This window comes from Trachypithecus francoisi, unplaced genomic scaffold, assembly GCF_009764315.1.
Source record: "Trachypithecus francoisi isolate TF-2019V2 unplaced genomic scaffold, Tfra_2.0 Lachesis_group0, whole genome shotgun sequence".
Lineage (NCBI taxonomy): Eukaryota > Metazoa > Chordata > Mammalia > Primates > Cercopithecidae > Trachypithecus > Trachypithecus francoisi.
The window spans coordinates 63114032-63230006 of NW_022681453.1; the positions used below are offsets into that span (position 1 = coordinate 63114032).

Consider the following 115975-nt stretch of genomic DNA (forward strand, 5'->3'; position numbering starts at 1 on the left):
CCAACAATTTCTTTATATTATACCCTCTGGTTTTAAATAGTTTTGTCCTTCTCCCACATTGACTATCTTTTTGGTACCCACAGGTCTGAGTTAACTTTTGTTGCTCTGGCTTAATTGTTCTATTTAGCTTTATCTGTATATATATTTTTCTTCATTCTAAAGCAACTCTTAAGTAGTTTTTTTTAATTAGAGAAGAAAAACCTACTTTCCTTTTTTAGCAAAATCAACATCATTGTGTTTTACAAACTTCACCAAAAACGTATTTTATACTTCTATTTTAACTTTTAGTAACTCAAATTTTCCAGTGATAAAAACTGAGGTTTTAAAATGACTTTAAGATTTTAAATTACTAGAGAGAGTTTTGAGATTAAATTTGCTAAATTAATTTTACCAAAGATTACCAAGATCATGTGAATTAACAGTCATCTGAGCTAGCATCTACCAATCTGATAAGCACTTACATTTTTAAAGTTACTAGGTTAGAGCTCTTTCATGTAGTTTGGTAGTGAAGTATCACTTCCACATGACACATATAAAGATAAAGATATAACAGGCATGCAGAATTAAAAGGTCTACAAGATCTAATTTTATTGGCCTGTTTTCAAGAAAAGTTATCTCCCTTCAGATAATTTTGTTAATTATCCTATAACTATTATGAAGTTACAGGAACCAACAAAAGGTGAAGGAGAGATCTATTATCCAAGGTCTTTTCAAAAGAGAAAGAGCTGAACTTGTGAGATATCAATCTGCAGAATGTCAAAGAGACAGAGTTTATAAATTAAAAACATTACCTTAAAAAGAAGTCAATATTTGTAATAAAATATTGTTTTAGCCAATTATTTAGTTTTGTATTAGTGTATTTTTTAAATATCAAAGACCCATCTCTAGAAGGACCACTATAATTTCTTCTTAATCATAGCCAACTGAATTATACAATTTTTTAAACAAATCCCTTTTTACTAACCTTCTTACAACTTATATAAACCATTCACAACATGCTTAAATTTTCTGTTCTGTCCTAAATATCTCTCTTTCTTGAACAACTTAGTCATTTTATTTTAGGACACAAATGCACTACACAAGATTCTTTCTTACATAAGATCACTTTCCTTTTTGCCTTCTTTACCAAAAATTACCTCTTTATGTCTTATCTTTCTCTACATCTCTTATTTCCTAGTTCCTTTTACCTTGTTTTATACATAACCTTTAAATAAACTAAATTAGAAAAAGATATCTACTGTTTAAAAAAAACTTTTCCTGTAATTTTTAAATTGGAAATTGCCCAGATACTTAACATTTATTAATAACCTGAGGTCCTAAATTATATGACAAGTTTGTTTACAAACACTTATTCCATTACCATTACCTGATTAATTTATTTGTTTACCTAGATTATTAACAAAAACTGTGACAGTCATTATTTAAGTTATTTCCCTGTTAACCATTTTTATAGCTGTGAATTTCAGGTGTTTACTTCAATAATGAACTTATGATTAAATATAACAGTATTTTTACCAATAACTCAAGATTTAGCTGTTTCCATTAAACCAACAATATTCCATGCCTTATTTATCAAAAATTATACAAGCAAAGATCATTCTGTCTTGGGCTGGGTTTTATAGTTTCATAACCCTATGGCTAATCTTATACTATTCTGAAGGATAAGCATGAAGCCACTTGATCAATAAATGCAAACAAAAATACTAGCAATTCTTAGAACATTTTGATTTTTTTACCAATGATTTTAAAGACAGCTTATTTATTAAGTATTTTACTTGTCATGTGAACTTAAAAGCATTTGATTAGCATTTTTTGATAAAGTGTTTAAGTGCTTTTGTTTTTACTTAAACTAATTAGAGCTCTTTTACATATTTTTAGTAGTGAAACATTGTGTACACAACACATAAACACATAGCATATTAGGCATGGCAATAAAAGTACATCTTATACATTTGTAAGACCTCTTTTTTCCTTAGACTTTTTTTTGTTTTTAATTTTTTTTTTTTTTTTTTTTAAGACAGAGTCTCAGTCTGTCGCCCAGGCTGGAGTGCAGTGGCATAATCTCGGCTCACTGCAAGCTCCGTCTCCTGGGTTCATGCCATTCTCTTGGCTCAGCCTCCCAAGTAGCTGGGACTACTGGTGCCCGCCACCTCACCCAGCTGATTTTTTGTATCTTTAGTAGAGATGGGGTTTCACCGTGTTAGCCAGGATGATCTCCATCTCCTGAGCTTGTGATCCGCCCGCCTCGGCCTCCCAAAGTGTTGGGATTACAGGCGTGAGCCACCACACCCAGCTTTCCTGAGACTTTTAAATTCGTGATAGCCTGTTTCATCACCCTATGCAGTTGTCAGCTAAATAGTCCTACATTTGCATATTAAAGGAAAGAACTGTTAGGTGAAAAACAGATAGCAAAATTTGCATCTCAAAGTACCAAGAGACAGTCTGGTGTGCTGGAAGGAAATTAAAATGGATTTAATCTGCCAATTAAACAAAATTATAGAAGTCTATTATAAAATCCTTTTAAATACACACACACACACACATCCTATAGCTTTTACTTCAGAACTTTAGCCATGAGATAAATACAAATTCACCAGCTTGCAAAAAAAAAAAAAAGAAAAAAAGAAAAAAAGTTAGCTCCAAACAGTGGTTTTTATCTCAGTAGAAAAGTAAAAGCAGATTTAAAGCAGGCAGAAAATATACAGAAGAGTACTTAGGAACTCTATGGTGTACAGGTCAACCTTAGGGCTCTTTTCCTTAACGTAAATGTGCACAAGGATCATTTTATTTCCATTTTACATAATCTCTAGCGAGTAGAGGCACCATAAAACCAACAGAGTGCCCAAAATGGGGTCATTCTCCTTGTTTTCTCCTCATTCTTAGATTACTTGTTTCCCACTTTTTTTTTTTTCCTTAAAAGTAGGAACTGAGCTGTGGCCTAAGGTTTTTGTGTAGTGGATCAATGTGTGCTGCTTGTTGGTAGGACTCCACTGTGTGTCACCACTGAGTCGTTTCCACCCTTTTACATGTCTCAGTTTCTCTCTCCAGAGGTGTATTACCTTTGAGAGGGCTCAAAATGACGAGTGATCAGTCCTTATATGCATTCCTGGACAAACTATTTTTAAAATTAATTTTTGTTGGGGATTTCCCTGTAGGGCTGCTGCATGTCACAGGATGTCAACCCCCCAGACACTCCCACACGGCTCCCAGTCACCCAGGAGCACCTTTTGACTGGGTGAAGCAAATGCCTTTTCTCTTCCGAGCTTAGAAAACTCAGTCTCTCATTTACCTATGAAAACAACAGTTCAATTTGTCACACAAATGCGCAGACAAGCCGAATCAAGATTAATTTTGGGAGAAAAAGCAATAAAGAAAACCCTTTAGAATGCGTCTCTGAACTAGAATTAGAATCTGTAAACAACAACTTCCTAGGAGAAAAACCAGCTCACACTAAACCAAGGACTGTCAAACAAAGAGAGATCTGGGGTTCAGGAGGACTTACCAGTTCCAGTGGGGGAGAAGCTAGAAGTCTGGGAGGCTTCAATGGGCCCCACTGGTATCTTAGCTCCGAGTTCAGGCAACTCCTTTGGGGTCCTGAGTCTTCTCTGAGGCCCCACGTTGGGTGCCAAATTATTGTTGATGAAAAGAGTCAAACTCTGTAAAATATTTGAAGAGATTTATCGTGAGCCAAATATGAGTGACCATAGCCAGTGACACAGCCCTCAGGAGGTCCTGAGAACATGTGCTCAAGGACATCGGGGTGCAGCTTGGTTTAATACATTTTAAGGAGGCATGAGACTTCAAGTTAAGTTCATTTAAGAAATAAATTTGTTTGATCCAGAAAGGCAGGAAAACTCAAAGAGAGGGAGGGTGGTTCTTGGCTATAGGTCAATTTAAACATTTTCTGGTTGACAATTGGTTGAGTTTGTCCAAAGACCTGGAATTAAAGAATGTCTTGGTTAAGAGGTTGTGGAGACCAATGTTTTATAATGCAGATGAACCATCTGGATATGGTAGCAGGCTTCAGAGATAAGACTGTAAAATGTTTCTTATCAGACGTAAAGTCTGTGTTGATGTTAATGCAGGAGAAGGATAATGAGGCATGTTCGGCCTCTACTTCCCCTTATGGCCTGAACCAGTCTTTCAGGTTAAAAGCCCTGGCTGAGGAGGAAGTCCATTTGGATGATTTGGTCGTTGGGGGCGGGGGGTGCCTTAGAATTATTTTTGGTTTACCAAGTCTTGTGAACTATCAAGCCTCCCTCAGGCCTGGACTGGGAATTGCCAATTTTGTTAGGTGTGGTGGTAATACTATGGGAATGTTTAAAAAATAGGCCTTATTGTTAAACATACTCGAGTATTTAAAGGAGAATTTATCTACTGGGATGCTTTAAAATTACTCTGGAAAAATGAAAAACGAAAGGCAAGAGTGGGATGAAGCACAGACTTTTTGTTGTTGTGTGTCCAGAATTGGTGGGTTCTTGGTCTCCCTGACTTCAAGAACAACTCTGCAGACCCTCGCGGGGAGTGTTACAGTTCTTAAAGATGGTGTGGCCAGAGTTTGTTCCTTCTTCCCGGTGGGTTCGTGGTCTCACTGGCTTCAGGAGTGAAGCTGCAGACCTTCACAGTGCGTGTTACAACTCATAAATGCAGCATGGACTCAAAGCGTAAGCAGCAGCAAAACTTATTGCAAAGAGCTAAAGAATAAACCTTCCACAGTGTGGAAGGTGACCAGAGTAAGTTGGTGCTAGCTGGAGCAGGCTGCTTTTATTCCCTTATCTGACCCCACCCACATCCTGCTGATTGGTCCATTTTACAGAGAGCTGATTGGTCCCTTTTGACAGAGTGCTGATTGGTGCATTTACAATCCTTGAGCTAGACAGAGTGCTAGACAGAAAAGTTTTCCAAGTCCTCACTAGATTAGCTAACACAGAGTTGGCTAGATACAGAGTACCGATTGGTGTATTTACAAACCTTGAGCTAGACACAGAGTAGTGATTGGTGTATTTACAAACTCTGAGCTAGACACAGAGTGCTGATTGGTGTATTTAGGATCCTCTAGGTAGACATAAAAGTTCTTCAAGTACCCACAGATTAGCTAAATACAGAGTGCTAATTGGTGCACATACAATCCTCCAGCTAGATTTAAAAGTTTTCCAAGTCCCCACCAGACTCAGAAGCCCAGCCGGCTTCACCCAGTGGATCCCACACCAGGGCTGCAGGGGGAGCTGCCCATCAGTATCTAGCTGTCCACCCGCACTCCTCAACTCCTGAGCAGTAGACCGGACCAGGCGGCGCCCCCGGGGGCGGCTCGGGAAGCGGTGGAGCCCACTGCGCGGGGGGCGGTTTCGGGCATGGCGGGCTGTAGGTCCCGAGCCCTGCCCCGCGGGGAGGCAGCTAAACCAGGCGAGAATTTGAGTGCAGCGCCGAGGGGTCGACTGCTGGGGGAGCCGGCGCAACCTCCGGAGCTGCTGGCCCGGGTGCAAAGCCCCTCACTGCCCTGGGCCGGCGGCGCCGGCCTGCCCCTCCGTGTGCTGAGCCCGCAGAGCCCGCGCCCGCCGGAACTCGCGCTGGCCCGCGAGCGCCGCGCGCAACCCTGGTTCCCGCCTGCGCCTCTTCCTCCACACCTCCCCGCAAGCAGAGGGAGGCAGCCCCCCTCAGCCAGCCCAGAGAGGGGCTCCTACGGTGCCGTGGCGGGCTGAAGGGCTCCTCAAGCGCCGCCAGAGTGGACGCCGAGGCCGAGGAGGTGCTGAGAGGGCTGTTAGCACACTGTCACCTCTCAGCTGTTGTTTTAAAGCAAAAGGCGGGTCCCAAGGATGGGTTCCCGTTCTCTGTACCCTTTCTACCTTGACAGCTCCATAATAAAACTTGCAGCCGCACAGGCGCCTCTCCCGTAGCGCTCCCGCGGGGGCAGCCGGTGGGGCCCCAACTGCGAGGAGGGCCCGGGCTCGCGAGCCTCGGTCCCCTACTTCCAGCCCCCCCAGGCCCCCGGCGGGGCTCTGCGCTGCCGGGGCTGGGGCGTCTGCTGCAGTCCCCGAGCACCAGGTCATCCAAGGTCCTGCCGCCCGGCCGGGGCGGAGCCAGGGACGCCCGGCCTTCCTGCTTCCTGCGTCCTCGGCCCGCCTCTTTCCCGCCGCCGCCTGGATGGGACGCGGTAAGCGCGGCCCCGTTCCGGGCGGAGTTGGGGCGGAAGGTGGGGTCAGCTGGGGCCCAAGGGGGGTCGGGGAGGCGCGCGGGAAAAGGCGCCCGGGAGGGGGTGCGCGGGAGGCGGGTGAGCCGGGCGCCGGGCCCTGGGGGCCCGGGCGGGAGGAGGAGCCAGGGGGGTCGGGGTTCGGGGGACGCGGGGAGGGAAAGGAGCGCGGGAGATGAGGTAAACCCAAGGGGTCGGAGGGGCGGCCTGGGACGGGGTGAGGCCACGCCTGGGGTAGGCCACGCCTGGGGGAGGCCGGGAAAGGACCCAGGCGCTGGGGGTCGCGGGCGAGCGGGACGGTCCTACCCTTAGGTGTCTGAGGCCGTTCCCCACACCGCCGCGGTGTGCTTTCAGCGGCCCCGTCTCCTTCCTGGCCTGCTCAGGGCACTGCTCCTGGTTGGATGTCACACGCGTGACTCCTGCAGCGTCCGTGCGCAGGCAAACCCACCCTGCCTCAATCAGACCTCCCGCCAGCCTCCGCCACAGGCTCAGCCCACTGCCCTGGGTGGGCTTGGTGCAAAACTCTGGTGAAGAAAACCTCCTGGGGTGCCCAGCCGGGAGTCTCTCTCAGAGTCCCACACTCTCTCCATCCAGGAGAGCCGGTGGGATAGGTCTCTTTGAAATTCCTTCCTTCCTTCCTTCCTTCCTTTCCTTCCTTCCCTTCCCTTCCCTTCCCTTCCCTTCCCTTCCTTTTCTTTCTTTTCTTTTTTCTTCTTTCTTCCAGTTTTTTTCCATGTAACTAGTGATCAAATCCCACTTTTTTTTAGAAGGCTTTTACACCAGTGGTTTTCAAACTGTGGTCCCAGGACCAGCAGCATTGCCTTCCCTGAGATCTGCTAGAAATGCGGGTTCCCCAGCCCCACCCTGACCGTCTAAATCCTAAACCTTGCGGGTGGGTCCCCATACTTGTCTTTAGCAGGTCCTCCTGGTGGTTCTGACCATTGATCTGAAACCTTAGGGCTTTGAGGAGTATGAACTGAGGGTGAAGATGGGCCAGGTGCCCTGTGATGATAATGCATGACTCCATTTAATCTTCACAGCTCTACACAGTAGGTAATATTACCCCATTTCGCAGATTAGGCAACAGAGGTACAGAAAGTTTAATTTTTCCAAGGTCACAGACCTAGAAAGGGGAGGAGCTGGGATTCCAACCTTGGGTTCTGGCTCCAGAACATTCCCACTGAGGCGAGGTCCCCTGTGAAGGTGGGGAGGGGTGAAGCCCAGAGGCCGTGGCGGCCTCCCTGCCAGGCAGAGACCATTAGTTCCAGAATCATGACCAGCCAGGTGCGTGGTCAGCAGTGGCCCTGCCTGCCTGCCTTTGGGTGAGCCCTGGTCTGTGTAAGCTGCTGGGACCAGGCCCCAGGGCAGGATGTGTTCACACTGGGGTGCTGACCGGGCGCCCAGAGTCCTGGGTCCAAGGCCAGCCTCACAGGGTGACGCAGGGATGCTTCTGAGTGATAGAGTATCCTTTTCCTCTTCAGTCTGATGGGGGTGGACACCTCCCAACCCTATGCTGGCAGCTGGGAGGGTGGGCAGCCTCAGACTCGGGCGTGGCTCTGAACTGTGGCCCCAGGTGGGCCACTATCTGCCCTGCCCAGCCCCTTTCAAGGCACAAGGGTCTCTGACCACTGCCCCATAGCAGGGTTTCTTGGCCTCCACACTACTGACATTTGGGGTGGGGCAGTTCTTTGTTGTGGGGGGCTGTCCTGTATCACCCTCTCTGTCGGGACAACCAAAACCATGTGCAGACATTGCCCGATGTCCTCTGTGGGGACCTTGGAGGCGATGCCTCCACTGGCATCTTGGCTTCTCCCTGGGGCTCTGGGATGAGAGGTTTCCTGGTCCACAGCCTACTTTCCCACAGAAGGCTACTCCAGCCTGTGCTGGGTTGTTCATCCGCACAAGCTGGCAGTGACACAGGGACATTGGAGCATGTTCTCCTTGCAAACACTCCAACGTTCAGATGGAGCTGAGGGGCCTTTGGCCATGTCCACAGCTGTGAGATCCCCCACCCTGCAAGGGGCACAGAGCAGGCGGGAATGACTGGTGCTGACACCAGCTGGGCCATGCTCCCGGGTCACCCTGGCCAGGCTCTCCTCTGGCACCACGTGCAGGCGCAGTAAGGGTGGACCCAGGGCTGGGGCTCTCTAGGTCCCGCTGCATGCATGTTCCCAGCACAAATCACGGATCAGGGCTGCGCCAGCACCTGCCACTCTGGTGTTTGCTGTCACCAGGCACAGTGGCTATGCACTCTTGGGTTAACTTCCTCAGGCACGCGTGTGAGTGACTCCCCAGGACTGGGGCTGAGTGAGGATGTGTGGCCTGGTCACTGCCCAGTTGCCTCTGGTAGAGGCAGACCCAGAGCCCTGTGGCTGTGTTCCAGGCCCTTCTGCCCACCCCTTGCCCTAGTGGTAGCGAGGTGAGGTGCCTCACACCATTCATTTATTTATATTTAAAAATTTTTATTGACACCTAATAGATGTACATATTTTTGAGGTGTCTGTGATAATTTAACACATTCACGTAACTTGTAAAGATCAAATCAGTGCAATGTAGACATCCATCATTTTAGAGATTGGTCTTCCAGAAACATTTGAATTATAGCTATTTTGAAATATAAAATAGATTATTGTAAACTGTAGTCACCCTATTGATTCATCAAACACTATTTCTTATTTCTTCCATCAAACCGTGTATTTCTAGCCATTAACCACCCTCCCTTCTTCCCCCTGTCCCCCGACAGGCTTTGGTAAGCAGTGAACCCTCTACCTCCTTGAGATCCCCTCCTTCAGCTCCTGCATATGAGTGAGGCCATGTGAAGTTTGTCTTTCTGTCCACAGCTTATTTCACTGAATGTAATGACCTCCAGTTCCATCCATGTTGTTGCAAATGACAGGATCTCATTCTTTATGGCTGAATAGTACTCCATTGTATATATGTACCACATCTTCTTTATCCTTTCATCTGGTATGGAAACTTAGGTTGATCCATATCTTAGCTATTGTGAATAGTGCTGCAAGAAACATGGGATACAGATATCTCTTCAATATCCTGGTTTCCTTTCTTTTGGATATGTACCCATTAGTGGGATTGCTGGATCATATGGTAGTTCTGTTGTTAGGTTTTGTTTTTTGTCTTTTTTTTTTTTCAGAGATGGAGTCTCGCTCTGTTGCCCAGGCTGGAGTGCAGTGGCACAATCTCAGCTCACTACAACCTCCACCTCCTGGGTTCAAGTGATTCTCATGCCTCAACCTCCCAAGGTAGCTGGAACTACAGGCGTGTGTCACCACACCCAGCTAATTGTATTTTAGTAGAGATGAGATTTCAGCATGTTGGCCAGACTGGTCTCAAACTCCTGGCTTCAAGTGATCCTGCCACCTTGGCCTCCCAAAGTGCTGGGATTACAGGTGTGAGCCACTGCATCTGGCTTGCTTTTAGTTTTTAAAGGAACTTCCATACTGTTCTCCATAGTGGCTGAACTAGTTTACATTCCCACTAACAGTGTACGAGGAACACTTTCTCCACATCCTTGCCAGTGTCCATTATTCCCTGTCTTTTTTACAAAAGCCATTTAAAATGGGGTGGGATGATATCTCATTGTGGTTTTGACTTGCATTTCTTTCATGATTAATGATGTTGAGTACTTTTTGCATATATGTGAGCCATTTTTGTCGTCTTTTGAGAAATGTCTGTTCAGATCTTTTGGCCATATTTTAATTGGATTTTTTTTTCTTTTCTCCTTTTTGCTATTGAGTTGTTTGAATTCCTGGTACTATATATTCTGGTTATTAATCCCTCGTCAGATGAGTGGTTTCAGATATTTTCTCCCATTCTGTGCGTTGTTTTTTCGCTTTGTTGATTGTTTCCTTTGCTGTGCAGAAACTTTTTTAGCTTGATGTAATCCCATTTGTTTTATTTTTGCTTTGGTTGCCTGTGCTTTTGAGGTCTTACACAAAAAGTCTTTGCCCAGACCAATGTCCTGCAAAATTTCCCCAATATTTTCTACTAGTAGTTTCATGGTTTTAAATCATATAAGTGTTTAATCCATTTCGATGTGATTTTTTAATATAGTGAGAAAGTCCAGTTTCGTTCTTCCGCATATGGATATCCAGTTTTCCCAGTCCATCTGTTGAAGAGACTGTCCTTTCCCCAGAGTATGTTTCTTGTGCATTTGTCAAAAATGAGTTGGCTGTGTGTGGATTTATATCTAGGTTCTCTCTTCTGTCCATTGGCTTATGTGTCTGCCAGTACCATGCTGATTTGGTTACTATAGCTTTGTAGTCTATTTTGAAGTTGCTATGATGCCTCCAGCTTTATTCTTTTTGCTCAAGATTGCTTTGGCTATTTGGGGTCTATTGTAGTTACATGTAAATTTTAGAATTGTTTTTTTCTATTTCTGTGAAGAATGACATTGGTATTTTGGTAGTGATGGTGCGATTCTGTAAATTGCTTTGGGTGAAATTGTCACTTTCATTGAAATTCTTCCATTCCTCAAGCATAATGTATCTTTCCATCGGCTTTCATTTTTATTTCCCTAACACCTTCTCAGATGGCTGTCTAGGCTTCCTTTGTGTTTCTCCAGCTGAGCTCTTGTTCCCATCCTGTGTCAGTTTCTCCATGGTTTCATCTGTAGGAGTTCTTCATTCTTTTTTGTGCGCTTATCCTTTGTCTCTTGTATTGGGTCCAACAATTTTCTCCTAGGCTTTTGCTTGCTTTAAAATTTTATTTAGAAGTTTTGTCCTACAGAATATTTAAACTTTGATGTGGCTAAAGTAATCATTTTTCCCCTCTGGTTTTTGCTTTCAGTTGTGTGTGTGTGTGTGTGTCCCTTACCCTTAAGGAATTTAAATCCCTGATTGTGTGTGTGTGTGTGTTTCCCTTACCTTAAGGAGTTTAAATCCCTGATTTAGGTTCAAAATTTTTTCTGACTGTCCACCTCCCTGGTTCCTCAGGACATCCAAGCCCTGCCTTTCTGGCAGAGGGAGCCAGGAAAAGTTAACCTCTCTTTGTTCCTGTCCGTAAGCCTTGGGTGTCTGGGTGCCCGTAGCATTGCTCAGGTGACCGCTGGCCTTGGCAAGAACAGTTTGCATCAGAAGAGGAGGGGAGGTGAGCACACACTGTGGGCATGATTCTTTGTATATTTTTTTTTGCCATGAAGAGAAGGAGGGGAATGAAGTGATAGCTAGTTGGAGGTCAAGGCTGGGTTTATAGAGGCAGATTCTAGAGCAAGTTTCTGTTCTCATGAGATGATCCCACAGAGGTAGAGGGGAGAAACTGAGGAGGTGTGAGAGAGGGGTTCCTTGTAGGTGTGACCCCTTGAGAGGACTCCAGTAGGGGTCTCTTTTAATCCTCTGTTTCCTCTTCTGTGTAAAGTGGTCAATAATAAGCTAACCTTCCCACGGTCCCATGAGTATTAAAGGAGGTAAAGCCATACTGCACAGGTCATCGGTAGCTGTGTCTGTTATTTTTGGAAAAGATTAGGGATCTGGCACTGCAGGGACCCCATGATTCCTACCCTGTTCTGCCAAGCATGCGTCCTTCTCATGGTTCTGGGGCTGCCACCCTGAGAAGCAGAGTGGGGCCTGGAGAGCCAGCCGATAGCTCAGCTCTGTGTGGTACAGGTTCCTCCCAGTGTGGGCAGGGTCCAAGTCCTCCTCCTCTCCTTTCCTTTCCACTAGCTGTCTCTCCATGATGGCCAGGCTTCCAGTGTGGGCCTGGCTCAGTTTTACCAGCATTGCTACAGAGGATGTGATGGGAGTTTAAAGAAAATGACTGGTCTGGCCTGAGGGGTCAGGCTGGAAGGTTGACGACGAGAAGGTCATGAGGAAGGTAGAATGGGTTCTGCTGTTAGGACCTAAGGGATGCAGCAGTGGCCTTGCCTAGCCATGAGGGTGGCCATTCTTGCCTGTGGGAGTGGGGCGGAGAGTTGGAGGGGCCTGGTGTGGTGAGAGGGAGGCATTTTCTGTCTCTGGCATTGGGCCCCTGCAGGTCCTTCAGGGAGGTGGGAGGCAGGTGGGAGTAGGCAGTTCCCATCTCTGTTTATTGCCTCCTGGAGCCACACTGGTGCCGCCTGGGCCCAGGTTCTCTGGGCTGGATGAGAGGCACCGTTCCTACCGCCGAGAGTGCCACTGACTCGAGAGGCCTCCCTGTGCCCTGTCCCCACTGCATGTCATGATCACCCAGGCTGGCTGCTCCTTTGCTAACTCACCACCTGCTCCATTCAGGCCCCTGAGAAGGAAGCACTGAGGATGCAGGAGGTGCCGTGACCCTCCGCTTCTCCCTGCTGCAAGGCACAGCGCAGGGCACACATCCCTGTTCAGTTCTTCCATCAGCTCCTCCTGAATCCATAAATTACATGGGAAAATGTTTTACCAGCAGTTGGGTGGCGTAAGCCTCCCATCTCATTCCTTGCCTGAAACTGTGATTGACAAGCAAGGATGACAAGCAGGCAGGCAGACATCTTACTGAACAGGGGCCAGAGATGTATACATTCTATCAAATTTTAAAAATCCAGGATCTAGAACATGGATAAAAAAAAACACAGTGAGTGTGTGGACCTGTGTCTGTGTGTAAACATTGGAAGGATATACACTAGACTTGCACTGATTATTTTAGAATAGTGAAATTGTCAGTGATTTTTAAACCGCATTATATTATTATTTATTTATTTTTGAGACAGAGTCTCACTCTGTCCCCTAGGCTGGAGTGCAGTGGTGTGACCTCGGCTTACTGCAGCTTCCGCCTCCCAGGTTCAAGTGATTCTCCTGCCTCAGCCTCCCGAGTAACTGGGACTACAGGTGTGCATCACCACACCTGGCTAATTTTTTGTATTTTTTGATAGAGATGGAGTCTCACCATGTTGGCCAAGCTGGTCTCAAACTCCTAGCCTCAAGTGATCCATGGGCCTCGGCCTCCCAAAGTGCTGGGATTACAGGCGTGAGCCACCATGCCCAGCCTCATTATATTATTTCGTATTGTCTAAATTATATTTTTTATTAACGCATGTCACTTTTGTAATTAGAAAAAAAATCCTGTTATTTTCATTTTGGAAAGGAAAGGTGGCTGAGGTGGTTTATTGATTGTAGAATAGATGAAGAGATTGTGGGGCAGTCATATAGTTCAGTTTTCTACAGCAATAAAATAGATTCAGCAGCATGGCTGAATCTCAGAAACCTAATGTCAAGTGAAAGAAACTGGACATGAAAAGAATCTGTGGAGTGTTACTTTGTTGATCGAAATCGCAAAGTAGGCAAAACTCAGCTGTAACACTTAGGGCTGCACACATTGTAAAACTAAAGGAAAAATAAAACAGAATGAGGAATGGTCATCCCCAGAGTGAGGCTAGTGTCACCTCTGGTAGGGAGGGATGAGTTGTTATCAGAGAGGGGCTCAGAGTGGAGAGGCTGGTCATGCTTTACTTCTTAAACTTAGTGGGAGTGTAAGGGTTCTTGCTTTAATAATATCTCATAAATGATTCATAATTTTTTATTGTGATATAAATTTCATACCATAAAATTCACCCCTTTTAAATGTACAGTTCAGTCGAACAGAAAACTCACATTCACACAAAGACTTGCACATGAATAATGGGAGTATTATTTGTAGTAGCCCCAAAGTGGAAATAACCCAAATGTCTGTCACTCATTAGTGGGTAAGCAAAATAGGATATGTCCATACAATGGAATATTACCCATCTGTAAAAAGGAATGAAGTACTGATTCATGCAACAACATGGATGAACCTTGACAACATTATGTTAGGTGGTATCTTAGTGTGGTTTTGATTTGCATTTTTTTAACAATGAAGCTGAGCACTTTTAATGTTAAGTGACACCATCATTTCATGTGCTTATTGGCTGTTGTACATCTTTGGAGAAATGTCTGTTCAATTCCTTTGTCATTTAAATTGGTGTGTCTTTTTATTGTTGAATTGTAAGTATTCTTTATGTATTTGGGATACTAAACCCTCATTAATATAATGGCAAATACTTGCATATTTTGTGGATTGTCTTTACTTTCTTGAGAGTGTTCTTTGAAATGCAGCTTTCAAATTTTTATGAAACCCAATTTGTCAATTTTTTCTTTGGTTGCTTGTACTTCAGATATCACATCAAAGAAACTGTTGCCTAATCCCAAGTCCCTGAGATTTACACCTGTATTTCATTCTAAGTGTTTTAGGTAGTTTTAGCTCTTATGTTTAATTCTTTAATCCATTTTGAGTTAGTTTTTGTAGGCGGTTTGAGGTAGGGGTTCAAATTCATTCTTTTGCATGTGAATATTCAGTTGTCCAGCACCATTCGTTGAAGAGACTACTCTTTCCCCAGTGAATGGTTTTTATACCTTTGTCAGAAATCCATTGGCCATAGATGCATGAATTTATTTATAGACTCTCAGTTCTGTTCTATTAATCTATATTTCTATTCTTTGCCAATACCGTTTTACAATAAGTTTTGAAATTAGGAAGTCTGTGTTCTCCAACTTCATTCTTCTTTTTCAGAATTGTTTAGGATTTTCTGTTCCCTTGCACTTCCATTTGCATTTTAGAATCACCTTGTCATTTTCTCCAAAAAAGAAGAAAGAAAAAGAAAAAAAAAAACAGACTATTGGAATTTGAATAGGGATTGTATTAAACCTGGAGATCAATGTTTTGTAGTTTTCAGGGTACAAGTTTTACATTTCTTTTGTTAAATTTGTTCTGAAGTTTTCTTCATTTCTTGCATTTCTATTGCAAATGCAATTGTTTATTTACTTTTAGATTATTCATTATTAGAGTATAAAAATAAAACTGGATGGGTACAGTGGCTCACAGCTATAATCCCAGCACTTTGGGAGGCTGAGGCAGGAGGATCACTTGAGCCTAGGAATTTGAGACCAGCCTGAGCAGCATAGCAAGACCTCGTTTCTTTTTTTTTAAAAAAAAAAAGCTGAGCATGATAGCATATACCTGTAGTCCCAGCTGCTCAGGAGGCTGAGGTGGGAGGATCCCTTGAGCTCAGGAATTTGAGGCCAACCTGGGCAATGTAGCAAGACCCTGTCTACAAAAAATTTAAAAAATTAGCCAAGCATGGTGGCACATGCCTGTGGTCCCAGCTACTCAGGAGGCTGAGGTGGGAGGATTACTTGAGCCTAGGAAGTTGAAGGTGCATTGAGCTATGATCGTGCCACTCCACTCCAGCCTGGGTGACAGAGTGAGAACCTGTCTCAAAACAACAAAAACAACCAAACAACCCAAAAACCCAAACAACAACAAAACAAACAAACTGACTTTCGTGTGTTGACCTGTGTCCTCCAGTCCTACACTTTGCTGAACTTGTTTACTGGCTGTAATAGTTTGTGTGTATGTGGATCCCTTATGATTTTTTATGTATAAGATTATGTCATCTGTAAACAGGGGTAGTTTTAGTTCTTCCTTTTCAAGCTGGATACCTCTTATTTCTTTTTCTTGCTGAACTCTGCTGGCTAGAACCTCAAGTACAGTGTTTAATAGAATTGGCAAAAACAGGGATTCTTGTCTTGTTCCTAATCTTATTGGGAAAGCTTTCAGACTCTCGCTAAGTATAGTTAGCTTTGGATTTCTCACAGATGCCTTTAATCAGGATGAGGACATTCCCTTCTATTCCTCTTATCATTATCAAATATCTTTCTTTGTATGTGGTAAGAATTCTCATCTTAATGTCTAGGAATAGAAGGGAATGTCCTCATCCTGACTAAGGGCATCTATGAGAAACCCAAAGCTAACTTTTTAAAGTGTTTTTATCATGAAAGAGTGTTGGATGTTGCCAAATGCTTTTTCTGTGTCTGTTGAACTGTTTTCTCTCCATTATTATATTAATTTGGTGTATTACATTGATTTTCATATGTTGAACCAACTTTGCATTCCTGAAATAAATCCCACTTGGTTATATTGTAAGTCTTTGTATGTACTAGTGGCTTGAGTTTATTAGTATTTTGCTGAGGATTTTGTGTCTGTATTCATAACACTCATTGGTCTGTAGCTTTCTTGGGTTGTCTTTATACTGGTCTCTTATAAGCAGTTGGGAAGTGTTCCCTTCTCCAATTTGTTGTTGAGAGTTTATGAAGGATTGCTGTTATTTTTTTTTTTTAATGCTTTGTAGACTTCTCTAGTGAAGCCATCCAGTCTTAAGCTTCTCTTTGTGGGAAATTTTTTGATTACTAATTCGATCTCTTTTAATTGTAGATCTATTAATATTTTTTATTTCTTCATGAGTCAGTCTTACTAGTTTGTGTGTTTCTAGGAATTTGTACATTTCATCTAGGTTTTCTACTTTTTTTAACCTTTATTTATTTTTTAACTTTTATTTTAGGTTCAGGGGTATATGTCCATGTTTGTTATAAATTAGGTGTCATGGGGGTTTGGTGTACAGATTATCTTGTCACCCAGGTAATAACATAGTACCTAATAAGTAGTTTTTTGGGTTTTTTTTTTTGAGACAGGGTCTTGCTCTGCTACCCAGGCCGGAGTGCAGTGGTGCAATCTCGGCTCACTGCAACCTCTGCCTCCCATGCTCAAGCGATCCTCCTGCCTCAGCCTTCCAGGTAGCTGGGACTACAGTTATACTCCACCATGATTGGCTGATTTTTGTATTTTTTATAGTGGTGGGGTTTCACCATCTTGCCTAAGCTGGTCTTCAACTCCTAAGCTCAAGCAATCTGCTTGCTTCAGCCTCCCAAAGTGCTGGGATTATAGGCATGAGCCACGGCAACTGGCCAGATAGGTAGTTTTTTGATCCTCTTTCTCCTCTCACCCTCCATTCTCAAGTAGGCCATGGTGTCTCTTGTTCCCTTCTTTATATGCATGTGTACCCAATGTGTGGCTCTCACTTATAAGTGGAACATGTGGTATTTGGTTTCTGTTTCTGCATTAGGTTGCTTAGGATTATGGCCTCCAGTTCCATCCACATTGCTGCAGAGGACATGATCTCGTTTTTTCATGGCTGCATAGCATTCCCTGGACATACGTACTACGTATTCTTTATTCAGTCTTCTGTTGATAGGCATTAGGCTGATTTTATGTCTCTGCTATTATGAATAGCGCTGTGATGAACATATCTGTGCATGTGTCTTTATGGTAGTATGATTTATATTTCTTTGGGTATATACCCAGTAATGGGATTGCTGGGTTGAATGGTACTTCTGTTTTAAGCTCTTTGAGGAATCACCCCCACTGCTTTCCACAATGGCTGAACTAATTTACATTCCCACAAGCAGTGTATAAGCATTCCCTTTTGTCCACAACCTCACCGGCATCTGTTATTTTTTGACTTTTTAATAATAGCCACTCTGACTGGTGGCTTTTCCAATTTGTTGGCTTATAATTAATCATATATTCTCTTATAGTTATGTTTAGTTTTGGTCATGATGTTTCCTCTTTCATTCCTAATTTAACTATTTGACCCTTCTCTCTTTTTTTCTTCATCAGTCTCTAAAGGATTGTCACTTTTGTCGATCTCTTCAAGGACCCAACTTTTGGTTTTGCTGGGGTTTTTTTGTTTTGTTTTACAATTCTCTTTCATTTATTACCAATTTAATCTGTATAATTCCTGCCTTCTCCTTTTTTTGGGTTTAGTTTGCTCCTCTTTTTCATCTGAAGGTGGAAGATTGATTTATTAATTTGTTCATTTCTTTTTAAAGAAATGGATATTTATAGCTATAAACTTCCCTCTAAGCACTGCATTAACACATGCCATAATTTTTTGGTATGTTGTATTTTCATTTTCATTCATCTCAAAGAAATCTCTAATTTCTTTTGTGATTTTTGTCGTTGACCCATTAGTTATTTAAGAGTATGGGCTGGGCTTGGTGGCTTATGCCTATAATCCTAGCACTTTGGAAGGCCGAGGTGAGCAGATCACTTGAGATCAGGAGTTCGAGACCAGCTTGAGCACCACAGTGATATCCCATCTCTACAAAAATTTTAAAAATTAGCTGGTTGTGGTGGCGCACACCTGTAGTCCCAGCTACTTGGAGAGCTGAGATGGGAGGATTGCATGAGCCCCAGAGGTCTAAGCTGCAGTGAGCTGTGATCAAGCCACTGCACTCCAGCCTGGGTGCCAGAATGAGACTCTGTCTCCAAAAAAAAAAAAAAAAAAGAGAGAGAGTATGTTGTTTAATTTCCACATATTTATGAATTTCCCAAATTTCCTTCTGTTATTGATTTCTAATTTTATTTTGTTGTGGTTGGAAAACGTATTTTGTATGATTTCAGTCTTAAATTATTGAAGTTATTGTTCCTAAGATAGATCAAGCCTGCAAAATGTTCCATATGCACTTGATAAGATTAAGTATTCTGCTATTGTTGCACGGAGTGTTTTGTATAGATGTGTTTGATCTAATTGGTCTATAATGTTGTTGAAGTCCTCTTTCTGTTGTTGATACTCTATCAAATTGCTTTATCAATTATTGGAAGTGAGGTATGTCCAACTATTACTATTGAATTGTCTTTTTCTTCCTTCAATTCTGCCACTTTTACTTTGTGTATTTTGGGGCTTTGTTGTTAGGCATAGGTGTGTTTGTAATTGTTATAGCTTCTTGATAGATTGACCCTTTTATCATTATCAAATATCCTTCTTTGTCTGTAGTAAGAATTCTTGTCTTTATGTCTGTTTTGCCTGGTACTATTAATAGTATTAAAGCCACTCCACTTATCTTTTGATTACTGTTTGCATGGTATATTTATTTCAATCCTTTTACTTCCAACCTATCCATATATACTTAATGTAATAATTGATAAGATGGGATTTGTGTCTGCCATTTTGCCATTTGTTTTCTATATGTCTAATGTCTTTTTTCCCTGTTTCCCCATTACTGCATTGTTTTGTATGAAGTAGATCTTCCCTAGTGTATCACTTTTATTCACTTGTTATTTCTTTTACATTTTTTTTTTCTTAGTGGTTGCCCTGAGGATTACAATCAGCACCTTGGTTTATAATAATCTTGTTTGGATCAACAACAACTGAATTCCAACTTGATTTACATAGTTGTCTTTAAATTGGATAAGAGTAAAAAGAGTTACTAACAAAAATATGTTTATACTTTAAAAAAATCTGTCTAGGTGGTTACCTTTACCGATGCTCTTCCTTTCTCTGTGTGGATTCAAGCCTAGGTCTTGGATTCAAGCCTTAGTCTAGGATGCTAATTTGGCCTGAAAGACTCCCTTTAGTGTTTCCTTTAGGGCAGGTATGCTGGGGACGAATGCTCTGTGTCTGTTTATCCGAAAATCTCTTAATTTCTTCTTTACTTTGAAAAGATAATTTTGCTAGTTAAGAATTCTTAGGTGACAGCTTTTGTTCTTTGAGCACTTTGATGCCATCCTGTTGCCTTCTGGCTTCTATTTCTGATCAAAAATGAGCTGTTGATCTTATAGAGCAGTGGTCCCCAACCGTTTTGCCACCAGAGACTGGTTTTGTGGAAGACAGTTTTTCCATGGACTGGGGCAGAGGGCAGGCGCTGCTTTGGGGATGAAACTGTTCCACCTCTTCATCAGGCATTAGATCCTCATAAGGAGCACACAACCCACATCCCCTGCTTGCGCAGTTCACAGTACAGTTTGAGCTCCTATGAGGATCTGATGCTGCCGCTGATCTCACAGGAGAGGGAAGCTGATCAGGCAGTGCTGCTCGCCAGGAGCCGCTCACCTTCTGCTGTGTGGCCCAGTTCCCAACAGGGGTTGGGGACCCCTGCTCTAGAGGATCCCTTGTACATGATGAGTTGCTGCTCTCTTCCTGCTTCTAAGATTCTTGGCAGGTCTTGGTGTGCTCTCTTGGAGTTCATTCTACTTGGAATTTGTGGAGCTCTTTGGATGTGGAAATTAATGTTTTATGAAGTCAGGAAAGTTTTTGCCCTTTGTTTTTCAAATATTCTTTCTGCCTTCCCCCTTTTCAACATTTATATTGTTATGCTTGATATTATTCCATAGTTCTCGGAGGTCCTGTTTCTTTTTCTGTATTCCTTTTCATTTCCGTTCTTCATACTGAATAATCTCTCTTAATTTATCTTTCAGTTCAGCGATTCTTTATATTCTCCCTGCTCAGATCAGCCGTTAGCTCTTCTTGGGAATTTTACATTCCAGCTCTTGTACTTTAAAACTAGTGCATTTCTATTTGGTTATTTTTAAAAATAATTTTTATCTCTGTATTGGCATTCTGTATTTTGAGTAGATATCATTCTGAAGCTTTCCTTTGCTTCTTCCAGTATGGTTTCTTAAGTTCTTGGAACATATTTAAAACAGCCAATTCAAAGTTTTGGCCTCCTTCAGGGACAGTTACTATTAATTTTTTTTAATGGGCCATACTTTGTTATTTCTTGGCACGTCTCATTTTTGTTTTTGAAAGCTAGACCTTTAACAGTATATAACATGACAGGTGTGGAAATGAGATTCCCCCCTCCCCTGGATTTGCTGTTGCTGCTTGTTGTTTGTTGTTTGCATAGTGATTTTTCTGGACCAATCCTGTAAACATCCTCCATTCTCTGATGTATGTGGCCATGGAAATCTCTGCTCAGTGCCAGCTGTTGACCAGTTACAGATTTCCTTGAACTCCGTGCCTGGAACTGTGTGCCAGGAATGAGTGTGCCTCCCAGTCTTTACTCAGGGGCTCTGTGTGCACACTGGGCACATCCAGTCCAGTGCTCACCAGAGCCTCCCCAGCCTTTACCTGCTGCTTGTGCAAAGTGTCCAGGAGGTGCAAACTTGGGGCCTTCCTAGGAATTTCCTGAGTGTGTTCCTAGCCACCAGTGTGGCACTATGTATTGGTGGCCTGCTGTCAGGTTGGTGTGAAAGTAATTGCAGTTTTTGCCGTCAGAAGTAATAACAAAACTTGCAATTACTTTTGCACCCACCTAATAGATTCCCAGAGTGTGCAGGAATTTTTCAAAACCCCTGTTGACATCCCCTTCCTCAGCTTTTCCTTTAAATGTTTTCATTATTCTGTTGTTCACCCCAGCTAGTAGCCACTGTGCTTGTAATTGTTTTCTACTAACTTCTCCCAGGGTAAAAGGTTTTGCACCAGGTGAACTCCAAGTGGGGTTAAATACAGACAGCCCTCTAAATGGGGTCTTCCAGGGATCTCCAGATAGGTCAAAAAATAATTCTTTGGGCATGGAGACTTGAAAGAACTCCAGCCTTGTCATACCCTCCAGGCTGCTGGCTCTCATTGCAATTGTGGGCTGTCCATTTTCAAGGCTAGGGCAGAGCTGGGGAGGGTAGTGGGACCAGGCAAGTTAGAATGTCACCAGCATCTTGAATGTTACAAAGTGATCTTTCTTGCTGAGAGTCAGCAGTTTTTCTTGAATAGGTGCTCCTGGATGCCTTGAGCCTTTGGTATCAGTAAGAGTTCTGAAAAAAAATGATTTTGACAGTTTTTGCTGTTTTTTAAAATTGCTTTTACGGAAGAGAGAATTTTCAGAGGCCCTTTTTTGCTGACTTCAGCCCATATATGTTTGTGCTCTTCTGTATGTTTTGTGCTCACACATGTGCATATTAAACAACAAACTATTGTAAATTGGGGTGCAGGAATCTGGTGGAGCAGGTGCTGAGTGAGGGCTGCGGGTTGGATGGGACCGTACCAGCCTGGGGCTGGACAGGTGCCTGAGGCTCCTTGGGTGTTAGCGCCATGGGATTCAGGAACTCGGCCCTACAACTTTGTGTCTCCCACTGTAGGGCTACCAGGCACCCACCTGTGCCCAGATGGATGGGACAGAGACCCGGCAGCGGAGGCTGGACAGTTGTGGCAAGCCAGGGGAGCTGGGGCTTCCTCACTCCCTCAGCACAGGAGGACTCCCTGGAGCCTCAGAAGATGGAGCTCTCAGGACCCCTGAGAGCCAAAGTGTGACCCCCAAGCCACTGGAGACTGAGCCTAGCAGGGAAACCGCCTGGTCCATAGGCCTTCAGGTGACCGTGCCCTTCATGTTTGCGGGCCTGGGACTGTCCTGGGCCGGCATGCTTCTGGACTATTTCCAGGTAAGAGGGAACTAAATAGGGACAGGGAGGGGGACACTGCCAAACGTCACCTATAGAGTAGGCAGCTGCATGTCAGGTTGAGCTTAAAGGTTGTTGGGCAATCCTCTCAAAAAACCATTTTTTTTCCCTGTATATTGGGCAAGATTCTTTTAGTCTCTGGTGACAGAGACTAAATTTAACCCAAGTTAATCTTCAGTAGACAATTTATTAGCCCATATGATTGATGTAGAACAAAACGTACTTAATCATTTCCCTTCTGATGTACTTTGAAGTTTAACACAGTTGACTGACTGTGTCAGTCAACTACTGCTGCCATAACAAAGTCCCACACACTGGGGGGCTTCAACAACAGACATTTATTTTTGCACAGTTCTAGAGGCTGGAAGTCCAAGATCAAGGCGTTGGCAGCACTGGTTTCTCCTGCGGCCTCTCTCTTTGGCTTGCAGATGGCTGCCTCCTCTCCGTGTCTTCACGTGATCTTTCCCCTGTGCATGTCTCTGTCCTAATCCCTTTTCCTAAGAGGACACCCATCAGATTGGGTTAGCCCCCCCCCCATGACCTCATTTTAATTTAATTACCTCTTAAAGGCCGTGTCTCTAATTACAGTCTCATTCTGAGGTACTGGGTGCTAGGACTTCAACATATGAATTTTTGCAGGGACATAATTTAGCCTATAACCACTTTAAAAAATGCTGCAGTGAATCATCTTGACATAAATCATTTTATACATCTCTGAATAAATTGGTAGGATAACTTGTTGCGAGTAGAATTACTGGGCAAAGAGCATGTGCGTTTGTGGCTTTAATGGAGATCACCAAATCTTTTGCTTAGTGGTGCACGGTTCCAGCCCACAGACCCTGACCCAGCGACAGATGAGACACGTACATTAACACAGATATTTTGCCTGTCAGTTCAGCTAAGGGGCTCTGCTCTGAGTCTGCAGCATGGCCCCATAAGCCAGCAGAAGTTCGTATTTATTTACTACAGATTAAATGACAAAGGCTTTGAGGCATCACACCTGTGGGTAATTAATCTGATCGCCCTCCACCAGAGAGCAGTCCTACAGATGATCAAAGGTTTGTCTTAGAACCACATGCGTAAACAAGCTATTTAGATAAACTCCCCCACATTCCCTTGTTATTTGCTCTTCTGCTATCAACTCAAAGAGGATTAGGCTGCCTTCAGCCAAATCTTTTACTGAAGCTATGCAACACCCCAGCCTTCCAAGAAAGTTTGTGACTATTTCCTATAACTATCTTTATAATTTTTCCCACCACCCTGACTGAACTCCCACATCGTGGTAGAATGTCGTACTTCCTCCACACCACAGGGAAATGCTTGTTCCCAACACTCACCAACACAGGTTTTTTCAGCCTTTCTAATCTTTAGTAATCTGCTAGCTGGAAATTGCATTTCACTGTATTTAATTTCTCTCGATGCCTAACAAGTTATCCCAAAACTCATGCATTATATTAAGCATGTGTGTATCCCAATAATACACACATGCTTCATATAATAGCATGTATTATCTCGTGGTTACTGTGGGTAAAGAATCCAGATGAAGTTTAGCTGGCTTTTCTGCTTCATGGTCTCTTCTGAGACTGGGGCAACAGCCCAGCTCACTTAGAGGGTGACATTCCTGGCAGATACTGGACTGCGAGCCTCAGTTCCTCACTGCTGTTGCCCACAGGCCCCCTCAGGTCCTCTCCATGTGGACATCTCTAGCATGGTGCCCGCCTCATCAGGGTATAGTCCAAGACGGATAAAGAGTCTGCTGGCGAGACAGACATCACTGTCCTCTGTAACCTAGTCATAGAAGCGGCATGACCTTGCTTCTATTGGTGAGAATCAGGTCACCAGGTTCAGCCACATTCCAGGGGAAGCAATTGGCTAAGAGCATCAGTACCAGGAGGTGGTCGGAGGCCTTCCTCAAGGGCTGCTGCCTGCTGTGGTCATTATAGTGTGATCTGTGCTTCTTATTACAAGTGAGAGAGGTTGAGGATCTTGGTATTTCTAGTTATATTCTTTGCTCATATTTCTATTGAGTATTTTCCTGTTCTCTTATTGACACCTAGGGGCTTTGTATATATTAAGGAAATTGGTTGTTTCATTGTGATGTGAATTATAAATGTTTCCTATTTTTTCCCCACTTATCTTTTGACTTTGCTTTTGGTGGCTTTTTGTTGAGCATTCATTTTTTAAAATGCAGTCTCAGTCATCTTTCTTCTAAGGCTCTGAGCCTATGCCCTCCTTAGAAACAGAAGCTGCTTTTTATACAGGTGCCCATCTGCCCGCATGCGTGCACAGGGCAGCACATATTAGAGACTAGGTATGTGTTCCCATGAAGAAAAACTCTCTGCTACAAGTCTGCCTTCTTTCCATTGCAAATATGAGAGGTTCAAAGTGGATGTACACAGCTGTCATGCCGGTCTGCATTGGTTTGTTGGCTGGTTAGTGTTCAGTTCGGTGCAAACATTTCAAAACTGGAAGCTTTTCATTACAGTGCTTATATTCAGTTCCTCTATAAAACTCAGACGATTTGGCAACATGTGGTTTATGTGTCAGTTTTCTATTGCTGTGTTCCAAATTACCACAAATTTAGCAGCTTAAAACTGCATGCATTGATTAGCTCATAGTTCTGTAAGGCAAAGTGCAGGCATGGTGTGGCTGGGATCTCTGCTCAGGGTCTCAACAGCTGAAATCCGCATGTTGGCCAGGATGCGTTCTCTTCATGAGGCTCTGGGGGAACATGTACTTCTAAGCGTATTCTGTCTTCAGAACTCACCTCCTGGTGCTGTGTTCCTCCCTGAGGTTGAAGGACTGCAGATCCATTTCCTTGCTGGCTGTCAGCCAGGGGCTGCACTTCACTTCTCCAGGCCACTCCTGTGTCTTGCCATGTGGCCCTGCCATCTTCAAAGGCAGCAGTGGAGACACCTGCCTTGGGTGAAATCCCTCTCTGACTTCAGGAAACACCTGTTCCCTTTAAAGGGTTTACCTGATGAGGCCAAGCTCATCCAAGTTAATCTTTCTGAAATTCCACCAGGACTCCTCACTGGAATGCGTGGAGCAGGCAGGAGTGCCAGCAGTCTCCAGAAATTGATCCAGTCCTGGGCTCCGTGGGTGGGCTGGGATGAGCATTGTGTGCATGTGCTGGGAAGAACAGGGGTCTCCAGGCAGGCTGTGGCCTTACAGAGACACGGAGCAGTCTAGAAAGGCCAGGAGGGCAAGAGGGCTGACTGGAGAGGCATTCCGTGTGGGCAAAGAGAGAAGACTGGGAGTGCAGGAGGAGATGAGGGCAGCCTGTTTTGATTGCCTCCTCTTTACTCTGCTGGTGAGGATGCGGGGGTCCTGCCCTAGGGTTATGGGGATGGTGGACACTCAATACCTGGCTCTGGACAGGTGGGGACCACGGCAATTTGTCAGTCCTCATGCCAATCACCCAGGCAGGAGGACGTCGCACACCTTGTAGGGCCACTGGGAGCAGAGTGAGCCAGCAGGGGATGTAGGGGGCAAGATTTGTCATAACAAGAGAGTGGGAAACCCGCCCTCCATTCCTGACTATTTGCGTAATTCCACAGGGTGGCAGAAACTGACGCGGGCTCCTCAGGGATGTGGAGGGACAGTTCCTGCCCTGAGATAAGGAGTCTCTTGGGCTGGGAACCTCGTCCATAGGAGCAGAGTCAGGAGGGGAACGCACTACTCACAGCGTCTTTGCTTTCTCCAGGTGTCGAGGCAGCACTTCGGAGTTTTAGGCCTTACCCCACCATTGACCCCTTGATGCCTTGGTGCCAGCTTAGGCCTTGATGGTGACTGAGACTTCCAGGGAATAGAAGAGCCTCTCCAGGAAGCAGCGTAGACCCTTGGCCAGGAGAGAGAGTGCCATGTGGTGCCCTTGAAAAGTGAAAAGTGTCTGCTTTGTGTCCAGGAAGGGGTTTGGTGGCCTGGGTATGGGGAGTATGTGTCCTTGGGGCGGGGAGGGGGGGGTTGGATCCGGCTTAATCAGTGCCTATGACAGTGGTGACACCCAGTGGAGGTCCCTTTGCCACCTGTCACTTCATCAGACTTCTTTGAGGGGCCCATGTGCCTCCTGCTAACTCTGGCTGCCTGTGGCCCACCCGGGAAGTAGGGGCTCCACTGGGTGCTTCCTGCAGAGCTGGTGCTCTGTATTTCAAGAAGGAAATGAGGGCGTTGGCCACCGTTGCCGTGCCTGAACCTTCGAGAGGATCAGGAGTGACTGTCTGAGGCCTTGTGTGTGGCTGTAGTGTATGTGTAGGCATTTGTTACCCTGTTCTTATTGTGTGTGTCAGTGAGGCAGAAAATTCCCAGAGCTCTGTACCCCCAAGTGGGGCAGCTTCGAGGCCCTGGGCCAAGAGCCTGTGCACAAGTGCAGAGGGAGCGCCAGCAGGCCAGGGTGCCCATGCTGTTGCCTGATGCTTGGCCACTGTGCTGACCCTTGGAGATTTGCTGCTTCTCAGGGACTTCCTGGTTAAGATAGGAAGCAGCAGCCTTCCCCTGAGCTCCCTCACATATTACATGGCAGCACCCTCCGTGAAGCCTATAGCTCCCACCATGAATGGCCAGCCCATCTCAAGGGCCTTGGGTAATCAAGGGGCCTAGGGAGGGGTGACTCCTCTGGCACCATGGCATCTGGCAAAGGACTGAGGACAGGGGAGACCACCCCTCCTGCAGGTGGCATATGCCAGGGGGCCCAGGTTTGGCTCCATTCTATTTTTAAGGAGACCTCAGTAGCCGTACTGAGCTTGGGGGTGCCACATGTGAAGGCATAATGGGTAGTGGAAATGGAGGGTCACAGGCACAGCATCTGTGAGAACCTATGCTTCCAGGAGAGCCGAGCATGTGTCCAGCAGCTGCTTCTCTGATGGTGCACAGTACAGGGTGAAGGAGAGCATTTCCCTGGATCCACAGCCCCTAGACAACTTATGGCCATCAGCCTCTAGACTCCAGGGCTTGAGGGGAAGTTGCTAATGCCCCTCTCTTCCATGAAGGCGTTTCTGGGGGCACTAATAGGAGTGACTGCTGATTTTAACTTGGGCAGATTCTAGAACCTTTTGTTGGAGTGGCTGTTTGAGTTGGCTTGCTTTGCAGATGACAGCATAAATGGGCATAAGTAAAATTTATAGATGAGAAATATGTTGCTTCCAGAACCCAAAAGGAAAGTGGCAAAGGGACCTCCACTGGGTGTCATCACTGTCACAGGCACCCAAAGGTCCGGAACGCAAAAGGAACTAAAAGATGTTAGAGACTTGTATTAATGTTGTGGATGCTGAGAGGGTTAATAGCTCTTTTGTTGCAGTGTTGGGGATGGAACGGCTCTCAGTTTACCAAATATTTTTCAGGCGTTTAACCAAGGTGCCAGGCCTCACACCACATGTGGGGTGATGGCCCCCGCTCTCGTTGTGAGTACCTTTGTGAGTTACTTGTATGTCTTAATTAGTGAGTCAAAGGAGCCTGGAGGAAGGCATCGTCAGTGTAATATAACTGTGTTCCTGAGAAAGGCAGATGCAGGGGAGACCTTGGCCACATGACTGTGTGTGATGGCAGAGCTGTGGAGGTCCCCATGGGGAGTCTGGAAAAGATATCTAGTGTCCCTTTAGAGGTGAAGGCCAACTGTGTCTGAGAGGCTGGTGAAATAGACACTGAACAGAATGTATTAACCAAGTCTATAGCAGCAAAGTACCAGTTGATTTGGATGGAGTCAGTGGTTTCTGTAATATTTGGTGCTGGATGTGGGGTCTGAAGGGACAGGGTCATGGCATTAAGGTGGTGGTATGTCTTCTTTTGAGAAATGTCTGTTAATATCCTTTGCCCACTTTTTGATGGGGTTGTTTGTTTTTTTCTTGTATATTTGTTTGAGTTCTTTGTAGATTCTGGATATTAGCCCTTTGTCAGATGAGTAGATTGCAAAAATTTTCTCCCATTCTGTAGGTTGCCTGTTCACTCTGATGGTAGTTTCTTTTGCTGTGCAGAAGCTCTTTAGTTTAATTAGATCCCATTTGTCAATTTTTGCTTTTGCTGCCGTTGCTTTTGGTGTTTTAGACATGAAGTCCTTGCCCATGCCTATGTCCTGAATGGTATTACCTAGGTTTTCTTCTAGGGTTTTTATGGTATTAGGTCTAACATTTAAGTCTCGAATCCATCTTGAATTAATCTTCATATAAGGAGTAAGGAAAGGATCCAGTTTCAGCTTTCTACTTATGGCTAGCCAATTTTCCCAGCACCATTTATTAAATAGGGAATCCTTTCCCCATTTCTTGTTTCTCTCAGGTTTGTCAAAGATCAGATGGCTGTAGATGTGTGGTATTATTTCTGAGGACTCTGTTCTGTTCCATTGGTCTATATCTCTGTTTTGGTACCAGTACCATGCTGTTTTGGTTACTGTAGCCTTGTAGTATAGTTTGAAATCAGGTAGCGTGACGCCTCCAGCTTTGTCCGTTTGACTTAGGATTGTCTTGGCAATGCGGGCTCTTTTTTTGTTCCATATGAACTTTAAAGCAGTTTTTTCCAATTCTATGAAGAAACTCATTGGTAGCTTGATGGGGATGGCATTGAATCTATAAATAACCTTGGGCAGTATGGCCATTTTCACGATATTGATTCTTCCTATCCATGAGCATGGTATGTTCTTCCATTTGTTTGTGTCCTCTTTGATTTCACTGAGCAGTGGTTTGTAGTTCTCCTTGAAGAGGTCCTTTACATCCCTTGTAAGTTGGATTCCTAGGTATTTTATTCTCTTTGAAGCAATTGTGAATGGAATTTCATTCCTGATTTGGCTCTCTGTTTGTCTGTTACTGGTGTATAAGAATGCTTGTGATTTTTGCACATTAATTTTGTATCCTGAGACTTTGCTGAAGTTGCTTATCAGCTTGAGATTTTGGGCTGAGCTGATGGGGTTTTCTAAATATACAATCATGTCATCTGCAAACAGGGACAATTTGACTTCTTCTTTTCCTAACTGAATGACATTCATACAGCCAACAGACACATGAAAAAATGCTCATCATCACTCGCCATCAGAGAAATGCAAATCAAAACCACAGTGAGATACCATCTCACACCAGTTAGAATGGCAATCATTAAAAAGTCAGGAAACAACAGGTGTTGGAGAAGATGTGGAGAAATAGGAACACTTTTACACTGTTGGTGGGATTGTAAACTAGTTCAACCATTATGGAAAACAGTATGTCAATTCCTCAAGGATCTAGAACTAGATGTACCATATGACCCAGCCATCCCACTACTGGGTATATACCCAAAGGATTATAAATCATGCTGCTATAAAGACACATGCACACGTATGTTTATTGCGGCACTATTCACAATAGCAAAGACTTGGAATCAACCCAAATGTCCATCTGTGACAGACTGGATTAAGAAAATATGACACATATACACCACGGAATACTATGCAGCCATAAAAAAGGATGAGTTTGTGTCCTTTGTAGGGACATGGATGCAGCTGGAAACCATCATTCTTAGCAAACTATCACAAGAACAGAAAACCAAACACCGCATGTTCTCACTCATAGGTGGGAACTGAACAATGAGATCACTTGGACTCGGGAAGGGGAACATCACACATCGGGGCCTATCATGGGGAGGGGGAAGGGGGGAGGGATGGCATTGGGAGTTATACCTGATATAAATGATGAATTGATGGGTGCTGACGAATTGATGGGTGCAGCACACCAACGTGGCACAAGTATACATATGTAACAAACCTGCACGTTATGCACATGTACCCTAGAACTTAAAGTATAATAAAAAAATAAATAAAAAAGACAAATCATACTCAATATAAAAAAAAAAAAAAAAGGTGGTGGTAATCCACCAGGAGGCACCCTTTTGTTCTCTGCAGGTTTAGAAATGAGCCAAATTGCCCTGTGTAAAGGAGAAGCAGGGGGATTGACGTACCCTGTTTAAGTCTTGCATAATAAGTTTCTCTCCTTGAAGGTGCTGTTGTAATTTGCATTGGGTGGTATTAACTGTTTTAATGGGGAGCAGGGGAGGGTCTGTGGGGTCTCATCTTGCCAAGCCAATTTGTAAGTCAGACCAGGTGGCAGGAGTGCCAGGGAGCACACGCCAGACTCACACCAGCCTGTAGTCAGTTAATGGTAGTTCTCGTCGTGGGGGCAAAAACAGCCCTTTAGGGTGGGAGGAGATGACAGAGCCCAAGAGAGATAGCAACTGGCAGTTGCATCCCAGCTGACTGTTAGGGCTTGTTAGCAAGCAAAGAGCAGGCAGGGAGAGCTGGCCAGGTGTCCTCAGTCACGGTGGGCCCATCTGTTCGTGAGCCAGTTATGGTCACCTCCTCTTCACCTCATTGGTGAGGGAGGGTGGGTCTCACCCTTGGGTTAAGGGTATGGTGGACCCTTGACACCCAGCCCTGGGCAAGTGAGGGCCACAGCAGTTCGTTCGTTCATTCATTCATTCATTCATTCACTCATTTAGGCAGCATATACTATGTACCTGTGCCAGGCAGACAGTCCTGCCCTCATGCCGCTCACACAGCAGGTGCTGGGGTCAACGTTGATAGCAGTAAGGGCTGTGTGCTCCAGCAAATGGTGGGAGCGGCCCTGTGGAGGGAGGCCAAGAAGATCCCCTTTCCCCAGGGGGAGGTGTTGCAGGGGAGGCAAAAGAGACTGCTTGGAGACAGTGTGTGAGCAGGCCAGCCTGGCAGGGGGTGGACAAGTCTTTCATCTCCACCTGTGGGTGGTTTCTGCCAGTCGAGATCAGAAGCAGAAAATAAAGAAGAACCTTAAGAGTTATTTAAAATTTAATTGACCTGATCTGTGAGATCTGAACAAGATGGGGGAAGAATTCATGCCTGTAAGAATGACCATCTGGCTGAGAACCTGCCGAGGGTCAGGGTGACCCTGAGAAATGAATTGGATGCTGTGTTGGAAACTGCTCCTGGTAAATGAGCAGTTCCTGCTGCAGCGTCAGAAATGTACTCCAGAGCCCATGCCCACGCTGTGTGGACCCTCCCCTAAAAACACACGCCAGTAAGAACGAGGTGGTGGGCAGAGATCAGTGGTCCTCAGTGTTCTGATCCTGTGGTCTTTGTGGGGTCTGGGCGGCCTGTTGCAGAATCCCCTCAGGTGGTCCTGGTGCCCCTGATAGGGGAGCACCACTGATCTTGTGCCACTTGCTCATGCTGTGGGCTGTGGGGTGGACTGGAGGCCCAGAGGTCACACAGAAACCGCCGGACCCAGCTTCCACCTGGTGCTCCATATAGCTGGAATCTATTTCAAGCTCTCAGATTTTTCTGCTGTGCTACTGAGCTATTTTTAAAACCACACTCTTGATTTTCTGGATTATAACTCAGTGAGCTGTGTTGACATGTTTTGTTCTCAGGTTTTCACAGGAAAGTCATTTTTCTTATATAATTACATTATTTGCTTTTTTTTTTTTTTTTTTTTTGAGACGGAGTCTCACTCTCGCCCAAGCTGGAGTGCAGTGGCCAGATCTCAGCTCACTGCAAGCTCCGCCTCCCGGGTTCACGCCATTCTCCTGCCTCAGCCTCCCGAGTAGCTGGGACTACAGGCGCCTGCCACCTCGCCCGGCTAGTTTTTTGTATTTTTTAGTAGAGACGGGGTTTCACCATGTTAGCCGGGATGGTCTCGATCTCCTGACCTTGTGATCCACCCGCCTCGGCCTCCCAAAGTGCTGGGATTACGGGCTTGAGCCACCGCGCCCGGCCCATTATTTGCTTTTGATGACAATTTTTCTTGATTTATAAAAGGAAATAATCACAATTGTCGGAATAGAAAATTATAAAATAAAGATTACTTATGAACCCACCACCCAAAGGCAACTACTGTTAGCATTTTGGTATATATCCTTCTGAATGTTTCACAGTGCATGCACGTGTGTGTGTGTGTGTGTATCTTTCTCACTCAATTTTTTTTTTTTTTTTTTTGAGACAGAGTTTCACTTTTGTTTTCCAGGCTGGAGTGTAATGGCATGATCTCAGCTCACTGCAACCTCCGCCTCCTGGGTTCAAGCAATTCTGGTGCCTCAGCCTCCCGAGTTGCTGGGATTACAGGCGTGCACCACCATGCCCAGCTAATTTTTGTATTACTAGTAGAGATGAGGTTTCTCCATGTTGGTCAAACTGGTCTCGAACTCCTGACCTCAGGTAATCTGCCCGCCTCGGCCTCCCAAAGTGCTGGGATTACAGGCGTGAGCCACTGCGCCTGGTCTCTCACTCAATTTTTAAACAGATTCGAGAAACATTTTTGTAATGTTTTGTAACTTACTTGATCAGACACCTCTTTCTGTATGAGAGTATGCAAATAGTTGTTTATTTCTGCATCTCCTGTGCTGATGAGGATGGTTCCAGGATTCACTGTGTATGATTATAAGTTGTGCGATGATGTTCGACCATGTCCAAAACTATGACGACACTGAGAGGTACTGACACCTGAAGGAAGTGATCACCTGTCTGGGGTCTTCTCAGCTGTGTGCCTTGGGAACGTGCATCCCACAACAGACCTTGAGCAGCCAGAGAAACTAGGCCAGCCTAGAGGACTCTGTCTTTAACCAGGTGATGCCTTTAAACCAGTAACCTTCTGCAACACTTCTCTCAGAGTCAGGCCATTTCTCTCTGCCTCCTGCCGGTTCAATCTCCTGTTTGAACAAACTGATCCTAACCATGGATGACGGACAGCGATGGGGTTGGCAGGCAGGAGTGGCAGCCCAGAAGCTGAGGGTCTTGGCCTGCCTTTGACACTAACTTGCTGTGTGATCTTGGGAAAACTGTTTGTTTTCTTCGTTTGCAAAACAATGCTGTAGTTCCTGTGAACATCCCAGGGCTGTTGTGAAAATGATAGAATGTGAGAGAGCTCTGAGAATTACAGACTGCTGCACAAGGGAACAAATGGGCATTCCTTCATTCATTTGCAGTGACTGAGTGTTTGCGTGTGGCCAAGTCTGCTCTGTGCCCTCGTTATGCCCTGGGTTTCTTTCAGAGCATTTGTCACAGATCATCATTTCTTTCTCTCTCCTTTTTTTTTTGACTATCTGATAACCTGTGTTTGTTCTGCTCACAGTGTACCCTGGCATTTAGGGTGGAGGCTGGCAAATACTAGTCCCTAAGTACTGATCTGTGGAGTGGAGCCATGGAGAATCCCCAAGATTGCAGCAGTGAGAAGGGCTCTGTTCTCAGGAAGGGTGCGTGCCAGGGAGGGAGAGCAGATACACCTGCATTTCATGCTTCTGTTATGCGTAAGTGGGACCTGTCTTCAGGGAGGTTCAGAGAGTACATTGGGAATTCTGGGGAAATAACTGTTAGTCTCTGGCTGAGAGGAGGTGCCTCAGCCGGCCACAAGGCCTAGCAGATGTTTGGCCTGGGTGATGTGTCGGCCCACAGCAGAGGGGAGGAGCATGGGCATGGCCCCCATGAGGGTCTTGAGAAGTTCCCTCTGCCGCTGCAGCATATGACCATGTACTAGAAAGAAGGAGGATCACGTGGATGTGTCTTTCCAGATTGCAAGGGGTCCAGATGCCCCTTTCTCAGGCTGTGTGTTGACTGCCATGGAGGATGTGCAAGCAAGCACCATCCTCATAGTGCCCCTGTGGGTTGTGCCTGTGAAGAGCACACACTGGTTTTGTGGGGAGATGGGTTAGAGGGACAAAGGGCCGTGGCGAAGGCAGCGTCTGTGGGCGGGAGTGGGGGACAACTGTGGGAGAGGTATGGGCACATGCAGAGTGAATGTGGGACTGAGGTGGTCGGGGCTCAGAGTGAGGCTTGCATTTCTGGCAGAACCTTTCCTTGAGGCAGGCCACTTGGGAGAGGCAGGCTTGGAAGTGGCAGTCCTGAGAGACTGGCAGAGTGAGACACGTGCTCATCCCTACCAGGGCTTAGGTATATGGTCTGAAAGCTCGGAGGAGAGGTCTGGGCTGTGAGAAGTTTGGGAGTTGCTACATCTGAAATAGCAAGATCACGGGAAGAGATTCCCCAAATGCAGTTAACTACGGCTGCATAACAAAGGACACCAAAGCTTAGCAGTTTGTTTAAAGCCAATTATTGTTTGATGCGGAATCCACAGGTTGGGCAGGTCCTGGTGAGAAGAACCTTCTGCTCTGCACTGTGGCTGTTGGGCCAGCCCAAGATGGCGCACTCGTGTGCAAGGCTGGGCTGTGGGCAAGACCCTGGCTTACGGCCTCTACCTGTGACCACGTGGTCTTCCTCACAGCAGAGTAACTGGGAGCATGAGCAGCCCAAGAGATAGGACATAGAAGTTGTCAGTTTCTTAAGATCCACGCCCAGAAACTGCCACAGCATCTCTTCTACTTTGTTCTCTCGGTTAAGCTGTGGGGACAGAGGGGAGAGGGGGGCAGAAACTCTAGCTCTCAGTGGGAATTGTGCTGGAGTTTAGGGCCCATTATGCATTGGTCCTACGAGGGGCTTGAAAATATCTGTGGAATGAATGAGTAAATGAAGGGTGTGCGCAAAGACTCAGTGCAAGGAATATTGGGGGCACGAGGGGAGTAGGTGCTGGAGAAATTCATCTGGAGTTCGGTTGCAGGGACAGCCTTGGGGAGGCCGGTAGGATCCACACTGGGGAGGGCAGTGGACTCCAGGCTGGGGTCTGCACTTGAGCCTGGGATAGGCTGTCCGACGGGAGAACCAGATAAGGTGCCCACTAGGGTGACAGTTTAGGGATGGGAGTGGAAGTGAGGCCTAGACCTGACCACAGCCCTGGGTTCAGCTGATGTGAGTCTGACCCCCAGCTTCTGGCTTCTGCCTGCCCCAGCCTGCCCTCAGGCCTGAACATTCTGTTCCTGGTGCCTGTGGAATGCACAGAGGACACACCCAACAACAGAACCCCAGAAGTCAGAAGTGGCTTCCCAGCCCCTTCTTCTCTGGGTGAGGTGGGGTCAGCAGGGCCAGTCTCACCTTTGTAGCTGAAGAAAGTGAGGTCACTTTGGAAGCATTTTTATGAGTCTTCCAGGCCATGGAGGGAGAACAGGGCTGCGCTTTTTTCTGTGAACACAGCTTCCTGTGGCCATGAACCCCCTGGTTGGACACAACTCGAGATGACCCAGGGCGTGGCTTTCTGCTTGGAGACCCACAGACTGTTGGCCTTGAGGAATAAAACTTGAGTTCTGTAGAGCTGGCCCGAGGAGGCAGTCCTTCTGTGCTGATATCTCCCCAGGCCCTCCTCTGCCAGGAGGGGAACAGCCCAGGACACTTGTACAGGGCCAGGTGGCAGCAGACCTCTGTGTGGGCACTCACCAAGGCCAGGCCCCACGTACGCTGCAGCTCTGTCCAGCCCAAGCCAGTATGGACCGGCCTGCTGGGCTGCTGATTACTGTCAAGGCTGGTGTGGAGGGACCATGAGCCTCCATGGCAGACCGGCAGAGGGAGGTCCCGGCGGACACACAGCCACTGTTTGAGGAGAGCCTGACCTTCAGGGAGGGACAGCAGAGTCTCCGTAATGAGGCCCTGAGTCACACTGGCCTTTGTTCCTCATTCATCTGTGCTGGCCCTTGGCCAAGGGGCTGCAGGCGCATGGCACCTGGCGACTGGGAAGCTTCTGTTTGTGTGAACTTCTTGGGAACAGCGTCCTGGTGTGGGCCAGGGGGAGAGGACTGGAGCACCCCAGGCTCCGACTTCGTGCTCCTGGGATCGTGTTGCGTTGCCTGGCCATGGTGGTCACCCAGCTGAATCTGGAGTTTTGCTTTCGGGGCAAGAAGCTGCGAGGCTTCAGCTGTGAGCTCACCCGGTCCCCACATGGGGTCTTGCCTGAGTCTTTCTTCACCATCATGTGCCAGGTCGTGGTGCCCATTCTGCTGTCCGGCTTGTGCATGATGGCGGCCGGCCTGGTGATGAACACCGTTCAAGTGCGTACTGGGTGTCTGGGCGATCAGGGGTGGGAGACACACAGACCGGGTCTCCTGGCACCACAGACAGGGCAGGCTGGATTCATAAGGGGCCTCCAGAGTGGGACAGCAGCCCTGAACCTGCTCTTGCCGCTTGAGTGTCCCGGGTGTCAGTGAGACTGTCAGGAGGGACCTCCAACACTGAGACCTCAGCATTGGAGATTCACAGAATGATGGAGGTTTGTTAGAACCTTAGCCTACGTGTGCCTCCTCAGCCCAAGGAGCTCAAACCACCTTTCTCCCAGTGCATGTGGGCTCACGAGGCAGAGTCTGCCACTCACCAGTGGAGGGGATTTTTAGTCACACTGTTCTGCCTTGATTTCCCCATCTGTAAAATGGGGATAATGAAAGCCCCCACCTCACAGAATTGTGAGGACCAGATCACTGAGTCTGTGTGCTGTGGTCCCTGTAGGGTAGGGGCATGACCACTGCAGGCGGAGCTGCGGTGTGCCCAGCCCTCAGCATCCTGGTGTGGCCCCTGGTGAAAAAGGACAAGGTTTGGAGCCCGAGGGTGCAGGTGGGAGGGCCACGGCGGTCTCCCTGCAGTGGAGGCGTGTGCTGAGGGAGATTCGCTTATCACAATCTGTTTCTCCCCTAGCTTGGTTCAGGCAGCGTGTTGGAATCATTGAGAGGTTTGTGCTGTCTGTCAGCTGAAGCATTTCGTAGAGTCAGTTTAGAAAAATTGGAAAATATACCCAAGCAATGGAGGAAGGCTGTCCCCTCATCTCTATCACTGCTGCTGTGGACCTTTCAAGACAATTTTCTATGTACATGTGAACATATACATATATGATTTATACTATGCAGTTTTGCTTTTTTTTTTTTGAGATGGAGTCTTGCCCTGTCGCCCAGGCTGGAATGTAATGACGCAATCTTGGCTCACTGCAACCTCTGCCTCCTAGGTTCAAATGATTCTCCTGCCTCAGTTCCCAAGTAGCTGGGATTACAGGCACCCACCACCATGCCCAGCTAATTTTTTTTGGATTTTTAGTAGAGATGGGGTGTCACCATGTTGGCCAGGCTGGTCTCGAACTCCTGACCTTGTGATCCACCCACCTCAGCCTCCCAAAGTGCTGGGATTACAGGCGTGAGCCACCGTGCCTGGCCCGCAGTTTTGCTTTTTAATCTATAAATGTAAATTTAATATTTCAATCCACGAGGACACCCCAAATAGTGTTTCGTGTTCCTGAGTGTACGCAGCACCTCCTTCCTAATGGCGACTCAGCATCTGTGCCCCTGCTCCAAGTTGGAGAGGGACAGCCTGTACCTACCAGGCCACCCAGACTCCTAATGTGAGCTCACGATACCTCCCAGGCAGCTTCTGCTTGCTCGTCTCAGTTGATAGGACATTCATCCCCTTTTGGGACTAGGGTGGCCTTTTGCATCCTGGCCAGCCCCCCATTAGAAAGCCTGTGTTTCTGTGGGCTTGCAACCTGAATACCCACTTCTTCCCCCAGTAGCCTCACCCTAGAGCTGTGCTTATCGCTCCTTCCCTGAGACCACCCAGTTGATGCTGGGGAGAGAGACTGTCAGGCATTCCGGAGGGCTGGGCAGGGAGTGGAGGCCACAAGCAGGTCTTTGCCTTGAATGAAGAGGGAGCAGTCATTCTTCTTAGAGGTCAGGGGATCTGCAGAGGAGCAGGACAATTTGATTTGCACTTTAAAGGTAATGTAGCAATTTCCAGGATGCCCTGAAAAGACGTGAATATTCCAAGCAGAGGGATTTATGTGCAAAGATATGGGCGAATGAGAGTGTGCATTTGTGGAAAGTGAGGGACGGGGTGGCTGCTGTCATGGGGAAAGGGACACTGGGCAGGAATGAGGAGCTCTGTCTGCTCAGAGGGTGTGCTGTGCACTGAGTGTAGCAGGTGTTTGCTTTATGTTAAAATGAGTGTCTTGCTGGTTTTATTGAAGGGTAGCATAGACACGTAGGAGAGGACACAATTCCTGTGTGCGTCTCCATGGACCACCTCAAGGTACAGGGGCCGTTGCAGCCCCACCTGGGGCATCCTCAGCAGAGCCCCAGCAGAGTCCTCTGTGCTCAGCTGTCTCAGCCCCACCTCTGACTCCAGCACTGTGGGTTTGCATTGACTGTTCTTGTCATGTGCTTGTGTGTCTTTGGGGTTCGTAGGACTTATGCGTTAGGTATACTCAGGAGAGGAGTTGGCAGTGAAGGGTTACAGGTGGCTGAGTGATGGGGTCATACTTGTGCCACAAAACTCACCCCAGGCAGTGGTGTCAAAGATGACCCCGAGGGTGAGGCTGGAGGAGCAGGGAAGAGCTGGGGGACTGTGGGCAGAGTTCAGAGCCCCTCAAGTGCAAGAATCATTATTTCTGATGATTTCAGCCTCCCCAGTGACTGATATAGGCATCTTTAAAGTGTTGCTGGAGAGGGCGGTGGCAGAATTTAAAACTTGTGATGACTTGAATGTCAGATTGGAGAAAAGAAGGCATTGAGTCCTGGCTGGCAGAGCAGGAAGGACACGGGTGGCGAGGAGAAGTTTGGAGATTTGGGATTTGAGGTGCTTGTGGGATGTTCAACCAGAGTTGGATGGGCAGATCTTATGCTCACAGAGACTTCCGAGCTGTAGACATTGGGGGGCACCCATGCAAGCCCAGGGTGTCAGTCAGTGTATTTGCTGTTGGCTGCAGGTAACAGGAGAACTAACTCAAAGGGACTTTAAAAACAAAGACACTTATTATCTCTGTAAAGAAGTCTAGAGATAGGACAGAATTAGTTAATTACTGGATTAACTGTGTCACCCAGCATTTTTTCACTTTACATTTGTATCCGTTTGCTAGGACTGCCATAAAAAAATACCACAGAGCAGGTAGCTGAAACAACAGAAACTGATTTTTTTCCACAATTCCAGAGGCCAGAAGTCTGAAATGAAAGTGGGTTGGCAGAGTTGGTTTTTGAGCTTTGCAGATGGCCCTGTGTCTTCACATAGTTCCCCTCTGTACATGTCTAGGTCCAGATTTCCTCCTCTAGTGAGGATGCCACTCATGCTGGGCTAGGACCCACCCTCATGACTGCATTTCAACTTAATTATCTCATTAAAGACAGTCTCTCCAAATACAGTCATGTTTTGGTACTAGGCATGAGGACTTCACCATATGAGTTTTGGGGGACACAGTTCAGCCAGTGTCCGTAGACTTTGGTCCCATCATGGTTGTGTGATACCCAATGTGACCAGACAGGACTTCTCAGATCTCACTTGACCAGAGTCATAGCAACCACTGGCAAGGAGGATAGGACCACCGTGCATCAGGATTCAGCTTCCACCCCGTCTCCCGCCTAGGCTGCCTGCTGAAAGCCTCGGGAGCATGGGGCAGGTGGGGTGGCTGCTGGAAGATAGTGCTGGGTGGGCAGTGGAAGGGTACTCGAGCTGCCGAAGGGAGAGGGTGTGGGGAGAAAGGAGAACTGAAGAGAAAGCAGGAAGGAAGGTCAGTATTAACATGGTCAGGTGGAGGAAGAGGGGTCGAGACTGGGTGGATAGTGAGGTGGGCACAGGACTAGGGGCTGGAGGCTCAGAGGCCAGGGGAGAGGGTGCAGAGCTGTGCCTGTCAGCAGGTGCTTTATCCGTGCAGGGGCCGGGGGACAGTGCCACCTGCAGGAAGAGCAGCAGATGGGGCTTACCCATCAGGAGGCCACCAGGCAAGGTGTCCTCCCACGCCTCTCAAAGGTGTCGTCACTTCCTTTAAGGAGACAGTGAGAGCCATAGGGCTGCAGCACTGAGGGTGATGGGTGAGGACAGGCATTTGTCAAAGTAGTAGTGCTGGGAGAGCAGGAGGAAGGCTGCTGGGTGGGGCAGGCTGAAAGGAGGGGTTTGCTGTGACTTTGGGGTTGGTGGGTGCCGGGTCTTGGGTATAGGCAGAGAGAGTGCCCATGAGCACATTGGGCTCCACAGGAGGCTAGGAAGAGTGTGGGTGGTGGTGCCCGAAGGCCAGCTGGGAAGTACGTGATGGTCTTGGCTCCCCTGCTGAGGACAGAGGCCCACCCTATGGTGGGTGGAGGGGTGTGCAGGCTGAGAGGACAACTGCACAGAGCTGTGGCCAGATGCCACCAGGAGACTGTGAGGCATGGGAGGACACCTTGCCTGGTGGCGTTGTTTTCTTCTCAAGTTTTAAGAGAGGGCAAACTCAGGACTCCACCAGAGCTGGAACTGGATTCTGAATTCCACGGCCCGGTAGATAAGGTACAGGAAGAAACTAAACAGTGCTCATCTTCCTTGGTCTGAGAGCAGAAAGGAGTCTTAAAGGGCCTCTGGCCTGATCTCTTCACCTTCACGCCTGGTCAAGCCTGTTGCTGGGCAGCTTGTGGATGATGGTCCAAGTCCCTAGAGGCTGAGTGGGTTTGCACATCTTTACACAGCTCTTGCCTTGTAGGGGAGGGACAGGGCCTAGATCCCAGGCCACCTTTCTCCTTGATGACAAAGCAGGGATTTGTTTCCAGGTCTAGAATTCCAAAACCAGGAGAAGCTTCTAGTGTTAGGCGTCAAAGATCTCTGCAGCAGCCAGACAGGCAAAATAAATCAGTAGGATCAGATGGGGCATTAAAACTGATTTAGGGGAACATCTAATTAAACAGTTAAGAATTGTTTTCACCTCTACCAATAAGTGTTTTCTCTTCCATTTTCCTTGAAGCATGAATCCCTTTCATCTGTCTTTGAAGTTATTGATTTTTCTGCATTTAATGGGATAGAGGCATATTCTATGTTTTTAAAAACCCTGAGCCCCACAGGGTGCTCAGTGGCAGCTTGCACGCAGTCCCTGGACCTGGGGGCAGAGGGAGGCAGGGCCTGCATGGCCTGTGTGAAGATCCTGGATCCCCAATAGAGGCAGGGCCCTTCCTCAGTCTGGCCGTCTTGCAGGTGTTTGTAGGCCTCCCCATTCATGAGAAATTCCCCAACTTTCTCGTCCGGAACCCATGCATGCCTCTACAGAACACAGTGCAGAGCACATGCAGCATGGCTGCCACCCGCTGGCCTCCAGCCTGGCCCAGCCTGCAGAGTGCTTACGGCCACTGATGCTGATTCAGTGAACAGCACTAAAAAGGTTTTCACAGCTTCATTTATTTCTGTTTAGTTTAAAGTCATGTAAGAAACAACTTAGTCCTATTTGATCATTTTATAGGGAGTGAAAAGTGACTTGCTGAAGGTTCTCTCAAGAAATTTCCAGAGATTTGCTGACGTGTGTGTTTGGCTTATCTCCTTACTCTTTCCCTACCAGCACTGGCCTGTGTTTGTGGAGGTGAAAGACCTTTTGACGTTGGTGCCGCCCCTGGTGGGCTTGAAGGGGAACCTGGAGATGACACTGGCATCCAGACTCTCCACAGCTGTAAGTGGACATCTGGACATTTGAGGCGGCCACAACGTGGGGCAGACCACCTGGTCTCCCCTGGCTCGTGGGCGGTGGGTTGGATTTTCCAAAACAATGGATATTTCTGGGTTTTGTTACCTCATGATGCTGTCCCTGGTCCCTCTCCCAGCCCAACACCCTGGCTTTCCACTACCAAACTGGATGACTGAGGGATGTGCACAACCCTGCGTGCCCCCGTTCCTCCTTTGACCTAAATGTCAGTGGGTGCCACGTGCCCCGAGTCTGCACACCGCTCTCCCACCCGCATCCACCTGGACCCTGAGCTCAGCCCCATCACACATTCACGCAGAAGACACGACAAGCAATGCAGACCTGATGGAGGGTTCCATGGAGGAGACAGGAAGGGTTTGTCACCCAGGTTAACCTTCCTCAGTGGCTTCTACCCCCCAGAATGGCTCCCTGAATGCTTGATCGCTGGAGGTGTCTTCTCTGGGCACTTGAACCAACACAGTTCCTAGCTTTGCCAGCTCTTCTCACACCTTCCCAGCCATCCCAGGAGACTGAAGCTTTTTCCCTTCTACCACACAGAATGGTTTCTCCCTTTCTCTGATGCCCATGTGATATCCTGTAGGTGACAAAGACTGTGGCAAGAGGAGGTTGTGGTGTGTTCAAGGAACTGAGAGGACAGCAACATAGCTAGAGAGCAGAGGGCAGATGGGGTGGGGGCAGGGGGGCTGCCGAACATGAGGCTGAAGAGATAGGTGAGGTGTGAGTGGCCCAACAGTGGCCCCGAAGATAACCAGGTCCTGGTCTTGGAACCTGTGGATGTTAACTTATAGGGAAGAGGCCTTTGCCGAAGTGACTAAGAGAAGCCCCTTGGGATGGGAGATTGTCATGGATTATCCAGATAGACCCAGTATAACCACAGGGGTCCTTATAGAGGGGAACAGAGAGATATTTCAGACAGGAAAAAAGGCCATGTGGTGGAAGCAGCATAAGAGAGGAAAGATCATGTGCTCCTGGCTTTAATGATGGAGGAAGGGCCATGAGCCAAGGGATGGAGCTCTGTGTGCTGGGAAAGAGAAGGAGACAGATTCTCCCCTAGAGCTTCCAGAGAGAGTGAGGTTTTGATTTTGGCCCCGTAAGACTCATTTCAGACTCCTGTCCTCCAGAACTGTAAGAGGATGGATTTCTTTTGTTTTAAACCACTAAGTTTGTTGTAACAGCAAGAGGAAACTAACACATGGGGCCACATCATGTGGAGCCTTGTGGGATGTGGAAATGTCAGCTGGTAACATGATACAGCCACACACATGCACACACAACTCGTGTGTATACATGCATATATGTGTGCACAATTGTTTTGGTCAGTGTTTGGGAGGGAAAAAAATATTGATAGTAATCTCTGCCATGGAGGCATTTCAGGTGTTTGTTTCGTAGTACTTAACTGCATTTTTTTTTTTTTTTTGAGACAGTTTTGCTGTGTCACTCAGGCTGGAGTCCAGTGGCATGATCTTGGCTCACTGCATCCCCTGCCTCCTGGGCTCAAGTGATTCTCATGCCTAAGCCTCCCGAGTAGCTGGATTACAGGTGTGTGCCAGCACACCCGGCCAATTTTTGTATTTTTAGCAGAGGCCTGGTTTCACCAAGTTGGTCAGGTTGGTCTTGAACTCCTGACCTCAAGTGACCTCCCAAACTGCTGGGATTATACGCATGAGCCACTGTGCCCAGCCCGTAACTACATTTTAAACACTTCTCTACAATGATCATATCTTAGTGTTTTAATTCTCTTAAAATATGTAAAACATGAGAGGAAAAAAGAACTATTAATGTAATTCTTGAACTCCTGACCTCATGATCCACCCGCCTCGGCCTCCCGAAGTGCTGGGATTACAGGCGTGAGCCACCGCACCTGGCCATATTAATGTAATTCATTACAACAGTCTCAAAGGAGAATAGACACATTATTATCACAGTAGAACCTTCAAAGGTTTTACTTCTTTTTTTTTTTTGAGATGGGGTCTTGCTCATCGCCCAGGCTGGAGTGCAGTGGCGTGATCTCGGCTCACTGCAAGCTCCGCCTCCTGGGTTCATGCCATTCTCCTGTCTCAGCCTCCCGAGTAGCTGGGACTACAGGCGCCTGCCACCACGCCTGGCTAATTTTTTGTATTTTCAGTAGAGACGGGGTTTCACTGTGTTAGCCAGGATGGTCTCGATATCCTGACCTCGGGATCCACCCGCCTCGGCCTCCCAAAGTGCTGGGATTACAGGTGTGAGCCACCACGCCCGGCCTCAAAGGTTTTACTTTGTTATTTTTTTCAAAAAAATCAGTCTTAAGGTATAAATTGATAACAATAAAAACAGAGGGTTTAAGTGTGCAGGTCAATGACTTTTGACGAATACATACACCTTTGTAGCTATGACCCTAGTTGAGACACAGAACATCTCCGTCTCCCTGGGAAGTTCTTGTCACTGTTGTAGCCCACTCCCCTACTCCATACCGGACCCTCTGATCTACCTTCAATCTCCATCTGTTAATTTTGCCTTCAACTCCCATATGTGACTTACAAAGATACTCTTAATGCAACTTGAAACAGAAGAATATTTTATGTTGTTCTGTGTATTCTGGCTAGTATAATAAACTAGGAAAAGAAAATAAGAGTCTTAAATATTGGAAAGGAAGACAAAAACATGTTGGAAGACAAAAACTTATGTTATTAGTGATACGCTTACCTTCTTGGAAAATCTAAGCAAATCACTTAGAAAACTGTAAAACAAACAGTAAAGTGGGCCAGTTTCAAAACATCTAAATGAAATAAAATATATACATTAACATACATAAACTTGTCTCTATATACTCCTGTTCACACTGGAAATAGTCGTTTATAAAGTATAATTTAAAAAGAGATTCCCTTCAAACTATTAACCAGTTTTTAAATAGTTTCAGAATGATCCTCAAAACACAATGGGCAAAACCTACACAAATAAACTATGAAGCTTTATAAAGAGAAATAAAAATTTGGAGAGAGGTGAAGTTCCTGAATGGCAAAAGTCAATGTTGTAAAGTTATCAATTCTCTTTCTTTTAGCTTATAAAATTAATACAAATTTTTCTAATAACTAGTGATGGTGAACATGAATGTGCTTATTGGCCATTTGTACGTCTTCTTTGGAAAACTGTTCAAGTCCTTTACTCAGTTTTTAATTAGTTTTCTTGGTTGTTCTGTTGTTGAGTTGTAGTTCCTCATATTTCTGAATATTAATCTCTTATCAGTATATGCTTGGCAAATATTTTCTCTAGTTCTGTAGGATACCTTTTTGCCTTATGTCCTTTAATGCACAGGAGTTTTTAATTTTCATGTAGTTCATCTATTTTTGCTTTTGTCACCTGTGCTTTTGGTGTCATATCCAAGAAATCATTGCCAAATCTAATGCCTTGAAACTTTTTGCGTATGTTTTCTTTGATTACTTTTGTAGTTTGAATTCTTGTTTAGGTCTTTGATTCATTTCGAGTTTATTTTTGTACATGGTGTAACATAAGCATCCAACTTCATTCTTTTGCATGTGGATATTTGGTTTTCCCAACTCCATTTTTTTGAAGACTGTCCTTTTCCCATTGAATGTCCATGGCACCCTTGTCATTTGACCGTATATTTGAGGGTTTATTTCCAGGATATTTTATTCCATTGATCTCTATGCCTGTCTTTATACCACACCATTCAGATTACTGTAGTTTTGTAATAAGTTTTGAAGTCATGAAGTATGAGACCTCCAACCTTGTTCTTTCTTGAGATTGTTTGGGCTATTCAGGGTCCCTTAAATTCCATAGGAATTTATGAATGTATTTTTCTATTTCATCAAAATACAGCATTTAGTTGTTGTTTGTTTGTTTGTTTTGAGACAGGGTCACCCAGTCTGGAGTGCAATGGCATGAACATGGCTTACTGTACCCTCTGCCTCCCAGGCTCAGGTGATCTTCCTACCTCAGCCTCCTGAGTAGCTGGGACCACAGGCATGAACCACTGCACCCAGCTAATTTTTGTATTTTTTGTAGAGACAGGATTTCACTGTGTTGCCCAGGCTGGTCTCAAACTCCTGAGCTCAAGCTGTTTGCCCACTTTGGCCTCCCAAAGTGCTGGGATTACAGGCGTGAGTCACTATGCTGGCCAGCATTTAGTTTTTTTGCTTAAATATTTTAATGTTTAGGTTTTGATGAGATTGTATTAAATTTGTAGACTCTTCAGCTAGTATTGACATCCTTCTTTTTCTTTCTTTCTTTTTTTTTTTTTGAGATGGAGTTTCGCTCCATCGCCCAGGCTGGAGTACAGTCGTGCGATCTCAGCTCACTGCAACCTCCACCTCCCGGATTCAAACAATTCTCCTGCCTCAGCCTCCCAAGTAGCTGGGATTACAGGCACCTGCCACCATGCCTGGCTAATTTTTGTATTTTTAATAGAGTTGGGGTTTCACCATGTTGGCCAGGCTGGTCTTGAACTCCTGACCTCAAGTGATCCACCTGCCTCAACCTCCCAAAGTGCTGGGATTACAGGCATGAGCCACTGTGCCCAGCCTAGTATTGACACCTTAACAATATTAAGTCTTCCAGTCCATGGACATGGCATGTCTTTTCATTTGTTTGTGTCTTCTTGAATTTCTTCAGAAATACTTTGTGGTTTTTAATATACTAGTCTTTTGCCTTCTTGGTTAAGTTAATTCATAAGTATTTTATTCCTTTTGATGCTATTATAAATGGTATTGTTTCTTCTTTTTTGAATTATTCATTGTTATTGTATAGAAACACAACTGATTTTTGTTTGTTGATTTTGTATCCTTCATCTTTACTGAATTCATTTATTATAAAAATTTGTGTGTGTGTGTGTGTGTGTGATCTTTTAGAGTTTTCAACATACAAGATTACATTATCTGCAAACAGAGGTAATATTACTTCTTCTTTTCCAGTTTGTATACCTTTTACTTTTTTTTATTTCTTGCATAATTTCTTTGGCCAGAACTTTTAGTAGTGTGTTAAATAGAAGTAGTGAAAGCAGGCATCCTTGTCCTGTTCCTGATCTTGGAGCAAAAGTTTGTCTGCCACCATTAAGAGTGATGTTTACTGTGGGATTTTCACATATAATCTTTATTATGTTGAGATAGTTTCCTTTTATTTCTAGTTTTTTGGATGTGTTTTTTTAATCATAGAAAGATGTTGAATTTCGTCAGATGCTTTGTTCATCATGTGGTTTTTTTCCCCCATTGATTCTGTTAACATGGATTGATTGATTTTTCTATGTGGAACTATCTTGTATTCCAGGAACAAACCCACTTGGTCATGGTGCATAATCCTTTTAATATACTGTTGTATTCAATTTATTAGTATTCTTTGAAGATTTTTGCATCAATATTCAGCAGATATTGGTCTGTAGATTTTTCTTCTAGTGTCTTTGTCTGGCTTTGGTATTAGGGTAACACTGTTCTCATAGGATGAATTTGAAAGTATTTCTCCCTCTTCAATTTTCTGGGACAGTTTATGGAGGATTGGTGTTAATTTTTCTTTAAATGTTTGGTAGAAGTCGCTAGTGAAGCCTTCTGGTCCTGGGTTTTCTTTGTTGGGAGGTCTTAATTACTGATTTAGTTTTCTTAGTTTTCAGTATATTCCGATTTTCTATTTCCCCATGATTCAGTCCTGGTAAATTGTGTTTCTCTAGGAATATATCATTTCAGTTAGGCTGCCTAGTGTGTTTGGATACAATTTCCTCACTTGTATTCCTTTTTATTTCTGTAGAATCAGTAGTTATGTCCCATTTTCATTTTTAATTATAGTTTTTTGAGACTTCTTTTTTTCTTAGTCAATTTAGCTAAAGGCTTTGAGTTTTTTTTTTTTTTTTTTTTGAGGAACTAATCAATTCTTAGTTTCATTGATTTTTCTCTATTATCTTTCTATTCTCTAGTTTATTTATCCCTGCTGTAATCTTTATTATTTCCTTCTTTCTGTGAACTTTGGGTTTAGTTTGCTCTTTTCTTAGTTTCCTAAGGTATAAGTTCAGTTGGTTTATTTGAGGTCTTTTTTTTTAATGGAATTGTTTACAGCTATAAATTTCCCTTTAAAACTGCTTTCACTGCGTCCTATAAATTATGATGTGTTGTATTTTCATTTTCATTTGTCTTGAGATATTTTCTAATTTACTTTGGAATTTTTTTTTTTTTTTTTTTTTTTTTGATCCACTGGTTGTTCACGTGTGTGTTGCTTGATTTCTACATTTTTGGAGATTCTTCAATCTGGAGATTGGAAAATATACTCTGTATGATTTTAATCTTCTCAAATATATTAAGACTGGTTTCATGGCCTAACATATGATCTGTCTTGGAGAATGTTTCATGTTCACATTTCATTGAGAAAAATCAAGTATTTGCAAAACAGCTGTCTCCCCAATCTTTGCAGACGGGCTCTGTGCAGGGAAAAATCTTCACCAATTAGTCTGGCATGAAGGCTAACATGCCTGCTTCCTGACATGCCCCACCCGCTCTTGGGCACTCCCTTACCTTTTGGCACTGTCAAATACTCCAGGTACACACGTTGTATTTTCCTTGCCCTGGCCCTAGAATGAGCCATTTTCCTAAGGAAGCTGGCTCTTTTATTGAAGAACTGAATTGAGCAAACAAGATCTGGGCAGTGGGTGTACTTGTTGCTCCTGGGATGCCACCACTTCTAGTTCCTCTCAGTGCACTGAATTAGAAAACGTATACATGTATGTATGCTAACCTGTGTATGTACACATATCCACAGGTAAGATCCCTTAATACATTATTAGAGTGTGGGACTTTAAAGAGAAGAAGGATCTTTGCATAGCCTCAAAGCATCTCCTTTAAATATGTGTAGATTGCTCTGGTTGTTTTAACATATGTCCTCAAATCTTGGATATACTGTCTTAGAGGAGCTAAAGCTTAATTCCTTCCCCTTGAGTGTGGGCAAGACCTAACGACTCATTTCTAACTGAGAGTATAGGAAGCAAAAAAAATAGTGTTTGCAGTGGAGAAACCTGGCAGATGCCACCTCAGCAGTGACCTGGGTCAGCAGCATTGGTGATGAGTCTTGCTATCACCTGTGACAGGGTGCACAGTGAATTCTCCTCACCTCACTGGTCTTCTACCTCAGTTTAATCATGAGCAAGCCTCAGACAAACCCAAATTGAGGGACATCCCACAAAATAGTTGACTTGTATTCTTCTACAATGAGACTCAGGAGCTGTGGCTAAATGCAGTGCGCGATCCTGATTTAATTCCTGCATTGCATAAGAAAAGGACATTAGTGAGAAAACTGGGAACATATGAATACGTTCTATAGTTTAGTTACTAGTGTTGTACCAGTGTTCAATTTTTAGTTTAGTGACTATGTTAATCCATTTGTGTTGCTCTAAAGAAATACCTGAGACTTGATAATTTATAAAGAAAAGAGGTTTATTTGGCTTATAGTGCTGCAGGCTGTACAGGAAGCATGGTACCAGCATCTGCTTCTGGTGAGGGCTTCAGGAAACTTCCAATTATGGTGGAAGCTGAAGGGGAGCCAATGTGTCACATGATGAGAGATGGAGCAAGAGAGAGGGAAGGAGGAGGTGCTAGACTCTTAATCAGCTCTCATGTGAACTCAGAGCAAGAACTCACTCATTACCATGAGGAGGGCACCCAGCTATTCATGAAGGATCCACCCCCATGACCCAAACACCTCCCACCAGGCCCCACCTCGAACACTGGGGATCACATTTCAACATGAGAATTGAAAGGGATAAATATCCAAACCAGATCATTCTTCCCCTGGCCCCCCCAAATATCTCATTCTCACATTACAAAATGCAATCATCCCTTTCCAGTAGTCCCCAAAAGTCTTAACTCATTCCAGCATCAACTCAATCAAAAGTCCAATGTCTCATCTGAAACCCAACACACATTTCTTCCACTTTTGAGTGATTTACTCCCATCCCAAGATGCAATGGTGGTACAGGCTTTAGGTAAACATTCTCATTCCAAAAGGCAGAAATCAGCTGAAAGAAACAAACAACAGGCCCCATGCAAGTCTGAAGCCCAGCAGACAGGCATTACATTTTAAAGCTTCATAATGATCTCCCTTGACTCCATGTCCTGCGTTCAGGGCACACTGGTGCAAACAGGAGGCTCCCAAGGCCTCTGGACTTTTCTACCCCTGTGACTGCTCTCATGGTGGGAGTTGAGTGCCTGCGGCTTTTCCGGGCACACAGTACAAGCTGGCTAGTGGCTCTACTATTCTAGGGTATGGAGGGTGGTGGTCTCCTTTCCAAGCTCCACTAGGCATTAGCCCAGTGGGGGCTTTAGGTGGCCTCTAACCCCACATTTCCACTTGGCACTGCCCTACTAGGGTTTCTCTGTGGGGGTTCTGCCCCAGTGGCAGGCTTCTATCTGGGCATCCGGGCTTTCACATACATCCTTTAAAATCTAGGTAAAAGCAGCCAAACCTCTTTCACTCTTGCATTCCATGCGCTGACAGACTTTACACCACTTGGAAGCCACCAAGGTATAAGGCTTCCATCCTCCACTCATGGTGGAGGCAAAGGAGAGCAGGCATCACATGGCAAGAAAGGGAGGAGAGAGGAAGGAGGTGCCAGACTCTTAAACAATTAGCTGTCATGTGAACTGAGTGAGAACTCACTCATTACCACAAGAAGGGCACCAAGCTATTCATGAGGGATCTGCCCCCATGACCCAGACACCTCCCACCGGATCCTACCTCCAACACTGGGGATCACACTTCCACATGAGATGTGGAGGGAACACACATCCAAACCATATGCGTGACTATCTCAGGTTATGTAAGTATTATCAGGAGAGGTTGGGTGCAGGGTATGTAGGAGCTTTCTCTGTTGACTTTGAAACTTTTCCGAAGTCTAAAATTATTCCCAAATAAAATGTTAAAAGATTGTCTTACCCCAATCTGGAAAGGAGGATAGCAAAACAGATGTTCCATCTTCCTTTTTAATCCAGTAAGTGTATTTTGTTATTAGAAAAAAAATACAGAAAGTAGTGAGGATAGCAAAACAGATGTTCCATCTTTCGTCTTAATCTAGTAAGTGTATTTTTTTATTAGAAAAAAATACAGAAAGTAATGACAAATTACGTGAGTGGGCTAAATGTCCTTCCGAAGGGATGAGTCATTGGATAGGTCAGGATCCTGGTAGGAGAGAGAGGACATACAAGTGGGCAGTGAGCAGAGTTTCTGGAAGGGTTCATTCAGGAAACCAAGAAGAGGCAGCAAAGCACCCCAGGACTCACACCCATAGGGAGTGAGTATCACTCCAGTTCTCAAGGGGCAGAGGGAGGAAAGGCCGTTTCCAGATCCTGGCGGGTGGGGTTGGAGCCGTGCATGTAGCTGTAGGTGAAGGCTAACCCACTGGAGCTGTGGGTTTGGGTGGAAGATCACAGCCCCTGCTCCATAGGAAGGGTGCAGCGGTCACACACCCCAATCTCACTCACTGTTGGGCCTCCAGTGTTCTTCCAGTGGCTCCCCATTGGCCCGAACCAACCACAAGTGAAAGGGCAAAGGGGGGTGTGTTGAGCTTGTTGATGCCATCCTCACAGGGCAGCCTCGCAGGCCCAGAGCTGGTGGAGGGGAGAGCAGGCCCGAGGCATGCATGAATACCCGGCGCTGGCACCCCAAGTTGGTGAAAGCAGGCTGTTTTACGTAGACAGTAAGGAAAGGCTTAGAAAATCTAGAACGGAGACAGGATCCTGTGGGATTTTTTGTAGAATCCTGGAATTGTCAGATTCAAAGAAGTTTTTAAAAAATCAATGAAATCTAAATGCACATTGAGGAAGGGCCTCTGTGAAACCCTTCTGTTGAGAAAAATCTGGGTTGCTCTCCGTAGATGCTCCTGCCTCCCACTGGTTTTCTCTTTGAACTCTTCATCCCTATTCAGACTGGCCCCAGGCCTGCAGCTATTTCCCCTGATATCTCTAGGACCTCCATGCCTCCAAGTTTTTGGACAGCCCAGCTCTGGTGAGTGCCACCTTCAGTCCACTTCAGGCACCCTGGCCCTGAAATACTCTAGACACTCTGAAATCTTAATCCCTTTACACCCTACATCTTGCCATACTTCTTCCCCTCCCATGTCTCTCCCACCTCTGTGGATGTCTGAGCTCCTCATCCTCCTGGCCTCACTGTTTTACCTCTTGGTCTCACTTGCTGCTTTGTGCAGCCTTCGCTCAGTGATGTGCTCCTGGACACCAGGGATGGACTCAGGCTCACATGCATAGCAAGGGCCAGGCTGCCGTGTGGGCTGTACAGGCTATAGATGTTTTATAGATGATAAATATTTTGAGAAAGTATCTTTTCTGACTCATACTCAGAAATCATATGGGCCAGCACAACTCCCTTATCTGATAAGATCAGCACCCAGGTTGGAGCTGGATGATTAATAGAAAACATGAGTTGAAGCAGCAGACAGGCACACTTAGGTCCCAGTGAACACACGGTGCAGCTGCAGAGCAGAAGAGGGGGTGAGTCATTGGCTATGCGTGCTCATCATGCCCTGGGCTCTGCTGCGTCTCTGCCCTGCCTCCTTCCCTTACTGTTCAAACAGGGACACCTGCAGTGGGTGTCACATCTACTCAACAAGAGTGGACTAAGGCCTACCCACAGTCAGGTGCCGCGTCCCAGACGTCAGTCATGCTGAAGACAAAAAGGCTCCCCTTCTCTGTGAAAAGAAAATGAATTATCAAGTGTGTTAGCAGTAGATGCATTATTATATTTTTCTCCTTGGAGTTCAGGAACTTAATGAACTGAGTTTAAGGAATCTAGGAAAATATATTTGCTTTGAAAACTTTTCTTATTTATGTCTTGAATTTTGTTGGTAATTGTTATGCTGTTAGGAGCCAAAAACCATTTTTAAAGGAGAAAGTCATATTTATGATCTCTCTTTTTTATCCTAAGAGAAGAGAGACTTTTATGTGTTCCTTAAATGGGATGATTTTGCTGAGGTGACATTGAGGGGATTGGTGGTCATTTGAGATAAGGCTAGCTTCGGGGTAGAGGAGGGTGTTGTAGGTGGCAGGGGGACCTGGCCACAGACTGGGCTTCACAGTAGGAGGCCTTGACTGAGGTCTGCACATGAGTTTGAGAGATAGAAATGGCCTTGAAATTGCTAACATGCATGCCTGTGTGTGTGCATGCATGTGTGCCTCTATGCATTGTGCGTGGCTATGTGTGCCTGTGTGTACCGCTGTGTGTGTGCAGTCATGTACTTGCATGGTCATGGAGGACTGGTCCATGACCCCCATCCAGTTCTCAAAGGGGTCTGTGCCCTAACGTTTCTCCCCAGTCCCCATATTAGAAGGCCAGTTCGCTGTTTGGAAAACTGAGCAGAGTAATTTTTCTGACACTGATGAAATGGTATTCGTTGATTTCTCCCCAGAGAGACTGCCTTTTCCAGCAAGGGTTGACCTGGCTTTGGGCCTACCAGTCCTACCTTTGTCCTTTTCTCTTCATTCTAGGCCAACACTGGACAAATTGATGACCCCCAGGAGCAGCACAGAGTCATCAGCAGCAACCTGGCCCTCATCCAGGTGAGTCTCCACCTTGTCTGACCTCCCTTCTGAATCTGCAGCCAGGCTTGCCCAGGTGGGAAGGGTGAAGCCTAGTGAGCTCTTGACTCTGCACTCTGGCCTGAACTTTGAGAACAGGTAGCTCCCTGTCCCTCCCATATCCAACAGACCGCATCCACGCAGCTTCTGGAGGCTCAGCCCACCTGAAGCAGACCCAGGGTCCCTCCAGCTTCCCCACTCCCTCCTTTCCAAGACCCACTTCTTGAAAGACTCACCTGTACTTGCTCCTTCTCTGTCTCATGGCCTACACAGTACTAACGGGCTTCTCTTTCCTCCAATTGTGCTTCTCAGGCCACAGGTGTTACCCTAACTGAGGCAGCCTATGATTGCCTCTTACATGTGATCTTACTTTTTCTGGGCATCTGTGGATCCTTCCTGCCTGGAAATCCTCCCTTGGCTCTGCTCCTGCCTCTCTGCCTGGTCCTTCTCAGCCTGCAAGAGACATCTTAACCCCTTAGCTGCTTCATGCTCCTCTCACTCACACATCCTTCTCCCAGGTCCCAGTTCTGCTAAGCTTTTTTCCTGGGACCTTGCCACAGAGTGTCACTAAGTTAGGAGGCCCAAGGCAGGGGAAGATGAGGAAGAGATTGGCTGAGAGGCAAGAGGAGAGGCTGGGCCTGGACATAGACTGGAGGTAGCTTTATCCTAGAACCTTCTGGGCATCTCTGGTTGGGGGTGGTCTGTGGCAACACTGAGAATATGGACCCTGAGATCAGACAGCCCATCGTCTATCCACTGGATAGCCTTGATCAGGGCTGACTCCCCCTATCCATCACATTAGGATGATACCTACTTTATCCCTCACCTGGGTTCCAGAACCAGTACATCTAACTCTGTGGGGCATCTCCATCTGCCTGTCCCCAAGGCACCCCCAAAACAGCCAAGTCTGGCCTCATTATCTTCTCTGCCCATACTCACCTCTGCTAAAGTCCCCAACTCAGTCTAGTCTGATGGTTGAAAGCTCACTTTGGGAATCAGCCCATTGAGGGTCCTCAGGCAAGTCATTTCACCTTACCTGTGCAGGGGTGTTGTGAAGTTGTCGCCATGTCGGAGTGTGGCATCTGGCTGGCACCTGGACATGACCCTGTCCTGTCAGGGTGTGCCTTGTGGATGGTCCTTCCCAGTAACCACACCAGAAACCAAGTCGCCCCAGCTGCTTCTCAGCATGCAGTCCCTTTGAGACTTCTGCCTCTGAGTTGTGCATGAGTCACCCTCCTCCCCCTCCTCCTCCTCTTCCTCCTCCTCCTCCTCCCCACCTCCACCCGATGATGGCAGACCTGCGCACTGCTCTAGCTACTCCCAGGCCAGGAATCCTCCAGCTCCTCCTGGCCACCCTGATGGCCTTTCTAAAACCCAAAGTCAGTTATGCCTCCTCTCCTTCACTGGCTCCCCTCGTCCAACTGTGGGCCTGGCCACGCTGTCTCACCAGCTTACCAGCTTCCTGCCCAGCCCCCACCCCTTTGCACCTCCCTGCCATGTACCTTCAGCATCTCTCCTGGGAAGGGCCTTTCTCCTCTAGTTCAGCTGCCCCTAAAGTTCGTTAAAGGCTCCACTCAGGTGTAAGTTCCTACCTGACACCAGGTGTATCTCTCTCTGCCTTTTATGTCTTTGGTGCCTTATGCGTGCTGCTGCAGCTGCCCTGGTTGTAGTTGTGTGTTTAAATGTCTGCTGTCTGCAGCTGAGCCGAGTCTCACAGGCTAGCACCATGTCCTGTGGCCGAGGAACTGCAGGGTTGAATGAGATGCTGGGGATGCCTCTAACACAAGGTCTAGCAAGGGGCAGGTAATAAATGCCTCGACTACAAGTCACACTGGTTGTACTTTGCTGTTTTCCATAAAATCTTTGTCCATATGGATGCACATTTCCACATAATTGATTCTCAGCATATGTTTATGAAGCCCGGCTCAGGGCCAGGCACTGGCTTGGCATGTAGTCCCAATCCTAGCATTAATGTAATTTTGTTTCCTCCATTTTGAAAAAGCTAAATTAACTGTGAATCATCAGCAGTGCAATAAGTTTTATTCATTGGACTTTTTAAGAACTTCAACATATTCTGTCATATAAATGTGGGGAGGCAACAGTGACCAAAGGGGAGCCACTAAGAGCTAGTCCCCTGGGAGTCCACCCAGCACCAGCCCTGCCCACTTCCCTGAACCCTGCCACTGAGCAGGGCCTTGAGGTCTTCCTAGCCTTTGACTTACTTGAAAGATTATACTGCAGTGTAAGTATCTTTGTGCATGAAATTCTTAAGATAACCTCCCACAAGTTCAAAGGGTGTGAACAGTTCAAAGCTCTGGATTTCCCTCCAAAATGACTAAAAACTATTTTATTTCTTAGTATTACATAATTAGCCCTACCATTAATATTTGAGCAATTTCATTAGCATTGAAAATATTCTTCTAAACTACTTTTTGAATTCACCATATATATGTGTGTGCCCACAGATAATATATATGGTTTTCTGTATTGTTTAAGCATAAAAAGTTTTATACACATAATTCTGTGACTTGTACTTTTCTCTTAATAATGACTTACTGAATAAAAATTACCTTGAGCATGGCAGATATCACTCAGTAAATATCAGCTGTGAATGCTTTGTACACATACGCAAATGTTTCTTTGGAGAAAATGCTGATTCATAAGGTATATAGATAAATTATAGCCAAAGTTTCCCCCAAAATTCCTGTACCAATATTGACCCCCTTCAATGTATAAGAGAACCATTTTCTCACATACTTGTCAATATGTATTTTATATTATCAACCTTTTAAATTTTAATCTTACCTAATCTGATAAATAAAGTATATCTTGTGCATCCATCCATCCATCAACCCAGCCACTCACTCACCCACCGACCTACCTGTCTACTCATCCATTTGTCCATCTGTTCATTGGTCCATCCACCTACCCATTCACCCACCTACCTATTCACCCACACATCTGTCCATTCATCCATCTTTCCACTGAGCCTGTATAAGTACCTGCAGAGTGCCAGGCTCTGTGCTCAGAACGGGAGATCCCAGTAGAAAATAAGACAGCACTTACCTTTTAAAAGAGGAAGAAGAGCATCAGCTGCTAATGAATAAGATACCTTCAAATGGAGATTTTATTTAGAATTTTCCTAACTACTAGAGAAGTTGATCTTTATGCACGTCTGTTATCCGTTTGTATTTTCTTTTCTGTGAGTTGCCTATCCATAACCCTTGTACATTTTTCTAGTTAGTATCTAGAATAATGAAGTCCAGTGTATAATCGGACTTGTGTGTATATGTATAATATATAATTATATATATATATCATATATATCCTATAAGTTATAAAGTTTTATATAACCTAATATATATTGTTTAAGCATAAAAAGGTTTATACTATACATATATTGAGATTTTATTTAGAATTTTCCTAAAATATAACATATATAATATACAATATATTATAATTATATATTCTGTATAATATATATTACAGAATTACATTTATATATAATATATATATTATATATGTAATATATAATACAGTTTTTCTTACTCTGTTTAATATTTACCCATTCCATCCTGATTTGCAATGCCACCTTTATGATACTATATATTCATGATTACATTCTTATATATTAAATATTCATATATTCATGGTTCCATTCTTGGACTGTTCTGTCCTGCTGATCTGTTTGTTTCTGTCAGTACCACACTGCTTTCATTCCTTCAGCTTTAAAATACACATTGATCATGAATATGCCACAACTCCCTCTTCGACCTTTCTCAAAGCTGGCTTGGCTATTTTTGCACAGTTACTCATTTTTGTGAAATTTAAAATGAGTTGTGAGGTACCGTGAAAGATCTTGTTGGGACTTTGACTGGAATTACATAGATTAACTTGGGGAGCATTTTTTAGCTTTAAAAAACTAGCTATTTGTATTAGTTCATTTTGCATCACTATAAAGAAATATCTGAGACTGGGTAATTTATAAAGAAAAGAAGTTTAATTGGCTTATAGTTCCACAGGCTGTACAGGAAGCATGACACTTGGATCTGCTTGGCTTCTGAGGAGTCCTCAGGAAACTTAAAATTATGGTGGGAGACAGAAGGGAAGCCAGCTCTTCATGTGGCCAGAGAATGAGCAAGAGAGTGGTGGTGGGGGAGTGCCACATACTTTTAAAGGACCAAATCTCAGCAGAACTCACTCATTGTAGATGACAGCACCAAGGGGTCACCATGAGAAACCACCCCCATGATCCAATCACCTCCCATCTGGCTCCACCTCCAGCATTGGGGATTATAATTTGACATGAGATTTGGTGGGGAAACAAATACAAACTATATAATTTCACCCGTGGCCCCCTAAAGATCATATCTTTCTCACACTGCAAAATACAATCATGGTTTCCTAACAGTCACCCAAATCTTAATTCATTCCAGCATTAACTCAAAAGTCCAAAGTCTCATCTGAGACAAGGCAAGTGTCTTCTAACTATGAGCCTGTAATATCAAAGACAAATTAATTACTTTCAAGATACAATGGGGGATACAGGTATTGGGTAAATACTCCCATTTCAAAGGGGAGAAATCAGCCAAAGGAAGGGGTTACAGGCCTCATGTGGGTTTGAAACTTAGTGGGGCAGTCATTAAATTTTAAAACTCCCAAATAAGCTCCTTTGACTCCATGTCTCACATCTAGGGCACATTGGTGCAACGGGTGGGCTCCCAAGGCCTTGGGCAGCTCTGCCTCTGGGGCTTTGCAGGGTTCAGCCCTGTCTGCTACTCTCATGGGCTGCTGTTCAGTGCCTGCAGCTTTTCCAGGCTGATGGTGGCAAGATGCTGGTGGAGCTACCATTCTGAAGTCTGGACAATGGTGACCCTCTTCTCCCAGCTTCACTAGGCAGTGCCCCAGTGAGAACTGTGTGGGGTGCTCCAACCCCACATTTCCCCCCAACACTGCCCTAGTAGAGGTTCTCCATGAGGGCTCTGCCCCTGCAGCAGGCTTCTGCCTGGATATCCAGGCTTTTCCATACATCCTCTGAAATCTAGGCGGAGGCTCCAAAGCCTCAACTTTGCACTCTGTGCAACCACAGGCATAACACCATGTGGATGCCACCAATGCTTATGGGTTGCATCCACTGAAACAGCAGCCTGAACTGTATCTGGGCCCCTTTGAGCCATGACTGGAGCTTGAGCGGCTGGGATGTGGGACAGAGTGTCCTGAGGCTGCACAGGGCCGCAGGGGCCCTGGGTCTGGCCCATGAAACCATTATGTCCTCCTAGGCCTCTGGGCCTGTGAGGGGAGGGGCTGCCAATAAGGTCTCTGAGATGTCTTCCAGGCCTTTTCCCATTGTCTTGGCTATTAGCACTTGGCTCCTTTTTATTTATGTAAATTGCTGCAATCTGCTTGAATTTCTTCCCTGAAAGTGGGTTTGCCTTTTCTACCACATGGCCAGGCTGCAAATTTTTCAAACTTTTACCCTTTGCTTCCCCTTTTAATATAAATTCCAGTTTTACATCATTATATCATTTCTTTGCTCATGGATATGAGCATAGGTTATTAGAAACAGCCAGTTCACATCTTGAATGTTTTGCTGCTTCAAAATTTCTTCCACCAGATACCATAAGTCATCATTCTCAAGTTCAAAGTTATGCAGATCCCTAGGGCAGGGGTATAATGCAGCCAAGTTCTTTGCTAAAGTATAATAAAAGGAACCTTTGCTTCAGTTTCCAAAAAGATCCTCATCTCCATCTGAGACCTCGTCAGCCTGGCCTTCACTGTCCATATCATTACCAGAATTTTGGTCACAAATAATTAACAAGTCTCGAGGAAGTTCCAAACATTCCCTTATCTTCCTATCTTCTTCTGAGCCCTCCAAACTCTTCCACCCTCTGCTCATTACCTAGCTCCAAGGTTGCTTCCACATTTTCAGGTGTCTTTATAACAGTGCCCCACTCCTCAGTACCACGTTTCTGTGTTAGTCTGTTCTCACAGTGCTATAAAGAAATATCTGAGACTGGGTAATTTATAAACAAAAGAGGTTTAATTGGCTTACAGTTCCACAGGCTGTACAGCATGGAAGCATGATGCTGACTTCTGCTTAGCTTGTGGAAAAGCCCCAGGAAACTTCCAAGGATGGGGAGAATGCAAAGGGGAGCAGCACTTCGCATGGTCAAAGAAGGAGCAAGAGAGAGGAGCGAGGTGCCACGCACTTTTAAACAACTGGAACTCATAAGAACTCACTATCACTGATGACTTCACCAAGAGGCGGGGGACAGGAGGGGCAGTGATGTTAAACCATGAGAAACTGCCGCTATGATCCAATTACCTCCTGCTAGGCTCCGTCTCCAACATTAGGGATTACAATTCAACATGTGGCTTGGTGGGGATACAGAGCCAAACCATATCACTCTTCTCCTCTCTGTACATGGTGGAGCTCTTTGTTTCTGTGTCCTTCTTTAATAACATTTCCAGGTAAGCATTTTGGATTAGAGGTGCCAGTGTTGATGTCCAGATCAGGGCAGCTCCTGGCACAGGCTGTAGTGTGTGCTCGGCAGGACGGAGACAGGAACAGCGTCTGGAAGGGGAGGGTGTAAGCAGGATGCCAAGGGAGAGACCAAAAGTGTGTGAAGTCCTCCCATGTGGCTGCTCTGTGCTGTGGGGTGCACCACATGGCAAGTGAGGTGTGTTGTCTGCGCTGCTGGGAGTTGCAGAGCACCTCTGCTCAGACCAGTGAGAGTGGAGTTGCCAGCAAGAGACCAGGTGGCCCCTGACCAAAGCCTGAGCAGAAGGTGGAAAAATAGATTCTGCTGTTGAAGGCGGCACCCAGCAAGGGAGCAGAGGTGGCCAGCATGATTTCAGGGGAGTTGGGTTCAAGGCAGGTGTGAGGTGTGGTTGTAATTTTTCCTGGGGTGAGGGCCTGTGAGATTTTAGGGTAAGGGAAAGGAGACATTAGCGTGTGGCACCTGGCCCCTTGCAGTGAGTGAGGTGTGAAGGGCAGGGAGTGTGGCTGTAGCCCCAGGGGCCCCTGCTCATGCTTCTGATTTCTGTCCAACAGGTGCAGGCCACTGTCGTGGGGCTCTTGGCTGCTGTGGCTGCACTGCTGTTGGGCGCGGTGTCTCGAGGGGAAGTGGATGTTGCCAAGGTGGAGTTGCTGTGTGCCAGCAGTGTCCTCACTGCCTTCCTTGCAGCCTTTGCCCTGGGTGAGCCATGCCCCAGCTGTGAGCTCCCACCTGCCCCCTGCTCCTCTGAGGTCCCGCCTCAGGGCTCATTGTGTTTTCAGTTTCTGGGGTGTGAGTCCCACTGCTAATGGGACTGATGGTGGGCTCAGGGGTCTCACTGGCAGGGTGGGACGAGCCAGCTGAGTCTTCATGGCCTGCCTTGTGCCAGGCAGGGGTGTGTGCCGCTCCTGCCACCACTCGCCTCTGCTCTCTGCTGTGTAAAGACCTGTCCCTGCTCTGCAGATCTCTTCAGCTGTTGATACTCCCATGCCAAGGCCTGACATCTGCACACAGTAGGCTTGTTCATCTGTGCAGTCCGACTGTTGGTTTTTAAACACTTATTGAGCATGACCTTACACACAGGCCTGTGATGGGCTCTGGAGGCTGCAGGTGTCCTGAGGGCAAGGCACAGATTTGAGCTTCCATTTCATGTCTTCAGAGAGGCCTTTCTGACCTGTCTGAGGAGACTGTGGCTGCTGTGACAGAGCCCCCAGTCGGCACCTTGGTGGCAGCAGACATTTACTCCTCACAGAGGTGCAGGCTGGAGCCCAACGTTGGGCATCCACGGGGCTGGCCTCGGGGCTGCTCCCTTTGAGCCTGCAGCTGGCCCTTCTCGCTGTCCTCACACAGTGGAGAGAGGTGGGAGCTCTTTGGGGCCTCTTTCATAAGGGCCCTCATCTCATTCATGGGGCCCCCATCCTCATGACCTCACCTCCCAAAGGCCCCACCTCCTAACACCATCACCTTGTGGGTGAGGATTTCAACATGTGGGTTGGGGGATAGCAGTGTTGAGTGCACAGCACCACCCTCCCACATGTACCCACCTCCTGTCTCCCCTTCCCGTGTGCCCCGGCTCTGCTTGTGTAGCTCAGATTGTCTTGTTGTATCATCTTTCTGCCTCATCTCCCTGCTAAAATGTCAACTCCTCAAGAGTGGGGACCCAGTAGTTTCTACCTGCTGCTGTCTGCTGCTCCTTTCTCATGCCAGACATAGCTGGTGCTTAACATGTATCTGCAGCACATGTGAGACAGAAACGCGGGCAGACATACCCCCTTCCTTGGGGCTCACACATGTGCAGGGAAAGCAGTCGCCTCACATTGGCCACGCTGCATCATTGTCCATTGGTGATTAATTGTTGCTGGGTGTCTGCTGTGTGCCTAGCACCGTGTAGTGCTGGGGATATACTGTCAACAAAATGTGTTTTGATTTTATATTCCAGCTCGGGGCAGACAATAAGCTTGTGAATATATAGGACACTAAAGTGAGTGCCACATGTCACTTTTGTCCTGAGGCCTCCTCTGACGAACACTAAAGTGACCTTCGTTCCAGCCGTGCTTTACGTTAGTGTCCTGTTTTACTCACCTCACCTCAAATGATGTGTTCATACACTTGTGTACTGTCTCTTCCCGCACCCGACAGGCATTTCCACTGATGGGAACAGAGCCTTTTGGTTATTGTCATCACTTAAACCAGGGCCAGGCTTATAACCAGCTTGCAGATGTTAGCTGAATGAATGGACTCTCCTCCAGCTCTCTCTTGGGTCATGTATCTGTGTGAATCTTGCAGACCACATGTCTTGCTTTGGTGCAATGAAAGAAAGAAAAGTTGATAACTTCATAATTGAACCTGTGTTTATACATCCATTCCCCCACCTACTTGCTCAGTCAGTACCCTCTGGGCTCAGCTCGCTGTAGGTTACCCATGTGGACTATTTGAGGTTTCTCATTCCTGCCTACCAGGTAGCTGATCAGCCCCATTCCTGTGCCAGTGCATGGAGCCAGCGTGGAGGGTGTAGGCCAGAAGAGGACTGTGCCGAAGCCCGGCTGCAGGTTTACAGACCACATGTCCCTACTCAGGATGTTGGCTGAGGCTGGCTCCTAGTCACAGCCTGCACAGGCATGGACAGATGGTGGATGCCATGACCCAGCCTGGTCCACGGATAGGGCAGGATGAATGTGCTAGACTTTCCAGAGAAGAGGAGTCCAGGAGACCCTCAGCATAAAGTCTCCTGAAAACAACACAGTCTAACAGTCCAGAAGGCCAGCCCTGTCTTTGCAGGGGCTTATAGAGAATACCATTCCCAGCTCCCTATTTTACAGAAGGGGAAACTGGGGCCCCGGAGATGGAATGAAGCTTAGCAACATAAGCAAAATCTGTATTGTCCATGACTATTCAGAAGCATTGCGGTTACCTCACCAGGCAATGTTGAAGAGGCTGTCACACAAGCCTCAGGATAGTGGTTTTCAATAGGCGTCTCCGAACCACTGGTGTTCCTTTAAATGGTCCCTGCAAGATTGTCCCCAGCTTGCTGACTCAGCATGCAAACTCGGATTCACTTATATCTGGCATTCAGAAGGAGACACAGGGCTGTGACTTGTTCACAAGATCAGGCCAGGCACAAACCGGCTTGTAGTGGCAGCTTGAGGATGGCATCAGGTGTTGATTGTAATTGTTTTTAGAGTTACAAGATCCTGGGTAAAGTGTTAAAATGCCAGTAGCCACAACACAGAGTATCTTCTTAGAGAGCCAAGTGAGAGTCTGTTGAGTCAAGTCCTAGGCTGTGGATGGGGACTAGGAGATCATGTGTGATAGTCCCCTTCAGAGCACAGTCTGAACAGGAAGGAGGACTTCGGAGGCATGGTGGCCACGGAAATGTGAGCCTCACCTCTTCAGTACTGCCCCCCAAAATCCGCCACCACCGCATGTGCCTCCCAGTGCACCACGGACAGCACCGCCAAGCTCCCAGCACAGGACTGTTCCTGGGAGACACAGGGCCCTCCGAGTGTGCCTCTGACAGCTGGCTGAGTGCACCTAGAAACGCAGTGCAGTCTCAGATGTACCCCACCTTCCCTGCCCCCCTCCCCTGCGCCCTGCCTGTGTCAATGTCCGTCAGTGCTCCCAGCTCCCTCCCACCCTCCCCGTCTTCCCTCACGGGCCTAGTCCCTAATGAACCTCTTACCCAGCTGATTCCATCTTGGTGTCTGCTTCTCAGAGGATGCCAGTAAACACAGGAGGCCATGAGCTCACCCCCGGGGGACCTGTTGCTCCAAGCATCTTTGGAGCAGCCTCCATGCAGCATGGGGCTGCGGGCTGCCTGTCTCTGTGGTTCCTGGTGATTTGGGAGCTCGGGAGCCACAGGTCACTCCTTAGCATCATGCGCACAGGTCACAAAGTGGAGTCCAACTCTCCCTGCCTTCTCAGGCCTCCAGTGTAGTGGGAAGCTCTGAAAGTCAAGGCAGCCTGGCTTCACGTCAAGGCCTTGGTGGAGGGAGGCAAGTTAATGGGCAGCCTCCCTGCCATCTGCCAGTCCCGACTCAGTGCCCCCGTCCTGTGCTGCTGTGCCTGCTCAGAGCCATCTGGCTCCCTGGGATTTGAGTTTGCTCTTTCTCCTCTTTCTCTGTAGGGGTGCTGATGATCTGTATAGTGATTGGTGCTCGAAAGCTTGGGGTCAACCCAGACAACATTGCCACGCCCATTGCAGCCAGCCTGGGAGACCTCATCACACTGTCCATTCTGGCTTTGGTTAGCAGCTTCTTCTACAGACACAAAGGTAAGGAGTGTCTTCTTCTGTAGACACAAAGGCTCCATGGAGGAGGGGCCCTGGAACAGGTCGTCACTGAGGCTGAAGGGTACTTTTGCATCCAGCCCATGTGCTGTTGCTTGAATGTGTCCCCCACATTTCATGTGCTGGAAACTTAACCCCTAACTTGGCAGTAGTGAAAGGTGGGGCCTTCAAAAGGTGATTGGATGAATGGATTGATGGATTAATGAGTTGTCATGGGAGTGGGACTGGTGGCTTTATAAAAAGAGGAGGTGAGACCTGAGCTGCACGCTTGGTTGCCTCACCATGTGATGCCCTGCACCACCTCCGGACTGCAGAGCCCCCTCCAGCAGGAAGACCCTCACCAGATGCAGCCCCTCGACCTTGGGTTCTTCAGCCTCCACAACCACAAGAAATTTCCTTATGAATTATCCAATTTCTGGTATTCCCTATAAGCAAGTAGACTAAAGCAAAAAATTAATACTGAGAAGTAGGGTGTTACTGATGTCAACCTTAAATAACAATATCCAGAGAATATTGTTACCAGCGGTGAGTCCAGCTATCTGGAGAAACTCCAGAATGGCAACTTTGCAGCAATTTCAGTTCTTTGTCTTCTGGAGGGAAAGATTTCAAACACAGGCAAGGTTTAAAGCAGGAGAGAGAATTTATTTTAAGCAAAGCAAGAGTTTATTAGAGAGAGTACGCTTGAAAGAGAGTTGTGGGCGACTTGAAAAATCAAGTGTGTTGTTTGCTTCAGTCACACCCCCCACATCCATACCGGGGCAATTGTTTAAAGGCATTTTGTTCCTAACTGCCTCCCCCATTATCTTCATGTACCTGGAATTTGTGTTACAATGAACAATAATATAGCCAATCCATAGCTTATGTTATTTTAATGTAAATTGTTGATAAACAACTTAGGAACAGCCTCTTCCTTTATCCTTAAAATCCCACTTGTAGCTGCTACTAATTGAAGTATATATCCAGGGCACTTGAATCTATGCTCCCACTGAGCTGTTCTTAAGTTTTGGGCTCAGGTAAACTCTAAAGTTAGTCACAGAATGGGTGGTTAGACATGAGCAAGGCAGGAGAGAGGGCCCCCAAGAGTGTTGGGCAGTTGTCAAGCTATGGTAAGGGAATTATAAATCTGTCCCCCTGAAATAATGAGCAGGACAAGGGAGGAACCCCAAAGCTGTCTGGTACTCATTGAGTAACAGACAGGCAGGCATAAAACCATCCCTCTAAGATAATAAGTGGCCAGGACTGGTGCCTGGAATTACAGGAGTCTTAAACAGACAGAAGACACCTGGAGTTAGCAAGCCATAATCCCCGATAGGGTTTCAAGCATGTGCAGTGAAAGGGCAAGATGGTGAAATTTAACTGGTATATGACCTTCCTCTGGAGCGCTGGACCTGTGAGAGCTGCCCCTACTGAGCATGTGCACCACTTCAGTAAACACACTGCACATGCAGCTCTCCCAAGTGCTGGCAGGGCCACTGCACATGCCATAGATAAAGGCCCGCCCAGGGGAAGAACAAAAGGAAGACACAGAAAGCCCAGGAAAAGATAGGGGGTATAAAAACTCTAAACAAAGAAGCAAACAACACACTTGATTTTGACAATTGGTTGAGTTTATCTAAAGACCTGAGATCAACAGAAAGAAATGTCTGTGTTAAGAAAAAGGATTGTGGAGACAGAGTTCTTATTTGCAGAGGAAGCCTTCAGGTAGCTTCAGAGAGAAGAGATTATAAAATGCTTCTTATCAGACTTAAAGTCTGTGTTGATGTAAATGCCAGAGAGGGATAATGAGGCATGTCTGACCCCCACTCCCCGTCATGGCCTGAACCAGTCTTTCAGGTTACATTTTAAGAGTGCCCTGGCTGAGGAGGAAGTTCATTCAGATAGTTGGGATGGAGCTTAGAATTTTATTTTTGGTTTACCTGGTGAACTCCTAGAGAAAAAGGAAACGGCAGAAAAATTTGAAAATTTTTAGCCTGGCCATGTGGTAGAGAATGAAAGTTTCCAGCAGAGGAATCCAAGGGTGTGACTGAGCCACCAGTTTCTAAGGAGATTTGCATGGCTGAAAGGGGGCCCGGAGCTGATAGTCAAGACAAGGGGGAAACGGCCCAAAAGCATTTCAGAGATTTTTCTTGGCTCCCCCTCCCATCACAAGCCCAGAAACCTAGAAGGACGGAATAGTTTCAGGCGACAGGCCCAGATCATGAGCTTGCTGCCCAGGGCCACCTAGGGACTCTGTTCCCTATATCCCAGTGCAGTGCTCCTTAGCCATCCCAGCCATGGTTCACATGGCTCGGGTGCAGCTCATGCTGCCGCTCCAGAAGGTACAAGTCATAAACCTAGGTCCATGTGGTGCTAATTGTCCAGACTTGCAGAGGGCAAGGGCCTTGGAAGCTTAGTAGCCACTACCAAGTTTTGGAAGTATTTTGTCCGAAGCCTGGGGGCCCAGACAAAGACTTGTTTCAGGGCTGGAGCCACTGCAGAGCTCCCCTACTAGAGCAGTGCCAAGCAGAAATGTGGGATTAGAGCTGCTCCAGAGAGTTCCACCAGGACAATACCTGGTGGAGCCATGGAAGCAGGATTCCCACCAAGACCCCAGGACTGCAGAGCTGTTAGTATGTGACTTCAGCCTGGGAGAGCTGGGTGGACTGAGCACAGCACAGCTATGGTTGGAGGTAGGGGGCTGTCAGAGGCCTGGGAGCCTCAACCCCCACACCAGCGTGTAGAAGATGCCTGGCATGGAGTCAGAGGAGAAAGCTCTGGAGTCGTAAGCCCCAATGTCTGCTCTCTCAGGTTTTGGCCTATTGGTCTTTTTGTCCATTTCTTCCTTTTGGATGGGAATGTCTGCCTTATACCCATACCACCATTGTATCTTAGAAGCAGATAGCTTGTTTTGATTTCATAGGCTCACATGTGAGACCCTGCACTTTGGGCTTTTGAGTTAATGCTGGCATAATTTAAGACTTTGGTGCTATGAGGATGGAATGAATGTATTTTGCATGTGAGAATGCCATGAATTTGGGGGATCAGGGGTGGAATGCTGTGGTTTGAATGAGTTCCCTCAATTTCACGTGTTGATCCCCACTGTGGCGGTATTGAAAAGTGGGGCCTTTAAGAGGTGATTGGGTCATAAGGGCTCTGCCCTCATGAATGAATTAATCCAGTCATGGATTAATAGATTAATGGATTAATGGATTAATGAGTTGCCATGGGAGTAGGACTGGTAGCTTTGAAAAAGAGGAATAGTACATAAGCTACATGGTCAGTTCCCTTGCCACGTGGTGCCTTGCGCTACTTCCGGACTCTGCCGAGTCAGCGCCAGCAAGAAGGCCCTCACCAGAGGCAGCCTCTCGACCTTGGACTTCTCAGCCGGTATAACTGCAAGAGCAAATTCCTTTTCTTTTTTTTTTTTTTTTTGAGACGGAGTCTCGCTCTGCCGCCCAGGCTGGAGTGCAGTGGCCAGATCTCAGCTCACTGCAAGCTCCGCCTCCCGGGTTCACACCATTCTCCTGCCTCAGCCTCCCGAGTAGCTGGGACTACAGGCGCCCGCCACATCGCCCGGCTAGTTTTTTGTATTTTTAGTAGAGACGGGGTTTCACTGTGTTAGCCAGGATGGTCTCGATCTCCTGACCTCGTGATCCGCCCGTCTCGGCCTCCCAAAGTGCTGGGATTATAGGCTTGAGCCACCGCGCCCGGCCGCAAATTCCTTTTCTTTAGCGATTACCCAGTTTCGAGTGTTCTGTTATAAGCAACAAAACTGATTAAGACACTGTGACCTTCAAATCAGCCATTATTCCCACAGGAAGGACCCTGCTGTATTACAGTCAAAAATTGTTTTACAGATGGAAAGAAAGCCTGAGGTCATTCCACAAGTTCAAGGAGTGCTCAGGAAAGTGCTTCAAGCTCTCCAAACCATGTTAGGAAGGATGAGCAACTGAAGCCTGCATTTATATGGGTTGTTAACTTCTACCTTTAGGGCAGAGGTGTACTAGGAAGTTGAGTGGGGCCTGAGGCTGGTCGGCCACACTGATGTGTCCTCACAGGATTGGAGGGCAGTGGGCACGCAGTGACAGTTGTTGAGGAAGTGCCCAAAGGGAAGAACCTCAGCAAAGCTACAATTTATCACTCCCATGGGAATGTGGGCCCAGGGATTTGGGAAAGCATCCCATCTTTACCTGTTGGCAACTGAAGGAGACAAATAAACAGCCGTGATTTAGCGGGTATTGGCACTGGGACCCTTTCTGTCCCAGCTTTGGGACCGTCTCCTTGCCATCCTGGTGTTGCCTGCCAGCAGTCATGTTTAATCACCAGGAAGATTCGCCAAGTTTAGTTAACTGGTAATGGAGATCTGTAAGAAATAAGATGACCTAATTTTAAGCTAAACTGAACTTAAAACAAGAAAGTTTGTATGGGTTATTTGAGTTGGATTTGCAAAATAAGTGAGAGTTCAGGCATCACATGAACCTTTTCCTCTGCCCCATGCTGTACTGTATGGTCATTTCCACACGACTTATGATTTAGACACAGAATCACTGTTAGAGCATCCCTCTCTCCAGTGAGACTGTGACCTTCTCTCTGCTACATTCAGGAGTCACTGGGACTGGCCTGTATTAGATAAATCTTGACCCACTGAGATGTAAGCAGCTGACTGTGGCACCTGCTGGGTGTAGTTGGGAATTGGCATTGCACACTGGGGAGGTGTGCTGGGAGAGCATGAGGCAGGCCCTGGGGGTGCTTGTGAGTAGCTAACTGAAAACTCAGACTGGATTCAAAAGCATCCTATAAGGTGATGCTTCTGCAGGCCGCTGTTTCCCAGAGGGCAGGAGACCTGGTTAGAGCTGGCTGGGCCTGACTTATATCTCCTGCAGAAGCCATGCCCTCCTACCATTAAGTACCTTGTCTGTAGCCAGTCTGGGGCACCTGAGGCAGAGGAATGGGCCATGACCCTTTAGTGCAGAGAAGGAAGGAGAGGATATTCCTGATAACACCACCAGAGAGGGAGTGCATGAGACACAGACCCATGCCCGGGCACCTCTGAATGTTGGGCCCCCTTAGCAGGTGAGCCTGCCCTCCAGAGGGTGGGGCTGAGTGTGAGAGGACCACTCTAGAGAACGCCGGTGTCTTGTTCTGTCAATTGTGGAAGGGGACCCTCACACGGAGCACAACACAGAAAGGGAGGAATGCATGAGGAGCCCGAGTGTGTCAGGCTCATCCTGGGCCCCTGCAGCAGTGACTGCTCCAGCACCTGGCCAGTCTTCACTGACCTCTTGCCAGTGGAAAATATGAGACGGAGACACGAGTAGCTACCTGGCTGGTGACCTGTGTAGTTGCCTGGGACTGGCCTCAGCCAGGACCACAGGTGGCATCCCATAGCCAGCCCTGGCGTTCCATAGACCCAGGCCATACGTAGCCCTACAGGGCTGCTTGCTGTCTAGGCAGCCACCCTTTTTTGCATGTCTGCTTCTTCCTGCTACCTGTCGAGAAGGTGAGATGAGATTGTGCACACGAAGTACTGAGCATAGTGCTGGCTCATGGTGCGTTCCATACATTGTACTTCTATTTATTTATGACAGTAGCATCAGGGTGGGAGGAGGCAGAACAGGGTACTTTATGTGGGAAAAATAGCAAGTTTGCCAGAGAAGTGGAGTTGAATGTGGCAGGAATGGAGGACAGAGAGGAACTTTTCCAGTTACTTCTTGGGATGGTGAAAGTTCTTTGAAAAGTATGGCAAGGCAGTTCCCCCTCAACTAATGAGGACAGGAGCGTCCTCACCCACCTCTTGTGAAACCCAGGCCTAGCCTGTGCGTGCTGGCCTTAGCCATACAAGCCGCGTGTGTCCCTGTTCTCCTTTCAGATAATCGGTATCTGACACCACTCGTCTGCCTCAGCTTTGCGGCTCTGACCCCAGTGTGGGTCCTCATTGCCAAGCAGAGCCCACCCATCGTGAAGATCCTGAAGTTTGGCTGGTTCCCAATCATCCTGGCCATGGTCATCAGCAGGTGAGCAGGAGCCAGGGCCATGGCCTCCTCTTCCTTCTCTCAGCCATGAAGGCCCCTAGAGCCAGTGTGACACTCACTGCCTTGGGGGTCCGGGATGGAGTGAAATGTAGCTGTGGGCTCTTTCAGTAACTCCCATTGCTGATTGAATCATACCTTTTTACTTTCTTCTCTCCCTTTCACTGAGAACCCTGGGCCTTGCCGGTTCTAAGAGAGGCTGCCCTGTTTACATTTGCCAGAGCACCAGGGACCCAGGAAGAGCCAAAGCCAGGGCCACCCCATGAGTGCATTGGAGCCCCAGGGGAGACAGTGGCTTTCAGGCCATGGCCGCCAGAGCTTTGCTGGCCCAGACCCCTGCTTAGGTGGCAGGTCCCCCACCTCTGCATCAAGGCCACATCTGCTGACTTATTCATCCTCCTGGTCACTGGCCACGCATGGCTACTGGTGGGAGCTGTGGGGTTAGCTCCCCTCCAGAGCCTTAGAACCTTTAGCTGAGCCCAGGTCCACCACCCTCCAGCTCCCTCTCAAGGCCCATTTCCTGGGAGTCGACCTTGATGGGGGCCACCGCAGTCCATTCTGATGGGTTTTTCCAACTTTGAGTCTTGGGGAGAAGAGGTGATGGAGTAGGCATCCTTGCTTCCAGGAGGCTCCTGGGCTCCTTTTACAGATTGACCTAGCTTCTCCAGGGGTCTAAGAAGTTCCAAGGGGTGGGAAAGCTTTTGCTAAATTACAGTGGCCAGTGGGAGCAATTTCTGGCTGCAACATTTTCTGAGAACACGGGGCGGGCATGAGGTGATCCTCCTGCAGTTTCTGTTTTCTGCTGAAGAGTATCTCAGCCGTGGTTCCAGAGTCTTGGGACAGCCCAGCCAGCTGTGTGCCCTTGAAAAGGCATTTGTTTGTTTTGCAATAAGTGGGTGTTCTTGGATGGCCTTCTGCAATGGTTGAGATTCAAAGTGGAGATGGAAAAGCATGAGCAGGGTGCAGAGGATGCTGGGGAGACCAGCTTGGCTGCAGCAGATATTTTGTGTAGGGGAGAGGAGAGTGTCTGCCAAGGGTGGGAAGCCAGGCTGAGAGGGTGATTTGTGTGGAGGGTTGCAGGACCATTTTAAGTGTAAACTCTGATAACTTGACTGCTGTCTGCTATTTCCCCAGTTTTGGAGGACTCATCTTGAGCAAAACCATTTCTAAACAGCAGTACAAAGGCATGGCGGTATTTACCCCCGTCATATGTGGTAGGTATTTGAGGGATTCCCATGTGGTCCCTGGGCTGGGTTGGCCCCCAGGATTGGGTCGGACCTGAACAGCAGACCTCAGAGGGACAGCACCAGCCCCGCACAGGCAGTTGGGCAGCTGAGCCGTGGACAGACTGCTGCCTTACAGGGATGCCGGAACAGGTCTTCTCAGATGGAAGAAGCCTGGGAAGGAAGCCCCACACACTGCTCGCAGCAGCTCAGACCCGGCTTCTCATAGGCAGCCCCCAAACATGAGCTCTCCTGACAGAACCAAATTCCAGGCTTTGCCGGCACTGAGTCAAACTCCGGCCTCGATGGCACCTGCTGATTGAGCATGGCTTTCAGAACCAGGGCGCTGGCTCTTGTGACTTTTCTTTTTTTTTTTTTTCCTTTGGATTCATTGCTGACATCAGAACTCAGATATTTACACTTAAAAATCTAGATTTCTTCTTTAAAAGTTAAGACTGTAACAAATACCAGGCCTACACTCTGGGCACTGCAGCAGTCCCTGAGACAGATCCAGGACTGTGCTTCCCAGCTGCCTTGATCCCCCCTTCCCTGTTGTCTGACACCTGGCTCTCTGCACATACTCACCTCCTAGGCCTACATCCTGTGGGGTTTGTGTGGATGACCCCTCTTTTAACCAAAGCTTAGTTTGGTGTCTAGTGTCTGATAAGTTTCTGTAAATGGAAGTGATCAGTTAGGAGAAGAACAAAACATAATTTGTCCAATTTAGCCCCCAGGTCCTGGCCTGCGGGGACTGAAGAAACAGCCTTCAGAGGCTCTTACGCAGCCCCTGCGTGTCCAGTGTCCCTCCTCCCTTGCTCCCTTAGGGGACCATGTCTTTGTTCCTTGCATGTCAGTGAGCCACTCAGCATGTCCTCACCCCAACAGTGCCAAAGTGCCTTCACATTGTGAGTAAGGACAGCAACAGAAGGCTTATTACGTTGGAGTGATTTTTTGGAATGAGTCACCAACTGGGATGCCTTTAGTGGCCACTCAAACAATCTGCATGAATTATGCAGGCCCGGCAGCTAGACAGTGAGGAATAGCGGGGGCAAGCTGCAGAATGCATTTCTCATATGAACAGCGTGGTGCCTGTCCAGCTCCAGCCAGTAGTTGCCTCGGGAGAGTGTAGATCCAGACTTGCCAGAGTTGACTTGGGAAGAGAAGCTGGGAATCTGTATTAAGGGCCTAGTAAACAGTACCAATTAATTTGAGATTTTTTTTCTTTTTAAAATTATATATGGGCCAAGCAGAATAGATCGCAGCAGTCCTGTACCTGAAGACAATTGTTTGCATCCTCTAGAGCAGCCTACATGGTTGGCCTCTGCCCCAGAGGTCACCCACTGGTGCACACCTGGCCCGGCTAGGGAGAGTGCTCCATGGCACTGAGGAAGTAGGATGGAGGAATCCCCACCTTCCGTCAGCCCATCCCCACATCTGCCCCCACAGAAGGAGTGCTCAGCGTGGCCTTTGTCACCTGGGCGATCTGGCCCTGGCTGAGCCTGAAACCTTTTTCATACCCCGTGGGATCCCGGAACCTCAGCAGGAAGCCCTGGTGTTCCCAGAGACCGCATGTGCTCATGGTTTTCTGGGCATCATGACTCTGCCTCTAGGGTTCTGTGTTCTATGCCCTGTCAATCTACACATGACCTCGCTCATCCTGTTCCCCCGAAAGCCACTTGCTCTGGGCATACACCCAAAGCATCTGTGAATGTGGGAGTCTGCACTAACAACAACTGAGCTCCCACAGAGGGGCTCACGTAGCACCACAAATTGAAATCATGCAACAGACGTCTTTTCTTCAAAGCTGTCAGGCCACACAGCCATGAGAGGTGTCCCAGGCATGTCTCCTGCCACATGCTTGCTTTGCCACCTGTGATCATCTCTCTCCTCGCCTCACCTTCCCTCTTACTTTTTTTTTTTTTTTTTGAGACGGAGTCTCATTCTGTCATCCAGGCTGGAGTGCAGTGGTGCAATCTTGGTTCAATGCAACCTCTGACTCCCAGGTTCAAGCGATTCTCCTGCCTCAGCCTCCTGAGTAGCTAGGATTACAGGTGTGCACCACCACACCCAGCTAATTTTTTTTTGTATTTTTTAGTAGAGACAGAGTTTCACCATGTTGGTCAGGCTGTTCTTGAACTCCAGACCTCAAATGATATGCCCACCTCAGCCTCCAAAAGTGCTAGGATTATAGGTGTGAGCCACCGCGACTGGCCCCCTCTCACTCTTATCTGCTGTTTTCATTCCTCTCCTCTCCTCTCCTTCCCACCTTGAGTGAAAAAAAAAAAAAGTCACTTTCATTTTCTCAGATATTCCAGCCTGTAGTTTGGTTCCTGTCAATGCCTGTGGCCTTGAAGTCTGACTTACCCAGACTGCCTTATCATGCCGTGCTCAGACCTTTCTGTCCACTCTCCCCTCATTCTCACTTTGTCCCTGGATCCCCTCCCCATCCTCACTCCAGCCAACAAATATTTATTGAGAACCTGCTTTACAGCCACACTCCCTTCACCTTAAGAGATGCCAGCAGTCAAGGTGATGCAGTTACTCCCTGGATACCTCGCTCACAAGCTCTGGGCCACCCTGATGTGCTACCAAACAAGATCTGTGGTCAAGTGGGAGGAAATGAAAAGATAATGAAATACTGAATTAACCAAAGAAGGCTTCCTGGAGGGAGGGAACTTAAAATAAGGGATACAACTTAGAGACTGGTGTAAAGAAAGGGAAAACAGATTCCTTTTCTCCTCGTAGGTGTTGGTGGCAATCTGGTGGCCATTCAGACCAGCCGAATCTCAACCTACTTACACATGTGGAGCGCACCTGGTGTCCTGCCTCTCCAGATGAAGAAATTTTGGCCCAATCCATGTTCTACTTTCTGCACATCAGGTGGGTGTCATGTCTTTCAGAGGCCATCATAGCCATTTCTTTAAACAAGAAAACATCTGTGTCATTGGAATCTGGTGTTTGTAGCAATGGATGCCTGAAGCCAGGGCTGATCTTGGCACACATCACCTTCAGGACCCCAGAAATGAGACTCCCTGGCCCTGCCTTTCCTTCATTCCTTCATTCAATTTTTTATTGAATGTCTACTGGGCACTAGGTGTCGGGTTAGTGGTGAGACAGGGAGAGCTGATTTCTTGCCCTTGGAGTACCCAGTATAGAAGAGCAGATAAACACAAGTGAGCTCATAATTACAAACTATGGTGGGTACTGAGCAGTAAAAGTGCAGACTGCAGTGAAAAAGAATTAGAAGAGATACATTTGGGATAGGGAAGCTCCTCCCTGAGGACAAGTGGGTGTTGCTGGGAGGAGGAGGGCCAGAGAAGAAGGGGCTTTCAGGGCAGTAGGTACAGTCTAGCAAAGGCCCAAAGGCAGGGAAGAATATGGCAAGCCTGAAGAACTGAAAGGCCAACGTGGCCTGAGCTGAATGGACAGGAGGGGATGAAGGGTGCTGAGGCCAGAGAGGCCAGAAGGAGGTGATCAGACAGGGCCTTGAGGACGGAGCCTGGATTCTACTCAGAACCACTGGAAGCTTTTGGAGATGTTGTATCTTTTTGTTGGCTTTGAAAAACTCAATCTTTTTTCCTGTTACATTGTTTTGGATTTCCTTTCTGTTTTAAGAATTACCTTTAGCTGTCTTTTGGGTTGGCTGCTGGCACGTTTCTGAAGGATATTTTCACTGGTTATAAAATTTGGTGTTGATAGTTTTTTTCAAACACTTAAAAAATGTGTCGCTTCCTTCTGATTCCATGACTTATGATGAGAAATCTGCCATTTCCATGTGTTTTGCTGTATAGGTATGGTGCCATTTTTCTCTTGCATATTTCAAGACCTTGTCCTTAGTTTCTAGGAGTTGGATTATGATATGTATTCGTATGGACTTCTTGGGGTTTATCCTATTTGGGGTTTGCTAGGCTCCTTGAACACATGGATTTATATCGTTTGTCAAATCAGAAAATTTAAGCCATCACTTTTCAGCTGCACTCTCCTTTTTGATATTCTAATGACATGAATGTTAGATCCTCTGTTACAGCCCCCCAAGTCCCTGAGACTCTGTTTGGTTTTTGCAAAGTCTATTACTCTCCTTGTTTAGATTGGCTCATTTCTATCACTTTTTTCTCCAAATTGACTGATCTTTTTTCTCCTGCCCTCTCCATTCTGCTATTGAGCCTATTCACTAAGTTGTTTGGGACTTTTGGGGGTATTGTATGTGTTTAGTTTTTTTTTTTTTTTTTTTTTTTTTTTTGAGACGGAGTCTCGCTCTGTCACCCAGACTGGAGTGTGGTGGCGAGATATCGGCTCACTGCAAGCTCCGCCTCCCAGGTTCATACCATTCTCCTGCCTCAGCCTCCCAAGCAGCTGGGACTACAGGTGCTCAGCACCACGTCCGGCTAACTTTTTGTATTTTTAGTAGAGACAGGGTTTCACCGTGTTAGCCAGGATGGTCTCAATCTCCTGACCTCGTGATCCACCCGTCTCGGCCTCCCAGAGTGCTGGGATTACAGGCGTGAGCCACTGCGCCCGGCCATGTTTAGTTTTAACATTTCCATTTGGTTCTTCTTTCTATCTTCTTTTTCTTTTCTGAGACTTTCTATTTCTTTGCTTATACTTTCTATTTTTTTGTTTGTTTCAGGTGTGTTTGTGATTGCATGATGAAGCATTGTTGTAGTGGCTTCATTAGAACGGCTTTCATGTGATGCTGACATCTGTGTCATCTCACTCTGCTGTCTGTTGGTTGTCTTTTCTCATCCAGGTTGAGATTTTTCTGGCTCTTGGCAAGATGACTGATTTTCACTTGAATCCACACATTTTGGGTATTATGTGACAAAACTTTGGATCATATTTGAATCTGTACTTAGCTGGCCTCCTTTGACACTGCACCACTGGGGAGAAGGGATGGACTGCTGCCCAGGTGGGGATGGAAGCCTGGGTTCCCCACTCAGCCTCTATTGCTATCCTGGGAGAAGAGGAGCACCTTGTTATTGCTGGGCACAGTGCAATCTAAGTTCCTCACTAGGCCTGCTCTGAGATCGCCCTGGCTGGGGCGGGGAGAGATGCCTTGTTGTTGCTCCCCACATGGCTTCACTGACAAGGTGGGGGCCCCATTAGCACTGGGTAGAGATGAAAGTTCTGAATCTCACCCTGCCAGCCACAGGAGATGATGGTGGTCCCACCAGGCCTTTCCTGACGAGGTCGGGGCTGCAGTTTTTCCCATGGTGTCTGTTGGAGTAGAGTAATTACTATCTGAAACTTGTTTGTTTTGCCGGGCTTCTCCTTTCCTGGCCTTTGGCAAAAAAGATCAGACTTCTGTGGAGTCTGTTTTTTTGAGACAAGGTCTCACTCTGTCACCCAGGCTGGAGTGCAGTGGCACAATCTTGGCTCACTGCAACCTCCACCTCCCTGGTTCAAGTGATTTCTCCTGCCTCAGCCTCCCGAGTAGCTGAGATTATAGGCGTACACCACCATACCCAACTAATTTTGTATTTTTAGTAGAGAGAGGGTTTCACCATGTTGGCCAGGCTGGTCTTGAACTCCTGACCTCAAGTGATTGCCTGCCTTGACCTCCCAAAGTGTTGGGATTACCGGCGTGAGCCACCGCACCCAGCCTATGGAGTTTTGTGGGGTTTTTTTGTCTATTTGTATCTGCATTTCTTGATGGCTGAGGCCAGGACTCAGTCTTGGATATGTGAGACAAATAAAGAAGGAGAAAAAGGACAATTTAGGGGACTCACGACCATGTTGTTCATTGCAGCCTAAGGTCCCCAGCCAGCCTTTCAGAATCTGCTTACGTTTGTTTTATATACAGTGTTCAGGGCTTTCAGTTGTACTTAATGGGAGAAACAGGATGAAGTATGTCTTCCCTATTTGTTCAGAAGTCAAACTCCCTGTTATATTTTCTAACTTGTCATTTGAATATAGAAAAGCTGTTATTTTCTGTGTTATTTGTGCACCTAAACATTTTATTGAATTCTTATTGTTTACATGGTTTTCCTATAGATTTTCTTGAGTTCTCATACCAACTTCCAGTAGTAGCTTCTTCCAATCCTTTTGCTGCTTCTTTTTGACATTTTTTTAAATAATACTTTTATTCCTTGTCTGATTTCTCATCATGAATAGATGTTGTTGCTCCTCTGCACTAGCTTTGAGCTACATGTGACCTTTTTTCTCCTTTTCTTTATTATTTTGGTGAAATACATATATTAACTCAGAGGCAAATGGAGACCTACTTTTCATTAGAACTCTATTTCCATTTGAGAAATCAATCATATTCATGTTAGAATTTTTGAAAGTGTTTGTGGTAGGGCCAGGGTCAATCACACTTATTGTAAAGCCTCACACTCAGAGCATGGGAATCTAAAGGAAACCCGGGGCTCACTGGCACATTGCAGGTGTGCTGACAGGGCCACAGAGGCTGCTGTGAAGAAGGGGCTGCCCGAGGTCCCCTTTTGAGCCAACTGCCCTCCCCAGATCACCAGCACTGCATTGAGTGGAGCAGCGCACCCAAAGCTCTTTTCCTCCTTAAGCCCCTTGCATGTTCGCTCTTGTCTGCTCAAACTCCTCTCCCCCAAATTCAAATCCCAGCTGAAATATCTGCACTAGCTCATCCCCACTGATACACACTTCCTGCTTTTTGCCCTTCTTTTTACCCTTATTTTCTTCAAAGTACTTGTCAGAATTTGAAGTAGCCTTTCTTGCTCCTTTTTATTTCTGCTTACTTGATTCTTGTTTCTCTTCTCTAAAATATCAGCTCCACGAGGGAAGGGGACAGACTGTATCCCCATCTGCCAGAACATGCTTGCCACAGAGTAGGTGTGCACTGAACACTTGGGAATAAATGGATGAGTGAGTGTGGATGCCTCACTAAGGACTGTCACAGGCCAAAGTGGCCTCGCTTCAGGTCACATAACCTCCTTGGTTCTGTTTCTTTCAGAAATCAATTCCATGTCAGCTCGAGTCCTGCTCTTGCTGGTGGTCCCAGGCCATCTGATTTTCTTCTACATCATCTACCTGGTGCAGGGTCAGTCAGTCATAAACAGCCAGACCTTTGTGGTGCTCTACCTGCTGGCAGGACTGATCCAGGTAAGCCTGACTGCAGCAGCAGAGGTGCACAGCTGGGTAGTCAGCCAGCAGCCTTGATCTCCTGTCTGAGTGAGAGGCTGAAGGAGGCGGGTGGGGGTGGCTGGACATGTGGGGCACAGTCCCTATCTTCCAGGAGTTGAGTCAACTTGTCAGATACAGAGGCCGCTCCACACGGCACACCACACGCTGCGTGCCACACACTCCACACTACACAGCGCATTGCACACATTCCACACCACACCACAAACTCACCACACACTCCACACCACACAGCACATCCCATACACTCCACACCACACACGTACCCCACACGATCCACACCACACATTCCACACCACACATTCCACACCACACACTCCACACCACACACTTCACACCACACACTCCACACCACACAGTGCATCCCACACATTCCACACCACACCACAAACTCACCACACACTCCACACCACACACTGTACCCCACACATCCACACCACACATTCCACACCACACACTCCACAACACACACTTCACACCACACACTCCACACCACACAGTGCATCCCACACATTCCACACCACACCACAAACTTACCACACACTCCACACCACACACTGTACCCCACACGATCCACACCACACACTCCACACCACACATTCCACACCACACACTCCACACCACACACTCCACACCACACACTTCACACCACACACTTCACACCACACAGTCCACACCACATACTCCACACCACACACTCCACACCACACACTCCACACCACACAGCGCATCCCACACATTCCACACCACACACTCCATACCACCCAGCACATCCCATACACTCCACACCACACACTGTACCCCACACGCTCCACACCACACACTCCACACCACACACTCCACACCACACACTCCACACCACACACTCCACACAACACACTCCACCTCACACACACTCCACACCACACACACACTCCACACCACACCACACACACCCCACACCACACACTCCACACCACACACTCCACCTCACACACACTCCACACCACACACTCCACACCACACACTCCACCTCACACTCCACACCACACACCCCACACCACACACTCCACACCACACACTCCACCTCACACACACTCCACACCACACACTCCACACCACACACTTCACACCACACACCCCACACCACACACTCCACCTCACACACACTCCACACCACACACCCCACACCACACTCCACACCACACACACACTCCACCACCACACACTCCACCTCACACACACTCCCACCACACACCCCACACCACACACTCCACCTCACACACACTCCACACCACACTCCACACCACACACCACCTCACACACACTCCACTCCACACCACACCACTCCACCTCACACACACTCCACACCACACACCCCACACCACACACTCCACACCACACACTCCACCTCACACACTCCACACCACACACCCCACACTACACTCCACACCACACACTCCACCTCGCACACACTCCACACCACACACCCCACACCACACACTCCACACCACACACTCCACCTCACACACACTCCACACCACACTCCACACCACACACTCCACCTCACACACACTCCACACCACACACCCCACACCACACACTTCACACCACACACTCCACCTCACACACACCCCACACCACACACTCCACACCACACACTCCACACCACACACTCCACCTCACACACTCCACCTCACACACATTCCACCTCACACACACTCCACACCACACACTCCACCTCACACACTCCACACCACACACTCCACACCACACACTCCACACCACACACTCCACCTCACACACACTCCACACCACACACTCCACACCACACACTCCACCTCACACACACTCCACACCACACACTCCACACCACACACTCCACCTCACACACACCCCACACCACACACTCCACCCACACACTCCACCTCACACACCTCCACACCACACACCCCACACCACACACTCCACACCACACACTCCACCTCACACACACTCCACCTCACACACTCCACCTCACAACACTCCACACCACACCACACCACACACTCACACCACACACCCACCTCACACACACTCCACACCACACACCCCCAACCACACACTCCACACCACACACCACACCCCCACACCACACTCCACACCACACCACACTCCACACCACACACTCCACACCACACACTCCACACCACACACTCCACCTCACACACACTCACACCACACACTCCACCTCACACACACTCCACACCACACACCCCACACCACACACTCCACCTCACACTCCACACCACACACTCCACACCACACACTGCATACCACACACTCCACCTCACACACACTCCACACCACACACTCCACACCACACACTCCACCTCACACACTCCACCTCACACACACTCCACCTCACACACTTCACACCACACACTCCACACCACACACTGCACACCACACACTCCACACCACACACTCCACACCACACACTCCACCTCACACACTCCACCTCACACACACTCCACACCACACACTCCACCTCACACACTCCACCTCACACACACTCCACCTCACACACTCCACACCACACACTCCACACCACACACTCCACACCACACACTCCACCTCACACACACTCCACACCACACACTCCACCTCACACACACTCCACACCACACACTCCACACCACACACTCCACACCACACACTCCACCTCACACACACTCCACACCACACACTCCACACCACACACACTCCACACCACACACCCCACACCACACACTCCACACCACACATTCCACACACTTCACACCACACACTCCACACCACACAACCCACACCACACACTCGACATCACACACTCCACACCACACACTCCACACCACACACTCCACACACTTCACACCACACTCCACACCACACAACCCACACCACACACTCGACATCACACACTCCACACCACACACTCCACACCACACAACCCACACCACACACTCGACATCACACACTCCACACCACACACTCCACACCACACAGCGCATCCCACACACTTCACACACCCCACACCACACAGCACATTCCACACACTTCACACCACACACCCCACACTACAGACTCCACACCACACACCCCACACTACACACCCACACCACACTCCACACCACACACTCCACACCACATACTTCACACTACACACCTTACACCACCCAGCACATCTCACACACTCCACACCACACACTCCACACAGTGCACGCCACACACACTACATGCTGCATGTCACAGTGCATGCCACAGAGTGCATGCTGCATGCTACACGCTATACATCTTGCGCTACGTACTGCACTGCATAGTACACATTTCATCCTGCACATCACCCCTCACATTATATACTGCATGCTAGACACGGCACACCACATGCCACACACTTGCATGCAGCACGTTCATCATCACAGGATAAGAGGAGCAGCCCTGAGGATGAAGCATGTTCCCATGGAACAGGCTGATGAGTGGTCCAGCCATCCACTGCCTCCCCAATGGTGGGTGGGTACCAGGCCCCTGCAGGGGGTGCTGCTGCAAGGCATGCATAGACATTGATCAGGCCTGGACAGCAGTGAGCACGGTGGTGAAGGAGATTAAGCTGGTGCCTGTGCTGGGCAGGTATTCAGCACACTGTCTGCCTACACTGCAGCGGGCTGATGGTCCCCAGTGGGCCTGGGGCCTTTGCAGGGAGCACTGTGGGCACTGGAGGGCAATTCTGTGGGTGTGATGTTGGTACTGGCACTTTCTCATCTTCCCAAGTTTATGGCATTTGTAACTGTGGTATGTTCCTGACCCTAAAGAGTAGGATTAGGGAAATCCAAGAAGTTGTCCTGAGCAGCAGCAGCAGCTTATGACTCCAGTTGGGGAGAAGGAAGGAGCTGGGGTCAGCCTGGACAAGGGACTAAGGAGCCATGAGACCTGAGCAGGCTTATGTGGACTACCCCATGGCATCTTCAGGAAGGGCTGACTGTCCTAACCTCCAGGGGAGAAGGGCTCAGGCAAACCCAAATGAACATCTCAGCAAAGTCCCATGAGTGGAGCCTATCGCAGCAGAGAGAGCCCCAGCTGGTGAGTGGCAGTGGGTCTGACTGGCCCTTCAGGGTGCCAGAAGCAGGACCCACCAGAGGGCGTCTAGGAATGTGCAGACGAGGATCACCTCTCTAGCCACTGCTTGAGCTCAGAGCTGGGCTTCAGAACCCAAGAGAAGCTGGAGGTAGGAGGTTGGCTGGGGTTGACATGTCCACCTTGGTGTCTCTCCTTGGGCCTCAGCTAGTGCTTCCTGCCTGTACTTGGCTTTCTGACTTGGTCTTTTTTGTCTCTTCACCCTTCTGACAGGTGACAATCCTGCTGTACCTGGCAGAAGTGATGGTTCGGCTGACTTGGCACCAGGCCCTGGATCCTGACAACCACTGCATCCCCTACCTTACAGGGCTGGGGGACCTGCTCGGTACTAGCCTCCTGGCACTCTGCTTTTTCACTGACTGGCTACTGAAGAGCAAAGCAGAGCTGGGTGACATCTCAGAACTGGCATCTGGACCTCCCTAACTGGGCCCTGCTGGTCCCATTTGCTCATTAGAATTTCCTCTCACATCAGTGGGGTACAGAATTCAGTTTCTCCCTTCCCAGGTCCTTGGGATGGTTGACCCCTGCCTCTGCAGTAGCCTTTTGTGAGTCTGCTAAGGTAGCTCTCACACACCTCGGCTCTGGGGTTGATACCTGAGCCCGCAATAGAGCCCTGAAATCGAGAGCACAGCTTGAGTGTGTGAATATGATGTGTGCACATGCTTAATGACCGTGTGAGTGTGCACGCATTTGTGGAAAGGAGGATATTCTGGCCTGAGAAGCTAAAGAAGAGGCATGTCCAGTATGCTTTGCAGGATGTATTTGCTCCTTTCCATTCCCATGCAGCCCAGATTGGGGTGGAGCAGGAAGGAGCTCCTTTCTGTTCCCAAGCCTCAGGACTCTTGAGCTGTGGCTTACTTGCTGGTTCAAGCTCCGTGGGCCACACTGCTGCTGTGCCAAGAAGGTGTACAGCCTCCCCAGGATGGGGCCTTGTACAACCCTTCATCCGTGCTCAACATTTAATCGTGTCCTAGCCGTCTTTTGATTTTCCTTTTTGTTTGTTAGCAAAAACCTCTATTTAGATTTCAGTAATCAGAGAAGTGTAAAATAAAACAGATTATATTGTACTTGACTTTTTATGTCTTTAAAGATAGTTAATGCAACCCTGAGGCTTGGGGGTCTATAAATAACAAAAGCATCTGGCATTTCTCTAGTTCAGTTTTTCTCAAAGTGGTCTTCAGCCTAGAAACATCAATGTCACCACAAAACTTGTTAGAAGTGCAAATTATTATCCCTCACCCCCAGGCCTGACCAGCCAAATCAGCATCTCTTGGGAGTAGAGCCAGCTATATGGGTTCCACAAGCCCTCCAGGTTTCTCATGCACACCCATGTTTGAGAACTACTACTTGAGAACATCATCTTTAAAAAATGTATGATTGTTTCCTGTCTCTTAGTCGCTCATCAGGACAATTGTAGCCGTGCTTGGGCCTGAGGATTATTATCTTCATGTGGTAAAACAGACATCTCTTCATTTATTCAACAAATGTTGACATAGAACCTCTTGTGATCAGTGGTCTAGAAGGAAAGACATGGTGCATTAACTGGAATAATTGAGGAGAGTTTAAGGAAGTCACAGTTTATAGGTGCATGGGGACCAGAAGAAGGGGTGAAGCATCCTGGGGCCAGGCACTACCAGACATTCACCTGTCCTGGAGAATAGTTGGGATTGTGGTTGCCTGAGATGCATGGGGATCTCTAATAAAGAGACACAGCTACATTAGCTTGTGGCCTGGCAGAGAAAGCCAGGGAAATAAATACGCCAATCTCATTCTCTGTCCACCCTATTATCTCCTGCCAGTGTTTCCCATTGGCCATACCCAACCAGAAGTTCAATGACTGGGGTGCCATCTGACAATCCACAGAGGTTTCAGCCTCCTGGGGCACAGAGCCAGGGAGGGTGGGGATAGATCTGGAGAGGCAACTGGAGAATATTCAGCACAACTATGTGCCAAGCTCCAGGCTAGATAATGGGGACACACTTGTGGGCAAAGAACTCATCATCCCTGGTTCAAGTCCCTACTGGGAGAGACAGTCATCAACATCACACAAGTATTGAAAGTCCAGCTCTGATAAGTCCTGCAAAAGACAAGCATGTGATGCTATTGAAGCATGTAATGACAGCTAAGATCTATCAAGCACCTTCTGTGTGTCTGGTTGTGTTCTAAGCATTTGACGTGTAAACTCTGATAACCTCACAATAACTGATGCAGTACATACCACTCCCATTTGTAGATGACTGCAGCATTGTAAAGCTTCTTAACGTTACCAAGGCCCTATGGCTAGTGAATAGTGGACTGAGGATTTGAACAGACATTTGAGCTCAGACCCAAGCAATGTGTGTGCTAAAGAGGTTTGACCAACACAGTGTTACAAGATACTTGAGGTGTTGCTTTTCCAGCCAGAAACCTCTGTGGCCAGTGGTGCCTTTGCCTGAGTTTTGCTCAGGCCCGCTGGGCTTGTTCTGTCCACTTGGCCTGGCAGGCTGCACTCAGCTCACACTACCAGCCTGGGATCCCACACCTGCCAGGGGTGAGCCAGGCATGGAGTAATGAGGGGTATGTGAGTGAGTGAGCATGAGGTCCAACCACTGCACACAGCCAGGCATTCCAGCTGCTGTGGTGGGGCAGGCAGCTCCAGGCATTGGCACAGGCGCTGGCTCCATGCAAGGCTGCAACTGGATCAGATGTACCACAAGCAGCTTCCACTGCGGTCACCCACATCTGGACAAGGGGAACATGGTGGTGCCCAGAAGCTTGGAGACACCAGGAACCGCAGAGACCCAAAGAGGGTGTCACAGCTCTGGCTTGGGGAGCTCCAAGGTCTGGGCTCCCAGAAGGGCTGTAGCTCTTCTCTCCTCATCGCCTGCAACATGGCAAGCAGGGGACATGTTTCGGCCCTGTTTATAGCTCTTTCAGTCTCGCCATTCAGCGTGTCCCGAGTTCTTGTCCTGCCTTCAGGAGGAATGAGGTATGCAGACAACTGAAGGGTGAGCAAGACAGAGGGGAGCTTCACCAAGTGACAGTACAGCTCTCAGGAGACCTGGAGTGGGTAGCTGTTTTCCACAGGCAGGTAGTCCCAACAAGTGTGAGTCTGGCTGAGTCCAGGGTTTTTAATGGGCACAGAAGGGAGGAAGTGCATGCTGATTGGTCCATGAGTGGCCACGGGTGGGGCTGGAAAAAGCACCATAAGTTTTCACTCCAGGCTGCGAACTCCACCCTGAACTGGCACCTGGCCCCCAGGCTTCAGGCCATCCCTGGATCGAAGTGGGGGTTTCAACAGGGCCCCGCCCCTTTCTGCCCAGGAACCTGTCTGCCTCCTGCTACCGACATGCTGTCCATGGTGCCCAGGCTGTTTGTGTCAAAGGGCACCTGCAGGCCTGTGCCAAGCTGCCCCTAATCACCTCCCAGCCTCCCTCCCAAAGAAGGGGACCCAAAGTCGGCACCCAAAGTCCAGAAAGGGCTGAGGCAGTGGTGGGGCGGGCATGTCAGCGCTGCCCTGAGTGCACACAAATTCAGCCAGGTCCCGACAGCATCTAGGCTTGGCTTCCATTTTATTCCGAAATTATAGTGGGTGCCAGGAGCAGTGAGAGGCCAGGGAGTGGGAGCAGGCAATTCTGAGCCTGCAGGGGCAGGGGGGCTTCTGGGGCCCTGAGAGCACAGGGATGCCTGGGTCCGCAGCCACGGCTGGGTGGCTGCAGAGGTGCCCAGAAGCGCAGGGCTCCTGCCCCACCAATTCAGTAGGGCATGGGGCCCTCGCCTGTTCCTGGCTCCTGCTGGCCCCATGGAGTGTGCAAACCCAGCCATGTCTCCCCCACTGCAGCTGGCATATTCACATCCACTGTTCCAGATGGGCTGCCTCTGCCATCAGTCCCCCTCTGAAGAGGTACATCTGCCATTAGGATAGGGATGATGACTGTTAACTGCTTCATGCTGACAAAGGGCACTGTTTTGGGAAAAGTCGCAGTCAGAGATTCTCTCAGAGGCCTATCTAGGGTCCCAGTTAAATGGAGCCATTGTCTGAGGCTCCCTTTGAATGACCATTTGGACTTCGATGGCCTGAAGGTGAGAAGAGACAAACCAGGTTATTTATTAGAAGACATGGATCAAAATGAAACGAGGGGCATTTCAAAGGTAGGGACAGCTCAGAAATCCTGAGGCTGCCAACATGCCCAGATAACTGGTGGCTATAATTGTGCCTGCTAAGATTTGGGTGCGTGGGGTATGACTCCAGTTAGCTCCTTTTGTCTTACTTTCCCCAAAAAGGAAACCTCTGGGTTATGGGCATCCCATTCACCCAGATGATGATCTGGCATGATTTGCAGGATAATTGCCCAGAATTAGAGTATTGATCCAGATTTTTACATTACTCATCCCTTTTGTAGCTTCCGTGCTGCAGCCAGAGTTCAAGTTCAAAGTCATGAGAATGTGGGCCTTACATGACAGGGATGTTAATTAGAATGAGAAGTAGATCTGTATTATTAGTGTCAAGGTGAAAACGAAAGTAAAATTCAAGTTCAGTTTCAAGGTCTAGGTCAAGTTAAAAGTTAAGATAAGTTCTAGGAAATTTCAAGCTTGAATTTCAGTCAGGAGCAATATGAAGGTTAAGGTAAAATTAAAGGCCAAGGTCTAAATCAAGTTCAAGTTCAAAATCAGAGCTACACTTGCTCTGCATGTAAAGTGGTCTAAGGGTTTACATCAAAATCAAGGAGAAATTTAAGGTACCAGTGCAACTTCAAGTTTGCACATAAGGCTACATCAGGTAGATGATAGTAACAAAAGGATAGGAAGAAAGTCTTAACAGGTCAATAAAAGATAAAAATCAGTGCCAAAGTCAAAGTCAAGATTATTTTCAACTTCGCAATTAGTGCTGTATATGATTTGTTTATTGTCCAAAAACAGGGTGTTAGAACCACAGCAAAGCTCAAGGTCAAGATTAGTGTCAAAGATCAAGTTCAAAATTTGTGCTAGACATGGCCTAGACATAAGGTGGGAAACAGGATTTTGTTTGAGCTGAGATGAAGTCAAGGTCAAGGTAAAATTTAAAGTCAGCATCAAAGGGAAGATCAACACCAATGTCATATAAAAATCAAAATTGAAATAAAATCAAGGACAAATGCAAAGGAATTTTGAACTAGTTTACAGTCCCACCAACAGTGTAAAAGTGTTCCTATTTCTCCACATCCTCTCCAGCATCTGTTGTTTCCTGACTTTTTAATGATCGTATTCTAACTGGTGTGAGATGGTATCTCACTGTGGTTTTGGTTTGCATTACTCTAATGACCAGTGATGATGAGCTTTTTTTCATATGTTTGTTTGCCACATAAATGTCTTCTTTTGAGAAGTATCTGTTCATATCCTTTGCCCACTTTTTTATGGGGTTGGTTTTTTGTTTTTGTTTTTGTTTTTGTTTTTTTTGTAAATTTGTTTAAGTTCTTTGTAGATTCTGGATATTAGCCCTTTGTCAGATGGACAGATTGCAAAAATATTCTCCCATTCTGTAGGCTGCCTGTTGACTCTGATGATAGTTCCTTTTGCTGTGCGGAAGCTCTTTAGTTTAATTAGATCCCATTTGTCTATTTTGGCTTTTGTTGCCATTGCTTTTGGTGTTTTAGACATGAAGTCCTTGCCCACACATATGTCCTGAATGGTATTGCTTAGGTTTTCTACAGTTTTTATGGTTTTAGGTCTTAGGTTTAAGTATTTAATCCATCTTGAGTTAATTTTTGTTTAAGGTGTAAGGAAAGGGTCTAGTTTCAGTTTTCTGCATATGGCTAGCCAGTTTTCCCAACACCATTTATTAAATAGGGTATCCTTTCCCCATTGCTTTTGTCAGGGTTGTCAAAGATCAGATGGTTGTAGATGTGTGGCATTATTTCTGAGGCCTCTGTTCTGTTCCATTGGTCTATATACCTGTTTTAGTACCAGTACCATGCTGTTTTGGTTACTGTAGCCTTGTAGTATAGTTTGTAGTCAGGTAGCATGATGCCTCCAGATTTGTTCTTTTTGCTTAGGATTGTCTTGGCTATACGGGCTGTTTTTTAGTTCCATATGAAATTTAAAGAAGTTTTTTCTAATTCTGTGAAAAAAGTCAATGGTTGCTTGATGAGGACAGCATTAAATTTATAAATTACTTTGGGCAGTGTGGCCATTTGCACAATATTGATTCTTCCTATCCATGAGCATGGAATGTTCTTCCATTTGTGTCCTCTCTTATTTCCTTGAACAGTGGTCTGTAGTTCTCCTTGAAAAAGCCCTTCACAGCCCTTGTATGTTGTATTCCTAGGTATTTTATTCCCTTTGTAGCAGTTGTGAATGGGAGTTCACTCATGATTTGGCTCTCCGTTTGTCTGTTTTTGGTGTATAGGAATGCTTGTGGGTTTTGCACATTGATTTTGTATCCTGAGACTTTGCTGAAGTTGCTTATCAGCTTAAGGAGATTTTGGGCTGAGACGATGGGGTTTTCTAAATATATAATCATGTCATCTGCAAACTTCCTCTCTTTCTGTTTGAATACACTTCATTTCTTTCTCTTCCCTGACTGCCCTGGCCAGAACTTCCAATACTATGTTGAAAAGGAGTGGTGAGAGAGGGCATCCTTGTCTTGTGCCAGTTTTCAAAGGGAATGCTTCCAGCTTTTGCCTATTCAGTATGATATTGGCTGTGGGTTTGTCATAAATAGGTCTTATTATTTTGAGATACGTTCCCCATCAATACCTAGTTTATTGAGAGTTTTTAGCATGACGTGGTGTTGAATTTTATCAAAAGACTTTTCTGCATCTAATGAGATAATCATGTGGTTTTTGTCATTGGTTCTTTTATGTGATGGATTACATTTATTGATTTGCATATGTTGAACCATCCTTGCATCCCAAGGATGAAGCCAACTTGATAGTAGTGTATACGTTTTTTGATGTGCTGCTGGATTCAGTTTGCCAGTATTTTACTGAGGATTTTCGCAGTGATATTCATCAGGGATATTGGCCTGAAATTTTCTTTTTTTTTTGTTGTGTCTCTGCCAGGTTTTGGTGTCAGGATGATGCTGGCCTTATGAGTTAGGGAGGAGTCCCTCTTTTTCTATTATTTGGAATAGTTTCAGGAGAAATGGTGCCAGCTCCTCTTTGTGCCTCTGGTAGAATTCAGCTGTGAATCTGTCTGATCTTGGGCTTTTTTTTTTTTTTTTTTTTTGGTTGGTTTTGGCTATTAATTACTGCCTCAATTTTAGAACTTGTTATTGGTCTATTCAGGGATTCGACTTCTTCCTGGTTTAGCCTTGGGAGGGTCTATGTGTCCAGGAATTTATCCATTTCCTCTAGACTTTCTAGTTTGTTTGCATACAGGTGTTTATAATATTCTCTGATGGTAGTTTGTATTTCTGTGGGATCAGTGGTGATATCCCCTTTATCATTTTTTATTGTGTCTATTTGATTCTTCCCTCTTTTCTTCTTTATTGGTTGGCTAGTGGTCTATTTTGTTGATCTTTTCAAAAAAACCAGCTCCTGGATTCATTTTTTAAAGGGTTTTTTGTCTATCTCCTTCAATTCTGCTCTGATCTTAGTTATTTCTTGTCTTCTGCTAGCTTTTGAATTTGTTTACTCTTGTTCCTCTAGTTCTTTTAATTGTGATGTTAGGGTGTTGATTTTAGATCTTTCCTGCTTTCTCCTGTGGGCATTTAGTGCTACAAACTTCTCTCTAAACACTGCTTTAGCTGTGTCCCAGAGATTCTGGTATGTTGTGACTTTGTTCTCAGTGGTTTCAAATAACTTATTTATTTTTGCCTTAATTTCATTATTTCCTAGTAGTCATTCAGGGGCAGGTTGTTCAGTTTCCATGTAGTTGTGTTTGAGTGAGTTTCTTAATCCTGAGTTCTAATTTGATTGCACTGTGGTCTGAGAGACTGTTTGTTATGATTTCCATTCCTTTGCATTTGCTGAGGAGTGTTTTACTTCCAATTATGTGGTCAATTTTACAAGTAGTGTGATGAGGTGCTGAGAAGAATGTATATTCTGTTGACTTGGGATGGAGAGTTCTGTATATGTCTATTAGGTCTGCTTGGTCCAGCGCTGAGTTCAAGTCCTGGATATCCTCGTTAATTTTCTGTCTCATCTGTCTAATATTGACAGTGGGGTGTTAAAGTCTCCCACTATTATTGTGTGGGAGGCTAAGTCCCTTTGTAGGTCTCTAAGAACTTGCTTTATGAATCTGGGTGCTCCTGTATTGGGTGCATATATATTGAGGATAGTTAGCTCTTCTTGTTGCATTGATCCCTTTATCATTATGTAATGCCCTTGTCTTTTTTGATTTTTGTTGGTTTAAAGTCTGTTTTATCAGAGACTATGATTGCAACTCCTGCTTTTTTTTTTTCTTTCCATTTGCTTGGTAAATATTCCTCCATCCCTTTATTTTGAGCCTATGTGTGTCTTTGCACGTGAGATGGGTCTCCCGAATACAACACACCAATAGGTCTTGACTGTTTTTCCAATTTGCCAGTCTGTGTCTTTTAACTGGGGTATTTAGCCCATTTACATTTAAAGTTAATATTGTTATGTGTGAATTTGATCCTGTCATTATGTGCTAGCTGGTTATTTTGGTCATTAGTTGATGCAGTTCCTTCATAGTGTTGATGGTCTTTACAATTTGGTATGTTTTTGCAGTGGCTGGTACATGTTGTTTCTTACCATGTTTAGTGCTTCCTTCAGGAGCTCTTGTAGGGCACGCCTGGTGGTGGCAAAAACTCTTAGCATTTGCTTGTCTGTAAAGAATTTTATTTCTCCTTCATTTATGAAGCTTCGTTTGGCTGAATATGAAATTCTGGGTTGAAAATTCTTTAAGAATGTTGAATATTGGCCCCCACTCTCTTCTGGCTTATAGGGTTCCCGCAGAGAGATCTGCTGTTAGTCCGATGGGCTTCCCTTTGTGGGTAACCCGACCTTTCTCTCTGGCTGCCCTTAACATTTTTTTCCTTCATTTCAACCTTGGTGAATCTGACAATTATGTGTCTTGGGGCTGCTCTTCTCAAGGAGTATCTTTGTGGTGTTCTCTGTATTTCCTGAAATTGAATGTTGGCCTGTCTTGCTAGGTGGGGAAGTTCTCCTGGATAATATCCTGAAGAGTGTTTTCCAACTTGATTCCATTCTCCCCATCACTTTCAGGTACATCAATCAAACGTAGATTTGGTCTTTTCACATAGTCCCATATTTCTTGGAGGCTTTGTTTGTTCCTTTTTATTCTTTTTTCTCTAATCTTGTCTTCTTGCTTTATTTCATTAAGTTGATCTCAATCTCTGATATCCTTTCTTCTGCTTGATCGATTCAGCTACTGATACTTGTGTATGCTTCAAGAAGTTCTCGTGCTGTGTTTTTCAGCTCCATCAGGTCACTTATGTTCTTCTCTAAACTAGTTATTCTAGTTAGCAATTCGTCTAACCCTTTTTCAAGGTTCTTAGCTTCCTTGCATTGGGTTAGAACATGGTCCTTTAGCTTGGAGAGTTTGTTATTACCCATCTTCTGAAGCCTACTTCTGTCAGTTCATCAAACTCATTCTCCATCCAGTTTTGTTCCCTTGCTGGTGGAGGCGTTCTGGTTTTTGGTATTTTCAGCCTTTTTGCACTGGTTTCTCCCCATCTTTGTGGATTTATCTACCTTTGGTCTTGATGTTGGTGACCTTTGGATGGGGTCACTGAGTGGACGTGCTCTTCTTTTTTGTTTATTAGTTTTCCTTCTAACAGGCCTCTCTGCTGCAGGTCTGCCAGAGATTGCTGGAGGTCCACTCCAGACCCTGTTTGCCTGGGTATCAGTGGAGGCTGCAGAACAGCAAATATTGCTGCTCGTTCTTTCCTCTGGAATCTTCATCCCAGAGAGGCACCTGCCAGATGCCAGCCAGAGCTTTCCTGTATGAGGTGTCTGTCAGCCCCTACTGGGAGGTATCTCCCAGTCAGGATACACGGGGGTCAGGGACCCACTTGAGGAGGCAGTATGACCCTTAACAGAGCTCAAACGCTGTGCTGGGAGATCCACTGCTCTCTTCAGAGCCATCAGGCAAAAACATTTAAGTTGGCCGAAGCTGCACCCATAGCCACCCCTTTCTCCAGGTGCTCTGCCCCAGAGAGATGGGAGTTTTATCTAAAAGTCCCTGACTGGGGCTGCTGTCTTTTTTCAGAGATGCCCTGCCCAGAGAGGACAAATCTGGCAGTCTGGTCACAGCAGCCTTGCTCAGCTGCAGTGGGCTCCGCCCAGTTCAAACTTCCCAGTGGCTTTGTTTACACTGTGAGGGTAAAACCACCTATTCAAGCCTCAGCAATGGCAGATGCCCCTTCCCCCACCAAGTTCGAGTGTCCCAGGTTGATCTCTGACTGCTGCTGGGCTGGCAGCAAGAATTTCAAGCCAGTGGATCTTAGTTTGCTGGGCTCCGTGAGGATGGGACTGCTGAGCCAGACCACTTGGCTCCCTGGCTTCAGCCCCCTTTCCAGGGGAGTGAATGGTTGTCTCACTGGCATTCCAGGCACCACTGGGGTATGGAAAAAAAAAAAAAAAAACCTCATGCAGCTATTTTGGTGTCTGCCCAAATGGCCACCCAGTTTTGTGCTTGAAACCCAGGGCCCTGGTGGGGTAGGCACTGGAGGGAATCTCCTGGTCTGCAGGTTGCAAAGACCGTTAGGAAAGGTGCAGTATCTGGGCCACAGTGCATGGTTCCTCAGGTTCAGTCCCTCACAGCTTCCCTTGGGTAGGGGAGAAAATTCCCCGACCCCTGGCGCTTCCAGGGTGAGGCAACACCCCACCCTGCTTTGGCTTACCCTCTATGGGTAAGGGACATGGGCTGCACCCACTGTCCAACCAGTCCCAGTGAGATGAACTGGGTACCTCAGTTGGAAATGCAGACATCACCCACCTTCTGCATCAATCTTGCTGGGAGCTGCAGCTGTTCAGCCATCTTGCCAGCAATCTGATATCATTTTTTTCTTTTATTCATCTTCTCAAACTGAAACTCTGTACCCATCAAACAATACCTTTCCATCCCCTCTTCCCCCCAACCCTAGCAACTACCGCCCTAGCTTCTATGAATTGGACTACTCTAGAAACTTTATGTAACTGGAATCATACAATATTTGTCCTTTTGTGACTGGCGTATTTCCCTTAGCATAATGTCTTCAAGCTTCATCTATATTGTATGTAGCATGTGTCAAAATGTTTCTTCCTCTTTGAAGCCAAATAACATTCCATTGTATGTATGCACCATATTTTTCACTGTTTTAATGTGACATATCCTAAAAATCCACAATTATAATTTAATTCATATATTAAGTTTATTTTATGTACAATGTCAAGCAAACAACAAATATATTTGTTACTTAAGGTGAACAATTTAAGGTGAAAAGGAAATTGAGATACTATTTTATACCAGAAGTAACTGCTACACTAAGTTCAGATTATATTAATCCCCTAAACATGTTCTGTAGTCCCAAATTATTTGAAACATACAAATTAATTCGAGATACAGAACAGAGTTCTTAACTCTGGTTCCTTTTGTGTACATTATTTAGAATGCCTGATTAGACCAGCAAATGAAAACTCTACCCTTTCTCTTTATATACATCTCATTGTCTTAATCTTTCTTTTCAGACTTATATAGCACTGTTGTTTTCTTAATTTTTTTTTTTAAAGTGACATAATGGATTACCTTTTGTGTAGAAAAACAGAAAAAAATAGGCATTTGCTTTTACCTGCATCCAATATCTTGGGAGTTACACCAGAAACAGTTAATTATGGTTGCCTCTGGGGAGAGAAACTGAGTATCTGGGGGCAGAGCAAGAAGGGACACTTCCATGGTATACTATTTTATATCTTAATAACTTTATATCAGATAAATATAATCTCTATTCATAGAGATTTTAAATAGACATGAGTTAAAGTCCCTGATTCCCCCCTAGTTCCACCCTCCAGATATAGTCACTGTTGGCAGTTTCATTTATAGTTTCTCTTGACATATTTATATATTTCATCTCAAGATAGCTTTCAGCAGTAACTACCAAACTTTCTGGAGTTAGATGGCATTCTGTTATATGCTTGAATATGTGCTCCATCCTTCTAAGAATGTCACTGAGAATACATTTTCTAAAAATTGGGTTGGTAAGAGTTATACTTCTTGAGATAACTTAGAATATGATGGAGGGTCATGAAGCCAGCAGTGAGAACCAACAATGTAGGAAATAAGACCTTATGTAACATCACTCCACTGGTCTCTGCATCACACTATCAGGGTCTTTCCCTTTGGTATATCTATGTCGATGTCCTGGCTGGAATTATAATACAAAATCCAAGCCATGACACTATAATACTACAACCTGGATCGAGTCCAAAAACAACTACCACTATTATTCTTTCCAAAAAAAAAAAATTTGTTTTTTGAGACGGAGTTTCGCTCTTTTTTTTGCCCAGGCTGGAGTGCAATGGTGAGATCTCAGCTCACTACAACCTCCACCTCCCGGGTTCAAGCAATTCTCCTGCCTCAGCCTCCCGAGTAGCTGGGATTACAGGCAGGCACCACCACGCCTGGCTAATTTTGTATTTTTTACTAGAGACAGGATGTCTCCATGTTGGCCAGGCTGGTTTTGAACTTCTGACCTCAGGTGATCTGCCTGCCTCGACTTCCCAAAGTTGCTGGGATTACAGGCGTGAGCCACTGCCCCCGGCCAAAAAAAAAAAAAAATGTTTAAGTACATGTCTGAGGTACCTGTCTGACATAACTGTAAAATTATATATGACGTTTCTCCAAAAAATATACACAAGGCTATATTATAGAAAATCTGGTAAAGAAAATTACCCATGATAAAAGCACCTTGAAACAGTAGCTATCATATTGGAACAATTCCTTTCCTTTTTTTTTTTTTTGTAGTTTCCACTATGAAATAATAGTACAAAGAAGTCCTGTATATGCTTCACGCAGAGTCTGTGACCCTTGGCATTTTCCATTTTCCATGCTCTCTCTCAATATATCTCAAAGCATTACTTTTTGCATGAACCATTAGAGTTAAGTTGCAGATATAATACTCCTTTACTCCTAAATATTTCCTAAAAACAAGGCCATTCTCTAATATAATCACAGTATAATTATCAAAACCAGGAAATTAACATTGATACAGAATTATGACCTAATGTTTAGACCTTATTTGCATGTTGCCAATTATCCCAATACTGTCCTTTGCAAAAAAAAAAAAATCCCTCTGGTTCACGCCAAATCCAAGATCATATGTTGCATTAAATTGTCGGCTCTTTAGTCTCCTTTAATCTATAACAGTTCCTCAGGCTGTCATTCATTGTCTGCTATAACCTTGACATATTTAAAGAGGCTAGGCCAGTTATTTTGTACAATGTCCCTCTGGACATTTAGATTTGTCTGATGTTTACCTATTAGACACAGGTCATGCATTTTTGGCAGGAATCCACAAAAGAGATGTTATTCTCAATACAATAAATAGACACGTCAGTTTGTTGCATTACTGATGATGTAAACTTTATTACTTAAGATGGTGTCTGCCAGGTTTTTTATTGTAAAGTTTGTACTCTTATCTTTGTAATTGTTAAGCATTTTGTGAAGAGATACTTTGAGATTATATAGATATCCCCATCACCAAACTGTCACCCCATAGTTTTAGCAACCATTGATGATTCTTGGCTGAATCGTTTGACAAATAGTGATTTTCTAACTACGTAATTCCTTCTACATTTATTAGTGGGCATTCAACTTTAGGGAAGCACTTTTTCTTTCTTCCGTGTTAGTGGGGACTCACTGATTCCTGTTTTCTTCAGTGGGTTATGATCCCCTATTATCACTTTATTTTGATGCTCAAATTGTCTCAGATTTGGTCACTGGGAGCCCCCTGAGGTTGACTCCTGTATCATTTTAACATGCCCCCATCACTTTTTGAGCTGTTCCTTACTTTCTACAACAAGGTGCTCCCAGGTCATCTTTTTATTTTTTTTTTATAATTGCCACAAGGGTATTTAAAATGAGATCCACCTTCTTAACAAAATGTAATATTAACTATAGACATGATATTGTACACCAGATCTCAAGAATTTCTTCATCTCACATAAATGTAACTTTATACTCGCTGAATAGCAATGCCATCTCTGTCTTCTAATGGCCACTGGCAACCACCATTCTATTCTGTTTCTATAAGTTTAAACTATTTTAGATACTTTATATAAGTAAAATCATGCAGTATTTGTCCTTCTGTGACTAGCTTATTTCACTTTGTATAATGTCTTCAAGGTTCATGTCTGTTATTGCATATGACAGCTATTTCCTTCTTTTTAAAAGCTGAATAATAGTCCATTATATGTATATACCATATTTTATCTATTCATCTGTAGATAGACATTTGCATTGTTCCCCCATCTTGGCTATTGTGAATAGTGCTGCAATGAACACGAGAGTGCAAATATCTCTTCTATATACTGATTTCAATTCTTTGGGATAAATTCCCAGAAGTAGAATTGCTGGGTGATATAGTTCTATTTTTAATTTGGTGAGGAATCTCCATAGTTTTCCAAAGCGGCTATAGCATTTTACATTCCCATTGACAGTGTACAAGGATTCCAGTTCTTCCAAATCTTTGCCAATACTTGTTTTTGTTTTTTTAATAAGTCATCCTAACAGGTGTTGGGTGATAGCTCATTGTGGTTTTAATTTGCATTTCCTTGATGATTAGTGATGTTGAGCATCTTTTCATATACCTGTTGGTCATCTGCACATCTTCTTTGGAAAAATGTCTATTCAAATCCTTTTTTTATTTTTTAACCAGGTCATCTGTTGTTCTGCTTTTGAATTATAGAAATTCCTTATATGTATTTTGGATATTATTTATCAGATACATGGCTTGAAAATATTTTCTCCCATTCTGTAGATTGCCTTTTCACTCCATCAATCATTTCCTGTGCTGTGCAGAAGCTTTTTAGTTTGGTTTATCCACGCTCTTCTTATAATACCCCTGCTCAGCCCTGGGGTTGGTCAGTTCTCCAAGACACCATGACTCCTTGGTGGACAGTGGTACTTGGAAACCAAGATCTAGGTACTAGATGTGTTCTTTGCTATCGGGGCTTCCAATCTTTTTTCATATGCATTTTTTACTTAGTCATACTAACTACATATTTGCAATTTGGAATCTTGTGTTTTCCACTTTTAAATCTTTTTCATATTAATACTCAAAAAAAAATTTTTTTTTTTTGAGACGGAGTCTCGCTCTGTCGCCCAGGCTGGAGTGCAGTGGCCGGATCTCAGCTCACTGCAAGCTCCGCCTCCCGGGTTCCCGCCATTCTCCTGCCTCAGCCTCCGGAGTAGCTGGGACTACAGGCGCCCGCCACCGCGCCCGGCTAGTTTTTTGTATTTTTTTAGTAGAGACGGGGTTTCACCGTGTTAGCCAGGATGGTCTCGATCTCCTGACCTCGTGATCCGCCCGTCTCGGCCTCCCAAAGTGCTGGGATTACAGGCTTGAGCCACCGCGCCCGGCCAATACTCAAAAATTTTTAGTGGTTGTATAATATTTCTTTTAGTGGAAGTAATATAATATGGTCTTGGTTTGCTTCATATTTTTCATAATTAAAAAAAAACCTGGAATAGGCCTTTCTATCTCTTGAAAATAGCCTTTTCATATTTAGGATTAAAAGGAAAATTATTTGGTGAAAGGTTATTGGCAATTTAATACAAACTGCAAAGCTGCTCTCCAAAAGAAGTGTCCTAATCACAATACAGGAGAATCAGTTTACTTTATTTTACACTTACTTCTACTGAGTTATTATCATTAAACTTTTAATTTTGCTATTTGAGAAACATACAAGCATTTCTTAGTAGTCGTATCTCCTACCAACAAGTACAAGATAAAACTGCCTTTGTAGAATGACTTAGAGTGTGCTAAGGTCTTTCATTTCCACTTAATCCATACCCTGTGAGTTATCATTATTTCTGTGAGGTGGGAACCTAAATTTCAGAAAAGTGGTTTGTTCAAAGTCATACATCTACTAGGTAAAATGTTTAAAAGAAGAATGGACTCTGGCATCAGCTTTGTGAATCTGAATCTTGATTCCACAGCTGTGTAACCGTTAGGAAGTTATTTGAACCCTCCAGCCCTCAATTTCCTCACGTATAAAAGAGGGATAATGGTACCTACCTCCTAAGGATATTCTGACTATGAAATGAGTTGTTCTATGTAATACATAAAAGCACTTAGAGTAGTATCTACCACATAAGTGCTATCTAAATGTTAGCTGCTGTTATTATTAAGATGGTGGCAAACTACGTGTTTTTAAGGGAACTAAATTTTGTTGCATGTCTACGCCAACTGTGTGATCGATGTTTTTTCCGAGTTCTCTCATTTAACCTTCCCAACTCTTTGGGACAGAATTTTATGCTTATTTCTGCCTATTTTGCAGCTAAGGAATAGGAAGTTCCGAGAAGTAAAGCGTAGTGGAATCTCAATCTGCAAGTAACTGAAGCTAGGAGAGCTTAAGTCACTCGACCCAACGGCGAACGATGGGACTCGAACCCGGGTCTGATCCCAAAGCCAGCGCTCTAGAGGGCTACGACTATTTAAACAGAAACACATCTAGAGACCGAGCGGCTGTGTTACGACGGGAAGATCAGGTGTTCCCCGCACCTCTGTCCCAGCACTTAAATGTCGCCGCATGGCCTCTTTTTTCGAGCAGAGTTTTACAAGTCCCTGGCCCGAAAACCCCTCTGTCCCTCTCCATCCCCACAGTGGACTCCTCAGGTCCTCAGGTCCTCAGCCCTCACCTGGCCCGGTCGAGATCCGGACCTGACCATCTCTCGCAGCCGCAGAGAAGACAAGACCGAAGGAAGTGAAGCCTCACGGTAAAAAGAATTAACCTCAGTGGGCTCCCGGACCTTCTTGTAGCGTCCCCCGAGCTTCCGCTTCCGGAAAGGATCCAGCCCAACGCCGAGCTTCAGTCTCCGAGGCGCCTCCACTCTCTTACTCCTGCTCCAGGCCCAGCGCCTTGGGCGTGCACAATAGATCCCTCCCGACTTCCCGGCTCGTCACCCACTGGCAGCAGGTGGGAGAAGCCAATAGACGGCGAACGGGGCGGGGCCGAGGCATGGCTGGGGCGGGGCCGGGGCGGAGACGGGTCAGAACCGCCAAGAAAAGAGTTAAGCTGTACGGTTCCAGGGCATGCTGTGAGGCAAACAGGGACAAGGACCCTCCAGCACCAGAGGAAGGGACAGGGGTAGGAGGCGGATAGGTTTCAGAAGGAATTGCGTGCAACTTTTTGGGTTTTCGCTCTTTATTTTTAATTTGGCATCTTGTGTGCCTTTTTGGATGATTTTGTTCTTTATCTATAAAAATAAGACCTCCGAGTTGTTATCTTTGCGTAAGTGTGATGGCAATTTCAGAATTAATCCCTGTGGCCACTGATCTCAGATGTTCGTTAGTTGGGATTTGGGATTTACTTCCATGCGTACTTGTCTCCTCTTGTGTTGAGGTAATTACTTTTGATGAAGAATGACACAGCATTCTTAATATTGGCATGTGCACTCAGTTTAATGAGGATTTTAGATATTGATTTTAATGCATTGGGTTTTGGGTTAATAATTTCAATCAAGTTGAAGAGAGATAATTCAGTTTATTCCATTTCAACTGTTGCCCAGGCTGAAGTGCAGTGGTGCCATCTCCGCTCACTGCAACCTTCGCCTCCCGGGTTCCAGCGATTCTCCTGCCTCAGCCTCCCTAGTAGCTGGTATTACAGGTGCACGCCACCACACGCGGCTAATTTTTGTATTTTTAGTGGAGAAAGCGTTTCGCCATGTTGGCTAGGCTGGTCTCGAACTCTTGACCTCAGGTGATTTGCCCGCCTTGGCCTCCCAAAGTGCTGGAATTACAGTGGTTAGCCACCACGCCCAGCCTCATTTCTTTTTAATGGAGAAAAGAGCTACCCTTTAAAAGTCTGTTACCATTAATGTCAAAGCCCAGGAACTAAAATATGTCTACCAATATATCACACACTTATCCTGAGTGATTTTAGGAAACTTGAGTATTTCACAGATTTAGTTTTGAATTAGATCAAACTGTGAAAACCTCTCCCTTCCTTCCCCAGCCCTCATGTAACTTCATAACTTTCTAACATATTCACCTGAAATTCAGGGTTTTTTTTTTTAGTTAAGTTGATTTTTTAAAATTCATCTTGATTTTTCTTGATACATATTTATTTTAGAAAATAGAGATCAGCAGAAAGGAAAAATAACCATAACCTCATTGCCCATGAGTTATCACTGTGAACAGCTTGATGCATTCCCTTCAAGATTTTTTCCACCTACGTATATATGTATAAATGTATTACAGCAATATGAAATAATAGATATTACTTTAACATGAGTGTTTTCTCTTAATATCTAATCAATATTGTTTCTCATTAATCTACAGTTATAAAATGGCTGCCTGGTGTTCCATGATTCATTTCCCTAGTGTTGGGAATGTTATGCCCCCACCCCCTGTTTAGTTTTGTTATTTGCTATTATAAATAATGTTGCAGTGAGCTGAGATCTGCAAATAAACTAGATAGAGGATGGAGAGCAGAGTATTGTAAAGATGTGGAGACAGCATGATGTTGAGAAAGAGAAACCCAGAGAGGCTCTTGCTGCTGAAGTGTGGATGGAAGTGTATGTAGGGCCAGACTATGCAGTCCTCATAGGCTACACGATTTGGCTTATTATCCTAAGGCCATTGGGAATATGTAAAAGTTCAGGCAGGGGGCACAGTGAACTGACTGGGGTTTTACAAAGACCCGTGGCTGTAGTGTAGAGCAGGAATCCAAAATCTACAGTCCCTGGCTAAATTCAGTCTGCCATTCTTGGATACAGCCTGAGAACAGTTTTTACATTTTCAAGTAGTTTTTTTTTTAAAGTCAAAAGAATAATATTTTGTGATGTGAAAAGTTACCTGAAAATCATCTGTTATAAAGTTTTACTGGAACACAATCACACTAATGTGTTTACACATTATCTGTGCTACAACTGCCAAAGTTGAGTATTTGTGATAGAGACCGTCTAGCCTGCCAAGCCTAAAATATTTACTAGCTGGGCCTTTACAGAAGTTTGCTGATTCCTAGCATAGAGAGAGTGCTTGGGGGAAAGGCAAGCATGGGTGTGAGCAAATTCTCTCCTCCTGCATCCACTCTCTGCCCTTCTCCGTGCCCCAGGGATTGACATCACTCAGGCATGCCCTCCAGCTTCAGGTTCTGTTTAGTCAATAGAAGAGGGAGAGAACAGGATATTCCTCCTATCTCAGCACCATTTGACTGATGGTACTGGCCCTCTGCATCATCAGGGGAGCCCCTGGAGCTCCAGTCCTCTCACACTCTAATAAAACATGTCCTTCCCTTTGTCCCTTCAGTCTTAGGGGTGATAATGGTTTGCCAGTCCCTGGGTGCCTCAACCCCCTTGTTGTTTTCCTTGTCCATTCTGTAAACTTTTTAATTATCTTCAAAACTCTAGATTGTCTTCTGTTTCCTCTGAGGACCAGATTGATAGGAAGTCCAGATGAAATATATTGGTAGCTGGGAGGGGATGAGGGGACCTAAGGCAGGTGGTGGTGAGGGAAGGTGAAGAGGACATATTTGAGAGATGCATAGGAGGTAAAATGGAGAGCACTTGCTGATAGAGTTGGAAAGTAAGGCAGTGGGGAGGTATTTGTTGACCCTGGTTTCTGGGTTTTGTATCTTGGCGGGTGGTGGGAGAGATCCACATTTAGGAAGGAAGCTTATGAACTCATTTCTCTCCAACATTTTATTATGAAAAAAATGCAAACCAGGAAAATCATTTTTGGATTTGTTAAATTAGAGAGTACTTTGGAATCATCCAAGAAAGATGTCAAGTTAGCTACTGAATAGTTGAGTCTGGAGCTTGGCAAGGACATGTGGGCTGCAGATACACCTTTCTGAGTTGCCTGTGGCTTCCGAACTTGCTCTCAAATTACTTCCTCACGAAAGCCTGTCTATCCTGCCCCTGCACACTAGCTGTGTGCCCCGTGCTACTATGTAGTAGCATCATTTCTCACAATTATAAACTTGTGTTTGGTTATGTAATGTCTGTCTTCCTAGGTAGAATTTAATCTCTATAAAAGCAGGGACCTCATCTTGTTCAGAGCAGTATCCCCAATACCATTGTTGCACTGCCAGTTGCTCATCTTTTGAGCTACCACTTGGTGTGCACCATCTTCCTCCTCTCCTGCCCTGGTTCACTGGGGCAATGCTTGCTCTAAGCTATTGATATTGCTATGCCACAGCTGCTCACTAGGGACACAGTACCTACAGCACATCTGCCAAATCAACCTGCTTCTGCAGTCACCCCAAGGATGGAAAACAGCTTTGTGCTTTGCCCTCTACCTGGGCTATGCTGTATTAACAATATTACAAATACTGTTTTAATGATAATAGCCAACATTTGTTAAGCACTTACCATGTGTAAGCCACTGTGTACAGTGCTTTATACATTCTCAAATTTTTCCTTACAATATGACCTTATGAAGTCAGTGTCATTATCTCTGAGAAACAATCTTAGATAAATTAAGTTGTTCGATGTCACTGGTGAGAAAGAATTTGAATCCAGATCTGTCTGACTCCAAACCTATGATGCCTTGTATATATCCTCAGTGCCTGTCTAGGTATGGTTTTCAACCTTGGTCATTTCCTATAAACTGGAACATGGTCAAACCTGAACAGAGACTTTCACACTTCAGAGGTGAGCCAATTGGCGAAGTCATTGGTCCAATGTGCTGAATTATGAAAGACTGGACAGACAAGCAAAGTTGTGTATCCATGATACTAGAGGGACTAAACCTCCAGACCAAGCTCAAAGGGCTAGTCCTGGATAATCCTGAGCCTTGGGCATTCTGGATTTCTCTAGTGGGTTCTATGACATCTGTGTATGGTTTCAGAAAAATCCGTTGACATTGACACTTTCTGGAATACTGTTAGTTCTTCTCAAGGCCATTTGCATGAAAGTGATTTATGTTCAGGTCTTAGTGTTAGGCTGTGAGCTCCTTGAAGGCAGAATTTAGATGTTATTTGCATCTGCTCAGAAGCCAGCATACTTCCTGGAATGTTGCCAGGTTTAGCAAAAACCAAAACGGAACGTTTGTTGTTTGTCTGAAATTCAAATGTAACTGGGTGTCCTGTGTTTTTTCTGGCAACCCTATTCCTGGCACATAGCTAACCTCAATAAATATTGATGAGTGAGAGGATGAATGAATGACTAGCACAGTACCAACAAATGGAGAGATAAACTGGTAAAAACTTCAATTGACCATATAAAAGACACTCATCTAAATTATGCCTAACAATCACAGAACAACAACACTGTGTCTGGTTAACGTACTACTTTTTAACGTCTGACAATCTGGCTTTGATTGGAGATGCATTTTCTATCCATGCTTTGTCAGCCACTTTTACTCAGTGTCCACATGGGAAGAATACTAATCTCCTGGTAATGAAGGTGTTTTGTTCCAATCATTTCACATCTCAATTCTGCACATTTCTGATTTCATATGTTTGTTTAATTGTTTATTAGTGTGTACCAGTTGTACAAGAAAATTGATTTTGGGTGGTATATGGGTTTCAGTCATTCTGAAGTACAATCATCTGTATCTTCCTTTAAAATTGCCAAAATTGTGCTGTTACTCCAGCCAAACCCTGGGGTTTTGGGTAAAGTCATTCACCGTGATTAAACCATCAGGCCCAATTCTGTTTGGAAAAAGGTATATCTGCAGTTAGTTCACTGACAGTTAATTTAAGAAAGAAAATATACAAACAACTCTCTCATTTCACATTAATTCTGCTGTTGCTCCTTTTTCTCTGTGTGTGTGTGTGTGTGTGTGTGTGTGTGTGTGTGTTTTCTGAGACAGGGTCTGGCTCCGTCATTCAGGCTAGAGTAACTGGTGCAATCCCGGCTCACTGCAACCTCTGCCTCCTGGGCTCAAGCCATTCTCCCAATTAACTGGTGCAGGCACACACCACCGTGCTCAGCTAATTTTTGTATTTTTAGTAAAGATGGGTTTTCACCATATTGCCCAGGCTAGTCTTGAATTCCTGAGCTCAAGCCATCCCTAGGGTTACAGGTGTGAGCCACCATGCCCAGCCCTCTCTTTCTTTTAACCCTGCTTCTCCTCCTCCTCCTTCTCCTCCACTTCTGTTCCACTGGTCATAGCTAAGCATGAGTCAGAGTTACTGGGGGGCTTATAAAGACACAGATTCCTGGGCTCCACCCCTAGAGTTTATGATTCCATAGGTCCAGGGTATAGCCTGAGATTCTGCATTTCTAACATGTTCTCAGGTGCTGCTGCCGCTACTGCTAGTCTCAGAAGGACTTAAAGAATTGTTGTCCTATATCATTCTTTTCCTTCCTCTTCTCCTTCCCTTTCCCCTTTTCTTTCAGATCCATATTTCATGTTTCTCACAATACTTTTCTGTTTCCAGAGCAGTATAATACAATAATCTCACTATCTTGGCCTGGTAGATTTGTTTTCCTGGTATTCTTTCACCTCCAATTGGCGAAAGTTAACTTACACATCATGTTCAATGTAGTTTAGCATCCTGCTGACGTGTGATGCAGGGATCTCCCCATCCGCTTCGGCAATATACGTGTAGAGAAACTGGAAGGTGCTGAACGGGATCCGGGGCAACCCACCATTATGGTCACATGACAAGACCTCACACACTATCTTGAGAGTTTTGGTAATAGTCTATAAAGTTAGATAAAATGAGGAGAAAGTTACTCTTCCAGGCAGTATTCCTGAGATCCGTTGAGATACAAGAAAGAAAACAAAAATATTCCTCTTATAAAATGAAGTGGGAACAATTTAAGATTCTAGAAAGCTTGACATTTTTACATTCAAATGTCACTAATTCATTCTAAAAAATATTAAGTATTGGGTATCTTTATTTTTTTCTTTATTTGTTGGAAGACTACTCAAGGAATTAAATTTATAAATTCCTAAATACTTTTAAGATATTTGTTACTTTAGTCTGAATAACCTCACTAAAGGGGGGAAGTTATTTGCATTCTATATAATTAGAATTATTTCTTATTACCCTCCAATCATATCTCTAAAGGGCTGAGATAAATGGTCTAGCCTATATACTCCAGCAAGATACTTGTGGCAAGACACAGCAGAGAAGGTAAGAGAAGGGTAATTTCCCCAGGAAAATAGAGACCCAGGAAGATACTGGAAAAATGGTCTTGAACATCAAGATAAACATTCCTCTAAAGCATCTGGGCCCATCTAAATAGAATCACCTAGTGCTTTCTTTAATATTACATAATACTAACCTTTATATTGTTGGGGAAATATTGGTTGACAATGAGTGCCGGGAATTTTAATAGAAGGGTTACTACAGAAGCAAACCCGCCTTACAATGAAACTTGAACATTAAAGGAGCATGCTCAGAACTAATCTCATGTCGTTACATAAACCCACCCTTTGAATAAATGATACAAGCGAAAGAGTTGTGAAATGAAGGTCAGCATACAGATCTTGGTGGTTTACTGAAACTGATGATGTACAGATCATCCTGACACACCCTTCCAGGGATCAGTGAAAGATCAGTCCTGAGTCCTTAGGGGGAGTGAAAAAGCAGCTGCTGTATCTTCCCACATGATTAGTAGCGGAGACTTGTCCTGCCTTAGCAGTTGATGTTTGCTGTTCTCCTCTCATCCTCTCCCAGAACAGAATGATTGCCTAGATGGGGCTTCTCTAACTGTGGTGTGTGTTACCCAGGAGTGTAATCTATGTCAGGAGGTACTAGGGTGTGTGGTACCCAGGAGTGTAATCTATGTCAGGAGGTACTGAGGTACGGAGGATGTGAATAAACTCTTCCTTGAGTGATAGTTTGAATTGATGGCAAGTAATTTAAACATAATTTGTAATAATTATTAATTTTAATTGAGTTAATATTTAAAATTTGTTTCTTTACATTTAATAAGCATTGTTATTTTCTGAAACAAAATTTTCAATAAACCACACGATGTCAAAAAAAATTGAGTTTGAGGCAGGCCACCTTCCTTTCCTCTCCCCTGCCCCTGGGGGTCCTCTCATGGAAATCGCTGTGAAACACTGCATCTTCTAGGCACTTCCACATAATTCAGAGTGGGTGGGAGGGCAGGCATGGGCTAACTAGTATACACGAGGCTGTCTGGGAGGATGGTAAGTCATGCGTGTGAGTGGGAGAATGGTTTGGGGTAGATTTGCGAGCACACTCTGAACTTTATAATTTCCACCCACAGCTCATCCATTTCTGTAAAAAAACAAACAAACAAAAACAACCCTCTGCACCCCTAATGCTTTGTTCTGTTGCCCTCTCCCATGGGGTGCTGGTATGGGCTGAATTGTTCCCCCGAAAATTCATATGTCGAAGCCTTAACCCCAGAACTGGAGAATGCGATTGTATTTGAACATACGACCTTTAAAAAGATAAGTTAAAATGAAGTCAGTAGGGTGTCTTTATAAGAACAGGAGTTAGGACATAAAGAGAGAGTCAGCCATGTGGGCACCCTTCGAGAAGCTGGCCATTTTTAAGCCAAGGGGAAATGCCTCAGAAGAAAGCAATCCTGCTGACAGCTTGTTCCCAGAACCTCTGCCCTCCAGAACTGAGAGACAACAAATTTCTGTTGTTCAAGCCACTAAGTCATGGCAGCCCTAACAAACTAATATAGGGCCTTTCAACCCTAAACATCATCTTTTATTGATTATTCAAACAACAAACCTTCAAATTCTATTACCTCATAAGATTTTAAAATATTTTTAAAGATTTAATAAATGGATGAGTGGATAAATAACTCTTTGTACTAGAGCTATTTGGTAAACTGACATAAATCTAAGGTAAACAGATCTTCATTCTCTTGCACAATATTTTTTGGGGGATCCATTTCACAGAGGTAGTCTTTAAACATCTTGCAAGCTTCATTTTCAAAGTCAGAGGTGAAAGCCTTGAAATGTGAATTATTTGCTTTAAAAAAAGTCATTCTTTCCAGTGAACATGATTATTTTCTACATATGTGATCTCTTACTTTTTTAATAATCAGTTCAGTGGAACAGGAGGTGGCATAGGCCAGTCCAGAAGAAGGAGTGCTGAAGGGAGGAGGAATGCAGGTCTGAATGCCATCACATTCTGAATAATGTGTATTAGACACAGAGAGCTCAAGATAGAGTAAATGTACCCATTACCTACTGGAGTAAAAATTCCTATTACTAGACTCTTCAACAAGGAACAAACTGGCTTTTCTGAATGGCATAGAGATCGTGTCTTGCTGTTGAATTGGCAAAGGAAAGAGAAATTCTGGGCTTGCCTCTGAGGATATATGAATTAACTAGGATGCAAGGTCTCCACCAGATAGTGACCCCTGACTTAGTCTCAGCTATAACAAAATACCTTAGACTGGGTAATTTATAAACAACATAAATTTATTGCTGACAGTTTTGGAGTCTAGGAAATCCAAGACCAAGGGGTCAGCAGATTTTCTCTCTGGTGAGGGCCAGAGAGAATGATGCGTTCTATGTGTCCTCACTTGGTGAAGGGGGCAACTTTTATAAGGGCACTGATCCCATTCATGAGGGCTCCACCCTCGTGACCCAGTCTTTCAGCAGTCTGGGAGAGACGAGACCAAAAACGTAAGCTGCAAGCAGCTAGCGACCAGACAGACAGGCATTGCCATGGAGACCAGAGATGCCAGAGAAGACTGAGGGCTGTGGGAAATGACTGCTCTGTGGGCCTAGAGTCACCTCTTTCCGTCTATATTCAACTGCCATCTTGGAGAAGAGAGCGTCGTGAGAAAAACCTGAGATACTGGGAAATTTACTGTTAGGCTGTTTCAGTTACTGCATCAGACTAAAATTTCAGGATTGGATTGCATTTATTTATTATTTGACCCTTTGTGGGTGGGGTAGACCAACAAGATCATAATTAACTGCAGATAAAATTTTAAAGATACATTTTTCCCATATAAATGCTGTAATTTTCAAACTTGTATGTATCTCAGGGATTCTTTCAAAAAACCATGTTTTTGATTCATTTTAAGTTATTTTAACAATGTTTAACAATGTAAGTCCACATATAAGATACCCAAGCTTTAGATATCTATACATATAAACTGATTTCAGCATCTTTGGCTTCAAAACAGTAAAATTGCTTTTCCAATATCAAACAAGTCAAATTTGGAAAAGGCATAAATCTGTATGAACATCCTGCATCCCTGGAGGTGTCATGACTAAATTCAGAAATAGCCTTATCTCTCTTTTTTTTTTTTTTTTTTTTTGCTCTCTTGTGTCTGAGTTTTTCATCTAATTCTGTTTATTACATAGTTTTCTGTAAGATTGTACCCCCTTTAAAAAGTGTCTATTGATATATATTCTAGGTGTCTGGAAGTCTTTTTCTGCAGCCGGCTCTTGGCTGTCTCTGGGAATGTGAATGGAGGGAGTGGAGTGAAAATAAGTCGGCCGGGCGCGGTGGCTCAAGCCTGTAATCCCAGCACTTTGGGAGGCCGAGACGGGCGGATCACAAGGTCAGGAGATCGAGACCATCCTGGCTAACATGGTGAAACCCCGTCTCTACTAAAAATACAAAAAAAAAAAACTAGCCGGGCGAGGGGGCGGGCGCCTGTAGTCCCAGCTACTCGGGAGGCTGAGGCAGGAGAATGGCGGGAACCCGGGAGGCGGAGCTTGCAGTGAGCTGAGATCCGGCCACTGCACTCCAGCCTGGGCGACAGAGCGAGACTCCGCCTCAAAAAAAAAAGAAAAGAAAATAAGTCTGAGGGCAATATTCATAAATAATCCAAGAACTACACTGTAGTCAGCTCTCCCCAGAGCCTGACGATGGTGTCTCCCTCTACCCCTCCCAGCCCCTGCTTCTGCCTGACCAGCACAGAAAAGACTTTGCTTTAGAGAGGAGAAGGACAAGGCGAGAAGAGGCATGTTTATCATCAGCCCTGGAGAGTTGACCACGTGTATAGATCCACTGCCCTTCCAGGCCCGGAGGGAGATTGCCCCCTCAGAAACAAAAAACAGTCAAGCTAACTTACGACTCCCAGAGCGCTGCAAGCAAGGGCTAAAAACTTCAGCCACTCGATCTCCTCCGTGAAGCGACCCACATTCATCACACTATTAAACAGATCTGTTGGAAGATTCACCACTTTCCACATCTGGGCCAGCTCCTTTGCATGGACGATCAGTCTCCCAGCAACCTGCAGGGCAGGGGACAGACACAACACAGAGATGTGGGAGAAGTTGAGACAAGGCCCTGAGAAACACCCCGCCCCCAGGCCAGGTCCACATCTCCCAGCACATGGCAAGGGGCGGGAGGGGTGTTAGGAAGGTACAAGATGGCTCTGTGTGGCAGTTATCTTCGCAAATCCTAGTGAAGAGCATGCTGAAATATAATTTATTAATTGTTAAACTTTAGATGTCAGAATTATGCAAAAGATATACATTTATATTACATTTTAATTTCTGGTGATGCTTTTATCTGCTATTGTATTCCTAAATTTTTGTATTCCTTATATGACAGATAGAACAGCCTGAAAACAAAACCAGGGGGTAGGTGGCTTACCTCAGACCACTAATTAATGTTAAAATTAGAACAAGACATAGTTCTCTTTCTTCCAGATTACACTGAGTTCTTAGCTCTAGACCTCAAGTGCATCCCTCATGCTTTCCCTGGAATGATATGGGGTATGTGGTTGACCCACGGGGATTTGGTCTGGATGCCTAATGTTGCTTGATCCCAGGTACGTTAGAGCTCTGTCACGTTCACTGCACAAGGTACTTGGTGGATAAAAGAAGGGAAGGTGACTGGTTGTTGGCCACCAATGCAACAAGAGCACAGATGCCCCTGATGAAGTGCTCCACCACCTTTCCTGACCCTCTGATTCTAGTGAAATGCTAAGCCTCTGGGACCAAGGTAGTTAGCCACACCAGTCCTAAATCACCCCTAACCTCTCTGTCCTGGATCATAAAGCAGGGTATGGTGGTGCTCAACCGTATTTCCTGGAAATTGGCCAAACCACAAACTTTCTCAAGCTGGACCCTCCTCATGCATTCATTCACCAGGCAGCTGCCAGGATGATGTGGCTGTGAAGAGGCTCACAGCCTCTCCCTAAAAGCTAAAAGCTATGTCTGGACCTGGGATAGCTGGGGAGCTGAAATATGTCCTTCCCAATACTGTGATTGGCATCATATTATGGTCTTGATCAGTAAGGGAGACACTGTTGAGTGACTGAGGGCCTGCACTTTTCTGGAGAGATGAGATTAGCATTGCATTGAACCCCTGTACATTCTGCCAGCTTCAAGGAAACCTGGGATGACCCCACCAATGACTCAGCCTACAGCCTATTTCAAAATTATTCCCATTTCCCCAAGGGAAGGTTTACTTTCAGTCCACGGTTTAGTGTATTTTAGGGTGGTGCTAAGTGGTCAGCTGACTGGCAAGAGAACAGAGGGGTTTCATCTGTACCCACCCAGCCTCAACACTGTGCTACATTCCCCTCAATGCTGCAGCAGGGCCCTTACCTGAGAATGCAGGACCTTTAACAGCTCAGGTGTTAGCTCTGTCCAGTTACACAAAGCAGCTTGCTCAGACCGCTCTCCCACCGGAGGCGTCTCTCCACGGGACAGGGCCTCAAAATAACTACAAGAAAAAAAGTCAAGAGAGTAGGAGAAGCATCCTATATCCAGTGACCTCTGGCTGTTCTAGCAATCCTTCCCCCTTTTTCTGAGGAAAGGAGGTAGAGAAAGGAACCTTTGTGAAGTGGCTTCTATGTCATTGTGTTTAGTTCACTTACATATGGGAAAAGCCTGAATGTGTTACTCTCCACTTAGGGCATAGAGAATGCTTAGAGAATACAAAGCTTTGTTCTTCTCTAAGGATGAGGAAGAACCAGAAAAGTTTGGGTATGCAATTCCCTGGAGCATATCGGGTTCAGGTTTTTTTTTCAGTCATCTCTGAGAGTTTTATACACGCAGATGTATATTACATTTGTATATATAATCTTGGGAAGAGAAGTTGGAAGATAACTAAAAACAAAGGGGAAGACAGCACAGGAATGGTGACTAGGGCCTGTAATCTGACGACTCCAGAGGCTAAGGCTGGAAGAGCACTTGAGCCCAGGAGTTTGAGGCTGCAGTGAACTATAATTGTGCCACCACACTCCAGACTGGGTGACAGAGTGAGACCCCCATCTCTGAAGAAACAAAAAAGGAGGGAAGGGGAAGAGATGGAAGTGTCCTAGGGGTGAATCAGGAAGGGTTTCTGGCCGGAGGTAGTGAGGCTTGGGGCTTTAAGAGAGAAGGGAGAGAGGGTTGTCAGGGCACCGTGCAAGGCTCAGGAGAGAAGACAAGCCAAAGAAGGTTTGAGACAATCTGAAGCTATATGGTGACTTCGAAATAAAACTTTCTCCATCTTCCCTCAAAATTTTTAGTAAAATCTGCCTGCTCCTCAATATTTTGTGGAGTGGACTTTGTTTTGGGGCATTGTGGAACAAGTACTGAGTTCTGTTTCAGGATTGGCATAAGATGAAAAGAGGCTGCCTGCAGCAGGGAACAGACATGAGCCACTGACATGTGGGTCACCAATGCTGTATGGCAGCGTCTGTCTCCATCAAAGGCTGGTTATTGACGATCCATGAGCCACAAATTTCTGTCCCTCTCTGCTTTTTTCCCTCCATTACTTCCTCCAGATCCAGGTAGTATGTAAATAAATATAGAGGGAATTTAGTAAAAGTCCATGTTAGGGTCAAGCCATACAATGATGGGCTAACCTGTCTCTGAGCCACATAGCAAGGCAGAGCTAAAGCTACATGGACTAAAGCAGTAACTGCCAGTCACCCCTTGGAGGTCATCAGCAGGAAGGGCAGAAGAAATACGTTAAGGCCACATTTAACAACGTGCATGAGAAATCTCTGCACACAGATCAGTGTTGGGGTGGGCGGGGTGTGGGTGCAATGTGACAACAGAAGTGGGGTGTGGCCTCAGGCTTTATAACCAGACTTGGGTGGTATAAATGGGAGGGACAGAGACACACAGCACCTCATTCTACAGAAGTGCTGCCCAGGTAGAGTAACACTCAGCACCAACATCTCTGGACTTCTTGTGGAATTGATTAGACAACATGGAAATAAAGCTGTAATCATGGATTTCGTTCTTTGGGTATTGAGCTTCATTTGCAAGTGATCAGGTCCATGGTTATACACATAGATTGCAAATTTGTGTTGTAACACATGCCTACCAGAGGACAAATAAGTATATGTCCTGCCGATGCCTGGTAAGAGGTTTCTTCGTTGGCAACACATATGTAGTGAAATTCTTACTTGCAATGGATTAAATACGTATTTTGTCTTGGAAATACTTCGTAGAGTTTTATTGTCTAAAATGGTACAGGTTTTAAATAGGTCACATACAACCATCTGAGCGGTGCTTTTCACGTCCGGATAGAAAGGAGGGGGCTCTTAGGTCATGCCCTCCTTTTTCATTGTGGTTAAACTATAAACTAAGTTTTCATGGATGTCTAAAAAATTATAGTACGTGATACAATATGAGAGCGAGCAGGCTACAATAGTGAATGCCTTCTTCCATAAATGTCGGGGACAATACTAAGCAATGTCATTTTGCTTATTATAAATAACAGCAGCACAAGGACAATAAAATGGGTTTGAAAGTAACGTATAAGATAAAGTCTGTCTATCTGACTATGCCAAAATAAATTAGTCTTCTGATGCTAAAGTTCAATCTTAGAGGCAATATATAAAATTTAGAGTGGAAAACTAAATAGGGCTCATTACTAGGCAAAGTAACTGCCATTTATGTTTCTTTTTATGAGCACCCCTGGCCTATTTTCCTTCCAGTTGTAAAAGCTGCATCCTAATCCAGCCTGGGAGCACAGCACTGGCCCAGAGACTCCGAAAGGCCCCTCTTAGATGACATTTTGTGTCTTCTCAAAGGTGTCCACACTCTCCCCACCATCTGCGCAATAGACCAACTCACAACCTCAGGCTGAGGACATCTTCCCTTCCCCAATTCACTGGCTTTCTCTCAACGGCCTCTCTCACTCTCCCCTTCTTACTGAAACCCTCCTAAGCAGGGAATCATAAAACAGTAAAAATAGCCTGAAAATGGTCCGAGAGGTCTAGTTATCTTCCAGCTCCTGTCTCAAGTCCTGGTTCCCCAGTTTCAAGCAGGCAAGTTTGTCTAAGGAGTAATTTCATAGCTGAGAGGCTTTCTGTGCAAAGCTGCTTCAGTCCAGGCCCGCAGCGATTGTTGTGTAAGCTCCATCTACTGAGCAGCCTCTGGAGGTCTCTCCTGAAAGAAGGCCCGCGTGTTTGAGGCACATTGTTTTCAGCCATGGCTGAGGACCCCATCACTCTGCTTGGCCTTTCTCCAGAATGGAATGGGTACTGTGCGGACATCTTTATGTTGGCAGAACAAATCAGTTCAGAGAAACACTAAAGAAAATAACAATAATTTCCTCAAAGACAAGATACAAAGCGTCTTTGGTTGGGTCCAAGTAAGAGTTTTAACACAGGGGAGGAAGTGTCTCCTTAAAGGGATGAACTAGCTGGGCTGGTCCCACCCCATCCACCCAGGGCTGCCGCGTACCTCCCCCGGCTGCACTGCTGCCATCTAGTGGTGAGACGGGAGAACGAAAAAAGGCAGATGAAGCTTCGGAGATTCCCAGCCCTTCTTTCCACCCAGACTGGGAAAAGGAGTGCAGGGAGGAGGTGGGTGTGCATACGCTGGTGTGACGCGGTCACTTAACTCTTGCTGCTTGCCCCAGGACACGGTCTATTGACCTGGCGTCCTACTGCTCAATCTGGCTCGCTTAGGGGAGGCATTCCATCCTCGCCCGACTAGATGTAATATTTATGTGTGGATTTTAAAGCATCAAAGCAATGCAAGAGCTAAAACAAAGACGATGCCAGTTAGTCCCGACCGCCTGACTGCAGCCATGGCAACCTCTGCGGTTTTCCAGGACCCTCTCTCCCTGCCCGTCCTCCAAGAGGTGAAGGCGATAAAGGAGCACATACTCGGTCCCCCACTGGATGAGGTCCTGCGGCTGCGCCCAAATGGCGGCTTTGGCAAAGTCCTTCAGCATCTTCGGCAGCTCCGGCGGGATGCATGTTGGCTTATCTGTCTGAGCCATTGATTGGTTGGCCTATTCTCAGGAGAAAAAAATACATAAGATGAAAACTTGGACTCATAAGATGAGAGCAATCCTGGACAGGAGGTCACACAGCCTCTGTTTGACACTCTCAGTTTTGGAGACTCCGCAAGACAAGTGCATTCTATGGTTACACAACGCCAAGGTTAGAAAGCCGTCTGCTAACCCCTACTTTTTGTTGTAAATAGTTATGTCCTTTACATAAAAATTACACAGCCCTGGCCGGGCGCGGTGGCTCAAGCCTGTAATCCCAGCACTTTGGGAGGCCGAGACGGGCGGATCACGAGGTCAGGAGATCGAGACCATCCTGGCCAACATGGTGAAACCCCGTCTCTACTAAAAAATACAAAAAACTAGCCGGGCGAGGTGGCGGGCGCCTGTAGTCCCAGCTACTCCGGAGGCTGAGGCAGGAGAATGGCATAAACCTGGGAGGCAGAGCTTGCAGTGAGCTGAGATCCGGCCACTGCACTCCAGCCTGGGCGACAGAGCGAGACTCCATCTCAAAAAAAAAAAAAAATTAGCCCTGTTTATTTAAAAAGTGGAGGTCAGCAAAAAATTCCCTAATGATATCACCCCAAAATATTGGATGTCTCCTTCCAGAATTTGTCAGTATAAATATATATGTTTGTAAAATTTAAAAATGAGATTATACAAAACAGTTTATTTACTCAAAAGTAGATCATGAACATCTTTGCATGTCGTCCAGCTCTTATTAGCTGGGTAAGAATTGCAGCAAAATTTACTCTGAACCCTCTATGAATTAACATTAGGTTAATTCATTAAACAGCCATTTGATGAGAGTCTCTATAGCTGCATGTTCTTTTCCACTCTAATTGTCAGGCGGAAAACTAGTACATTATCTCTCAAAAAGTTCCAGGACAAATTGAAACAAAACATGAAAATCCATAAAGTGTATACAATTCCATCCACAAATAAACAGATCAAAAGATTTTTGTCTGCTTTTAGTAGAGAAAGGGACAGACTAGATATGCTAAAAAGCTGTCCCTCTTCAAAACACCTAGAGGCCAGACAAATCTCAGTACAAGCCTTTCACGTTGCCTTGCTGGGCTTGCAGTGAAGTGAGAAAAATCTTCCAGTGGCCAATGAGGTGAGCAAAGTGGAACCCGCAGTGCTGGGCAAATGAAGATACTAGGGCTCATCTGGGCAAATGTAGATGGCAGGAACTTGAAGCTTTGAGATAAATGGCCAGGCAGAGTGGGTAGAGACCACGAATTGGGCTCACAAAAGGCAAATGTCTGGACTAAAGGACTCCCCTTCTGACCTAAACTTGAGACCCACCCAGGGACTCCACCCTCAGCATGAGAAGGTGTGGCTGAAAATATCCGCCTACAGGCGGGGGTAAGCAACAAAGAAACCTGTCTCCATTGCTGCCTCTAGTCAGGAGAGAAACCGTCCCCCAGGAGTTTGTAGCCACGGACTAGTTCTAAGTTTTCAATGTACACCAGCACCAGCATGGCTGGGAAATCCCAAGACAAGAAACTAAAGTGGTCTTAGGTTGGTGG

At 45.8% G+C, this 115975-nt stretch overlaps 2 protein-coding genes across 5 annotated transcripts; one reads left to right on the forward strand and one right to left on the reverse strand.

The window, feature by feature from the left end:
• Nucleotides 1–5978: 5978 nt before the first annotated feature.
• Nucleotides 5979–83323, forward strand: SLC41A3 (solute carrier family 41 member 3). 4 transcript variants are annotated; one of them, XM_033210942.1, is made up of 11 exons: nt 5983–6151; nt 21863–22162; nt 41302–41409; nt 52905–52976; nt 60049–60193; nt 63615–63761; nt 69625–69769; nt 70919–70998; nt 73753–73887; nt 77933–78081; nt 82465–83323. In XM_033210942.1, exons 2-11 carry the CDS (start codon nt 21890–21892, stop codon nt 82672–82674), a joined length of 1464 nt encoding a protein of 487 aa, XP_033066833.1. In that variant the 5' UTR covers nt 5983–6151; nt 21863–21889; the 3' UTR covers nt 82675–83323. The 4 variants fall into 4 exon arrangements, with proteins under 4 accessions (XP_033066835.1, XP_033066833.1, XP_033066836.1 ...); XM_033210945.1 differs by having other exon boundaries at nt 6122–6190; XM_033210944.1 differs by lacking the exon at nt 41302–41409 and having other exon boundaries at nt 5979–6151.
• Nucleotides 83324–103785: 20462 nt separating this feature from the next.
• LOC117083375 (ropporin-1) lies at nt 103786–114551 on the reverse strand. The gene is made up of 5 exons (XM_033210946.1): nt 114319–114551; nt 110810–110927; nt 109324–109485; nt 104817–104992; nt 103786–103994 (listed from the first exon to the last, which is right to left on the reverse strand). The coding sequence occupies exons 1-5, from the start codon at nt 114432–114434 to the stop codon at nt 103928–103930; spliced, it is 639 nt and encodes a 212-aa protein (XP_033066837.1). The 5' UTR covers nt 114435–114551; the 3' UTR covers nt 103786–103927.
• Nucleotides 114552–115975: the final 1424 nt, after the last annotated feature.

What these genes read in the sequence shown, in the direction of transcription:
- SLC41A3 (XM_033210942.1), top strand. Translation starts at nt 21,890, where the DNA reads ATGGATGGGACAGAGACCCGGCAGCGGAGGCTGGACAGTTGTGGCAAG. An exon ending in CATCCAGACTCTCCACAGCT is followed by an intron (nt 41,410 to 52,904) that starts GTAAGTGGACAT and finishes TCTTCATTCTAG; the next exon opens with GCCAACACTGGACAAATTGA. An exon ending in CTGGCCATGGTCATCAGCAG is followed by an intron (nt 69,770 to 70,918) that starts GTGAGCAGGAGC and finishes CTATTTCCCCAG; the next exon opens with TTTTGGAGGACTCATCTTGA.
- LOC117083375 (XM_033210946.1), bottom strand. Translation starts at nt 114,434, where the DNA reads ATGGCTCAGACAGATAAGCCAACATGCATCCCGCCGGAGCTGCCGAAG. An exon ending in CTTGCAGCGCTCTGGGAGTC is followed by an intron (nt 104,993 to 109,323) that starts GTAAGTTAGCTT and finishes CTAACTTTATAG; the next exon opens with ACTATTACCAAAACTCTCAA. An exon ending in AACTACATTGAACATGATGT is followed by an intron (nt 103,995 to 104,816) that starts GTAAGTTAACTT and finishes TTTTCCAAACAG; the next exon opens with AATTGGGCCTGATGGTTTAA.